Below are 141,077 nucleotides of genomic sequence, written 5' to 3'. Positions count from 1 at the left end.
TGTACTAAGCCTTGTGTTATGTTAGTCTACTAATTAGCCTTATGTTTACTAATCTTTAGGCCCAGTGCCTAAATTTGTTCTAATTTTGGTCCATTTCAAGGCCATTTTGGTCTTGAGACACCATTTATCTTCTAAACGACATCCTGTACCTTAATTTTGACATGCAACATCTGCAAAGGGGTACATCTGCTTTGTAATACTGATTCTTGGTTGTTTATAATAACAATTTTAATAACAGTTACAATTTAGTTAGCACGAACCAATTCCGTTTATTACAAATACAAATACCCCTTATGTCCCTTTTTATTGGTTTCCATGCTAACGGCCTTGCTTTCTTCCTTGCTATGGATAAACTTGTATTTTCTCAATTTCTCCTTTTGCTAACTCAATTCTTTGGCCTGCAGATCAGCTGCTAAGCCCATCCACATTCACCTCTTAGTCTTCAGAGGGAATCTTTGAGCACAGTGAGAATCTCCCGCTGTGCAGGAGGGTCCCTGTGTGCCAGCTGCAGCTGGGACCTCAGCCATCTCCTCTCTCAATAGGTGCCCCTCTGCAGCTTCACAAGAAAGGCCAAACACCTCCCTCAGGGACACCTGCACCACACATTTCACATCTCCATGCCCATGCCCACAGTCCCTGTCACAGCTGCATTACCAGCTTGCTGCTGTGCAGATGCTGCCACCACCCACAGCAAGGCCCTGTGTCCCTGAAGGGACCCGCCCTGCTCTGTGGCCTGGACTCAAGGTGGGTCCCTCCTGCCAGGGCAGGGCCCAGCACAGCTCTTCTGTTCAAATAAAGAGATGGAGCTCTCACCCCAGTGTCCAGCTGGTACCACCAGCAAAGCCCACACAGCACCAGCCCTGGCTGAGCTCCATGTCCAGGAGCAGGCAGGGCTGACCAGAGTGTGGGTGGCAGGAGCCAGGCAGGGGCTGCTGTGACCAGCAGTGGGGAACTGAGGGGCTGGGGGAGTCCGTGTTGAGCATCCCTGGGATGAGGGCACATTTCCTTCAGTGGCATCACCTGGGCCTGGACCTCCTCCAGTGCCATGCCCAGGAAAAGAGGAAACCATCAAGGGCATCTCCTGGGACACCGCCTGACCAGCAATGTCAGCAGACAAAACCAAGGTTTTGTTTAGCAATGACCCTTTGATGAAGTCAAAGATTTACAGTCAGGGCAGTCCTCGAGTACAGATGGGAGTACACTTGGGGCAGACACCTAAGGCCATGAAGTCATAGCAGCCTCTGGGGTGACAGCAGGCTGAGGTGACAGCAGGCTCTGAGGTCACAGAGGTCCCAGAGCCCCATGGTTGCACAGCACCACGAGGACCGAGCAGTCAGTCCTTGACCACGACTGTTGGGCAGCAGTGGTGCTGACATTGGGACAGCGGTGTCAGGACAGCGGTGGCAGCAAGAGCTGCAGGACTGGCAGAGGGCAAGGCACCATGGCCTTTGCTCTGCGCCTCCTCCTCCTGCTCCTCCTGGCAGTGGCCCTGCCTGACAGGGCTGCCCAGGCTGCTCCACAGCGAGCACAGGGAGCAGGTGAGCCCGCAGCCTGGCTTCCCTTTCCTGGGACAGCACTTCCTTCTCCCTGGGAAGAGTTGGGGATGGTTTTCCCCAGGGCTTTGGGGAGGGTTTCTTCTGTGGGAGGGAGAGAGTCTCGAGGAGCTCTGGGCTGGGGATGGGGAGAGACCAGAGCCAGCCCAGAGCTCCCCAGGTCTCTCTGCAGCTTTGGCCATGTCTACTGACATTTGGCTCCCACAGCCTTAACCAAACCCCTTGCAGTTCCCAGTTCCCTAAAACAGAAGGGGATCCCAGCTCACCCTGGTAATGGTCCTGATCTGTGCTCCCTTCTAGATTGGGATCGTAACTTGCATTATCTGGATGCCCTCTTGGATAACGGCTTGAAACGCTTGGAGAATGCTGAGGGCAAGTTCTCAATGTGCTTTTCCTGAGAGAATAATTGGTGTCAGTGTGGCAAGAGCTTCCTCGTGTACCATATCTCTTAACATAATCTCAGGCTTGATGGATTCTGGAAACCTTGCCCTGCTCCATTCTGGAGCCCTGAGTGATTGCACAGCATCGCTGTCAGTGGGAGGAAGGAGCATTTAGCTGTCAATCTTCTTCCACTGAGCAATGCCAGTGTCACCTTCCGTGTGCTCTGTGCAGCCATGGAGAAGAGCAGAGAGGGAAGGGCTGGGCCCAGGGCTGTGCCTTGGGGCTGTGCCTTGCATGGCTCCTTTACCAGCCCCAGGGAGCCTGAGCTGCTCCTGCTGCCACTGCCAAGCCCTGGCCCTGCCTGGGGCTCAGATCAGAGCTGATGGCAGTTCCAGGGTGTCCTTTCTCCCCTGACTGCCATTCAAGAAGCTTCTTCTATCCTGGTGTGGGGCAACTACAGGCATGTGGTCTCCCTGCATGTGCTCCTGAGTGGAAGGCAGAGATGAGGAAGTGCCTTGGAGGTCAGCAATCAGCCAGGTGCCCTCACTATCACTCCAGCCTGAAAGAGAATCTTGAGCACTGTCCAGGACCTGTTTTGTCCTGCCTTTCCTTGCAGCTGAACTTATTGATGAAGGTGATCCAGCTTCCCAACCCATGTCCAGGACTCTGCCCTTGAAAGATGGTGAGGGTAGGTCAAGGCCTTTCCCCCTGGGAGAGCTGCCAGCTCAGAACCTTAAAGCTTGTCCAGCTGGCAGCAATGAGAGAAGCTTCTGTGGCTGTTGAGTTACAGGTGTGTCTGCAGGGAGGACTCTCCCAGCTCCTGGGTTGGTTACTGTGATAAACGGGCCAGGAGACCAGCTCCTTTTAAAAAGGCCTTTATTAAGCAGCACAGCTCTGGGGTGGGGGCCCGAGGGGTCGCGCACACCGCCACTGCTCCCACTGGACACCGCAGAAGAGGAGGATCCGTGCAGCTCTGTCACTAGGGCAGAGCTGGGCCTTCCTTCCTCACGGGAGTCCCTGGGAAGAGTCCTTCTTTAGGGCTCATAGTCTAGGCTGTCATCCCAGTCGAGTCTCCTCGAGGTTATGTCGGCCTCTGGAAAGAAGTCAGGGGACTCCTCTGGGTCTTCCTTGTTCGATGGTGCTGTTTTTATTCCTTCCCTTTTGCGTGGCTCGTTGTTTTGGGGTTTTTTCCAGTCTGGGTGCATCCCATAAGTCTCTGGTCTCTCTCGTTTGCATAAAAGTCAGTATGTCATCTTCCTCCTCAGGACGGTACAGCAACTCGGGAAAGGGATACAGTGTTGCCATGTGGGAGTCTAGGAGCAGTGGGGGCAGTGCCTGGCTGAACACGAACAAGAAACACAGGGTACAGCAACTTGGGAGAGGGGGCAGGGCCTGGCTGAACAAGGAACAAGAAATATGGGGTACAGCAATTTGCGACAGGGGTACAAGGTAAGTAAGGAGTTTACAAACAGCAACTGTAACATATTATTCTTAACAATATCCTGGGACCGGGGTACAAGGTAAGTAGGGAGTTTACAAACAGCAACTGTAACATATTATTCTTAACAGTTACTGCATACAAGCCCAGCTCCCATCACAGGGGTGATTAGTGTGTTCCTGCTGACCCCACAGGCTGAGCATTGCTTTTCTGGGATTCATTCCTGGGAAATGGATCTACTTGCTGTCATGGTCCTCTGAGGAGGAGGAACAAAGCTACAGGAGTTATGAAACCCCATGAGCCATCCAAACCCATGAGGCAATGTTGTAGTGCATCTAAAAATCTTGGTACCTCCCAAGGGTAAAACTCACTTCTGGTTTGTGTAATGTTAGTTCCTACCTGAAAACCTTCTTTCCCTCCCCGCCCCTCCCATTGGCTGTGACCTCCCTGCATCCCCTAATCACCCCTGCCCCCTGGTATAAGAGATAAGACCCAGAGCATTTTGCTCTCTCTCTTGCCCCGGATGGACAACAGACAATAAACCCGGGATTATTCCAGCAAGTTTGAGCCTCCTGTGTCTAGATACTTTGAGTCCATGTTGTATCCACTCCAGGACCCCCTCCGCCACCTGTGCCCGCCCGACCGTAGGGGCTGAACAAGCCCACATTAAAGGCTTATCGGAGCCAGGGTGAGCCGTTCTTTGGAGACTTTGGATGCAGTTTAAAAAAAAAAATACAGCAAAAAAAGTTTCCGAAAAGGAGTCAAAAATCCTCCAGAACTGGGGGACCGATTCCAGGGCAACAAGTATCTTTCCACCGCCAGAAAACTACAGAAAAAGGTAAGATTGAACTCCAACACCGGGCCGGGAGGGCTGGAGAGTGAAACAGGCCCCGGGGGACTGTGTTCCGTGTAACTCCTTCCCAGCCACAGCAGCCCCAAGCGTGTGGGGTTCCCCCAGCCGTGGGCAGAGACGGGGTCGGGGGGGAGAGGGAATTCTCCCTGCTGCCTGTACAGTGTGAGTTTAATTGTAATCCTTTTGGTGCAACCTTGTTTTCTGCGGTAGGGAAAATAGACAGATTGTGTGCAGAGCTGCTGTGACCTCCAAAATGGGATCCCAGCTATGCACACAAGAAAGGAGTCATACACAAAAAATACAGAATTTTTTAAAAACCACAAATGTAAAAATTTCAAAACATAAGATAAAACGGTTTGTATCATATTTGACTCAGCAAAGTAAACAGATCAAATTGTTGAAATTAGATTCAATACCTGCCTGGGATGAAATTGGAAATTTATTAATCTTAAAAATAGAAGGAGGAGAAAAATCGGCCCTGAAATTCCTCCCGGTTTTTCTTTTAATTCGAAAAGAATTAGTTAACAGAGAAATAAAAACGGAAGACAAACAAGCACCACAGTATCCGCCTAACTTCCCTAACTTTTCCTCCAAAACCTCTGTTCTCGCAATAGAAAAGATACCCGAGACAAACAATACAAGTTCTGGTCCGGTGTGTCTCTCTCAGTCACCCAGTCCTGCCTCACAAGCCATCAAGGCTCCCTCCCTATACCCTGTCAGTGTTACAGAAAATGTATCTTGCTTTGCCCACATGGCTGAGAGCCAAAATGGCGCTGGCCACGTGTTACCCGGCCACATGGTGAATCCCCCTGTGTATCCCCTTTCTCCTACCCATGATCCCTCTCACCCACCGGTTCCTGCCCCTAACTCTTATCACAACCCCTTTGTTCCCCTTGACGTTCCACCCTGCTCCACCCCCCAGCCCTGCCTGGCCCCACCCTATGACCCTGACCCCGAGGCTGTAACCCTATCCCCTGTTCCTCCGGCCCCTGTCCCGTAGGGAGGAGGAGCGGGGAGGGAGAGAGTTACACCCCCTGCTCCTGCAGAGGGGCAGAGGGAGGGGTGTCCTGGCCCTGCCTCCCCCCCCCCGATGGGGGGCTGAGAGCCTCCCGGGCCCGGCATGGGGGGTTGCCGGCTCTCTCCTGGCTCCTGAAGGGGTGGGGCTGAGTCTCTCCACAGACCCGATGAGGGAATGAAACCCCCGGGATCCGGCATGGCGGGGGGTGGAACCCCGGGGCCTGGCGTGGGGGGATGCGGACCCCCTGAACCTGGCATGAGGGGGGGCCGCCCCCTGCTCGGCTCCTGCGGGGGAACAGGCACCCTGGAGCCCGGTGGGGGGGGGGGGGGGGGGGGGGAGCGGAACCCCGGAACTCGAGTGGGGGGTGAGGGGCGGAGCCCCCCCCAGTTCCCACGGTCTGGGGGGGGTCCGGGGGCGGAGATGAGGTGAGAATTGGGGCGGGGGCTGGAAATGGGGCGGGAGCTGGGGGCGGGGCCGAGTGGGGGTGAGGGGCGGAGCCCCGCCCAGTTCCCATGGTCCGGGGGGCGGGCCCGAGACCGAGCAGGGAGGTGAGATTGCCTCACCACATTCCAAAGGCGGGTGTGGTTGTGCTGCTGCAAATTGCCCTGATGGCCCCGGGGGACGCCCCAGGGGATGGAGGGGTGGAACCTCACAGCCTGCTCCCAGTGTGGAGCCACATGGTGCCCCTGGGGGATGGGGAAATACGAGCCTTCCCAATATCCGGGCAGGACAAGCCTCTCCCCCCTGCCGGTTCAATGCAACTCCCAGGAATGGAGAACAAAATGATTGTGACTCAGCCTTTTTCCCTACTGCTGCTCCGGTGACTTTTACTGGAACAAGACCACAGAATCGTACTTACAAACCATTTTCATACCAAGACAAAAAAGAAATTTGCAGAGTACAAAGAGAATTTGGCCATAATAGTGAAATATTTAAAAGCATTGTTAAAACAACATTAACCTCAAATGATTTAGTTCCTACAGATATTAAAGATCTTTTTAGGTGTTTGCTTACACCATCTGAATTTGAATTATGGGAAAACACATGGAAGCGATTTCTAAAAAACATACTGGTAGAATTATTAAAAACTAATCACCAATATGTAGATTTATTAAATAATCCTATTACTTTAGAGCATTTATGTGGTGAAGGAGTATGGGAAAAACCTGAGGACCAAACTAGGGCATTGCCAAAAGCTGTGGTAGATAAAATCACTACAGCTGCAGAAAAGGCTTTCACACAGCTACCTACAGCTGACACTAAGGGCAGTTATATTAATGTAAAACAAATGCCCTCAGAAGGATTCCTGCAATTCTTAGACCGATTAAGAGAACAAGTCTCCCGTCAGGTAGAAGACCCTGTGGTACAGACAGAGTTAGTCAAGGAACTTGCTCAGAGAAATGCTAATGAATCTTGCCGTAGAATTATTTTAGGTTTGCCTGTGGATCCCCCTCCGACCCTTGCACAGATGTCAGCAGCCTGTGCAAGGAAAGCAGAGATGTTTTCGCAGGAAAAGAGACCTCCCTGGACCACCCCAAGACCTGTTGCTGCAGTTTCATCTGAGACAAGGAATGAACAGATGACGTCTGACCAGCAACAGCAAATTTGTTTTTATTGCAGAAAACCGGGACACTTTGCTAAAAACTGTCCTTTAAAACAACAGAAACACACAGATACCAGCTTGCCAAAAAAAACTTACATCACAGCGCTTATCCACTCAGTGTGCAGACATAAATGAAGTGGAAACAAATCTCTGTCCTTTAATAAAAAGGGGGAAGGGGGGTGAAAAACTGCAAAAATATAATTGTGAAAAACGTCTGCCTAATAAGGTCTGGCAACCGCAAAAGCGATTCAGACTTGTAACTTCTAAAGCTTTTTGTTTCAGATCTGACCGCTGGACTGTCGTGGGAGTAGATTTGCAGGATAATTCACAAGACCTGGCTGGACTGGATAGTAGGCATTTTGTTATTGGAGACACAGCACACACACCAATAGAGATTGAGGTGGCTCCCATGACAATCACGGGAGACCTAACACACCTCACTCTCTTAGCTAGGTGCCCCCAACCACCTTTCTATATAGACAAAGGGCAGGTAATAGCCCAGGTAGTCCCTGTTCCAACAGAAGTCCCAGTAGATGACAAAGCACCGGGAGTTTACTGGGCAGAAGTAGTGGGTGAAAACAAGCCAATTATGGGATGCAATTTAACACATAAATCAGAACATCTCCATGTAGAAGGGTTAATTGACACTGGGGCAGATGTGACCATCATACCGGAGAAGGTGTGGCCCTCACATTGGGAACTACAACCAGTGGCAGGAAAAATACAGGGTGTTGGAGGGATGAAACTGGCAAAAATTGCTAGAGATATCATCCAGATCGAAGGTCCAGACGGTAGGATAGCTAGTGTCCGACCTTTTGTAATTGACTACAAGTGTCCCCTGTGGGGGAGAGATACCATGTCTCAGTGGGGAATAAAACTAACTATTCCTGAGATATGGATGCTAGTTTTGGAACAGGCTGCAGGGAGCTGCAGAAACTGCAGGCCCATGGCCTCTCAGTCCTGCCAGAGAAGCTAGCCTGAGAAATTCAAAGGAGGATTTCAAAACAATCCTCAGAGACAGAAAACAACTGCCAGGTGCTGTTTGTCTGTCCTCTTGTTTTCTCTTGCAGGAGAGGGTCAGGGGGGGTAGTGTGCCCCTGACCAATGATGGTAATGTAGCACTTTGTTAACCAATAAGAGTTTCCTTTCTGTACTTTCCACGTATCTGTCTATAAGACAAGGCTGAAGGAATAAACTAGGGAATTCTCGTGTTGAAACTCCCTTGAGAGTTTATGTCGTTCTTTGTAGCCGTTCCCAATCAGAACGACACTGAGACACCTCAGGATTTTTGATAGAGGCCACTGTAGAGCGTCCTGTCCAAAAATTATCTTGGCTAGATAATGATCCAGTTTGGGTGAACCAGTGGCCTCTCAGCAAACAAAAACTTGGGGCACTACAAAAATTAGTGGAAGAAGAATTGGCTAAGGGACACATAGTAGAAACAACCAGCCCTTGGAATTCCCCGGTGTTTGTAATAAAAAAGCCAGGGAAAGATAAATGGCGTCTCCTTCAAGATTTAAGAGAAATAAACAAAAAAATACAAGACATGGGATCTCTCCAACCAGGAATACCCTCCCCAACCATGCTACCACAAGATTGGTTACTAGCAGTACTGGATATTGAAGATTGCTTTTATCAAATTCCCCTGCATCCAGAGGATGCACCAAGGTTTGCCTTTTCCATTCCTACCATTAACAGGGAAGCCCCAATGAAATGGTACCACTGGACAGTATTACCTCAGGGGATGAAAGCCAGCCCCTTCATCTGCCAGGGGTATGTGAGGTCATTGCTGTCCTCAGTGCGTGCTGAAAAGAGAGAGGCTATCATTTTGCATTATATGGACGATATTTTAATATGCTGTCCCAATAACAACATACTGAAAGATACCCTTGACCTAGTGGTTGAAGTTTTAACCTCTGCTGGATTCCAGTTGCAGGAAGACAGAGTTCAAAGGATGCCACCTTGGAAATAGCTGGGCCTGGAAATTACAGCACGGACTGTTGTTCCACAAAAATTGGAAATTATTGGTAATCCTAAAACTCTAGCAGATCTTCATTCTCTATGTGGGTCACTAAACTGGGTCAGACCCTGGCTAGGTCTCACCAGTGAGGACCTGGGCCCCCTACTCAATTTATTGAAAGGGGAGAGAGAATTACTGTCTCCCAGGGAGCTAACTTCAGAAGCAAAAACAGTAATTGAAAAGGCACAAAGGGCCTTGACAGAAAGACAGGCACACCACTTCAAACCTGAGCTGCCTTTCAAATTTATTGTCCTGGGAAAATTGCCACACCTACATGGGTTAATATTCCAATGGGCTGAAGGGCAGAGAGACCCACTCTTAATAATAGAATGGGTTTTCCTCTCCCATCAAAGACTCAAAACTATCACCAAGCCACAAGAGCTGATGGCTCAGCTGATTCAAAAGGCCAGGGTAAGGCTGCGGGAACTGGCAGGTTGTGACTTTATGTGTATTCACCTCCCAGTCAGGCTCTCTGGAGAAGGGAAAAACTCCCCTGAGAGACTGACCAAAGAGATGTTTGAGCATCTGCTGCAGAGCAGTGCTAACCTCCAGTTAGCTCTGGACAGCTATAGTGGGCAAATATCTGTTCATGCACCATCACACAAATTGTCTCATGAGGAATTCCATCTCATTCCTCGTGAGAAAAGGAGCTGGAGGCCACTCAAAGCTCTCACAGTGTTCACTGATGCATCTGGGACATCCAACAAGTCGGTGATGACTTGGAGAAATCCACAGACTCAGCTTTGGGAAGCTGATGTTGAGTTTGTAGAGGGGTCACCCCAGATAGCTGAACTAGCTGCGGTCGTGAGAGCCTTTGAAAAATTTTCAGAACCAATTAATTTAGTTACTGACTCAGCCTACGTAGCAGGAGTGGTGTCCAGAGCGGAACAGGCAGTTCTCAAGGACATTGAGAATGAGCATCTGTTTAGATTGCTTTCAAAACTGATTTACTTGGTCTCGAATAGAGAACAACCTTTCTATGTGATGCATATAAGATCGCACACCCCATTGCCAGGTGAAATCGCTGAGGGGAACCAGAAGGCTGATTCCCTTGCTGCCCCAGCCGAAAAGGTATGTCTCCCTGATGTGTTTCAGCAGGCAAAAATAAGTCACCAGCAATATCATCAAAATGTGCCAGGACTGATTCGTCAGTTCCAGCTGACACGGAATCAGGCCAAAGCCATCGTGGCTACCTGTCCCAATTGTCAGCTCCAGGCAGTGCCATCATTAGGCATCGGGGTTAATCCCAGAGGCCTTAAGAGCTGTGAGGTGTGGCAAACAGATATCACTCACATCCCCAGTTTTGGTCACCTTAAGTATGTACACGTGAGTATTGATACATACTCAGGAGCGGTGTATGCCTCTGCTCATGCAGGAGAAAAGTCTGTGCATGCTAAACAACACTTAGTACAGGCCTTTTTTGTATTGGGAATCCCTAAAGAAATTAAAACAGATAATGGCCCAGCTTATAAATCCAAGGAGTTCCTGGAATTTGTCCAGCAGTGGGGAGTGGAACAAAAAACTGGCAACCCTCACTCCCCCACAGGTCAAGCTGTAATCGAGCGTACACACCAGACACTCAAACAAGTCCTAGCCAGGCAAGGTAGCGAAGCAGTGTGGATGTCTCCCCAACAGAAACTCTGTAAAGCTCTGTTTACTATTAATTTCCTAAACTGCTCATTTGAAAACATGAATTCTCCTGTAACTCGGCATTTTAACAGTGGTGATCAGTTTAAATTGTCACAGCATCCACCGGTGTTAATCAGGGACCCTGAAACTTGGCAAACCAAGGGTCCCTATGAACTTGTCACCTGGGGGCGAGGTTATGCATGTGTATCCACCCCTTCAGGCCCCTGATGGATCCCTCAGAAATGGGTAAAATCTTTTGTTCCAAAGAATCCAGCACCAGTAAGAAGAGAAGAGAAGCAAGTGGCTGTTGCTTCCAAGAGAAGACGCCGCTGAAGAGAGCAAGAAGAAACCTCTCTAGCCTCTGACCTGCATACTTTGGCTGTGAATATGTTAAAAAAAAAAAAAAAAAAAAAATCTGTTTCCTTTTTTTTGAAATAACCTACCTCGTACTCAAATCCATGTTTCTCACTTTTGTATAACAGAATAGGGTGAGGTATGGTAGTGCATCTAAAAATCTTGGTACCTCCCAAGGGTAAAACTCACTTCTGGTTTGTGTAATGTTAGTTCCTACCTGAAAACCTTCTTTCCCTCCCCGCCCCTCCCATTGGCTGTGACCTCCCTGTATCCCCTAATCACCCCTGCCCCCTGGTATAAGAGATAAGACCCAGAGCATTTTGCTCTCTCTCTTGCCCCGGATGGACGACAGACAATAAACCCGGGATTATTCCAGCAAGTTTGAGCCTCCTGTGTCTAGATACTTTGAGTCCATGTTGTATCCACTCCAGGACCCCCTCCGCCGCCTGTGCCCAGAGACGAGCAGGCTCTCACCACGGGGGTGGGGCAGAGGGGTCCCATCGGGGAGAAGGATAGCAACAGAGAGGCAAATGCTGAAGGAAATGTTGCAGGGAGCGCAACGTGGGTCCATGTCCCTCAGCCTTCTCCTGAGACTCAGCAGCTGGAGACTTTCTCTGCACATCTGAACATGCAATGCCCACCACAGCAGGAAGGGATCTATGTCAGCCTCACTGCCCTGCTGCTGCTTTCACACACTGCAAGGCTGTTTCCGAGCTTGGCCTGGCTGCAGCTTCTCCCCAGCCTCTGCAGGAAGGCATTTGGCATCATCAGGCAGGGAGCCCAAACTGCAGCACAGGCCATGCCCACCCTGAGATCTTCTGCACTTTCCCAGTCTCAGGGTGGACCAGAAATGGTGTTTGTTTGGAGAAAGGAGGGCCCTGGCCAATCCCTAAAGTTTATATGATTTCCTTTGATAAGCATTGCCTCCTGAAGATGCCACCTCCCCAGTGGGGAAAGGTTCCATCTGATTTAGGTGTACAATTAATTTTTTTTCAGAGAAGGACCAAAGAGCTGTGCTGAAGGCGGCGTTTCCCGGAGGAAGCAGTGGCCCATGGGCAGCCTCTGCTGCAGTAAGGGAGGCCATGCCAGGCACAGTCACAGGAGGTAATTGCTGTGCCTCTGGGCCTGAGCCCTGCTGAGGCTTGAGCTGCCATCTCTGCTGCTTGGCAGTGTGGATACAGCCCGGACAAGACCAGCACAGCCCAGAGGAATTATCCCCAGCAGGCTCAGGGCACTCGGCTATTGGGCAGTCCTGCTGGGGTCCCTCCATGGGAGACACGTCCCAAAACCTGGCAGCAGCTGCAAAGTAGTGCCCATGGTGGGGAAATAGGCAGTGGGGGAGGGAAAGGCTCCACTGTGACCTGAAAGAGTCTGGCTCTGTCTCTATGGGATGGGAGAGCTGTCCCAGCAGAACGTGGGCAGGAGGGAGGGAGGGCCTGAGGAACAGTTGTGGCACTGCCTGCTGTAGTTCTTCCCCATTGCTTTTACAATTCTTTCAGCTGTGGCAGAGAGATGGCCCCAGTGGGGCCTGGGCTGCTCCAGGAGCCTCTCCCAGGGATGCTGCATAGGGCCTGCAAAGAGGGTGGAGAGTGACCAGAGCCAGCCCAGAGCTCCCCAGGCCCCTCTGCATCTGTGGCTGTGTCCACTGACATCTGGCACCCACAGCCTTAGCGCGACTCCCTTGCATTGCCCATTCCCTAAGGTAGAAGGGGATCTCAGCACACCATGGAAACAGTTCTGATCTGTGCTCCCTTCTAGATTTGGAACACAACCTCAATTATTTGGAAGTGCTACTGAATGATACTTTGAATATCTTGGAGAATGCTGGAGGCAAGTTCTTCTATTCCCTTTACTGACAGAACAAGCAATGACAAGGTGGCAAGAGCTCACTCATGTGCCATAGCTCTTAACATAATCTCAGGCTTGATGGATTCTGGAAACCTTGCCCTGCTCCCTTCTAGGGCCCTGAGGGATCCCACAGGTCACTGCCAGTGGGAGGAAGGTGCATTTAGGTGTCAATCTCTTCCCATGTGCAATACTAGTGTCTTCTTCCGTGTGCTCTGTGCAGCCACAGAGAAGAGCAGAGAGGGAAGGGGCAGGGCCCAGGGCTGTGCCCCGGGGCTGTGCCTTGCATGGCTTTTTTGCTGGCCCCAGGGAGCCTGAGGATCTCCTACAGATCCATGGGAGCTCTTCTGCCCTGCCTTTGTTTGCAGCCAAGCCTCTTCGTGCAGGTGATGCAGCTTCTCAACCCACATCCAGGACTGAGGCTCTGGAAGATGGTGAGGGTAGGTCAAGGCCTTTCACCCTGGGAGAGCTGCCAGCTCAGAGCCCAAAGCTCAGCCAGGACAGCATCGCTGCAGGTGCCAGGACAGAACCGTGCACGTGTGTGCCCTCGTCCTGCATGATCCCCTCACCTCTCCCGTGGTTCAGTGCTGCCTGTGCAGATCAGCAGAGATGACAGAAGCTTCTGTGGCTGTTGAGTTACAGGTGTGTCTGCAGGCAGGACTTTCCCAGCTCCTTTGCTGGTTGCTGCAGGCAAGCTCAACTCCCATTGCAGGGATGAGTGGTGTGTCCCTGCTGACCCCACAGGCTGAGCACTGGTTTTCTGGGATCCATTCCTGGGAAATGGAATTATTTTGCTCTAAGGTCCTCCAAGAGAAAATACCAAAGCTACAGGAGTTAAGAAACCACATGAGCCATCCAAACCCATGAGGCAAATGCTGAAGAAAATTCTGCAGGAAGGACAAGGTGGGTCTGCATCCCTTAGCCTTCTCCTGAGACTCAGCAGCCGGGGGCTTTCTCTGCACATCTGGACATGCTATGCCCTGCACCATGGGAAGGGATCCATGGCAGCCTCACTGCCCTGCTGCTCCTTTCATGCTCTGCAGGGCTGTTTCCCAGCCTGGCCTGCTGCAGCTTCTCCTCAGCCTCTGAAGGAAGGCATTTGGCATCAGCTGTCAGGGAGCCCAAACTGCACCATGGGCCATGCCCACACTGAGGTCTTGTAGAATTCCCTGGTCTCTGGGTAGATCAGCAATGGCAGCTGTTTGGAGGAAGGAGGGCCCTGGCCAATCCCTAAAGTTTATACGATATTCTGGTCCTTAACCAAGTCTTTGATAAGCATTTCCTCCTGAAGATGCCACCTCGCCCAGTGGGGAATGGTTCCATCTGATCCAGCTGCCCCTTTCTGCAGAAGTGAACAGAGCGGCTGTGCTGAAGGCGGCGTTTCCCGGAGGAAGCAGTGGCTCATGGGCAGCCTCTGCTGCAGGAAGGGAGGCCATGCCAGGCACAGTCACAGGAGGTAATTGCTGTGCTTCTGGGCATGAGCCCTGCTGAGGCTTGAACTGCCATCTCTGCTGCTTGGCTGTGCCTGCCCTTCAGGGATGCTGCACAGAGCATGGAAAGGGTGTTGAGAGTGACCAGAGCCAGCCCAGAGCTCCCCAGGCCCCTCTACAGCTTTCTCCATGTCCATTGACATCTGGCTCCCATGGTCTTACCCAACCCCCTTGCAGTGCCCAGTTCCCTAAGGCAGAAGGTGATCCCAGCAGACCCTGAAAAAGGTTCTCATCTGTGCTCCCTTCCAGATGAGTTTCCTGGGATGGCTTCTCCATTAGATTGGCTGCATAAAGTTTTGAAGCCCTTGGAGCATCCTGCAGGTATGTTCTCAGTGTCCCATCAAGGAATAATCATTGACAACCTGGTAGGAACCAGGTGACAGAAGCTTCTGTGGCTGTTGAGTTACAGGTGTGTCTGCAGGGAGGACTTTCCCAGCTCCTTTGCTGGTTGCTGCAGGCAAGCTCAACTCCCATTGCAGGGGTGAGTGGTGTGTCCCTGCTGACCCCACAGGCTGAGCACTGGTTTTCTGGGATCCGTTCCTGGGAAATGGAACTATTTTTTGTTAAGGTCCTCCGAGAGAGAGGAACAGAGCCACAGGACAGAAAGAATCACTTGAGTCACACCATATCCTGAAAGAAATAGAGAAGGAACTGCTCAAAGGGCATGGTGGGTGCATTTCCCTCATCCTTTCCTGAGACTCAGCAGCCGGGGGCTTTCTCTGAACATGCCATGCTCTGCACCATGGGAAGGGATCCATGGCAGCCTCACTGCCCTGCTACTGCTTTCACGCCCTGCAGCGATGTTTCCCAGCCTGGTCTGGATGGAGTTGCTCCCCAGCCTCTGCAGGAAGGCATTTGGCCTCAGCAGGCAGGGAGCCCAAAGTGCACCATGGGCCATGCACACCTGGAGATCCTCTGCAGCTTCCTGGTCTCTGAGCAGATCAGGAGAGGTGGTGGTTTGGACAAGAGAGAGCCTGGGGCTTTTCCTGATCCTCTTCCATGTCTTTGACAAGCGCTGCGTCCTGAAGAGGCCACTTCCCTGCTATGTAATGGTTCCATCTGATCCAGCTGTGCCTCTTCCTTTCTCAAGGGATGGACAGAGTGGCTCTGTGGAAGGTGGCATTTCCTGAAGGAAGGGAGGCAACTGCAGGCATGGGCCCAGGCACAGGAGGTAATTGCTGTGCTGGGCTCAGCCCTCGGTGGGGCTGTGTGCCAGCATCTCTTCCTACAGGGCCTGTCCTTGCACGGCCTGGTAGCAGCCAAAGCTGGAGGCACCTCGGCTTCCAAGCCTCTGGAGCTCGTTTCCAGCCCCTGGGAAACGGGACTCATGCACCAACATCCATCCCACTGCAGCTGGTCCCAGAGCGGGCCCTAAGCATCCAGAGGCCCAAGACACAGGAGCAGCCCCAAGTGGGAGCCCTGCTGCGAGCCCAGGGCCACAGCCAGCCCTGGCTCCCAACTGGGCAGGGGCTGCACTGGCCCCTGACAGGGCCTGGCTCTGTCCCCTTGGGCTGGGGGAGCTGTCATGGAGAAGGGAGGGTCAGGGGTGGCAGTGGCTGCTCAGAGATGGGTTTGGCCCATGTCCCTGGAAGGAGCCACTGTCCAAGCAGCTGTGCTGTCCCCTGGGCTCTGCTCCCGGCCTTCTGGGCTTTGTTGGGTGTCACAGCCTGTGCCAAGGGCCAACAAGGTGCCTGCAGGCCCCAGCTCTGGGGGAAACAGAGAACATCCTGGACATAACCCACCATGCTGCCAGCTCAGCAGCGCAGCACAGCACGGGCTCTCACTGCCCATTGCTCCCGCAGATGCAGCCAGCACCACAACACGTGTTCCCAGTTCCCAGAAGGGCATCAGAAGAGGTTTCTGTCAAGGAACACACTGTTGGCTAGAATCAATGGCAGGCCTGCTTTGTTTGGTGCATTTACTGGTTTTATGTGGTGTTGGAATCTGGTATTGCTGGAAGACAAAACAGTGAGTGTTTTGTTCATCTTTCCCTCAAACAGCTTCTTTTGAAAGTCTATTGTAGAATAGAAACATTCCCAGTGAGTCTGCTGTGGACCTGTAGATAGTCAGTGGTTGTCCAAATAACTCTGCTGAGAGTTCTGCTGCTGCCCAGGCCTTTCATTGGCCTCTTAATTGCTGGGCCCTGTCCTGGGGAGCCCGCTGGGGCTGCAGCCAGTGCTGGCTCCCACGGAGGCTGCCTGGCCAAGAGCAGCCCCAGGAGCAGCGGGCAGAGGCAAAGCAAGGTGGGCAGGAGAAAGAGTGGGGACGAAATTGCCCTTGAAAGGCAGAGGCGTTCTGGGGCCCGCTCCTGGCCAGGGACCCTGCCCAGAGCCATCCCCTGCTTGCTGGGGCCTTGAGGGGCAGCTGTCCAGCTGGGCCAAGCTGTGCCAGCAGCTCCAGCCGTGCTGGGGAGCCTTGGCCACTCTGGGCCCTGCTGTGCAGGAGGGTCCCTGCGTGCCAGCGGCAGCTGGGGACCTCAGCCACCTCCTCTCTCCACAGGAGCACCTCTGCACCTTCAGGTGTCCGGCTAAACAGCTCAGTGTTGTGAAAAAGGAGGTTCACATATTTTTCTTATAGAATTTAAAGGTTTAATAAAAGGATAATTAGGAGATAAAAATAAAGTATATAGATACGGCCGGGTGTCTCTGCATTCAGCCAAGAGAGCACACCTTACTAGCAAAGGATTGTCCCTTAAAAACAGAATCTTACTACATATCCATAAATTCTCATGCATATTCATACATCCTTCTTAGGATCTTTGGTGTTCTTCTGTTAATTTTCTCTTGTCCCCTTCCCAATAGATCAATCTTATTTGTGCCATCAAGATTTACATTCCCTGATACCAGAAATGCAATCAACTCCTCCCCCAGAGTTCTGGTCACTGCTGTCTTCATCTGGATAAGATAGTTTATGAATGTAAGGGGTGTCTCCAGCTATCTTTTTCAGTCTTTGGGTTATACAAACCAAAGCAGTTTTTATTTTAATACTATGCCATAGCCTAACATATATGTATTATACTGCTATTTCTAAGTTTCATCAATAACAGAAATAAAGAAAACTATATTAATACAACAAAATTTTCCAGTCTTATGCACATAACATTCATTTTAATATTTGTGAAAAGCCAACAATATAATGTGTATCTATAACAAAACCTCCCTTTTATTCTTTGTAAATCATTTGCCTTGAGCAATAAACATTTTTTAGTTTGTCTGTTTGTTTATCTGCATGTTTTTGGATTACGCAGGTAATTAGCTGAATAAAACAGAGAATACAAAAAAATTAAACCAGCTATAACACACAAAAGGAAGAAGTTTAACTTTTTCCACTATTCTATTACAAATAGATTATCTTACTAACTGCTTTTTAGCATTGGGTTTCATTTTTGAACTGGTACATGTGCTATTTTTCTGATATCTTTGACTATATCTAGAACAGCATCTCCATTGTCATCTATTTTTAAACAACAATCTGATGTATTAAATTTTCTACAAACACTTCTTTCTTCAGCTAGCAAATAGTTTAAAGTTAACTTATTTTGATATATTGCAGCTCTGGTTTGACATTGCTGACTGGATATTAATTCTATTATTTGAACAATTTTATTTGTTATTACTTCTACAACTGCTTGGAGTCTTATGATGTGATTTAGCATATATATTGGGGTTCAATATTTTCAACTTCCATCTTGTGCCCAAGAAGCTGGCCCGTATGTTTCCAATATGTGCTCAGGGGCCATTCCTCATCTCCCCATTTTTGAGGTGCTCCAAACGATTACCTTTTATTTCTTTCTAGGTCGTCATAAACCAGCACTCCCAATTGATCTCCGTCTGATCCTGGCAAAAGGAAAAATCTTGGTTGAATCATTCTCAGACTACAACTCCCTTTCCATTGAGAAGGGAGCTTTGGGTATCCCCTTTTCCCACATATCCAAAATAAGCCATCTGGTGCTTTCTAATAGTCATTTTTCTGTTGATTTATATTTCCCCAAAATTCGGATATTTCTGGGATCCCAGAGTAAGGATTTTTCCCTGTACCATTGGGAGGATCTGGTTCTATTATCATATACACAGTTCTTTTCTTTTACTTTTCTTTGGGTCTAATACAGAGTTGGTTTCTCTGGAACTTACTATGTAGAAGTTCTATTACTAATTTTATACTTTTTACAGGGAGTATTTCTCACTTCATTAAGAAATTTTCTCTATTCAATTGCTGTTTGAGCCTTGCATACAGGTCCTGACATGAGGTTAAAACAGGTCTAGGTTGCTGTGTTGGCTTTATCTTTTTACTTACCACTTGCTCTCTTACCAAATCTTGGTTCTTTTCCCTGGCAGCAACTGTGAAGCAAATTAATTTTTCTCTTTTCAGGCAATTGTTTTTCAATCTGATACCCTTTGTTCTTAGATGGTCTGTGATCTAATATTTTTCTCTTTATGTATACAAATACCTAACTTGGATGGGTTATAGCAGTGATTATCGATACTGGTGTGAGTAATAAGAAAGGAAGCCCGGTGTCTTTCCATGTAAAGCTTTTGATAGCATTTGTAACGTGGCTTTGCTGGTGTCCCAAAAGGGAAAAGGATAAGTGACAGAAGAAGGAATAATAGGGGTCCAGTATGGCTTACACCCCCACCAATCCTGCCTATGAGGTTGCGGCTCACAGCAGGTGTTTTATATTCTTCTCGGTGGTGAGTTGTAGTGGTCAGTCTGGTCTTGCCCCCTATTTCCTTGTCACTTCCTCTTTTTTAATTTCTAAGCAAATCTCTTTTGACACCTTTTAACAGTAGTCTCCCACCATTCCTCAGGTATTTCTCACTCAACAGGCACTAGTAATTTCTTATCTGCAAAACAAAAGTTATTATTTAAGTTATTCTTAACAGATTTGGCACACACTTCCTGCAATGAGAGGCTTAACTTTGTGAACTACAATACTTATTTTTCCCCAATTAAAACACTTATATTGAATCCAGCTAGCACGTCTTGTATTGGGATGATTTATACAAGGTATTTGATGTGGCATGCATGGAAGTTGTGATTCTCCCCCCTCCTTTATACAAATCACAGGCAAAAGCAAAAATATATGAGGATCTCCCAACCCAAAAAGCCTCAATCCTCCTGTTTGGAGTGGGAGTATTCCTCTCCATGGTGGATATCGAAGGTGTCTCAGAATTTGTCCAGGCAATTGATACAGGCTTGCTCTTACTTCTCAGTTAGGCGTGATTCTTAGCTCATCTCTTGCATCATTTGGATTGTCTCAGTTCATTACCACCCTGTCTCTGCTCAAGAGTCCATTTGGTATCACTCGGTTTGGGTGTTACAGAACAGTCCTCAGGTCTTTTGATCTTATTGGTGTGAATCCAACTTCACTCTTTGGTCCAGATTGCAGCCTCGCTGCCTTAGTTATCAGTAGTACCTGAAAGGGATTTCTTAGCAACACAGGGGAAGTGAAAACATCACATCAAAATTTTCCATCAGTATTCTTTAAAACTTTTGGGTTAAACAAAATTTAACAGTAAACATAGGAGCCAATCTCTTTCTGTGAGTTTGAGTTAAACAAGAAAGGCTAGGTTAGTCTTGACTTATCTTAAGTCACATTTATTACTTTTTTACTCTCTGGTTAAAATTTACTTGTTTAGCTTCACAAACTTCTTCTAACAATACCTTAAAACAAAAACCTCTTTTTTCTAACAACAAGAGTAAAAGAAAGAAAGGAAGAAAGAAAAAGAAATCTTGCTTTAAGAAATGAAACACCTCGATGAGGTTTTCAGAACTTAGGGAGAAAGATTACTTTTGCTTTGGTCTTATCATCTACTGGTTTGTTCCTCAGTTTTTGTTTTGGTTTTTTCCCATTCACAGCAGTTCCTCAGGCTGTCTCTCGCTCCTCTCCCCCCCTGCTGCCGCAGCTCTGGGCCGAGCAGGCTCTGTTCAGCAGCTCGCTCTGCAGGGAGGGGCCCATAGGCCGCTACCTGCGTGCAGACCCTGGGGACAAAGCCCGTGCTCCATCTCTCCCTGCTGCGCCGTCCCTCCACACACAGGACTGGCATGTTCAAACACACTCAGCTCCCATCACAGCCGAGAGGCAGAGCCTGGAGTCCATAGTGTTCTGGTCTGGGGCTCCTCTGCTGGCAAACCTCACCCAGCGCCGCTGCTGGGCCGGCGAGCGCTGCCGGCAACTCTGTGCCCCTCGAGACCCTGGCACAGACACGGCGGGTCCCGCTCCAGCAGTGCCCCTCACGAACCACGCCCCGCACCCTTCACATCGGGTGGGAGAAGAACGGGAACCTCCGCTCCGGGCCCCGCTGTTCGCCACTCACATGGACCGGGACCGGGTCCTGCTACAGCCGCTTTACATAAAAGGGTTAAACAACTCATAAACCTAGCAACTCCTAACCCGGCGCTCCCAGATGCTCCCGACATCCCCCTCTCTGGCACAATTCTCACCTCTAATCACATTTGAAAGCTCTTTCCCCACAAGCCAATGCTCGCTCCCGGAGCCAACAAGACACTTTTCGCTCTCCTTCTAATTTCCACAGCTCTAATCAAAGGGATCGCAAACCTCTCTCTCTCTGCTACCCTCACCGCACCACTCTTTACACCACATCACTCCAGAATCTCCACTACACGAATTCTTCTGCCTCAGAATCAACTACAAATTCTAACACTGCCTTTTGGGGACCCTCCCCAAAGTCATCAAAGGCCCTAGACACAACTCACACTCAATGCAGGGCAGATGAGCCCTGCAGAGAGGCCGGAGAGACCAGTCAGCTAGCCAGCTACCTATACCAACTAAAACAAATCTGCAGCTACTATTTCTGCTCCTCTAAACAGATCCTCAGTTAAGTTCTTTCTTCACTTTTCCCCAGGATGCATTTTTTTGAAATCCTTTTAAGCTCTTTTCCAAACTTTACTGCTCTTCCTGAAATCTCAAATTTTAAACATAAACACAGCTTACTGCTGCAAACGCTTTACCACACAATCACACAGGGAATTGTGTTAGGACTTAATAAAACAAAATCTATAACTACAGGGTGCCCCCCCCTCCTCCTTAACTGCGGCTTATGCTACACACCAGCACCACTCTGCATTCTACTTGCACATCTGGCTCAGAAAGAGCTCCCTGATAGTCTCACGCCAGTCCTCAACCCCTCACCACAACACAAACAACCTAATACAGTCCACTTCCTTCCAAACAAACCAAAATCAACTTTTAAATTAACAACTACACATTTATTTACTCACGTTCACTCACATCTACTTTACTCACTCTCACTCATTTTTGCTCAAAGCTAAACAACAATAAAATACTTTTTATTTTCAAGTTATTAACATTTTCCCATGGGTATTATAAGTGTTATAAATAAAAATCACAATGTTCAAATTATATGTTCTTGTTCCAATCCCAGTTTAGGTCCCTGGATAAGGGGTTTGGTGTTGTAAGTCCCAAAAGGGTTCACTGTTAAGAAGTTCGTACTTGTTTTATCCTTGCATTTGTACCCCCACCCCCTATTCCCTTCCAACCCATCGGGTAATTTAGCTGCTGCTACCCGGGACGAACTTCCGCATTTCCCATAAAGACTTGCACATGGGTGCATATTAAAATCATATTACCACCTGGGAGCAAAGACAGCCCTGGACAGCGAGCCGCTCTCAGGGAACATCTGGAGGACCACACTGTGGAAGCAGCGGGGACCTGGGGAGACTGGGTGTGCCAATCTCAGTCCCACAAGCTGGTCGCCATGGCCTGGGCAGGACTTGAGAGAGAAGACACCCCTAGACCTTCAACCCTGAGACAGAGTCTCTGGACGATCCCGGCGAGGACAGAGACTCTAGTCCTGCCGACAGTGGATGAGGACAGGCCTGCATGGTCCTCATCCTCGACATTGACCACAGGGAGCAGCGGCGGCAGCATGCACCCCAAACCCCTCCACCTCTAGGCCTAATTCTCTCTAATAAAGGCTTGTTAAAGGGAGCAGAAGGTCTCCTGGCCCTTTAATTTATGTCTGGGATCTGCCATGCCCACGAGGACCAGGAGGGACTGGCCATCCACCCCGGACCCTTCGTGGGATCGCTGGAGACGCCCGGACCGTAGGACGGCCTTAGAGGGAGTCAATGCCAAGGAGCACCAGACTGGGTGAGAACCTCCGGTGGTGGGACTGGGAGGCGCATGAGTGAGTGTGTGAGATGGGGGCCAGCAGCCTGGACCGCTGAAGCGAGTGGGACCCCCCCAGTACTGCGGTTCCAGACTCCGGCAAGGGGGCCGGCCGGGAATGGGGGGAAGCGAATGAGGCCCAAATAGGATCCAGAGGAACGTGTGGAGTCGTCTCCCGGGGGGTTTTGAAGGGCAGCGCGTAAGCAACCCCCAATGACTAAAAGATCCTCTCAAAAGTGCCGGGACGGAGGGAGGGAGAATCTGGAACCCTAGAAACCGAATCCCGGGATAAGGCAACAGGGAGGAAATGAAGTCAGGGGCCTGTACAGGACAGAAAGGACTTCACAGTTTCCGCTTGGACCTGGCCTTTAGGTCAAGACCCAGGGTGTTGGAAGGGTATAGTGCTTAAGCCGTTGAGACCAAATCCTGGCATCTCGAGTAAAGAGGGATAAGGGTGTGGGGAAGAGATTAGCTTGTTGGGACCCCCACCAGACTCCATAAGGGGATAAGGGTAGAGGGAAGGGGCTAACAAAGGGAAGCCCCGCAAGTACCTTACCAAACTCCCCGCATTTTGTTAATTCAAGCAGGAAGGGTTTCCCCTTTCATTGGTTAGACGTGTCGCCTCTGACATTGGGTGGAGGTAGTTCAGTTATAAGAATTAAAAATAACTCTTGAGTTGGCATTTTCTCCTAAGTTTTCTGTGTTATTCAGAATATTAGTTAATGGAAAGATTTATGTTTCCTCTGGCGTTGGGCTGAGGCGATTAACTGACAGTAGTACTCAGATACCGGCAGAGAGGCCAATTGTGCTTGTGCTTTTTAGTGACTTAGGCAAAGACTTTAGGCACTTAGGGCAGAGAGGAGTGAGTTTCAGATTCCAATTTTGCTTTCTAGTATAAGACGACTTGTTTTTGGTTGTAAGCTCCAGTTTGAGAAGGGGTAGTAGTTGTGTTTTTTTGCAGTTGAGTTTGCAGAGATCGAAGTTGGGTGTTAGCCGTTGTTTTGCCCGTCAGTATTTTTCTGTTTGCGTAGGGGCACGTTAATATATTTTGTGCTAAAACCCACTGTTAGAGGAGTGGGACAGTGTGCGGGTAGACAGAACTCTCCAAAGAGGAGAAACGAAAAGGTAATTCCTCCCAATAGCCCCCTCAGAAAGATGTTAGATAAATGGGAAGACAATGAGGTCACCAAGGGGCTTGATAAAATCAAGATGATCTATTATTGCATGGAGGAATGGCCAAAATTGGAGCTAGAGTGGCTGTGGTTCAGCTCTCAAGATGCGTGGATGTGTACACAACTTAAACAACACCTAAGAAATCAGCCTGAACCTGATGAGGAACAATTAGTATATGCAGATTGCTGGGGGCGCGAGAGCATAGGGAACAAAACTATAAAGATCTGTAAATTTGAGAAAACAAAGGATGAGGGAGCTGATCAAAAGAAGGAACCACGGAGTGAGCGGTGGGACCCCCTTGACCACTTACCTCCCCCTTCCTACCCTGTACCTCCCCTAGAGCCTCTAGCCCCAGTGTCAAGAATAGAATCCCTTCCTCTGCAAGTTTCCATACCGTCCTCTCCCCGTCTTTCTCAATTTTCCACCCCCTTACTACTTCCACCCCTTCAACCCTCTATTCCTCTCTCTCCTCTGGCTTCCCAGATCCCAATCCCCCTATCACCTCCACAATCCCCCACATCCTTTCCATCTTCCCAGATCCCTATTCCCCTCCCACCACCACCCCCACAGAATCCTACCCTTCCATCATCTTCCATGGCCCAAGACCCTGCTCCCTCACTTTCTTCATCTTCCAAGACTCCTGTTTCTTCACCTCCTACTTCAGGACAAGCCCGAACTCCTTCACCAATTTCATCCCAACTCCCAACCTCTAACTCTATCTCTCACGCCATCCAGAGTCCCCCGAGCTCATTGGTCTCCACCCCGTTAGTCCAGAAATCACACAGGATGTCTCCCCAGACCCTGAATCCCTCAATCTTCTCCGAACACCTGCTTACTAACATTGTCACCCGCTTACTTCTCACAACCCAGCCAATAGTTACATCCCCCTCACCAGGGAGTGTCCCCAGACCCCCTTTACAATGGGAAGGGATAACCACCTCCGCTAACAGTAATGCCTGTACTAGTGGGTCGCAGATACTCCAAGGCTCAAGCCAGCTTCAAGATGAGACTCAGGATGAGGGCCCATATTGTAATACTAGGTCCAGGACCCTCCGTGCAGACCGGTTATTCCCCTTGCGAGAGGTACCAATGGGAGGAGTGTTTGGTGGGGTAGGTTACGTGAACGCCCCTCTAACCTCCTTGGAAGTGAGAGGATTTAAGAAAGAAATGGATAATTTAATTGAAGATCCAATTGGGGTGGCCCAACAGGTAAATCAATTCCTGGGACCCAATATTTATACTTGGGGAGAGCTGACCTCTATCTTGAAAATTTTATTTAGTCCAGAGGAAGTCAAGCTAATTAGAACTGCGGGCATGAAGATTTGGGACAGGGAAAATCAGGCAGGGCCCCCAGCTGATCAGAAGCTACTAATAGATGATCCGGGCTGGAACCCTAATCAGGCCCAGGACAGAAGGAGCATGGAGGAATATCAGACCCTGATGATCTGGGGGATCAAGGAATCAGTACCAAAAGGGAGTAATACTAAGATGGCCTTTGACTCTATGCAGGAAAAAGATGAGACCCCTGCTGCTTCATTGAACGGGTTAAAGAAAAGCTTCCAACAATATTCTAACATAGATCCAGAAAGCCAGAAAGGGTAGGTTTTGTTGAAAGTACAGTTTGTATCAAAGGCGTGGCCTGATATTAGAAGGAAATTGGAAAAAATTGAAGAATGGCAGAAAAAAGGGATTAATGACCTGTTAAAAGAGGCGTTACGGGTATACCTACGGAGAGAGGAGGAAAAGGCAAAGAATAAGGCTAAGATGATGATTGCTGTAGCACGGGAAGGATTAGGGACAAACGGAGGGGTGGTAGAAAGGAAAGAGAGCCCAAAACCCTCAGTAATAAGGCCACAGGAAAAACCCAATATACCGCTGTGGCGAACTAAACTAAGACCCTATGAGGATAGAAGGTGCTATTATTGCGGTGAGGTGGGACACCTCAGAAAGGATTGTGGGAAGGCCAGCTTCGATGATGCAATAGCCAGGGAACAGGAAGCCTTGTAAAGATTGCTGAAAGGCAAGGACTAGGGGTGTCAGGGGCTCTATACTCTGGGGGACCCAATGTATCACCTCACAGAGCCCCTGGTAAATTCTGAAGTGGGCCCCCCATACCAAGATTTTGAGTTCCTAGTTGATATTGGTGCCAACCAATCAAGTATTAATGAAATCCCATCTGGAGTGATAATAGGGTCAAAAACTTCTGAGGTTGTTGGAGCAGGAGGAACGCCCTTCACGGTCCATGTGCTTGAAGGAGTGGAGATCCGAGGAAATTCCCGGTGTTGTCAGGTGGACTTGGTTTACCTCCCAGACTTGGAGAGTAATTTACTAGGGAGGGATTTACAAATCCAACTGGGAGTTGGCATTATCCCAGAAAAAGGGAGAATGGTGGTAAAGATGCTCGGATTAACTGAGGTTGACCTAGGACAGATCAATGCAGAGGTATGGGCAGAAGAAGGGAAATGTGGATTCATTAACATGACCCCCATACAGGTGGAAATCCGGGAAGGACCTCCTATAAGGGTAAAACAGAATCCCCTATCATTAGAGAGTAGGAAAGGGTTAGTGCCTATTATCGAGTCCCTATTAAGGGCAGGCATCTTAGAAAATTGTATGTCCCCCCATAATACTCCAATACTCATGGTCAAGAAGGCTGAAAACAAGTATAGACTGGCGCAAGATCTGAGGGAAGTAAACAAAAGAAAAGTCACTCGACATCCGACTGTGCAAAACCCATACACACTCCTAAGTAAAATCCCAAAGAAACACGTATGGTTCACAACAATGGACTTAAAAGACGCGTTTTGGACTTGCCCCGGCAGAGGAGGGTCGTAACTCGTTTGCGTTCAAATGGGAACACCCAGAGGGGAACAGAATATTACAGTTAAGATGGACATGCCTGCCCCAGGGATTCTGTGAATCACCAAATCTCTTTGGACAATCCTTAGAAAAAATGCTGGAACCATTTACCCCCGAGGATGATGTGCAGATCTTGCAGTATGTGGATGATGTCTTAATATCTGGAGAGGAACAGGAGTCAGTTTGGGCATCCAGCATAAATCTACTAAATCACTTGGTGACAATTGGCTTAAAAGTTTCTAAAAATAAATTACAGTTTGTAGAACCCCACGTAACTTACCTTAGGCATATAATTGGAAACGGTTACAAAAAACTAAGTCCAGAAAGGATTTCTGGATTGTGTCCATCACAGCTCCAAAGACAAAGAGAGATATCAGGAAAATATTAGGATTATTTGGCTACCGTAAATTATGGCTAGAAAATTATACCCAGAGTGTTAAATTCCTGTACGAGAAGCTGGTATGTCCAGACCTGATAGAATAGACAAAAACGGACGAGATCCAGTTAGAAAATTTAAAGAAACAACTATCGTCAGCACCAGTCCTAGGATTGCCAGATTTAGATAAGGAGTTTCACCTGTTTGTAAACGCGGAGGAGGGGATTGCCTATGGAGTATTAACACAAAGATGGGCGGGCTCAAAGAAGCCCATAGCTTACCTCTCAAAACTTTTAGATCCTGTAGCTCGGGGATGGTCGACCTGTTCAGGTAATTGCTGCCACTGCCCTACTGGTTGAGGAAGCCCAAAAACTAACATTCCAAGGAAGAATCAAAGTATATACTCCGCATGATGTGAAAAGCATATTGAGCTAAGGGGCACACAGATGGCTTTCTGATTCCCGGATCCTAAAATATTAAACTGTATTGATGAATTTGGATAATCTTGAGTTAGCAACCACAAAATTGTTAAATCCAGCACAATTTTTGTCAGGGGAAATCCATGCCTGGCCTAGAGCACCATTGCCTGAATGCTACAAGTCTGCAAACCAAAGTCAGGGAAGACCTAAGAGAGGTTCCTTTGGGTTGTGGGGAAGCTCTTTTTACTGATGGGTCCTCGTGGGTAATAGACGGGAAATGAACATCTGGTTACGCAATTGCAGGAGTATCTGAAGGTGGAGACATAAGAGTTTTAGAAAAAGGAAAGTTACCAACAAAGTGGTCAGCCCAACTATGGGAAGTTTATGCATTAAAAAGAGGATTGGAGCTACTTGAAAAAAGGTGTGGGACAATCTATACCGATTCCAAGTATGCTTTTGGAATTGTCCACACCTTTGGCAAAATCTGGAAAGAAAGAGGATACTTGAATTTGAAGGGAAAAGATCTAGCCCATCAGGAATTTATAAAGTCCACCCTAGATGCCCTGATGGCCCCAAGGGAGGTTGCAGTTGTCCATATCAGGGGCCACCAAAAGGGGAATGCAATTGAGGTGGTTGGGAATCGGATTGCTGATTTGGCAGCAAAAGAGGCAGCACAAGGCCCCAGAGAACCCGCACAACTCCTAAAACCTACCAGCACTATAGATGGAAAAGAGAATACGCCAGTAAATACACCCATATTTAGTGAAAAGGAGTTAAAGCTTATAAAAATTAAAACTGAAACAAGGACCTCAAGGGGAGTGGGTACTCCAAGACAGGAGGAAATTCCTAAGCAAAGTGTTGGCCCACAGGGTATTGGATGAAATAGACAAATTGACACATTGGGGGACGCAAGGTCTATGTGACCATGTTATAAATGCAAAGGCAATTTCGGGTTATATAAAAGAGAAAATTTATTATCAAACAATAATAAATTCGAACAACGAAAAAAAAACCACAATAAAATAAGCAGCGCAGCGCTGGGTGGACAGGGTCTATACGCAAGGTATAGATGCTCCCAAATCCACGCCTGAGAGTCCCTTGGCCTGGGTTTTTATAGGAAGTTTGTGTCCCGAGGCCAAATTCCAAGCAGGCACCCTTTATTAAGAGGTTCTTGATTGTTCGAAGAATAGATTTCCTGGCAGTGGAGAATAGGGTCAATAGACGTTGGGCAGAGGCTCCTCATATGTAAAGAGGTCCAGGATGTCTTTTTGATATCATTTTGGTCCGGGCCATTAGGGTGGAGTGGTGGGACCCATCCTGGAGCCGATGGCAATCTCGGCTGTCTCCTCTTCCTTTGTCTAGTTTTTCCATTTCTCCAACACAGGTGGGCGGGGCGGAGATGCTCGGGCTCGGCGATATCTCATCCGGGCCCGTTCCTTTGTTTGTTCGATGGCCCGTGTCCTGTCTATTCTTTTGGGGCTGATGTGCCTGCTTGTGATTGTTATCTGGGTACTTGGCTGCAATCTGTTGCCTCTCGGAGGAGAATCACGACCAGATCCGGAGAAGGACTTATTCCCATTATATGTTATATTTTTATGACATCGCAATCACATATATATTTTAATTATACCTTTACGAATTTTTACTCATAGATTAATTTATTACAGTCCCCCGCCTAATAATTTATCACATTAAAAATTCGTATTTTATTAAACTGTTACTGTAGGAGGAATATTTTACATTTCTCCTAATCTATTTCGTTTTCTTCCCAATCTGTTAGCGAATCCCTATTATTTTCTTGAGACAACATATGTTCATTTTCAAACTTTTCCAAGGCCTTAAGTGCATTTTTATTTTCCCTCTCCTCTTCTAACTTCATTAGTTTAGAAAGAGGGGCTGTTTTCCCTTGTGCTTTTTCCGGGTCTATTGGGAGGGTGGCAATTTGCATTCCTTGTACTACAGAATGTATCAATCTGATCAGACAAGGAATTAAACAAGGTAGAAAAACGATTCCGGCAACCGAACACCCTATAAAGAACACTAGTTTCTTCCACCAAGCCCCCTGTCCAAATATTTGCTCCCACCAGGAGGCTTGTAAAATGGAATTCCATTTTTGGACCGGCACATGTGCCACCTTTTTTATTTCAGCCGCTAGTCCCTTTATAGTTTCTCTGTAGTCATCTATTTCCATGCAACACTCGGATTCATTGTATCTTCCACACACTCCTCCCTCCTCGGCTAGCAAATAGTCGAGAGCCAATCTATTTTGATATACAAAGGCTCTCATCTGCGAATGTTGTTTTGCTAGGAGTCCTAGGGCTTCTGAAGTGTGGTTTGAGACTACTTCTACTACAGCCTGCAACCTAATAAGCCGATTGAGGAGATAAATGGGGGTTCGGTAACCCCAACTGCCGTCATTTGCCCATGTGGCGGGCCCATAATATTGAATGATCCTCTCGGCAGGCCATTCCTCCTCTTTCCACTTATGATTGCCTCCTGCCATTGGTAGTTCTCGCTTTAATTCCCTCTTTTGTCGTGCTAACGTTTCAAAGAGGGGAGCACCTAAAGACTTACTTTCGTCTTTAGGTAACATGAAGAAAAAGGGCCGAATTATCCCAAGTGTGCAGGATCCTTTCCATTTCCTTGGTAATTCACTGTATGCCTTTTTCCCGCATATCCAGTAAATTCCGTCCGGTGCCTCCCAACCTTGGTTTGTTTTTGCCGGATCCTCCCAATATTCCCTCAGACCTTTAAATGCATGGAAGGGATTGGCCCCAGGATTTTTATTCCAACAGAGTCCAATTATGTCTACCCATTCGCAGTTATTCTCCCGAGAGTGGCTCCAATAACCCTCAGGTGGTTCTGGTTGCCAGACCTTTGTTTTGCTATCTGAATTTACCGTGAGAGTATTCACACACGGGGTGTACCCTACCAAATCGGTAAATTCTCTCCCTTCCCGACTAATGCAGAAAGTTCCAATTATTCTTTTATCAATTACCCATCCCTCGGGTCTCCGAGTAGTTCTGGATAATTTTAGTCCCGTCCATTTTAGCAATTGTTCTGGGGTTAATTCCTCTCCCTTCCATGGCCATCTTTCGGCCGATTTTAAACCACCACATATCCAACAGTTAGATAGACCTAATTCGGTGGCAATTTCTTGCATTAGATCTATAAATAGGTTCTGGTTGGGGCTGGGCAACCCCCAATTATCATATTGTTTTTCCAATTGTTCATACTGCTCACTGAGAGAGCTTAGCCTCTCTTGTCCTAATCTCTTTTTCTTATTTTCCATTTCTCGTCTTTTTAGCTCCAGTGTTAGCTGTTTTATTTTACTTTCAGGGTCTAACCCTTCCTCATCTTTAGAAAAACAGAATACCTGGTCGAACTGTAAACATACTCGATCATCATTGCTTTTTAACAAATCTAATATTATAGGTTCGTTATTAAAAGAAGTTTTCATTTCGTGTTTTAAATTTTTCCCTTCCCAATACATTTTTCCCCCACTAGTACATGGTTTTAAGTTTGCTTTATTGTAGCAAAGAGGGTTGACTTGAAAATAAGCTATAAAAGTTGATTGCCTCTTCCCCCCAATCCAGACAGTTTTGTTACACTGTCCGCAGACCGAAATTGGAGGGACTCCCCTTATCTCTCTTTTGTTTCGGAGGTGGGTCGTTTGAATCTTTTGTTCTCTTGAGGTCCGAAATTCCTTTTCCATAATACTTGCTCCTGGGTTGGAGCACCAAACCTTTCCCTTTAATTTACACAGATTCAATTGGGAATCATTCGACCAGCATACCTCTGAGTGCAGTTCCGGAGGACAGTCGATCAATCGCTCGGTTTCTGTGGCAGTCCGGCACTGCTCACACTTCCCCGGGGGACTCTCCCCCGGAGGCGCCTCGGGACTCGTTCCCTCGGCCAAGCACATGGCTAGGTTCAGGATCATCAGGATTCCCCACCATTGCATCCCTCTGCCATGCCCTTCGCCCGTATAGGAACATACGGCGGGGATAACCATCTTCTCGGCAGCAGGGACTGTCTTCAGGGGCCCTTGAAGTCCTGATGGCGTACCTTCTCTTAAAGGTAGCCCACCGAGATGCTTTGATCGGGTCAATCCTACACAGTACTTTTACTGTTCGGCGGCACTCGATCACCAGAGGTTCCGCTTTGCAGTCGAGTTTCCCTCTCAGCCCCTTTTGGAAAAATTGGAACCACTCAGGAGAGTCTAGTTCCAACAAGCCCGCCCGGGTAGCAAGTATCAGGAAACGATTGGTCTGATCTAATTCCTTTTCTAGGCACTGGTTACACAAACCCCTAGGTTGGTTCCCTCCTAAGCAATGAGCCACCCAAATTTGCTTACAATAAGCACACTCAAAGTGTACAAATGGAAAACAGTAACAATCGGAATTTATACAACTTATCTGTCCTTCGCTTGTCATTTGTGGTGACGCCGAAACTTGATTTTCAATTCTCCCGGAGGGGTAGTGACCTTCCACTCAGAAGAATTGTAATCCGTGACCTTTTTTGCCCGAGAAGAGTGTGTCCACCCCTTCTCGGCAGTTCGAATTGCGGTATCTGTAGTCAGAAGGACGAGAAATGGACCTTCCCAATGAGGACTGAGGGGGAGCTCCTTCCACACCTTGATCAGTACTTCATCTCCCGGTCGAATCTGATGGATTGGAAATCCCAATGTTGTGCTTTGGGGAATCAATCCTCTTCTTCTTAATTCCTGTAAGTTTTTATTGATAGAAATAAGATACGGTTGGATTCGCACATCCTCTACTTGAGGATGGGCTACCGGCATTCCATGCTTATATGGCATTCCATATAGCATTTCAAAGGGGGATAATCCTGTTCCAGAATGTGGCATGGTTCTGATATTCAACAGTGCCAGGGGAAGACATTTGATCCAGGACATCTTTGTTTCAATCATCAGTTTAGATAACTGTGATTTCAATGTCTGATTCATTCTTTCCACTTGCCCCGAACTCTGAGGATGCCAGGGGGTGTGATATTGCCATCTTATTCCTAATGCTTCTGATAATTGTTTAATGATTTTTGAAGTAAAATGCGTGCCTTGATCTGAATCAATATGGTCCACTATCCCATATCTGGGAATTATTTCTTCTAGTAAAATTTTTGACACCGTTTGGGCGGTAGCCTTTGCTCTGGGAAAAGCCTCTACCCAATGTGTTAACTTATCTACAATTACCAGCACATATTTATTCCTACCAATTTTTGGTAGTTCCGTGAAATCTACTTGGATTCTTTCAAACGGCCGGTATGAGAGCGGCCTGCTTCCCCAAGTTGATTGTTTAAAATTTGCCCGATTCACCTTCTGGCATATCACACACCCCTGTACCTCTTGCTTGGCAAGTTCAAAGATTCCTTTGCATCCGAAAAACTTTAAGAATTGTTCTGCCAATGCCCTGGTTCCCCAATGTGTTTGTTCGTGTAACCTTCTGAGTATTCCCTTAGCTATTCCCTTTGGGACTAACTCTCTCCCGTCCGGTAACCACCATTTACCTTTTTCGAGGTAGCCTCCTACCCTTTTGAATTCTTCCAGCTCCTTTTCCGAGGGGAGCATGGAAACCTCTGGTGATTCCTTTGGGACTATCTCAGGAATACTTACTGTTAACAAAGCCGCTCGTTTTGCTTCTTTGTCTGCCCAATTGTTCCCCCTTGTGTGGAATTGCCACCCAGTTTGGTGTCCTTTCACGTGAACAACCGATATCTCTTGTGGCTCTCTGACTGCTTCCAAAATTTGTCTGATTATTTCTCTGTGTATTAACCCCTTCCCTTTTGTGTTAATCAAACCCCTTTCTTCCCATATTTTTCCAAAAGTATGAATCACTCCAAATGCATACCTTGAATCCGTGTAAATGGTCCCCCTTTTTCCTTTTAAACCCTGAAGAGCTCTTAGGAGAGCATACAGCTCACAAGCCTGTGCAGACCAGCTTGCTTGCAGGGGGCCTGATTCTATAGTTTGCCCTGTCGTGCCGTTTATGATGGCATATCCTGATTTTCGCTTTCCTTCAACTACCCTTGAGGAGCCGTCAATGAACTATTTCTCCCCTCCTTCCAGTTCCTGATCCTGCAAGTCCAGTCTTACCTTGGTTTGCAGTTCTACTGTCTCAATACAATTATGAATTAGCTTTCCTGTTGGTTCCCCAAACAAAAACTGCGCGGGATTCTGTGCAGTAGTTGTTTTTAGTTCCAGACTCGGTGAACTGATTAACATTGCTTCATATTTCAGAAGCCTTGAATCGGTTAACCATTTCTCCGCTTTCTGTTGTAAGATATTTCTTACATCGTGTGGGGTGTAAACTACCAAGGGGGCTCCAAAAGTTATCTTTTTCGCTTCCCCAACCAACAGAGCTACTGCCACAATTGCTTGCAGGCAAGTAGGCCAGCCCCGACTAACTGGATGTAGGATTTTTGACAAAAATCCTATGGGCTTTTTCTTTTCTGCCCATTCCTGGGTCAAAACTCCTTGTGCTGTTTGTCCACTCAAGTCCACAAACAACTGGAACTCTTTATTAGTATCTGGCAAAGTTAATACTGGGGTAGTTATGAGAGCATTCTTTAATTCTTGAAATTTAACTTCATCCTGCATCGTCCATTTCAATCTATCAGTGTTTAACCTTTCATACAGAAATTTTACCTTTTCACTAAATCCTTCAATCCATTGTCTGCAATATCCCAGGAGCCCCAAAAATTGTCTTATCTGTCTTTTTGCTTTTGGGGCAGGGAGTGCAAGAATCCCTGCCACTCTTTCAGGGTCTAATTTCTTTTTCCCTTGAGATATCCAATGACCAAGGTATTTTACTTCGGGCTCTGTGAATTGCAATTTGGATTTAGATACTTTCAACCCCTTCTGTCCCAAGAAATTCAGTAAAGAAATCGTGCTTTTCTTCACCTTTTCTTCCGTCGTTCCGGCAATTAACAAGTCATCTACATATTGTAACAATTTTGTCCCCTCCTCTGGAATGAATTGGGTGAGTAGTTGTTCCAGAGCCTGTCCAAACAGATTTGGGGATTCTACAAACCCCTGCGGGAGGATTGTCCACCTCAGCTGTTGCTTTCGGTTTGTGTCCGGGTCCTCCCACTGAAAGGCGAAGAAATTTCTACTCCTTTCCTCCAGAGGACAGGTCCAGAAGGCGTCTTTTAAATCAATTACACTATACCATACATCCTCAGGTGAGAGTCTGTTTAGCAAAGTATAAGGATTCGCCACTACCGGGAATCTGGTTCGGGTCCTAGCATTTACTGCTCTAAGATCCTGGACCAATCGGAAGCTCCCATCCGCTTTCTTTACTGACAGGATGGGGGTGTTATGTTGGGACATACAGGGTTCGAGAGTACCTCCTCTGAGAAGGTCATCAATTACTACTTTCAGACCCCTTCTCCCTTCTATCGGGATTGGGTATTGTTTGACCCTTATCGGTTCTTCGGGATTCTCTATTTCAATTTTAATGGGGGTAATATTCAGCTTTTCCCACCTCCCCTTTAGAGTGCCACACTTTGGGGTTGATTTCCCTTTCATCTTTTGGGGTTAACTTGAATATCTTTATTACCAATTCGGAATTTCTTACAGCAATATTTATACCTAGTGCAATAAACATATCTCTCCCTAATAAATTATAATCAGCTTCTTCTACTAGTAGCAAGTTTCCCAAACATACCTTATTGTGTGATTCAATTTCTACATCTTTTATTACCGAGACTTTGAAGGGATCTCCCTTAGCACCAATTACGACAACTTTTTCTTTGCTTGCTACACATCCCTTTGGTAACTTTTGCAAGGTGCTTCTTTCAGCACCCGTATCAACCAGGAAGTTTATTTCCTGGTGGTGGGGACCCACTTTCAACTTTATCAAGGGCTCCTTTGCTGTTTCTGTCCCCATGTGAAAAAGCCCAAGACATCCCTAATCCTCTTGAAATACCTTTTCATCTTTTAATTTCTGCCTGCAGTCCCTCTGGATATGCCCTACCTTTTTGCAGTAGTAGCATTCCGGAAGATCCTTCCGGGGAGTGGGACCACCTTGATAAAACCTCTTTTGCCTTTTCGGTACAGTTTTAAACTTACCGCTTATCTGATCTTTCTTTTGTACTTCCTTTACTGCAGCCACCAATATTTTAGCCTGGTGTTTCTGCTTTTCATCCTCTCTCCTCATGTAAATCTTTTGAGCTTCTCTTAAAAGCTCTTGGAGACTTTTCTCCTGCCACCCATCTATCTTTTCCAATTTCCGCCCGATATCTTCCCATGACTTTGCCACAAATTGGGTTTTAAGCAGGACTTCCCCCACCGGAGAGCTAGGGTCAGTTCCAGAGTAGATCTGCAAACTTAACCGCAATCTCTCTAACCATTCGGTAGGTGTCTCCTCCTTTCCCTGGCATTCCCTAAATGCTTTACTAATATTCTGCCCGCGGGGGACTGCCTCTGTTATTCCTTGCACGATTAGATTTCTTAGATCAATCATGCTTCTCCTACCTTCCTCCGTCTGGGCATTCCAACTCGGGCTCATACTGGGCCACTTCTGGTCACCTGGTGTCCCCTGTGGGTTACGCCGTTCCCAGTCTCTGATACCTGCCTGTTTAATCATTTCTCTTTCTTCTTGACTAAACAGTGATCTCAGGATGGCCATGAGATCTTCGTATGTATATATGCTACTTCCCAAGAATTCATCCAACCTCTCAGCCACCCCAAACGGATCATCTAACAATCACCCCATTTCCTTTTTAAACGCCCGCACATCCCCTGAATTAAGGGGAACATTTACAAATCCAATAACTCCTGGGGCTGTTGGTACCTCTCTGAGAGGGAACATATGGTGTCCATTCCCAGTCTCTCCCCTCTCTTCACCTCCCGTTTTTACTTTTAACCTGGTGTACTAGTTTGAAATCAAACCAGTGAGAGATCGCAAGTCAGAATTATAATTTAATAGGAAAATGATAAAAAGAATAAATGCAATAATATCAAAAACACTGACAGAGTCAGAATACAGCCTGGAACCCTGTTAGGGTGATGGTAGTCATCCAGATGAGGTGGTCTTGTTGAAGCGTGATCTTCTGGAAGAAAGGGGGTCTGGTCTTCAGCTGAAAGTCCAGCAGTAGCTCCTGTCTTCTGGAAGTCCCGTAGGTAAGGGCTGCTGTGGTGTTCGAATTCTCAGCTTATATCCAGTATGGAATGCTTGGCTCCTCCCTCGGGGAGGAGCATCTCACAATGGGATGGTGAGTCATGAGATAAGGCTTTGATGAGCCATTAACAGAAAACAGTCCAGGAGGAAGTTATCTCTGAGTCATGCAGCAAGGCAGTGGTGGGCCCATTAACAGGGGACAATACAGGGGGAAGTTATCTATGAGTCATGGGGCAGGGCATTGATGGGCCCATTAACAGAAGGTAGCCCGGGGGGGGGGGGGGGAGGCAGGGAGCACTGCCTCACCTGGTTTCAACAGTACATGAGGATGGTGATAGAATATACTGCAACCCAGGACATAATCCACCCCTTATTCTATTACCATCTACATAATTCCAAATCAGTACCTTCCTTAAACTCCACACACACACACACACACATATATATATATATATACAATGGAACCTTACACACAGTTCTCACTTAAAATGAGGTCTCCTTGTGGCACACATCGGGTTTCCCCATCTTTCCGCATTACCCACCAAGTGCAACCAGGTCTTTGAGCGAAGACAATCTCACGGATAGGTTTGCTCTTGCCTGAGGTGGGATTAATCTAAACAGTCTTTTCTAACATACCTCTCATGTGTACCACAGGGACTTTATCTCCATCTACCGTGTGCAAGGGTTCAGACTGGGCAGGACCAGCTCGATTGATGGATCCTCTGGTGTTAACCATCTAGGTGGCCTTTGCTAAGTTCACTTCCCAATTTTTGAAGGTTCCTCCACCAAGTGCTTTTAGGGTAGTCTTGAGTAGTCCATTGCACCGTTCAACTTTCCCAGCAGCTGGTGCATGATAAGGGATATGATAGATCTATTCAATTCCATGTTCTCTGGCCCAAGTACTTACGAGGCTGTTCTTGAAATGCGTCCCGTTGTCTGACTCGATTCTCTCAGGGGTGTCATGTCTCCAAAGGACTTGCTTTTCCAGGCCCAAGATGGTGTTCCGGGCAGTAGCATGAGGCACAGGGTATGTCTCTAGCCATCCAGTGGTTGCTTCCACCATGGTCAACACGTAGCGCTTGCCTTGGCGGGTTTGGGGAAGGGTGATGTAGTCAATTTGCCAGGCTTCCCCATACCTGTACTTGGACCATCTTCCACCGTACCACAGAGGCTTCACTCGCTTGGCCTGTTTGATTGCAGCGCAGGTCTCGCAGTTGTGGATAACCTGTGAGATGCTGTCCATAGTAAGGTCCACCCCTCGCTCACGAGCCTATCGGTACGTTGCATCTCGTCCCTGATGACCAGAGGCATCATGGGCCTAACGAGCTAAAAATAATTCTCCCTTGTGCTGCCAGTCCAGATCTACCTGTGATATTTTCACCTTGGCAGCTCGATCCACCTGCTCATTGTTACGGTGCTCTTCATTAGCCCGACTTTTGGGTACATGAGCATCCACGTGTCGAACCTTCACGATCAGCTTCTCCACCCGAGCGGCGATGTCCTGCCAAATCTCAGCGGCCCAGATGGGTTTCCCTCTGCGCTGCCAGTTGGCTTTTCTCTAGCGATCCAGCCATCCCCACAGAGCATTAGCTACCATCCAGGAGTCAGTGTAGAGATAGAGCCTCGGCCACTTCTCTCTTTCAGCAATATCTAAAGCCAGCTGGACAGCTTTAAGTTCTGCGACCTGACTCGATCCACCCTCTCCCTCGGTAGCTTGTGCAACTCGTCGTGTGGGGCTCCATACAGCAGCTTTCTATTTCCGGTTAGTGCTTACAATTCGGCAGGAACCATCGGTGAAGAGGGCATATCGTTTTTCACTCTCCGGTAGCTCATTATATGGTGGGGCTTCTTCAGCACGTGTCACTTGCTCCTCTTCTTCAGAAGATAATCCAAAAGTCTCACCTTCAGGCCAGTTTGTTATAATTTCCAGAATCCCAGGGCGGTTCAGGTTTCCAATACGGGCACGCTGTGTAATGAGGGCAATCCATTTGCTCCAAGTAGCATCGGTGGCATGATGCGTGGAAGGAATCTTTCCCTTGAACATCCACCCCAGCACCGGCAGTCGGGGTGCCAGAAGCAGCTGCGCTTCAGTACTAATGACCTCTGAGGCAGCTTGGACTCCTTCATAGGCGGCCAAAATTTCCTTCTCTGTTGGGGTGTAGTTGGCTTCGGATCCTCTGTAGCTTCGGCTCCAGAATCTCAGTGGTCGACCCCGAGTCTCACCAGGCACCTTCTGCCAAAGGCTCCAGGACAGACCATTGTTCCCGGCTGCAGAGTAGAGCACGTTTTTCACTTCTGGCCCCGTTCTGACTGGACTAAGGGCTACCGCATGAGCGATTTCTTGCTTGATCTGGGCGAAAGCTTGTTGCTGTTCAGGGCCCCAATGGAAATTGTTCTTCTTGCGGGTAACCAGGTAGAGAGGGCTCACAATCTGGCTATATTCAGGAATGTGCATTCTCCAAAAGCCTATGGCACCTAGGAAAGCTTGTGTTTCCTTCTTGTTGGTCGGTGGAGACATCGCAGTGATCTTATTGATGACTTTAGTGGGAATCTGACGCCGTCCATCTTGCCACTTTACCCCCAGGAACTGGATCTCCCGGGCAGGTCCCTTGACTTTGCTCCTCTTGATGGCAAAACCAGCCTTCAGGAGAATCTGGATGATCTTCTGTCCCTTCTCAAATACTTCTGCTGCCGTGTTCCCCCACACAATGATGTCATCAATGTACTGCAGGTGTTCTGGAGCCTCACCCTTTTCTAGCACAGTCTGGATCAGTCCATGGCAGATAGTAGGACTGTGCTTCCACCCCTGGGGCAATCGGTTCCAGGTATACTGCACACCCCTCCAGGTGAAGGCAAACTGAGGCCTGCACTCTGCTGCCAGAGGAATGGAGAAAAACGCATTTGCAATATCAATGGTCGCGTACCACTTTGCTGCCTTGGATTCCAGCTCATACTGAAGCTCCAGCATGTCTGGTACGGCTGCACTCAGTGGTGGCGTGACTTCATTCAGTCCACGGTAATCCACCGTCAGTCTCCATTCTCCACTGGACTTACGCACTGGCCATATGGGGCTGTTAAAGGGTGAACGAGCCTTGCTGACCACCCCTTGGCTCTCTAGCTCACGAATCATCGTATGGATGGGGACCACAGAGTCTCTGTCGGTGCGGTATTGCCGACGGTGCACTGTTGCTCTGGCAATTGGTACCTGTTGTTCTTCAACTCTCAGTAGTCCCACAGCAGAAGGGTTGTCTGAGAGACCAGGCAAGGTACTCAGTTGTCTGATGCCTTCTGTCTCTAGAGCAGCTATCCCAAAAGCCCAGCGATAACCTTTTGGGTCTTTGAAGTACCCGTTCCTGAGGTAATCTATGCCGAGGATGCATGGGGCCTCTGGACCAGTCACGATGGGGTGTTTCTGCCACTCATTCCCAGTTAAACTCACTTCAGCTTCCAGTACCGTGAGCTCCTGGGATCCCCCTGTCACCCCAGAAATAGAAATGGGTTCCGCTCCCACATACCTTGATGGCATTAGAGTGCATTGAGCGCCGGTATCAACCAAAGCCGTATATCTTTGTGGGTCAGATGTGCCAGGCCATCGGATCCACACTGTCCAATAGATCCGGTTGTCCCTCTCCTCTACCTGGCTAGAGGCAGGGACCCTCTAATCCTGGTCATGGTGCACGTTGCTCTCCTCCGGTGAATATGCTCTTGATGTCCCTTCAAGAGGATCACTCATATCATCATTTCTATACCTTCTGATGTTCTGGCCACGAGAGACCGGAGCGGCGCTGGCTCTAGATGAGCTCCTTGTGGTAGTTGTCCCTCTTTTTAGTTCACGTACCCGGGCTGCTAAGGAGGAGGTGGGTTTTCCATCCCACTTCCTCATGTCTTCTCCATGCTCCTGGAGAAAAAACCAGAGGTTACCTCGTGGAGTGTATCCTTTCTCCCTGGCTGGGGAATGCCTACTCCTAATAGCAGAGACTCTTGTTGGTTCTGGGGAGACGTGGTAAATTTCTTCCTTAAGTTCCTTTTTTAGTTTCTGATGGCCCTCTTCAATCAAGCTCCGGACTTGCTCAGCCAGCCTTGTTTCCACAGATGAGACATGGGTGCGAAACGGGGCAGTGACAGTGTCCTCGTAGATTCTTAGTTTATTGGCCAGGACAGCCACCCTGTCCTCACCTTCCCTCCATTGCAGTGTTGCCAGGTAACGGGAGTACATCTCTGGTCCAAGCCGTGCAAATCTCAGCCACATCTGTGACGTGCACTGGACACCATCTGGGCTCTTAGGAAATCTCTCATCTTCTGCAAAAATGATCTCCAGCACAGCCAACTCCCTCAGGCATCGGATACCCTGTTCCATTGTGCTCCATTTTCCCTGGTGCACCTGGAGGTCTTCTTTGCAGAGGTATCTGTCCCTTACACTTGTCAGCAGTCGCCTCCAGAGGCTGAGAGTTTCTTGGGTTCTCCCAATCCCCTGGTCAATGACCACATCCCGGGACAGCGATCCCAGTTGCCTGGCCTCACTTCCATCCAGGATGGTGTCGTTTGCTGCAGCGTCCCAGATGCGGAGCAGCCAGGTTAGGATGGACTCGTTCGTCTGGCGGGTGAATTCCCTCCGCAGGTCACGCAGCTCACCTAGGGATAGAGAGCGAGTGATAATCTCTGGTTCTGTCTCCTCCGCTGCGTGTGAAGGTCCTGCCTCACCCTCATCAGTCACTATGCGGACTGATTTGCTTTTTGATTTCTTTTTCTGAATGGGGGCAACTTCTACCGGTTTAGGCTGCTCTGGTTCGGTGACTGTTTGTGTGGAGGTGCTCATGGCCCTTTTGGTTCCTTTCTCCTCTGTGGTAGTCTGCGTAGACATGGACGCTGTTGTTTTGCTCTTGGTTCCTTTCTCCTCTGTGGCAGTCTGAGTGGACACGGATGCTGTTGCTTTGCTCTTGGTTCTTTTCTCTTCCTCCTCAAGAAGACGCTGTACCACACCAAACAGTGCTTTGTTTCTAAGCATGGTGTACATGGTGCAGGCCATGCAGAGAAAACAAAACAGCAAGACTAGGCTGTCCTTGGCATCCAGAGAGAACTCAATATTTTTAAAAACTGCTGTGCCTGACTTGAAAGGCTGGAAGAAACCACTCTCCACTCTTCCCACCAAGGGCAGGGTGCGATTGTTGAGAAGGTCCCAGATGTAGCAGCCCAGACTAGGACAAGCAAACAAAATTGAGTATATATTCCGAATGGTATTCATTGCCTCACAGGTTATCATGCCATAAGCATAATAAACCAATAAAGCAATTCTCATACCATTCCCTGGTCTCAACAGGAGCAATACAACAGGCAAGTAGTTCCCCATGTGAGGGAAAATATAGAGAGCAAGATACAGTACCCATATAGACAAGCCAACCACCATGGTGGATAGGTTTCTGTTAATATGAAATTGCAATTCTGACTTTCTCTCAGGTTAATGCCCCACGTTGGGCGCCAAAATATGTACTAGTTTGAAATCAAACCAGTGAGAGATCACAAGTCAGAATTATAATTTAATAGGAAAATGATAAAAAGAATAAATGCAATAATATCAAAAACACTGACAGAGTCAGAATACAGCCTGGAACCCTGTTAGGGTGATGGTAGTCATCCAGATGAGGTGGTCTTGTTGAAGCGTGATCTTCTGGAAGAAAGGGGGTCTGGTCTTCAGCTGAAAGTCCAGCAGTAGCTCCTGTCTTCTGGAAGTCCCGTAGGTAAGGGCTGCTGTGGTGTTCGAATTCTCAGCTTATATCCAGTATGGAATGCTTGGCTCCTCCCTCGGGGAGGAGCATCTCACAATGGGATGGTGAGTCATGAGATAAGGCTTTGATGAGCCATTAACAGAAAACAGTCCAGGAGGAAGTTATCTCTGAGTCATGCAGCAAGGCAGTGGTGGGCCCATTAACAGGGGACAATACAGGGGGAAGTTATCTATGAGTCATGGGGCAGGGCATTGATGGGCCCATTAACAGAAGGTAGCCCGGGGGGGGGGGGGGGGGGAGGCAGGGAGCACTGCCTCACCTGGTTTCAACAGTACATGAGGATGGTGATAGAATATACTGCAACCCAGGACACCTGGTTCTACTCGCAGGAGGGGAACTGTGGTTCGTGTGGGCTCGGTCTCTTGTCTGCGGGTACTCCGCTGCTACGTGATTACCCGGAGGGACTCTCATTTAGAGATGAGTGCCCTGACTGGGACAGCCAGTCTGGTAACTGTGGGTAACGTGTCCTCCAACCTTGTGCCTGCAGTGACTCTGAGGAGATTGCAGCAGCTTGATTTTTCCCAGGCGGGGGCAAAGGGAGTGCTGCCAGTACCACTGCTGGTGCAGACTCCCTTGCTCGAGATGTGAGTACCTCAGCTGGTTGCTCTGCGGAGCCTTGCGGGTGCCGATGGCACCACTTGGTCCGCTGCAGGGGGCCCTGCCGGTCCGTGGTACAGAGGGGGCAAATGATCAAGGGGTTCCCAGTTTTCGGCCCTTGATCCCTGCTTTTGTTTAACCGGGAATAGCCCTACTCTGGCGGTTAACCAGAGCCTGGCATATTCCTTCTCCTCGGGATCCGAGGGAACTTTGCTCTCTATATGAGAGAGTAACTCATTACAAGTCCACCTCTCAAATGTGCCCAACACGGGCCAAATGAGGTGGTTTCTTAGTTCTTGTCCTCCCCAGATCTCAGAACAATACTTGATCATTTTTGCTTTTGATCTCTTTTTCCTTTCAGGGCAATTTTCCCAGTATTTTAACATCCACCCCAAGGGACTTTCTGGTGGGATGTCCAACGATCCCTTCACTTGTTCGGAGGGACCCTTTTCGCTCTCTTTCCTCTGTATTTTACTTTTCCTTTGTCCCATTATTAAAAAAATTTCCTTACCTTTCCTGCGTTGTGTTCCTTCTTTTCCTTTTGCCAGAAAAATCAAAGTTTCTTGCCAATACTCACCACTCAGTTAGCTGCACTGGGGACTCTTGTATTCCGCACTCGATTTTCCTGCTGGACCTCTACCTAGGCCCGTTGACTGAAAGGGTTTACTTATTCCCGAGCTCGACAGGACGTCCTCTTCCCCTTTCAGCCTCCTGTGATCAGTCCCCCAGGACCTCCTTCGTCCCAGGTTTTTACAATCGTGGAAAGAGAGACCTTTCTCACCCCGAATCGCTTCCTTCTCGGCCGGCCAATTCCCTCGCGGGAGGATGGAACCGCGACCTTGAAGTCCGCACTCGCTTCGTGATCAGATCACGTCTCACACAATCGCCCAATCACCAGCTCAACCTCACAATACTTACAGCTATTTTCTTGCGAGGGCGTCTTCGTGCACAGATGACTTTTTACGAGCTACCAAGCCGCGGCTTTCTCGAAGGCTCCGCGCCTTCCCGAGCTCTCTGGATCCTTTCTCCTTTTTTACTGTGGTTTTACCTTAGCCTAAATTTGGTTCGGATATAGGAATGTGCTGCGGAGGTTCTCGGCTCACCAGGCCGCTAAAATCAGCGGGGGTACCCGTCCTGGGTAGCGAGATTCTCCTGCAATTTCTCCTATCCGAGTCACGGCACCAATCTGTTATAAATGCAAAGGCAATTTCGGGTTATATAAAAGAGAAAATTTATTATCAAACAATAATAAATTCGAACAACGAAAAAAAAACCACAATAAAATAAGCAGCGCAGCGCTGGGTGGACAGGGTCTATACGCAAGGTATAGATGCTCCCAAATCCACGCCTGAGAGTCCCTTGGCCTGGGTTTTTATAGGAAGTTTGTGTCCCGAGGCCAAATTCCAAGCAGGCACCCTTTGTTAAGAGGTTCTTGATTGTTCGAAGAATAGATTTCCTGGCACTGGAGAATAGGGTCAATAGACGTTGGGTAGAGGCTCCTCATATGTAAAGAGGTCCAGGATGTCTTTTTGATATCATTTTGGTCCGGGCCATTAGGGTGGAGTAGTGGGACCCATCCTGGAGCCGATGGCTATCTCGGCTGTCTCCTCTTCCTTTGTCTAATTTTTCCATTTCTCCAACACAGGTGGGCAGGGCGGAGATGCTCGGGCTCGGCGATATCTCGTCCGGCCCGTTCCTTTGTTTGTTCGATGGCCCGTGTCCTGTCTATTCTTTCGGGGCTGATGTGCCTGCTTGTGATTGTTATCTGGGTACTTGGCTGCAATCTGTTGCCTCTCGGAGGAGAATCACGACCAGATCCGGAGAAGGACTTATTCCCATTATATGTTATATTTTTATGACATCGCAATCACATATATATTTTAATTATACCTTTACGAATTTTTACTCATAGATTAATTTATTACAACCACTTCTGGAGGGAGAACATCTGCATAGGGGTTTATGATATAGCAAAGGCCATGTTGGGGGTTAGGTGTCATTTTTTTGTTCTGGCTTGCCCGTGGAATTTTTACCCATTAGTTGCGGGGACAACCTAACTGTGGGTACTTAGTGGGTGCTCGACAAAGGACAAAGAGTGGCCGGGCCCAGCGGGGGGAAGGGGGCAGGAAAGGAGGACGAGGACAGTTTTTGGCTGGTTTTCTTCGGCTTCGGGGAAAGACATTCTTTTTTGTTTTGGGGCATGGAGTTTCTGCGGTGGAGAGAAGGGAATTTTGCCATCACCCAGACAGAGCTGCTGCTTCTTCTCATTCTTCCCTCTTCGTTGGTTGGCCTCACACCCCCTGTCCTGCCGGGACGTGTGGCAGTGCCAGCCACCGCCGTGGAGCTGCTGATCCATCTCATCCACCAGCCCAGGATCTCAGCTCATCCCTGCTGTTCCAGCTGAGTGTTCCTCAGAGCCCTGCAGGAGCACTGGCACTGATTGCCTGAGGGGTTTGTGAAACAAAGCCTCTCCTCCATCCCGTCTCAGCCGAAAAAGCTGTCATGGAGTCCCTGGTTCTGTTTGCTTGCTAATGCTATAGTTATTGTTGTTTGTTTGCCTGGTTATAAATACTAATAAAGAACTGTTATTCCTATCCCCAGATCTCTGCCTGAAAGCCCCTTGATTCCAAAATTATAATAATCTGGAAGGAGGGGAGCCTACATTCTTTCATCCCAAAAGAAGCTCCTGCTCTCCCTAGCAGACACCTGTCCTCTAGAAACAAGACAGATTTTGGTGCCCACCCATGGGCCACTGAGAGAAAAAGGGCATAAAAGGAATAACAGTTCTTAAATGACCTAACTTTTGTGTGCTGGATTTAGAAACCTTGTTAGGTAGAACCATGTTGTTTAGCTTACCCAGGTTCGTGGGGCATGTGGTCACAGCTGTATTTCTCCCATTTGCTGCACCTTACCTAAATATGGGTCCTATAACTAAGGCTACTGTGGCTATTATCCAGTTTGTTTTGTGGGTTGATAAGGTGAGGAATTCATGGATGTTTAACGTCCTCTGGACGGCGGGCTCATGGATTCAGAGCTGTCACACACTAACTGGATTGTAATAGATAAACTTATGAATAAAAATTCGTAAAAGTCTAAATATATTTGTAGCTACAATAATAATATAAAATAGGAAATACAGTGTGGCCAGAAAGTCTTTTCCCAGATCTAGTAGCGAATTCCCATTCAAGAGATAACAATACTAGCCAAAACCCCGATAAAGATCCTAGCCGGCGTCCATCAACCGAAAAGAATGAGCAGGACACGGGCCATCAAGCTAACAAAGGAACGAGCTCGGAGGAGATACCCATCTCCGGACCTGAACACCCCACCTGGCCGACCACTGTTGGGGAAGCAATCAAGTTGACAAAGGAACGAGCTCGGAGGAGACACCCCACCCGGCAGACCACTTTTGAGAAAGCAATCGGATTGGACAAAGGGAAAAGCCCAGCCGAGATATTCATCGGCTCCAACCCGGATCCCACCACTCCATCCTGATGGCCCGAACCAAAATTAAATCAAGAATCTCTTTACATATGAGGAGGCTCTGCCCGGACATCTATTAACTCTATTCTCCATGCCAGGAAATCCATTCACCCAACAATCAAGGACCTTTGGTGAATGGTGCCTGCTTGGAATTTAGCCTCAGGACACAAAATCCCTATAAAAACCCAGACCTGAAAACCCTCGATTGTGGATTTGGGTAAATCTGTACCTCTGGGTATAGACCCCTGTCCACCCAGCGCTGCGCTGATCTATTTTATTGTGGTTTTTTTCTTCCGTTTGTGATTGAAATTGTTTTATAATAAATCACTGTCTATATTAATCATATTTTGCCATTGCATTTATAACAGGATGGTTTTCAGATTACTTTAATAATGGTACCTACTGGGAGAAAAAGACAGCTGGGGAAACTTTCTCCCAACCTTTCAGCCAGTTCCTTGAGCCTACCCCACCAGTTTTCAAAGGGTTAAATCTTCTCTGAATGCTAATGACATCATACAGTGGCTGATGTTGCTGATAGGCCTGTTCTACTTAGCATTCAGAGACAAAGGGAAATTGACTGGGATAAGCATCCTGACACCTACCCCAAAGACTGGGTATGCTGCCACAGAACCTGACACAGTCCCAGAGACTAGTGATACTGCCCCAAAACCTGGCACAGCCCCAGAGACAGGGGGTGCTTCTCCAGAGCCTGGCACAGCCCCAGAGACAGGGGGTGCTGCTCCAGAGCCTGCCCCTGCCCCACAGCCCACCTCAGAAATGAACCACCCAGAGTGGGTGGGGGTTCTGGTGAAGGAGATGCATGAGATGGGCCAGATGCTAAAGGAGTGCATTCCTCAGCTGCTGGGAAACCATCCCCCTGCCTCAAAGAGGGAGAGTCTGATGGTGCTGCAGTGGAACCCACAGACGTTACAACCATCCAGGTTTCAGCTGAACCACAAGGGCAGTCACAGCCAGCAGCAGTTGCCCCTGTGGAAACAAGGAAGTCTAAGATGAAATCACAGCACCCTGTCGATAAAGATAAGAAAGGAGGGCCCTCACAACCCACAGGGGAGCCAGAAATTGAAATCATTACTGAGTCTCTGACATATGACAGTCTCCGTAAGTTACAAAAAGACATTGTGAGGCGGGGGCATGAGGCTTATACAGCCTGGTTACTTCGGGTCTGGGACCTTATGGGTACAGGCGTGCAGCTGGATGGTGGTGAGGCAAGGAATGTGGGACCCTTGACCCAGGACTCAGGTGTGAATCAAATATTCATCAGGGAGCCAGGGCCCCTTTCCCTCTGGGAACAGCTTTTGATGAGCGTAAGAGAGAGGTTTGTCCACAGAGTGAGAATGGAAGAGCACTATCATAGAAGGGGCTGGAAAACCATTGAGGAAGAGATCCAACAGCTGAGAGAAGTGGCAATATTAGAGGTCCTTTTTGGGAGGGGCGGACAACATGATAATGACCCCGACAAAGTCAGGTGCACTGGGCAGATGTTGTGGAGTCTGGCAAATCTAGGGCCACGTGAATACACCACCTTCATTGCAATGATTAATGCCGATAACAGCCGAGAGACGGTGGGTTTTGTCGCCACCAGGCTTAGAAATTATGACAGTATGGTCCATGGCCCGCAGCAGGCTCGGGTTTCTGCTGTGATTAAGGAACTCAAAGAGGAGATGAGGGAAATGAGGGAAGATGATTGAGATGAGGAAGAGCAGTTCCCATATGGCACCAGTGCGGGTCACAAGCCCAAAACTCCAAGCCCAGCGTCCCCCAGCTAGAGAGAGAGGGTACACCCCACAAGCTGAGCTGTGGTTCTTTTCTACGTAACCATGGGGAGGACATGGGAAAGTGGGATGGGAAACCCGCTTCTGCCCTGGCAGCACGAGTGCGTCAACTCAGGGAGGGAACCAGTAACCAGAAAGGTTCCACTAAAGTGAAGGTAGCCTCAACCTCCTGTGACCAAACTGCCAGATATTACAGAAAAGAGGATGATCCCCTTGAAGGAACCTCTAGCATGTATGCCCAGGGAGGAGAGGATGACCAGTGCTAGAGGGGCCCTGCCTCTAGCCAGGAAGAGGCACGGGAAAACCCGGTCTTTTGGACGGTGTGGATCCGATGGCCTGGCACATCAGAGCCACAAAAATACGAAGCTTTAGTTGATACTGGTGCACAGTGTACCCTAATGCCATCAGGACATGTGGGGGCAGAACCTGTTTCCATTGCTGGGGTAACAGGGGGATCGCAGCAGTTGACTCTGTTGGAAGCCAAGGTGAGCTTGACTGGGAAGGAGTGGCAGAAACATCCCATTGTGACTGGCCCAGAGGCCCCATGTATTCTGGGCATAGACTTCCTTTGGAATGGCTATTACAAAGACCCAAAGGGACTCAGGTGGGCTTTTGGAATAGCTGCTGTGGAGGCAGAGGGCATCAAGCAATTGAACACTTTGCCTGGACTGTCAGAGAACCCATCTGCAGTAGGACTCCTCAAGGTGGAAAAACAGCAAGTACCAATTGCCACCTTGACAGTGCACCGCCGGCAGTATAGGACAAATCGAGATGCTGTGATCCCCATCCACAAGATGATCCGAGAACTGGAGAGCCAAGGGGTGATCAGCAAAACCCACTCACCCTTCAACAGCCCCATCTGGCCTGTGCGCAAGTCTGACAAAGAATGGAGATTGACTGTGGACTATCGTGCATTGAATGAAGTGACTCCAACGCTGAGCACTGCCGTGCTGGATATGCTGGAGCTCCAGTACGAGCTGGAGTCCAAGGCAGCGAAGTGGTATGCCACTATTGACATTGCTAATGCATTTTTCTCCGTTCCCCTGGTAGCAGAATGCAGGCCTCAGTTTGCCTTCACGTGGAGGGGAGTGCGGTACACCTGGAACTGACTGCCCCAGGGGTGGAAGCACAGCCCCACCATCTGCCATGGACTGATCCAGGCTGCCCTGGAAATAGGTGAGGCTCCAGAACATCTGCAGTACATTGATGACATCATTGTGTGGGGGAACACAGCAGTGGAAGTATTTGACAAAGAAAAAAAAGATCATCCAGATTCTGCTAGAAGCCGGCTTTGCCATCAAGAAGAACAAAGTCAAAGGACCTGCTCGAGAGATCCAGTTCCTGGGAGTAAAGTGGCAAGATGGACGGCGTCAGATTCCCCCTGAGGTCATCAATAAGATCACTGCAATGTCTCCACCAGCCAGCAAGAAGGAAACGCAAGCTTTCCTAGGTGCCATAGGTTTTTGGAGGATGCACATTCCTGAGTACAGCCAGATCGTGAGCCCTCTCTCCCTGGCTACCCGGAAAAAGAATGATTTCCACTGGAGCCCTGAACAACAACAAGCCTTTACTCAGATCAAACAGGAGATTGCTCATGCAGTAGCTCTTGGCCCAGTCAGAACAGGACCAGATGTGAGGAATGTGCTCTACTCTGCAGCCGGGAACAATGGCTTGTCCTGGAGCCTTTGGCAGAAAGTGCCTGGGGAGACTCAAGGCCAACCACTGGGATTCTGGAGCCGAAGCTACAGAGGGTCCGAAGCCAACTACACTCCCACAGAGAAGGAAATCTTAGCTGCCTATAAAGGAGTTCAAGCCACCTCAGAAGTGATTGGCACAGAAGCACAACTCCTCCTGGCACCCCGACTGCCAGTGCTGGGGTGGATGTTCAAAGGAAAGGTTCCTGCTACCCACCACGCCACCGACACTACATGGAGCAAGTGGATCGCCCTCATCACGCAGCGCGCCCGTATTGGAAACCCAAATCGCCCTGGGATTTTGGAGATAATTACAAACTGGCCAGAAGGTGAAAACTTTGGTCTCACTGATGAAGAGGAGCAGAAACAAGTGACACGGGCTGAAGAAGCTCCACCGTACAACCAACTGCCAGCAGAAGAAACATGCTATGCTCTGTTCACTGATGATTCCTGTCGCATCGTAAGGATGAACCAGAAGTGGAAAGCAGCCGTATGGAGCCCCACACGACAGGTCGCAGAGGCCACTGAAGGAGAAGGTGGATCAAGTCGACTTGCGGAACTCAAAGCTGTTCAACTGGCCCTGGACATTGCTGAAAGAGAAGTGCCAAAGCTCTACCTCTACACAGATTCATGGATGGTAGCCAATGCTCTGTGGAGATGGCTGGAAAGGTGGAAAAGGGCCAATTGGCAGCGTAAGGGAAAACCAATCTGGGCTGCTGATGAGTGGAGAGACATTGCTACCAGGGTAGAGAAACTGTCTGTGAGGGTCCGTCATGTAGATGCCCATGTCCCCAAGAGTAGGGCTAATGAAGAGCACCGAAATAATGAGCAGGTGGATCAGGCTGCAAAGATAGAGGTGTCAAAGATAGACTTAGATTGGCAACACAAGAGAAAGTTGTTCCTAGCTCGATGGGCCCATGATGCCTCAGGTCATCAGGGGATAGATGCCACCTATAAGTGGGCACGAGACCGAGGGGTGGATCTACCCATGAACAGTATTTCTCAGGTCATCCATGACTGTGAGACATGTGCCACGATCGAGCAGGCCAAGCGGCTGAAGCCACTATGGTATGGTGGGCGTTGGTCCAAATATAGGTATGGGGAAGCCTGGCAGATTGACTACATCACACTGTCCCAAACCCGCCAAGGCAAGCGCTACGTGCTCACGATGGTAGAAGCCACCACCGGGTGGTTGGAAACTTACCCTGTGCCTCATGCTGCTGCCTGGAACACCATCCTGGGAACTGAAAAGCAGGTCCTTTGGAGGCATGGTACCCCTGAGAGGATTGAGTCAGACAATGGGACTCATTTCAAGAACAGCCTTATTAAACAGCTGGGCTAGGGAACATGGCATTGAGTGGGTGTACCATATCCCCTACCATGCACCAGCTGCTGGGAAAGTGGAGAGGACTGTTAAAAACCACCTTAAAGGCACTGGGTGGAGGATCTTTTAAAAACTGGGAGCAACATCTAGCAAAGGCCACCCGGTTAGTCAACACCAGAGGTTCCACCAACCGAGCAGGTCCTGCCCAGTCTGAGTCTTTGCATGTTGTAGACGGAGACAAAGTCCCAGTGGTCCATGTCAGAGGTCTGCTAGGGAAGACAGTTTGGGTCAATTCTACCTTGGGCACAGACAAAACCCATTCGTGGGGTTGTCTTTGCTCAAGGACCAGGTTGTACATGGTGGATAATGCAGAGAGATGGAACAACACCATGTGTACCTCAGGGAGACCTGATCATTGGATAAAAGGTTATTGCCATTGTCTGTACCTTAAACCACGCAGACATGAAATAGAAGGAAATGTGTAAGTTGAAGGTATGAGCAGGTGAAAGATGGTGCTTTGAGTGAGTAAAATGAGAGAGTGGGGAATCCTGCAGCTCTGCAGCATGGGGCCTGGATTCAGTAGTTTGGTGTGGGACATGACAGGGGCATGATGGATATATTGCTTGTATTTTTTGGGTGGAACGGAGGGGAAGTTTCTATGTATGTAAATGTGTGCAGAGTTAGAATGTTAGTTTTGGCAGTAAGGTGACGATATGGGGATAAGGAGTGGAATGTCCTAGGTTGATTATGATCTTAAATTGTATCCCCATTTGTCCACCTAGCCCAGAAATAGGTTTTGTATCCTTAAAACTTCATCTAAGAGTAAAAGTGAGTGGAGAAGAAGCACCGAGTCTGTTATCAGAGACTGTACTTGCTCCCCCCGCATCCCAGGATGGGGTTTTGACTACAGCTCAGACAGACAACAAGACACAGATCACCTTGGCTTTCCAACTAGCCAAAGCAGAGAGGTCTTCCTGGACTGTTTTCTTTCCCTTTTCCTTGAAACGGATCGAACCTGCTCTGAACTGGGGACTCAGGGGAGCACTGGGAGCTTGCACCCATGGACTACCGGGCAATGAAATGCTGGGCAGCAGCATTTTCCAGCGCCAGAGGGACTGATAACAGAGCGAACACCCACAGGAAAGAGACCCTCTGAAGTTTGTCATCGCTTCAGAGTGGCGAGAAGTTTTGTAATTTGATATTGTTCATTGTTGTGCTGGGTAGTGCTGTGCCTGTTAAATAAACAGGCTTTTTCCACTTCTCTCAGAGAAATCTCTTTCCGAACCGGTTGCGGGGTGGGAGAAAGGGGCCACATGGGTTTGCTTCCCAGGGCGGGGGCCCATTGGAGGTTTTCTCCCAAATTTGCCCTAAACCAGGACAAATACTTTTATTGGTACCCAGCACGTGGCATGAGAGAGTGGAAAACCAGGAGAATGCCACTAACCTGGTCACCAGTGACACAGAGTTGAAGCAGGTAGCATATGTTTTCAAGTGCACAAACGGTACACTCCAAATCAAAGGCAAGATCAACTCCATCACCCTCAATGACTGCAAGAAGCTGGCTTTGGTGTTTGATGATGTGGTGGGCATTGTAGAGATCATCAACAGGGATGTTAAAGTTCAGGTCATGGGTAAAGTGCCAACGATTTCCATCAACAAGACAGATGTGTGCCACGTTTACCTGAGCAAGAGCTCCCTCGACAGCAAGATCATCAGTGCCAAGTCCTTGGAAATGAACATCCTCATCCCCACCGAGGCGGGGGACTTTACTGAATTTCCTGTCCCAGAACAGTTCAAGACAGTGTGGAATGGTCAGAAGTTGGTTACCACTGTGACAGAAATTGCTGCCTACGCCGAAAAGCTCCAAGGCTCATACCCTCCCCTGGCCTTGCTGTGGGACAAATCTGCTTTCAGATGATTCTCTTAGATTTCTTGTACCTTTCTGCTCTCAAACTGCTTCTCTTCTACCCAAGAGACACAGCTGCCTGCCATCACTGAGATTCCCCTGCCTAGGGCTTGGGGTAGGTGGCGGGTCAGTGATTGTCCACCTCTCTCAGCAAGGAGGTGTATTTTTCACTCCCTTTGTCCCATCTAACCGCACCAATCGATCAGAGTCTCAGTGAACTTCACAGCCAGTCCTGGCAGTTGGCTTTCAGAGTGTTGTTTTTGTATTGCCTTTAAGCAAAACTTCATGTGAGAGGAATGTTGTCCCCTTTTGAACGAGTACCGGTGTCTGTCGGAGCCCACAGTACCCAGCTGCTGGGGCAGGTGTCTTGGGAAGGTCCTGGCAGCTGCTCGTTCCAGCTCTCTGGAGCAGTTGGTGGCATCACAGCACATGGGAACGGTTTTGTTGGACCAAAGTCTGAGGACCTGGGCCAATTCCACCCTGATTTCTCTTCCATCATTCCCAGTAGCTCAGTGCTCATTGTGCCATGACAGGAGGCTTTCATTCCCCAGTGCCACACACAGGAAGGCTGCAGCAGTGTCACCGTGGCCACCAAGCAGCCTGGCTGGTAGCTTGGAGCTGAGCACCTCTCATTCCATCGGCTCTCCGCCTCCACAAGGGAACCTTTTCCCCAGGGCTTCCTTCTTGGAGCAGCTGAACTCAAGTTCAGTCTTCCAGGATGGTTCTTCTGAACCTGTCCCCTTCCCCAGAGGAAGGGCCTCCTCCATTCCAGGGCAGCAGTGCAGAGTTGTAAATACCTGACTTGGATCAAGTGGGTTCATCACTCTCTTCCTCATCTGCAATCAGCCCCCACTGAATCCTCCCCTTTTTTTCCCTGTGTTGCTTGGCTCTTTATTTTGGTGGAAGCTCATAGTCTCTGTTCCAAGCACCTGGAGCAGAGTGATGGATCACACAGTACTGTACTGGCCCATAAAAGCATATCTTAAATGCATTTCTTCTGTAAAGTGTCAAAGATAGATTTGGATTGGGAACATAAGGGAGAGTTGTTCCTAGCCCAATGGGCTCATGATGCCTCAGGTCATCAGGGTAGAGATGCCACCTATAAGTGGGCACGAGACCGAGGGGTGGATCTACCCCTGAACAGCATTTCTCAGGTTATCTATGACTGTGAGACATGTTGCACCCATGGACTACCGGGAGCCCAGCCTGGGCAGCGGCATTTTCCAGCGCCAGAGGGACTGATAACAGAGCGAACACCCACAGGAAAGAGACCCTCTGAAGTTTGTCATACCTTCAGAGCGGCGAGAGGTTTTGTAATTTGATATCGTTCATTTGTTCATCCCATTTTTTGTTCATATTGTTCAACCCATTGTTGTGCTGGGTAGTGCTGTGCCTGTTAAATAAACAGGCTTTTTCCACTTCTCTCAGAGAAATCTCTTCCTGAACCGGTTGGGGGGTGGGAGAAAGGGGCCACGTGGGTTTGATTCCTGGGGGGGCCCCATTGGAGGTTTTCTCCCAAATTTGCCCTAAACCAGGACAAGTAGTTACCTGTGGCATCCAGGAAACCGCAAATGGAACAGGAAAATCCACAAGGCAATCTGGTGGTTCTGTAGGATACTGAGGGAGGGAAAGAAAATACACTTTGGGATATTATTTTTCTTAGCAATTGAAAGTCAGACATACTCAGCTTCCAAATTTGATAACAAAATACGAGCATTTAAAGGATTTTAAGAACTTGGCTGAGAGGAAACAGTTTGTAAAACATTTTCAGGAATACTAATGAATGTTAATTATCATTTAAAGAAGAAAGCTACATGCAAATGTTCTATATATAATGACTTAAACCTCCCGAGAGTGGCCTGGCTTGCTCAGTGAGGAGGTTTCTCCTCACTCCGGTTTTGAGGCAGCAGATGTTTGTGGGGTTCACTGATTTTCCTCAGGAATTCGAGTCTATAAAGCGAGAAAAGAAATCAGGGGTGGACTCTCTCCCTGGTTTACATTCCACATTTTATTTCTGTGAAGGGGAATCCAAAGGGCGAAAGACAAAAGATTTGGGGTTGGGGGGGTCTCTTTTAACAGGGATTCTCGGAGGGAGGGAACATCAGAGAGAGAACCAATTATTTTTCTCAGTAAGTACATCTTACAAACTTTCTACAAATCAAGGTTACCCACACCAAGGTAAGAAATAACAGACACCAACTTCTTCAAATGCCCACAAAGGTGTAGGATTATCTTCCACAGAGGAGGAGAGGGGGAGAGAGGAGGGGGGTGGCTTGTTTCCTGGCAACTCAGGGGGGAAAGAAATGGAAGGTAAGCACATCTTCTCAGCTTCCACAGCTCAGAGGCCTTGCCATAGCTCAGAGGTAAAACTTCCGTGTTGGACAGAAAGTTCTCTCTGTTACCACCCCTGCACTTCCCCAGGCTACCGAAACTTCAAGCAGCTGGAAATGCCAGCAGGGTCCTCTCTTTACTCTATCCGGCCTCTGGCAGTGGAGCTGAGGAGAAAAACTTCAGTAACCATGGTAACCTGACTTCAGGTAAACAACAGGAGAATGAGAAGTGGAGCGGGGAGGGGGGGGCAGGGGGGAATCACAACTAAAAGAGGGGAAAAGATATATTTTAAGCTATCAACTGCTAACAAAAACTAACTTAACAACATTCTAACAACTTTACCACAACAATATCAGTATTTAGTAAAGGCAGCAGACTCACAGTTTTCCATGTTCAGTGGTCACAAAGGCACATTAAAGAAACCTTAAGACAAAGCATGAAATTTTTTTACAAATTTCTCCTCAATTACCCATACTGGATAGCAAAGTTTAAAAATCAAACAGTCAATTAATCAGTAACTAATTTTTATTTAAGCTAAACTATTTGTTCTGATTGGCAATGTTTTGTTTTTTAAAACTGAAAGTAATCTAGAGTACTTAACTATTTAGAAAGAGACGAGTGAACATAGAACCAAAATTAAAACAAACCCTTGAGCCAAATTAAGAGAGAACAATGTGAAAAATTTTTAAAAGGCTGTATTTAAAAAAAAACCCAACAAAACCAGCCATAAAATGTTTGATAACACCTTAGCTTATTACAGTTACAATCAAATGTGTGTGTCAGAAATCATCCTATCATTCTTTAGGACAATTTAAACAATTATTGAATACAATATTTATATTGGTTTTCTGAGCATGCAGCTAACTTTATCTAGAGAAAGCATTTTCATACCCTTTGCCAGATCATTCAGATAATTACCAAAGTGTCTTAATTATTACACAACAGGCAAATCCTTGCAGTGGCCTATTTGAAGCCTTGGGGTCTGAAATGCTCCTACACTGATCTTAATCAAAGAAAGAGCATAACAAAAATAAACACACTTTTATTAAAGTATGTTATCGAAAGAAATGCCTTCCCAAAAAATACTTCAGCCAAGTCTTCTCAAATGTAGTGTCCGTGCGTACAAAGGCAAATCAAATCCCCACACCACCAAAACAATGTTTCACACACAAATTTTGTCTGGCAAGTTTAAATGCCAGACATGGTTTCAAAAGGACAGGTAATTGATCCTTCATCATTGAAAACACTTGAAAACAAAATGAAAAAAAAGAAGCAAAAAAAGAAAAAAGACAATTACTTATTAAAATAGACAAGTCTGATAATCTAATCTTTTTATTACATACATCTTTAGTTGTTAGATGGTGCTTTCTTCTGCTATGAAGAATATTCAGCTATTTTATTATGATCAAAAGAACCCCACAAGTTTGTACAAGGACAGAAAATGAGAACCTCCATTCTCTCAGGACAATGCTAAGTTAAGGCTGAACAGAACCAGCCAATGCACACGTGTCAGTATTTGACCGTGACAGCTGCTTGGGAAAAAAAAATATTGCACTGTGAGTTTTTCCTGCATTTTTATACTTTCAAACAGTAAAAATACCTTACTTCTGTTGTACTAAGAGCAAGAAAGCCTTAGGGCAACAGGCTGCACGTAATTTCTAGTGTCATATGAAGCGTTGTATTTATCCCTTATAAACAACACAACCTGGTTCCTCTCCTTGCACATTAAATAGACTATAATTGTACATCCTGATGGATTTCTTCCATCAGTGTATTTTATAATGGACTGACTAGCAAATTAATAATGCACTCATTACTCTCTGCATGTAGAACAGTTTTACTCTTTTTAAAAATCCACTTGAGCAACACTCATTTCCTAAAGGTATTTTTTCCCCTCCTTTTCCCCTTTCAAAGGGGAAGCTTGTTCATGTTATGCAAGACTGAAAAACGCCTGGTTTCTAGAAGAACAGGATGCCTGTGAAGGTGGGATTTAATCCTACAATACTGTGCCCCCTCCTCATGCTTTCAAGATTATAACTCAAGATGATGGGCCACAGATAGTCCCAAACAACAACACCCAGACACTTTTAGATCCCTTTTTCCCCCTGGACTGATTTTCTGAAGACAACAGTTATTGCCAAGCAATTGTCACCACACAGCCTGGATATTCACAGTCTCTGATGAGAGATTTATGCCTTGAAATGAGACAGTCTATGAAGAAACATTGCAACTTGAGTTCAGTGATAAGTACCAGGAAGAATTAAAATTGTTCTCTTTCTGCAAATGCCAGGGGCTTGATTTGCAAGTACTGTCAAAATGAGACATTTATTTAGACTAAAAAGAAATAATTTTTCTGTCTGACTTCAATTTTTCATAAATCTTTACATCTCTGACTTTAACAGCAAGACTTGTTAATAACCAACCAACGCACAGTCTCTGGATGGAGTGATAATGAAGGAAAGTCTCCCAGATGGCTTTGTCTGCAATCCAGTAAAATTAGTGCAATATCAAAGTTTTTTTCATATGATGCACTATTGCATCTTGCAGATAACCATAATCCAATATTAATTTTAAATATAGTTAGTCTGAAAACCCTCAAACAAGGAAAATATAACTGACCTATCACCTTGCAGAACAGACACACCAGCAAACAAACCAATCCTTTAAAATCCTAATGAATTAAGAAAAATGGATTTATTTCAAGGCAGCCTCATGGTATTTTGTCCCACATCAATTTACCTTTGCATTTAACTTGAGAGTGATCAGATGCTGTCAACCACAAGTCTTCAGCTTTTAACTTGACTGTGGTCAGCCCAGTGTCCACATAGGCCACTCTGGAATAGAGAAGAAAACTTTCAGAGCCCTGCAAGAAGCACAGATTGAAAGGTCTGCAATACTCTGATTAGTCTGTTACAAATATTAATCAGAGGGAATCCTATATGCCAAGCATTTCTGCTGCTGCAGATTTACTGCTGTTAATACACCAGCCTCGTGCCTAATGCAGTCATATATCTCTGGGTTATTTACAGCGTGTGTGTCGTTCTGATTGGGAACGGCGATAAAGAACGACACGGACACTCAAGGGAGTCACAACACGAGAATTCTCTCTAGTTTATTGCTCCAGGCTTGTCTTATAGACAGATATGTGGAAAGTACAGAAAAGAAACTCTTATTGGTTAGTAAAGTGCTACATCACTATCATTGGTCAGTGGGGTTCAACACCCCCCTGACTTTCTCCTGCAAGGAAAACAAGAGGACAGACAAACAGCACCTGGCAGTTGTTTTCTGTCTCTGAGGATTGTTTTGAAATCCTCCTTTGAATTTCCCAGGATAGCTTCTCTGGCAGGACTGAGAGGCCATGGGGCCTGCAGTTTCTGCAGCTCTCTGCAGCCTGCTCCAAAGCTAGCACCCATCGCGTGTGTCAGGGCTGATGCTGTGGTCAGTGAGCACCATGTTTCAGTTTTCCATCACCGGAACCTTTGACACACACAGCACGTTCCTGCCAGCCTCTACTTATGTACACATTAAACTTCCTCTCAAATCTTTGATCCATTTCTGCAGTTTCATACTCCATGAGACTTTTATGCTCTTGATTTGCTTTTCTCTTCAATGAAGTTCTTTTATTATCAATACTATTATTGTGGGAAATTCAGTGCATATTGGTTCATATTCTGAAATCAATTTTCTGCAGAAAAGAGTACCCAAGCAGGTACAAAATGAGTTATTTATGATGATTTGCCTTCATTTCATGTCAGTTTTACACTGTATTCATGCACCCCAACAAGCAGAAAGTATGTACTAAATGTGAATGAGTTTTAAAACTTCTCAATCTTTGCTTTAGATGTGACTGGTTTGTGCCTCCCACCACACTGAAGATGGATACAATTGTAAAATATATTGTTCTCTAAAGGTGGATTCTGCTTAGTAGCTTCAACAACTGCCAAAAAGGTTCAAACCTCTCCATGTATTTACCAGTAAACTGGGCGTGTGGATATTTTGGCATTTTTACTATCTCATTCCTGTGTAAAGATAAAAAGCAGTTCAAGATAATTGCACAACTTATCACCCAGACTGATGAAAAGATGTAACAGGTTCAGAGAGATCATCTGCTTGCAGGCCTAAGCAACATTTATTTTTTTAAACTGCTACATAGTAGAAAAAGGTACACGGTTCTCTCAAGTGAAACTGGCAATGGAGTTGTAGAGGTTTGTGGAAGTAGATGTACACTGAAGGGTTGCACATCCCTAGGAAGGAAGCGAAAAGAAGAAAATTATCTGCATAAATAGGCTCAATAGGAGGAAACTTAAAAATACAGATGGAAAAAGCAGTAGTGGTAGTAAGAAGGGAGAGAGAGATCATTTCACATTTAATGCTGATTAATGCAATATTAAAGAGACCTGCAGATTTCTGGGACTATTTCTCCACAACAGCTGAAAGAAAGACAAGTCTTGATAAAAGTGTCATTCAACTGGAACCAGGTGAACTTGATATACTTAGAAAGAATTAGAGGATTCTTTCTCTGACTGGGGGAGAAAAATCATTAATCCTGCTTCGTTCCAACTTTACCTCGAAAGTGTACCAGTTTTATAAAGATGAGAAACTACCTCTAAACCACCCTTCCATCTACTGCTTCCTGAACCAGCAGCTAAGGCCCAGCACAGATGCTGCAGTGAAAAATGCTGCAGTGTCCACACCAAAGCACAACTGGAGCCTGCAGCACTCTGCTCCAAAGATCCACAGCAAAGGAAAACAGGAAAATTCAAAGGATGCTGCTGAGGTGTCAGGGATTTTACCTGTTCTGACATTCATCTTGTTTGGACCACTTCAATCTTGATTTGTAAGAAAAGGCTGGATTCTTTTGGCTTAAAGTCACACTTTTTGTATAAACACATACGGAATTGTGTACATAAGGTGATATTTCACTTAAACAGACTTTGATACCTCTCTAGGCTCCATCACTTTATCATAGGGGAAAAAAAAAAAAATACAAAAAAAGGAATAAAAGGAATCAGCATAAAGATGGAAAGCCTCAGGTAAATCTCTGAAGTCCAGAATGACAGACGAATGACTGAGAGCATAGGACCAGGCAGGATTCCCTGGAAATGGAGAAGGCAAGAGAAGATATTTCATATGAAATTAATGGCAAAGTATCAAGCAAAAGAGCTTTGAGATTTGAGACAACATGGACTTAAGAGATATTGGCAACCTTTATGAATCTCCATGAGGGTGATAAGAGTCCTAAAGGTGTTTTATAGTTGATAATTTGCCTTCCCAGGCAAATTGTCACTGACTCAACCAGTTTCATTAAGGGGAAGTGTTAGAAGAGCCAATGACTTCCAATTTTTCAGGTGGGTTTGGGTGCAGTCAGCTTTCAGCATCACCCAAAACTTGCTAGGAATGAGTAAATCTGGGGTACAGAATAAGCAAGGGTTTTTCCTAAAAAAAAAAAACCTTCACTAAAGCTCAAGGTGTGAGCAGTGATTGCTCCTCACTACCAGCACCAAACACAGGCAGTTCTGCTGAAAGATCATTGCAGGATGTTCTGTAACTGCCAAGTAAATAAAGCATCACTTACAGCTCACAAGCAGTCTCAGTTAAGAGGATCTCTTAGAGAGTCACTTTAGTGTTAAAAGCACTCAGAAATCAAAGGTGTGACTTGCTAATGGACTTCACATTGCCTGTCCAGGTCATCCTGCTTCCAAGTTGGAGTAAAACCGATGTGATTTCCCCATGTGCAGAGTAGTCCTTTGATTAATCACTGACTTCTCCAACCTTCCTTCAAGATTTTGGTTTTTTTGGGTTTGAGTTTTTTTGTTTGTTTGTTTTTTGGTTGGTGTTTTTGTTTTTCATCCATTTTGGGAGAACAAACATAACTGAAAATTTATTTCCCGTGTGTTTAAGAAATTTTACCTGATATTCTCAGATTTGAGTCTGTGAAATTTAAATAGAATACGGCACAATTACATATTAACAATGGCAATCGCCGACACAATCTTCAGCTGATTTCACAAGGGTGTTTTACATCCTTAAATAAAAGTGGGCCCTCAAAACAAATTCCCACTTAATGTTAGTCACATCTTGTTTATCTATATAGAAATCAGATGGGAAAACTCAAAACTGCTCTTACACCTCAGGCTTCTTTATTTCATTTAACACAATATACACTTGGTAAAGTTTTGGGTAGAGTTTTTCATATTCTCCCCTCCACTCATGAATTTTTTTGGTGGATTTACCTTTCTGTGGAATAAATAATAAATTCCTCTAAGAAGATCCTTGTGTTCTTAAAAGCAGGTTCTTAAAAAGTTATTATTCTAATTCTAAAGAACATATGAAATGTTTTTATTCAAACATAAAGGTACATGGCGGTCAACCATAATCTGTAGCAACAGTCACAACTAGCTGTACAAAATAGGGAAAAAGAAAACTACTAATATTGACATTAAATATGTTTAATATACCAGTAGTTCATAGGTCAGAGAAGACGTGATTTCTTAGTAGAGTATTGCTGGGAAGGTAGAATTAGAAAGAAATTATAAATATGACTTTGTAGCCAGAAAGGCTAAGGAAGAAATACAAATGATAGCACGGTTTGAATAATTCAAAGAAACCGGGCTGGTATGCCAGAACACATTCTTTCCTGCAATAAAACCAAGCTGAGACCCCTCATCCCAGCCTTATAAGGAAAGGTCTGAAGGACCCTGAGATAACTAAAAATATGCAAAAATAGCGATTTCTATAGGTTGTACACAAATGTTACTATATTAGTATACTTAGAAAGATTGGTTAGAAAAGGAATAGAATATTCAAAGGTATAGGTTATATAAGTAGTGGTATAGAAGAGCTCGGCCTCTTGCTTGCTCTTTTTTTCCATCTCTCTTGCCCTCTCTTACCCTCTCTTGCTCTCTCTCTCTACCTCTCTACCCCACGCCCTGAAATAAACTTCTAACACTTAACTCGATTATAGAGGTCTCTGCCGTGTCTCTGACCGTCCCCAGAAAACGTCTCTTACAGATTGGCGAGCCAGCCAGGAGCAGATCGTTTTCTTCAGCTGTAAGAGACCCTCATGGACGGTAACTAACACTTATCTGTCGTGCCTGCTTTCCCAGTACCGTGAGCAAGGACCACGCTGCTTAGCAGCGAGTTGGGCCGAAGCTCTTTAAAGTTGCAAGGGGAGTTCCTGAGTCCAGAGATGCTGAGGATCGGTGTCTTTTGGAGCTCTGGGAGACTCAGCCCGGGAGTGGAGCACAGCGAGGTGCCTGGCACCGCTTGGTGCTGTGCTGGAAAGGGGTTCTGAGCTCGCTGCAGTGTTGCAAAGCAACAGCTAGAAGCGGAGCTTGGTGAAGGAACCCGAAAAGCAGCGTCTGGAGCCGCAGCAGGGGAGCCTGGCCAGCCCCCACGAGAAGCTGGGATTGGATACGCTGTTTTCTCCGGTACTGAGGTTAGTGCGCACAAGTTTTAATCATGGGACAATCTTACTCTATTCACGACAGAGACCTCTATAAGCGACTAAAACATTTATTACGCTCTGAGTCCAATAATTTACCGAAACAAGAGCTAAAAGATCTTTTAGAATGGACTCTACTTAACTTCCCCAACGCTGACCGTTCAGCTGTATTTACTAGAGATTTTTGGGACACGGTCAGTATTAAACTCTTTAATAATATCTCACACCGCGATATGACAGCCGCGCAGCTAGTACCAGCGTGTAGAGCTCTCGTAGAACTCTTTCATAATAAGCAACAACCATCAGTGGCTGTCGCGTCGGATCCGGTCCCTACTACGCGTTTGTCCCTGGCCACAGAGACCCGAAACGTGGCCAGGCCCATTCCGGCCCCCCGAAACTCAGTGACTCCAGCATCCGCAGTTTCGCGCGTCCCTTCCCCACCCCCCCCAGCCCCCGTGATTTCGCAATCTGTTCCGGTGACCCCATCCCCCTCGGCGGACCCTGCGGCCCCCGCCCTTGCTCCCCCTCCCCCTCCCGATACTGTTCCCGCCCCCAGTGTGGCAAGCGGCGAGCTCCCCGCTCCCTCAAGAAACCCCGTTTCCGCTGTCACAACCCCCGCGCTGCCCACCCCCGGCTCTGCCCTCGCGGTGCACCCCGCCCCTCCCGCTCCCGTCACCGGTGCGACCCCGCCCCTTGACTCCGCCCCTGCGCCTCCGCCCAGCGATGTCATCGTGGCTCCTCCCCCCGTCGGTGCTGTCGCCTCAACTCCACCACCCCTCCTCCCCACCGGAGAATCTCCCGCTCCTCCCCCGCTGCACCCTGCGGCCGTCATCGCGGCTACCGCTTATATTCTATCTGCGCTACAAAGCCACACTGCAGCCTCTTCCCTAACTCTTCCACTACCTCCTGTCACCGTGGAGTCAGCCCCGCCGTCAGCAGCGGGTCACACCTCGGCCCCTGAGCCGACACAGACCACTGCTGCCTCGAACATCTCGTTGTTTCATTTTTCTCCGCCTCCCGTTTTGCCGCGGCCCGCAGACGTTCCAGCCTCCGCTGCCCGGTCCACCCCGGCCCCCTCAGCTCCTTCTGCTGTTTCTCTCTGGCCACGCGGTCCCGAGCCGCAGCAGATCCCGGTTCTGTCTGCCACGAGGGCCGCCACCACCGACCCTGGACCGGAACTTACACAAACGCAGTGTCAACCACAGGTTTCCACACAGTCACAAAACACCGCGCTACTCCCACCAGCGTCTGGTCCTGTGTATTCCCCTGATCCTCTACCAGACCCGGCTGTAATATCACCAAGAACTGCCGCTTCGCTGTCAGATGCCCCCGCGCATTATAACCGCGAACAACCGAAACCTGCTTCCCTGCCCTCGCCCGTGCCGCAGCTCCCAGAGGCTTATCCGCAAGTGCAGCATCCCGTTCTGCCCCCTGACCGTCCCTTATTGCAGCTACTGTCAGCCGACACTACAACTACAAGGCCGCCGCTACACCTGGCTACACAAAAGGTACAAAAGGAAAGGGGAATTTCTAACACAGTATCTGCATTAATAAATACAGGAGAGACAGTGAACTATTCTATGCATGCAACCGCTAATCCCCTGACTTTACCACTTCAAAGTGAGATTGTAAAATCCGAAGCTCCACTACACATAAATTCCCAAGAATGTTATGATGATAGCCAACTTACAAACTGGCTGGAAGTCAAAAGACAAATTTGCAAAGAAGAAAACATAAACCCCCTAGCAATGCCGGTGTTATTTAGTCAGCAGGCGGGCGGTCCAAGAACATGGACAGCTATTCCACCCCAGGAGATAAAAGAACTGCGAAAAGTGATAAAGGACAGTGGCATTTGCTCTCCATATTTTAAACAATTGCTGAAAAGTACACTAGAAGAGCATACTCTCACACCCAATGACTGCAAAAACCTTGCTAGCATTACCCTTACAGATTCGCAATTTATGCTATGGGAATTGAAATGGAAGAGACTACTCAGAAATGTATTGGACAATTATAGACGTAGTAATGATCCAGATTTGCGTGCTCTCACCCTGTCAAAGCTCACAGGTGAACCTCCAGATGACCGAAATGAAAATCAGATAAACCTGCCTAGGGTAGCATTAGATGACATCAAAAAAATGGCACGGCGAGCCTTCTTGCAAATTCAGCCTGCTGGAACTTTTGAAAAAGCTTATAACCTTATTAGCCAAGAAGCCTCTGAGCCATTCACAACATTTGTGGATCGTGTAATTCAAGCTGCTGAACGCCAGTGTGGTGATGATATAGCCCGTCCAATTATGATACTGGACATTATCGAAAATAATGCTAATGCCGAATGTAAGAAGGTGATCAAAGCCCTGGGAAAAGAAAAGCCAACAGTGCCAGAAATGATAGACGCTTGTAACAAAATAGGAAGTCCACAACATGTAGCAGCAATTCAAGCAACTGAATTGGGGAGAACCTTAAGGGAGAAGCTGGAAAAAGCTCTTTTAGCACAAACATCACAAGCTGCAGTAATCGCGGCTCAAGCAGAGGCACGAGATCAAAAGCTCACTGAAACCCTACTGCACATCGAAGTCTGCTGAAACCTCCACACCAGCCAGTGACCCTGCAAAAAAGAGCCAAGAAGCAGACGCCCAAGCCTGATCTACGCAGAATCTTCAAGAAGAAAGTGATCTACCAGAAGCAGCTCAAGAAAAAAAAAAATGGAGTTCTGTCGTTTACCCAAGTGCATGTTGTTTTTATCTTTTTGTTTTAATCTGTATAGTGATAATTGTAGTTTTAATAGCTATACCTTGTATACTCCAATGCATGCAGAAACTAATGAGTAGAGCCATATCTAATATCTTAGTTATTCATAGACAAAACGGGGGAGATGTTGGGAAGGTAGAATTAGAAAGAAATTATAAATATGACTTTGTAGCCAGAAAGGCTAAGGAAGAAATACAAATGATAGCACGGTTTGAATAATTCAAAGAAACCGGGCTGGTATGCCAGAACACATTCTTTCCTGCAATAAAACCAAGCTGAGACCCCTCATCCCAGCCTTATAAGGAAAGGTCTGAAGGACCCTGAGATAACTAAAAATATGCAAAAATAGCGATTTCTATAGGTTGTACACAAATGTTACTATATTAGTATACTTAGAAAGATTGGTTAGAAAAGGAATAGAATATTCAAAGGTATAGGTTATATAAGTAGTGGTATAGAAGAGCTCGGCCTCTTGCTTGCTCTTTTTTTCCGTCTCTCTTGCCCTCTCTTACCCTCTCTTGCTCTCTCTCTCTACCTCTCTACCCCACGCCCTGAAATAAACTTCTAACACTTAACTCGATTATAGAGGTCTCTGCCGTGTCTCTGACCGTCCCCAGAAAGCGTCTCCTACAGAGTATCACCTTTCAGCTTAGTTATTTGAGACAGAAAATATCCCTTCAGTTGATACAGGTTTGCTGGGTGTTTTTAATTTAAATACAAAGCAAAATCAGTTTCTGAATAGAGTAAATGAACAGAACAAGCACATCTGATACGTTCAACTCACAAAAGAGGAATAGATTTCTAAAGATGATGTTTGTTAAGAACTAAAATAATCATACCTATTCCAGCCTAGTATTTCTAGATCTCTGACAAGACAGGAGTAGTATTCTGGAGGCCGTGAGATGTGCAGGTCTTGTGTGTTTTTTAAAGCAATTTCCTGTTTAAAAGAACATTAAAAACATCGTTAAGGGCAATTTCAATATTTTTGCATCTATTTAGTTATTTTTGCAATTAATTCAGAAATATTAAGCTTATGCAAAATTAACTGTACGCTGCATTTGTTTTGTTATAGCCTCCAGCTAAAGCAGATAAAGAAGCTGTTCAATAAATTACTTCAGATACTGGTAATGAAAACATCTTCAACTTAAAAAAAACCCCACAGACATTGACAACAGAGTCTTCAGGTGCAAATATCAAATGTGCCTCTTTTTCAGCTAATAAATTTGAAGTCAAGCATCTTGACTGAAAGAGCACTTCAAAATAAGGTTCTATTAAGCCCACAACTGTCTCCTTGGCTCTGCTGCCACAAAGGACAACACATCTATGATATTTCCCATATTTTATATATATATATATATAAACTTCATATAGCAATGAAAAACCAAAATCAGTTTCTCAGTTTCAACATCACAGGATCCCTTAGAGTAAGTTTTGGTACAGACACTCGTCAAGAATGTAGTGATGTCTCAAAAAGAAGTTTTTATTGAAAAGTTAACATTACTGCAAAAAATAAGGCCTAACCATGTGTTTCAGTTGTGTTGTGCTACTTGTTCTCTAAAAGTGCATTTCAGTTAAAATTATGCTTACAGAACACACACATTTATGACATTTAGAATAAAATTATTAATAATTTAAAATAAAATAAATTTAAATGAAAATATAATTTGTAAGACAAGTTTAACAATCATTTCTGCCCAGTTCTCCCACACCATCATCAGTGTTTTCATTCTCTGCAGTAACTGGGGATCGCTATTTTGCCATTTGGAATGGATTATACTTTCACTGCATTCTCATTTTCTGAGTGCTTGTGTAAGTAAGCAAATAGATTGGAATAACTATTGTAAAATATTCCAAAATAGACATTCTTATTCAGGCCCATTCCAAGCAAAGCAGAGCAGAGCAGCAGTGTAATGCCAGGAGGAACTGCTGCTGCAGTTTTGAATACTTCCTCTGTTTTATTCCTGAAATAAAGTAGGTTGGATGAAGTATTCATCAGCAAGAATGTTCATAGAATAATGTTTTACTATTAGATAAGAAGTCCCAGTTTCATGTTTATTAAAGGGTTTGCTACTCTTCAACCCCAGACCTGGAAATCTTCTAAAAGAAGAATAAACAGCAGCCTCTGAAATATTAGGGGGAAAAAAAAAAACCCTTCCTGCATGTATTTGTCAAACTGTTACACAGGTGAAAGCACCTTCAGCAATCCACTGACTGTATAACCCATTGTATAATTACAAGCCTGCTTTACCACCCAGCCAATAACAGGAATTCCAAGAAAATCACTGTAAAGACGATCTCTATACTGAGATCCCTCGCTGGGATTCTAAATTTTCTATAATACTCCAAATTCCAAAGAATACAGTCACTTAAATGGGAGGATATTCATACAACTGTTACGTGAACAGCATATATACAAAATCACTTTTTATTAAAAAAAAAAAAAAAAAAAGCTATAAATCTATGGAACAGTAACCTGTAAAAACTGCAAGTGAAACCCAAAGCTCTAAGAGCCTCCCATGGCCCACACCTATATTCTGCCACTCACCAAAACAGTTTTCAGTTCCACCATAAAGCTGACAAGATCTGGGCAGCTCTGCAGCCTCTGGAGGAGAGGATTAGTTAATTTTCTGCAAATTGTAACTTCTGGTGGTTCAGCCCAACTCTTTTTCTGGTATTGTTAAACTAAACATAAAAAACCCCAAGTGTACACCACATGTTTACATTTTTCAGTTACAGAAGAGAACTTCCAGGAAACTTTATGGAGAAGGAAACATCCCCTGGCATCACTCATTTATGTATTTATGAACCCACATCCATGAGATACAGTGTCTCAACCAACACCATGGCAAAGGCTCCTCCTTGGAATCAAAGCATTCTTTAGGACTTGAAGGCTGCTGTATCCTCACTCCAAAGCTTCCTTTGGGTACTCAGGTGTAATTTAGATCCCAAGAATGAACTGAGTCTATTAAAAATTAATGTGAATTATCCCCTGTGCATTGAATGAACAACTTGTAAAAAAGTAAATATGTTAAAAAAAGAAGACAAAATCTGTTTCTAATTGAGAGGGTAAAGAAAAATTCCAGTAAAAACGTCATCAGTCATTTATTAAAAATTGTTCTAGCCTGACGTCAAAAAAAATAAAAGATAAGAGTTGAATAAAGGTAAATATTCACTGAATTCCATCCATTTCTCATTATATTTACTTGCAAATCCTCATCCATTTAAAAAAAAAACATCTTGGCTCTACAATGAAAGGGAGGCTCTTTAGCCCTTTTAGAATATGTGTACAAGCATAAGCTTTTCAGAATCCTTATAAACAAAGACTTAAGACTGTTTAATAATCATATTTAAATAAGTGGTTTTAAACTTGCATACCTGCTTTAAAATGTGCCAACATCCATGCAGGATCTTCTTCAGACGCCAGCTACACTCTATCCTAGACAAACAAGAGTTTTGTAGAGATTTTAAATTCACAGTACATGATTTTTAGAAGACAGCAGAAAGCCTTCTACACACAACAGCTTTTCTTGGAAAAAAACCAAAGGAACGAAACAATACTTCAGAGCTGCTTTGAGTTTTGTGTTCAAAGTTACTTAAAAATTCCAAATGTCACTATGTCAAAGCCCATTAAAAATTAAGCATCGACCTGCAAAAGCCTGTTCTGTGCCAAAAACAACAACATAATTCTTGCAAGCAAGTGTGACTTCATAAAATCCACTAATATTCAAAAGTGATAACCTGAAAATGTCAAAGTTACCTTTGTAATGCAGTTTTAATCACCCAACCTAGAATGTAACAAAGCTGTGGAATACCACATCTGCTCCCAGTTTGGAGCTGGCTGGCCCAGGCAGAACCATGGAATACAAAGTTAAAGGCTCACCCACGTATGTGGAGTAGCCCTTTTCATCCCACTTGCCACTGACTGCTGGGATAAACAGAAATAAGAACAAAGCTTTTAAGGAAAAGTTGGGTCATACCAATTAATACACAGAAACAGCAAACAGAAAATGAAGTTTAAAAGCTCTGTTAGCCATCATTGCTTAAATTGCTCACCTAATTGCTTAAATTTACAACTTTGCACTGAATTTTCTGTTTCTGAAATGGTCACATCTAAATGATCTATAAATATAAATTATATAAAAATATAATTTTTTCCCAAGTACACTGCTTCATGTATGTAAATACAACCAATTAATTACAACTTTTCAAAGTTAATTAACAACAAAATCTTTTGATATAGGCGATGCTTATCGTCAGCATTTATTAACACTGATGCTGTGCAATTTTGTTGCAAGGTTAAGATGAAACCAGTGCGAATTAATTAATAACACTGATATTGGGAAAAAAAGAATAACTCATTTTCATATCCATTATTGCTTTTATCAAAATTAACTTTGTTACATCACACTTAGAAATTGCTATCATAAAAGTCTCTTACCTGGCATTTTTCAGTTGCAAATCCACCGGCAGCAGTAGCCTGATGTGGAAGTCTCCACCCTTGAAAAGAAGTATTTAGTTAACAGGAAGGTCAGAAAAGAAAAATATTAGACACTTGTGGGAACGACTCCCCATCAGATCAGCTACTAAGGAAAAAACTCTATCTTTTCTGTCTTTCAGGAATATTATTCAGAATCTCTTTCCTTAGGGATAAAAAGCAGCACAAGCGACAAGTACAAATAATGTTGATTTTAATTCTGAAGTTGAAATACTCTTGACCTTTACAATATTTAGTAAAAACTCTTCAGTACATCACATTTCATAATGCAAACATAACACTTTTCAGGAGAAAAATAAACATTATCCAAATCTGGACAAGACCGAAACACATAATTTAATCCAAGTCATGCTGCTGTACATGGAAGTTTAGCTTCAACTCGAGTGAAAGTCAAAACAGACGCTTATCTAAGAAGTAACTATACTAAAAAGAACCTTGGGCACTGATCCACAGCACATTTCATCAGTGTTTTACAAACTGAAAACAAAACCAGCCCCAGGTACATAAATTTAACTTTTTTTCTTGTTAGTGCAATCTATATGCAGCAGCTTCTAAATCCCCCCTACTTGTATTTGCAGTCCTTATTGAGGCCCTCCTCCTACTTTCTTACGGGTTGATCAAATTAAAACTGAAATAAAGAAAGTTGGTGAAGCCCTGAAGCATAGGGGACAGTTTTATCTTAAAACTTTTATTCCAGACCCTATCCCAGCTCAGCACATCTTGAAGCTGGGAGTACTGGGTCTCCAGCACAAGCAAGGCATGGACACGCTGGAGTTAATCCAGGGAGGAGCTCTGAAGGTGGCCAAGAGCTCAAAGCATCTCTCATGCCAGGAAAGCCTGAGGGAGCCTGGACTGTTTAGCTTGGAGAAAAGAGGGATTGGGGAAGGACTAAAAAACGTACAGCCAGACCTGAGCGACACAAACCGACAGGCTAAGGTGACAGAAATACAGGAAATGTCACCTGAATGGAATGAAAAATAACCCTAATTTATAGATAAGGGGCGGGATCAGAGACTGGAACAGGCCATCTAAGAGGTTGCACAATCTCAATGCTTGGAGATGTTCACAACCCGACTGAAAATGGCCTAAAGCAACCTGCTGAAGGCAGAGGACCTCCAGAGGTTCCTTTCAGTCGCAATGTCAGCTAAATTTTTGACAATGCTAGGGGGCACAGACCATGTCTTTTGCCATCTACTTAGAGGAGTAAAGCCCCGCGCTATTTCTAAATTAAAATACACCGTTCAGAGCTCTGTCTGTGTGATATTTTAAGGAGCCACAGCGGCAGAGTGTCAGTGATGGCAAAGCTGGGTTGGGAGCATCCCCGTCACTCTGCCTCAGGCGCTGTTCTGCCCCCCCGGCCCCGCGCTTTCCGCACCCCGAGGGACGATGCATCGCCTCAGCTGAAGTAAGTAAAGTAAATAAACCGCCTCACAAGTAAACAAAAAGAAAACGCCCGCCATCAGTCATTTATGTCAACTTTTACCACAGGCCATGAACGCGGGCACATCCAGCCTTGCCCCAAAAGCACTTTCGTCAGCACAACTAACCCAGCCCAGAAGGCAGCAGGAAGCCATTCCCTGGGCAAACCCGCGGGACGGCGGCGGGATCCCTCAGGGCAGGGAAACGGCATTCCCCGACTCACATTCCCCGTGGCTCAGCCAGGAACTGCGGCAGAGCGGGAAGCGCTTCCCCCTCCCCAGACCCGGCAGGGCGGGAAGCAACCCCCCCTCCGCCTCGGAGTAAAGTCCGCCGGCCAAGGGGCGTCCGGGCTGCGGTACCTGGGCAGTGACAAAGCCCTCGTAGGCGGCGCCGCGGCGGTCCTGCGGCAGCAGCGGGCAGCAGCGGGCAGTGCCGGGGCAGAGCCGGGGCAGGGCCCGCGCTCTCGCCACGTTCCCGCCCGGCGCCGCCGCCGCCGTTCGAAAGCGAGGCCCCGCCCCCGCCTGGGAGCGGCGCACGCGCCCGAGGGCAAGGGAAGGGCGGGCTCTTGAGAGGCGGCGCGCGACGCTGAGGCGGGCGCGCGTCTGAGGTGACGAGCGTTTCACTGAGGGGAGGAGCGCACCTGAGGAGGGGTACGCCTGAGAGGAGGGTTGTGTCGCTTAGAGGAGCATAGCTGAGGCGGGAGGAGTGTACCTGAGGGGTGAGGTGAGTGCCACTGAGGGCAGCGCACCCGAGGAAAAGAGCACTCCTGGGGGACCACACCTGAGGGGAGGGTTGTGTCGCTGAAGGGAGTACACCTGAGGAGGGGGGAAGCGCTCCTGAGGGGAGGAACGCCCTCGAGGGGTGAGGTGCATGCCACTGAGGGGAGCGCACCTATGGAGAGGCGAAGGCCTGAGGGGAGAAGCGCACTGCGCTGGGGGATGCGCACCCTCAGGAGAGGCGCGCGCGTCGCGAAGGTGGGAAACCCTGAGGGAGAGCCCCCGCGGCTTCCAGAGCTCCTGAGGGACAGCTTCCATAGAACCCCGAGGAGCGGCTTCCAGAATCCCGAGGAGCAGCCCTGTCTTCTGTCACAGTAAGGAGGGGCTCCCCTTACTTTGAGGAGCGTCTTTTCCAGAGCGCTGAAGGAGCACGGCTTCCCTAGAGCAGAGCCGGGGTTTCCTCGCTGTTTAGCACATCCTGAGGGGACTGGATTTAAGGTAAGCACTTAGCTGTTATGTACGGATAGCTATTAAGTAAGGCTTATAGTAGTCATCTGACTGTGTCATGGAGATTTTCGTGCCACCCAGGGCAAGGGGTTACTTGATTTATCCATTCTTTTCTAGGAGTCAGGGTTTCTTTTCTAGGAGTCAATGTTTCGTACCATAAGGGTTTCATACTTTGAGGGTTGTAATAGTTCCTCTGCCCGCTCACACAGGTGTTGGGATAAAAACCTTCCTTTCTTTTCTGGGTGGGTTGCTGCCCGGACCTGGTAGCCAAAATCTGTGGGAAAGCCTGAGGAGAGAAACTTAAAACTTCGGGGTTTTTTGTGTTTGTTTTGGAAGGTATTACAACTTTTCACATCACCAAGACTGAGCAACATGCAAAACTAAATTTCTGCCCAAATAGGCATGTTTAAGAAATAAAATACTGTTTTTTGCCCAATTAGATATATTTGAGCAAGAAAACACAGTTTTTTGAAGAGATAAGTGACTTACTGCAGTCACCTAAGAGGTGCGTGGCACAAGCAACTGTACCTGTGGGACAGGAGATGGGTTGAAAGAGAAATGAAGAAAACCATACAAATGTTCACACCTGCAGTTAAATCCTATTCCCTTAGCTTGGGAGGCCCATTCAGGGATTGCATAGAATTAGAAGAGTCAAAAGCAGTGAAACCCTTTGCAGCTTTATGTTGTTGTAGAGGCTATTGGAAATATAATATAGAATGCACAAGGAGGCAATAGAGAGGTGAAAGAGTCACAAGATTTGACATGTAACCTCATCATAGTAAGATTTTCAGGAATATGTGATACTAAATATATATTCTCACCACTGTTTACCTTTTTCATATACCTTGGAAGTATCGTGATTTCCACACATCCAGGAAACTATCAGTGTATATGAGAAAGAAAGATTCAGTTCTGTGCAAGAATGTTGCTTTACTCACCAGTTTATGCTCCAGAAAAGCTTGGACAATGCAAGATTGTTACCAATACAAGAAACATTTTCTAAATACATGCACGATCAAGTTCAGCCCTTTTGTAGTTTGCTCCCCTGAAGCTGTTCCTGTGCCTTTCACTACCCAGCATATCTCACCATGAGCAGTTCATCCAATGTTTCATAGCAATTTGTATCCCTTGTGTTATCTATTAATTTAATTTTGACCAAAACATTTCTCCTCTTGAGCTGTTTTTGCTCAGTATGCATTGCACTAGAAATTACCTTATTTAATTGTGAAGTAGCTCTGTACTTTACCAGGTCCACTGATTATTTCTTAATTGCATCAAGTGCAAAATTGGAGGCAGGGGTTTTCTTCTTCTTTTTTTGGCCATGATTATCTGAACCTCTGGCATTAAAAAAATGTCAAGTCCCTTTAGCCAAGTACATTTATAGATGCATCTAAATAAAAGTACAATAAGATCAGAAGCATTAAATATTTGTCCTGGGGTGACTTTATGATGCTGGTATCTCCAAATGGCCTGGTTTATGTTATATATTAAGTTCAGCACCTTTCAGGCTGGCTTTGAGAGCTAGGGAAGTTGAAACTGCTGGAGGCTGATGGGAGTTTTTTCTCCTGGCCAATAACTGGCCATTTCTGAGAATTGACAGTGGTTTTAACCATTGAAAAGTGAGATCAACCTGTGAACACCTACCTTAAGATGCAAACCCAGGAATTTCTGGCTCTCTTTGGTTTCTGGCTTCTGAAGAGGTGACAGGCTCCTGCTCAGCCTCCCCCTCCCGCCCCCATCAGGCAGAACAAGGCTGCAGAGGGGTTGGGGGAGAGAAAAGCAGGGCTGGCCGGCCTGACTCAGTTTCCAGTTTCTGCCGCTGAACTGAAACCTGACACCATGAACATCTGCAGCTTGAGCAAGACTTTAACTCTTTTACTACCCAGATGAGACTTGCAGATTAATCCTTTTTTTTCCAGAGAGAGGGGAAGAGAGGGAGTGACCAACATGTAAAAACTATCCAAAAACAACCAAAAACTATCAAAGACAGTGAAGAAAGGAATTAAATTTTAGAGGGGGAAGAGAAAATAAGGAGATGCTTTAATAAGCTGAAACATTTTTCTGTTAAAGCTATGGAGATGGACAGTAGTGTTTGAAAAAAAAAACCTCCTTTAATTCATGAGAGAGTATATTGGGAGGAATGGAGTGTTTCAAGTTCACTTCACCATTTGAGCAAATGGTGAAGTGGTTGTGATCCTGTGAGATGCTGAAACAGGGGGGAAGAAGTAATAGTTGAAGATTTGTGGCCTTTAAGTGGCAAAGAGAAAACTTCTGTTTCCAAAGAGGCTCACAAAAACAGATGAAGAGAACTTTTACCTTTGAATAACTCATCCTTGAAAATGTCCATGAAAATGACATCCCTAAACTCATTGACCCATAACACACCTCAGAGTGATGTGAAATGGGAGGAGAGAACTGATGGCAGAATTTCCGGGCAGCTGGCATCAGAAAAATAGAAAGCTATGAAGAAGATAGTTTTCTTGTGTAAAACTCCATAGATTAGCAGAAGAAGACTTCTGTTTCTCTACAAAGACTGATGAAAAGATTCTACCAGGAATTGGGACTGTTTTAACCACCATGGGGTTTTTTTCGTCTCTGTGTTGTCATGTGAACAAGAGAATGGTTGGGTAGTTGGGGGAAAAAATAGTTTCTGAAGGTTTTATTCTGGTTTCTTATTCTTACAGTTTTTGTTAATAAACTTTCTTTGTTTCTTTTAAGTTTTAAGCCTGTTTTGCTCTTGTTCTAATCCATATCTCACAGCAAGAAATAAGTAAGTTTTCTAGTGATTTTTTTTTAGTTACTGCTTTAAAACTACGACACTTATTTGGTGCATTGGCCGTGAAATGAAATTGGCAAATCTAAACTACTACAGCATGCCACGCTTTACGTTGGCAAAACCAATGAAGAGCATTGCAGAAGCCTCATACAAGTGAGCTGAACAGACACTGCAAAGTTAAAGCCTTAGCAGGCACAGGTTGCAGCAGGGGAGGTTTAAATTGGCTATTAAGAAGAATTTCTTCACAGCAGGAGCTGTCAAGCATTGGAACAGGCTGCTCGAAGAAGTGGTTGAATCACCAGCCCTGGAGGCATTCATAAGTCGTGAGGACGTGGCACTCAAAGACACAGTTGAGTGGTGGACTGGGCAGTGTTGGGTTAACAGTTGGATTTCATGACATTAGAAGCCTTTTCCAACCTGAATGAATCTACATGATCCACTCAAGAACTACTCAAAAAGAAGAACTACCACATTCTTGATGGTGATGAGACAAGAAAATATGAAAAAAACCAACATACCCTAGGGAAAAGAAAAAAGCTACGGAGTTCCAGCATGCTTCTACAGCATCGAGTGTTATTTTTTATAGCTAAATAATAATAATAACAAAACAGATGCAAGAGTGGTAACATAGGGGAAATACTTACGTAATATGAAAAGGTTGCTTGGTGAGATTAATGCCAAAAGGACACCACATAAATCATTGTCAAAGCAGCTTGGCCCTATGTTCCGAATAATTTTTAAAAAGCCATCTATTTTTAAAAAGGTTAAAGCAATTTTTATTCCTCTATAGCTTGCATGAAGATGATGTTTCTATATTTTATTTTTCCTCTACACAATTCATGTTCAACAGCAAGGAGAGACAGGGAATTCGTATCTGCTGCTAAGATAATTATCTAGTTCCATGAGGAAAGTCAGATTAATTGGGATTTTATGTAGTATTTCTACACTAGCAGTAAGAATCAGTCCTTTGTAGAAACAGGCATAAGAAATTTTATGGAGTATAAGAATACTTATAGAAACTTGACACATTCAACTGTACAAAAGGTACATGAGCACTAAATGAGGCAACTGTATCCATACAAAAACCAAAATTTACAAATGACTCATACTACTGAAATGTACAGGTGCTGTGGTACTTTCTCATTAAGACTTTATATTCCAATAAAGAAACAAAACCAAGAGCAGTAATTATTTTCTAGTGCCTACTGCCTAAATTTAAAAGCCATATTCCAGAACACAAATCAAAAATAACTACCTGACTTCCAATATCCCAGAGGAGACATGTTCAGCAAGGATTAAAAAATTCCCTCCATTTTCAAACTGTGAAGACACGGTACCTAGTAAAACATTGGCTGGTATTGATCTCTTAGATTACAACAAACAGCCCCAAAGTATTGTACAGAACCTAGATCCAAATTTGAGGTTGTTCTAAGCAGTGTAGCTTAACTGACACACAGACCAATAACAAAAACACGTTGCTAATGTTCCTAACATGCATTTTTTTTTTTTTTTTTTTTTATTACGTGGACTACTTTAATTTCAGAATATTACACTGGCCAGTGCATTAAGCAAAGGCTTTGTGATTTTGATTCTTTGACCAGTGTTCATTAGGGTTAATATAAAGTCCTTGGAAATGCCCCTTATTTGCTTTCATTTAATCAACTGATTACTGCATATGACAAGGAACCTACAGATGCTACAAAACACAAGATCAGTATAGAAACAAATAGGTACAGGGGAGTCAGAGAGCACTGCCCCTAAATAAGCACATTCTTTAAAGGAATGTGGCTCTCATACATGACTCATAGTTTTTCTACATTAGATTACTACATTGCTTTAGATAACAAATTTTTAAGGAGTTCACAAAAGGAAAAAACTTCTAAAGACAAGGAAGTGGGATGCAGTTTGTTACAGAAAACAAAGAGTCTGTAAAGATAACAAAAAAGAGGACAACGAAACTTGTCAAAAGATTTTTCTAGCTGTCAAATTAAAGCTCTGGAGTATAAGAGGAACAGAAAATTAGGTGCTTAAGTAATGTCATCATGATCATATCTGAAACAAAATAATCATAGTAGGGCCAGAAAATCTATGCACTATGTTAAGGACACCTGAGTTTTAAACTCATTCTGCAAAAATAGCCTAGAATTAGACAATTCAGTTTGTATTTGCAGTCCGTGTTTAGATGGTCTAACTCAAGTTTTGTTGTATATCCCAAGGATCAGTGTTTCAGTCAAATATTGTACAATTAAGGAGCAGCTTCCTTTACCTATCAGCTGCTAAAAGCCTTTAAGCAGCTGCAAAATTGTTTTTATCTTTGTATATTTGAATGTCTGACCTCTAAAGACAACTCTCAAATACTTCAATGCTTTCATTAGGAAATACCATCATAAACTATCCAAGACATGAATGCTGGGTTTTATTTATTTTTTTTTTAAACACAAAACTATACACAGAATAGATAAAAAGATACTATTTTCACGTAGCATCGATCTGCTTTCTTCAAACTGTTTTAGACCAAAGCTGCCCATACGCTGATTTCACTGTTACTTTCTTGAGGAAGAAAAGTCAAATAGAGTCTGTCCAACTGGCCTAACAAGAACAATACAGACATTTTAGACCATTTTGATGTATTTAACATGAACCAAATCTAACTGATTAGATAAACACCAAGAATTCATATGATGTCCTACTTAGAACTTTCTCTGGTACATGTATTCAAGAAGTTCAGTGAAGTTTCATCTGGGAGTATGAGGAGCTAAAGACAAAACTTGGTTTTCAAACTGCTATGTTGTGGAGGCCGAAGAAGCGGCCAACCCTGAGAGCCCGGCTCTCCCTTGGCAGGATTCTTCCTGGGCAAGGCACTTTGCTCTCAGAGAGAGAAAAGTGTCACTCCCAGGGGTCTTTGAGTTAGTTATGTTAAACTCTTGTACCCCATTGGTGTTCTCCCCTGCCACTCCACCCTGATACCTGTATCCCAGTTTCCCCCTCCCCTCTCTTTCCCTATAAATCCCCCAGTTTTTCCCCTGTTCGGGGAGCTGCTGTCACTGGCTCCCTTCACTGAGGGCCCTGCTATAATAAAGGCTGTTTCTCAGTGGAATGCCATACAGCTCTCTAGTCTCTCTCTCTGTGTCGCCTGCACGCTGCCGCTGAGCTGAGATCACTCACCGGGCAGAGGACGTGCCTGTGCCCCTGGGCAGTCCTTTTCAGGACGGCTTCTTCAGGGTAGTCATGGCACCCCTGCCATCGACACCACCACGGCACTGTTTCTTTTTCTAGACTATTTACAAGACTACTAGATAAGGAATAATCATCTTCTCCAAAGAGGTTTTGATTTTTTATTCATGTAAGAGGTGTATCTGTGCAGTTTCATAGGGAACTGAACAAGCAGGAGACAGACATTTTACATTTGGTCTTGCTAGAAAAGTGAAGCTTGGAGAAAGATGTGAACTGTCTGTCATGCACGTGCCCATCATGTATACATGTGCTATTGCAAGTACAAAGTCTGAGCAAAGCATTTCTTCAAAAAATGCAAATATTTTTATTTTATTATTTCTTTCATGTATTTGTGTCAACAAAAAAACGTTCATAACTACTTCCTTCCACTTCAAACCAGTTGCAGTGCTAAATACAGGTAGTATCCATCCTTTTAGAAGGCACCATACAAGAGCTTCAGAAATGTAACATTTTTATCTCCATCCTTCTAGTGATTAGAGACTTTCAGCCTTCTTTTTATAGCTGTCTAGGATGCTGGTCAAGTTTGACAATAGATCTTCAGACATGAATTCTTCATAGTCTCTGTCAATTTTCACATTCTGTTCATCAAGGTATTTCTAGAAAAGAGGTACAGAAAACTTTATTAGCTCTATCACGTATTATCATGTATTTATTAGCTCTATCAGTATTGTACTGATTCTGCTACAGCATTTTAAGCAGTCATTGCAGAGGTTAACTGATTTCAGTTGAACACTTTCCATGGACTCAGTGCAGCAGCTAAATAACTGATACTTCCTTAGGAAGAATAAGTTCTAATTTCCAAGTGTTTAACTGCAAATGTCTCTAGAGAGATTTAATTCTGGATATCAAATTTTAGCTTACCACTATAGATGCTATATGAGTAGCAACTGTTTCTATAAGGTGATTCAAGTTAGCACCAATTTTTCTCTTCTCTTCTGTTGTTGTTTGCAGAACAACTTGATATCTAAAAGGGAAAGATACTCAGAAGGTCGTGTTTTAAATTAAAGAATTCCTAACATTTAAAACAAACACTGCAAGTCTGATTTATCATCATATTTAGCCATACTTTTTTCTATTAGTATTAATTTGAACCAAGTTAGAATATATTAATACTCAATTTAAAAAAAAAAAAAAGCCTGTATTTTGTTAACTGATAAGAAACAATGTACCTTAAAGTCCGAATACTCTTTCCAGACTTTGAGGTATAAAATGTAAGTTTGGGAACTAGTTTCTTTGCTACAACCATATATATATATATATATATCCTTAAAAAACAAAATAAACAAGGCAAACACGGAAGTTATGAGTCTTACTGTCGTTGGAGATCATGCAATTCATTTGTGGCTTCACTGAGACCGTCATAGACACCACTCTCAAGTAACTGTTTATGCTTTTCTAATGATTCCCGTACATTTGCACATCTTTGCTCTTCCTCTTCTATCTCCTATAGTCATAAGAGGAGAAAAAAACTGCATTGCTCAGGAATAATTTTAATTTTTTTTTCTTTTTTTTATTACCTGATTACATTCTAATGCTTGAATTCAAATCTCACACAAGTAACTCGAATTTCAGAACTGAAAAAAAGAAAACCCAAGGATGTCCCTCCCAAACATAAAGTTTCAGCTATTTTCTGTATCATCCCCATCCCATAACAAGCCTGACCATCTCTTTATTCTTTTGACCATATTTAAAGGTCTGTGTTGCAGCTTGTTTCCCCTCACAGTTAAACTCCAAACGTGTTGCTTAGATAGTCTATATAGCTTAGAAATGGCACATCATGAGCAACTGTTTCTAGGTTAAAAAAATATAACCACATTTGAGTGTGCTTAGGGTTAGGTGGTTAGGTAACCACATTTGAGTGCGAAAACAGCTTTTCCTTTTTGTCTGAGAGTGCAATTCCAAGCAATCGTATCTTCAAGGAGAATGACACTGTTGATGCTACACACAAAATCAAACAAAATTCTGTCATCAACTCGACATGCAATTCTGGTAGATTACTGAAGCATCATCCTTAAAAAATAACTTTAATACTTAAGACTTACAAACAGCATTTTAAAAATTACAAGAGGAATTACATGATTGTCTTATAATAAACATCCAATGGCAACTGTATATTTTATGAGTTTAACTTTAGAGAAAAGTATATGCAAGAGCACAGAGCAAAAGCTAAATTTCATGTGGCTTTGAAAAATAGAAACTAAATTAATTGTCCTTAGCCAACTCAGCAGGTATTAGCAGTGAAACAACTCTGTTTCATGGCTATAGCAAAGGAGCTAGGATTTACAAGAGCATATCTGGTAAACACTGGCTTAGTTCAAAGAACATTTTTCTGCAGGGCACCTCAGCCCCAGCAAAACAGTGTTGTCAGAGAAGTTGGGAGGTACCAAAATAGCCACTCTGTTGTTAACAGAGGGCTGTGTTTTGTTGCTGAACTGCGAGTGGGGAAAAGGATAGGGACTGCTCCTGTGCTGGGAAAGGAACCTAAAGCAACCAACAGTTTGAGATCATTAAAACAATTTAACATACTTTTGGCCAGCCAATGATTTCCTTATTTTCTACAGAGGCTGATTAAACGTGTTTACTAAAAAGTGTAAATGTATTTATTATATACAAATTAATTAGACATGGCAGATTCTGGTCAGATGGTTGCTGCTGCTTTTATTAATGGATGCAGTAATTTAAGATTTGCAGGATCTGCTACAGTATCATGCCAGATTCTCTTACAAGTGAGTGAAAACTGATTCAGTTAAGGTAGCAGTCAAATAACTTTTCTGAAAAGAATGAAAAAATCCTGTAAGAGGAAGGGAAGAAGGCAAAGGCAGAAGCCCAAACAAAAATGCAACCCTAAAACTTATCTATAAACACAAAGGTTAAGGATAAGGGTATGATTAAGGATGACTTGTCATCAAGCTGTAAGAAGTTCTACCTTAAGCTTCTGCTGGTAAAGATCATCTAGCTTTTCAGCTTCTTCTGCCAGCACTTTCACACTGCGTTTCTTGTCCGCTAGCTCTATATTCACCTAGGATGAAAATGTAACCGAGGAAATATGGTTCAGAAAGAATTCCAACGTACAAATAGATGCCATCACAAACTACACCTGCTAGCTCCCAAAAAACAAAATAGGCTAGGCTGGGATACCAGCAAACCAAGTATTGCTAAAAATCTTCCTGATGATAATTTGTCAGTGATGGTAAGCCACACAATTGACTGGAATGGGCAACTTATTAAAAACAAATATTTCCAATATTTATGGTCAAAGATATGTAACCTTGATAAACTTTAATTCAGGGAATAGACAATATTGCAACCAATGAAGTCCCCAGTTCCTAGAAAAACTTTTAGGTTCCATCACAATTAAATTTTCTCACAGCTTCTCCCCCTCTACTTGTCCTCAGAAAAACCCCAACCAATTCAAAAATCCAACCCACCACACCACACTTCACCCATGCAAAAGGTTGAATGAAAGCAGCAGATAAGGTTTTAGGGCTGGTATTTTAGTCCTAATCTTCATTAGCCAACACACCTGTTCCAAAGTTTCTTCCAAAGTCATTTTCCGTTGAGTAGCTTTAATGATTTCTTCCTCAGTCTCGTTGATGATCTCCATGAGGGGAACCTGTAATACGCATACAAGAAGATCTGACAAATGCAGTTTGCTTATTTGAACCAAGATGCACCCCAGTACAACTTTTCTTTCTATTTTTTTAGGCTACTGCATTCTCCCAACCCAAACATCTTTCATATACAACATCATTATTGTGACTCATCACACAAACTTCTCAACGACATTTCATTGTGAGACAGAGACCTTTCCAGCATTTTCAAAGAAACACATCTTTTTTGTGAGTGGTAACTAAAGCCTTCAGTGTTGACTCTGCTTACCTTGATCTGAGTTCCGTATTTGAGTAGACAATTAGGTCCTTCATCAGGATTAAACTGAATCTCGAAGTCGTTGCCTTTGGAATTCTTAGCACTTACTGGAATTAATTTCAACTTTCGAGCCAGTTTATGATACTCTGCCAGTTGCTTATCAATCTGCTCAGAGGAGAAAAGGGCAGAAATCATAGAAGAGATACAAGTGAAAAGGTTTGCAAGAAGCATTCATACAGTACTTTAAGAAGCACACATATAATACAGCCAGGTTTCTCAGGGTATGTGGCTGACACTGAACAGCTTCACCTGTGGTTTTCCAGATTCATCTGCCATAATTTTTCCTGCCTCAAGTTTTTGAGAATTAGCTGACAGGGAACTAAAAACTTGCTGGAAAATAACACTAAACCAATGATCAGTCATCAGGTCAGTATGCCTTTTCTCTCATTCATCTTGACAGGAAATGCCACACAGCCACACATCCTTATAACTAACTTGAGCATGCCTCTAAAAAAAGCTTATTAAATGCTCTAACTTCTAATTAATGAGTGCCATTTATATGCAAACAAAGTACCCAGGTTTTTTTTTTTTCCAGTTTTATGTACTTCATACTTGCACAGGAGGATTTAAGCTAATACAAGTGCTTGATAAAGGGTAACCCTACCAAATATATTTGAAACTTTTTTTCTTTAGTTCTCCAACTGGCAAAGCAGAAGCTTTTAAATCCCATCACCTACAGGACTACATATTTTCATTCTGTTTGAAGGGATTGAACTTTGCCCTTGAAAGAAGTTACAACTTCTACACAAAGAACTAATCAAGCCCTAAATGCATGCAAAGCTATTGATTCAAATAATAGTTTTGCCTTGCTTTCTTGCTATGAAATATTAACATTAGTCTGAAATTTCTTGTGTTATCAAAGCAATGGCATGCTAATGTTATCAAAGCTCTTATCACTGCTATAGCAGTGAGAGCTGACAGTGATTCATATTCTAGCTACATCTCTTCTGGAGAGAAAAAAAAGAATACAATTCCATTAAGTGCAAAACAGAAAAAAGGGGGGGAAAAAAGAGAAACATCCCGCAGTGATATTGTAAACAGAGGCCATTCTTGTCAGTTTTGTCTGGTTAGATACACATATGGTGGTGTTAGATTATATAGGAAATAAACTATCAAGACTCCAATTTGAAGCTTATATGATGACAATTGAGAGCCACCTCTGAGTGTAGTGTGGTTTTCACATACCGCCTCTTTATTCCTAGCGTATTTTAGCTCTTCATTCCACAGCAGATGTTCTTCTGCTTCCAGTTCCTTGGTCAGCTTGTTAATGGTTTGCTGCAGCTCATTTCTCTCGTGATTTACTCTCTCAATGTCCACAGCTGAGTACTTTTGGTTATCTAAGACATGCCGGAGCCGGGCATTCTCCTGCTTCATTGCTTCTACTTCCATTTCTAAGCTCACAAAACATTTGTGAAATGGACATGAAAGAACTATTAGACAAAAAGTATCTTTATTAGCAATCCATTCTGGAAAGCTTATTTGTAGCATCATCCTACTTGAAGGATCAACCTCTGTCCTCAAGCTAACAGCTCCAACTTGAAGACTATTTCTAGCTACACTGTCCTGACTGTGATCAAGGCCTCCTTACCTGCTGTCTCAACTTCACTGTTAACACTTTCCAGCTTTTGATCAAGGACGGCTACATGAGATTCCAGACTAGCCAAATAAGCTTGGTATTTCTGGACATCTCCTTCAAGAGATGATTTCACTTTTTGTAGCGTTACTCTACGATCCTAGGAAATGGATGAGAAGAACAACCACTCTTAGATGAATATAAAATAATGACTTCATGTTCCAGACAAGACAGTAGAATAATTGGTCAATATCAATAGCACGAGTATAAAACTAAAGAACTTTAACAATTTTTTAGCCCTGTGAGAGCTGAGTCAAGTCAAGCACCTTTAAAATAACAGCTAAGAAGCCTGAAAAGATTCTTGCATTGCAGCATTAGGTCTCTCATTTGCATCAGACACTGCACTTAGAAAATTCTTACTACAGTAGTTCACAACTAAACTCTAATAATACATGGAAGGCAGATAAAACTAGGGCATGGAAAGCCAGGAATAAACCCAGCACATTTTGCACAGCAACAGTTTTAATTTGCCACCTGCACAGGCACTAACCCATTTTTAAGCTCGTGATGCATTAAAAGCAGAATCCAGTTTTTCAAGCAAAATATTTTCCATAAAATATATTGTTACCACTGAATCCCACGCCTCATACCAACACATTTGGAAAAAATAATCTTGAAATTTATATTTAAAAAAAGAGGTTCAAGTACTTTATTAATATTTCAGTCAATACAAGACCTTATTATCTGGAAACATCTGCACATTATCAAACAAATAGTCACTGAACACTCCACAGAAAAAGCCTTGTTCTACAATGGTATAAAGTCTGTAAAAACCTGGGCTAATTAAAAACTTAAAGCACTGAAAATAGTTTTCCATTTGTTATGTATTGTAAGTATCTTCATTCAGAAATGGTCAATAATATAAAGTTCAACTCCACCATAAAAACAGAGACACAATTTACTAACTGGTTCGCTTTCCTTCTCTTTTTCTAGTCTTGCAATCTCTTCTTGAAGTCTTTTGTTCTCAGCTTCTAAACTTTCCATCCGGGCTTCATCTATATTAAATAAATCCTCTGTAAGAGAGAAGAGAAAGTGGGGTTACAAATTAATCTCACTAATATCACCACCTATTTTGAGTATCTGAACTTAAGCTTCAGCACACTAAGCACCCATTATCTGCACAATTATTTTACACTAAAGAAGTAACTACAAAAACCCAAGAACTTATCAGAAAAACCCTTCCTTCAAATGCAACTAGGCAAAAACCCCAAAACAAACAAGAAGAGAAATGAGTTTCTCGGTCTTCATGACAAAAACATTTCAAAGTCACTCCCAAGGGGTAAGAGTTTCCAAACTCTCATACAGCCCAAACCACAAGAGAGTATACAAGTCAGACTACCTTGTGAAGTTAGAACAGATCAAACTTATTTAACAACCTCTTTCTTATCCATACACTTCCTTGCTTCTTGAGACATCTTTTCCCTTACTTCACTTGGCTTTGCCAAAGAATGGGATGATTACTTTTTCCTAATATCCAGTAACAGCGTGGTAGCTTGTTTCCTCTCCAACTGATGGCTCCAGTTTGCAAACAAAGGGACCTTAGTCTGGCTTTTCATAGGAAATCAAAGAAAGTAAGAAACACTTTTCTTCTTTGTTCTCACATTCTGTTTGTATTTTTGTAGGTGGAGAGTGAGTAAAAAAAACCTAATAATTTTCCACCACCTGAAGACAAACACAGGTACATGCTGAATCATATACAAGAACCCTCACAACAGAGTTTGAAATTTGCAGACTGTTTTCAGAGCTTTCAAAAGATGAACTTTCTTACTGATCTGGTGTGCATCCTCTGATAATCCTGCTTTTTCTTGATTTTTAATTGTTAGCTTTGCCATAAGCAAGACATAAATGTGACATGAACAAGAGTCATCTGCATAGATGGGAGCTTGCATCTGAAGAATTGTACACTGGTTTTCTGTGACAAACCATTAAAAAAACAGGTGACACAGCTACAGCCGATAGCAGATCATGACCTATCCATCTGTACTGGTAAAAAATATATAAAAAAGAGAGCATTAAAAGTTGAAGTAACCAAAACGTACTTAGGAATTCGAGATTCCCTTAGATCACTTCCACTTGTAAACCAAACAAACTGATGTTAGGAGAAAAACCAGTAACACAATTGAATACTTAATTAAAACTCAAAAACTTACTTAATTTTGACTGCACTTCAGCATCCAACTCTTCAAAGGTATCTCTCCCTTGCATGAAAAGATCATAGCACTTCACACAGTAGTCCATGAAAAGCTGAAAACAATTTAAAAATCTTTCATTTCAACAATTCCAAGGCCTGTAAAATATCTGGGTAGTCTAAAGCTACTCAGTCACTGGAATTAAGCAGACACCGAAATATCTTTCAATGCTTTGATTTTACTTTTGTAAAATTAAACATTTTTCTTTCCTTTGAGCAAAGAAAGTCAACAGATTATATTCAGACAGAAGGAGGCACCTATAATCCACCATATGAAAGGTCTAGAAATTCTGTATATTTCCATAATATTTAACAAGGATTGAAGGTACCATATTTAAGACCTTTTCATCTTGACAGATATGATTCTCTCAGGCTAGTTTATGGAAGCTGGAAGTCTGTTTAACAGATCTCTTCAGTAAGTATGACCATTAAAATTCAGATCTGCAGATGTCAAAGAACTAGTCTAGAATTAACAAAAGCTTACCCAACAAGAATCTGCTAGACACTGTTACAGATGTTTCAGAAGCAATTACACCAATATTGTGAATTCTGTATCAACATATATGCATAAGTGTCAGTGTTGAAGAACATTTTGAATTTAAAAACATTTTTACTTGCCAACCATCAGGTTGTAACCTTAGTCCAAAATTATGATTTAACTTGATTTTTGCAATTTTCTAATTATATGTTTTAGCTTATAATGTGACCCCTTCCAAACACCTGTTGTGTGTTAACACTGAGTTAAATCTGAGTAGTACTAAAAATCAATGATATATTAAAAAGAAACCAAGCTGCTGGATTTTTAAGACCCTGAATTACATTGCCACCCTCTTCTGTGGCTCAGAAATAAAACTTTATAATCAATTTTTACATAGTAAACTGACTAGATACTGGCAGGAGCCACTATATTTAGAATTAAGTCACTGTCTTTACACTGCACTGCTGTGAACTTCAGAAGTCTCGAGTGCTACAGCAAAATATACCAGAAACTCCATTAAAACAATAAGCAGCATGATTCCCTTCCTCCACAAAGGAGAACTGAAACAGTAGGTGCTTGGAGAATAAGGCATATCTGTTTAATACCCAGTCTTCACCAACAGACTGGCCACGATGCCTGCTCAGGAAATAGATGATGAGGCTTTTTATATAATGCTACTCTACTTCCTAGAAAGTGTTGTGAATAAAAAAGGGAATAGAATCTCTAAGTACATGACACAGCAACCTAAACTGTATTTAAATTGTGTTGCTACAGCACATGACAAAATTCAGTTGAGCAATTCTGATTCTAATTCCCTTTTTATGGTACCTTATGATGTACAATTCCATCATCTGTCTCTCCTCCCCAGGCCTGTCCATCATCATACGATGGTGGGTTTTCCCTGAATGCATGGTACAGCTGAAAAGCAGAGGTGCACACACAAAGAGCAAACGTGGAGACATCCATTCGTTTTCATATTGGTTTCATAAGAAGCAAAGTAACACTGGATTAGGATTTCAGCAAGCAGGTTGGAATGAGCCTGTGTTGAATTGACTAAACACGCAGGTAAAGAGGCATGAACTGGACAGTCAACACTGCCAAATTGTCTTGTGTCTTCTCAGCAAAAAAGGATAGGATTTTCATGGGTGCTTAGGTCAGCAATGGTGAACTTCTGTCACAGATTCCAAATTTTGCTCAGACCTGAGCTGGCAGCAACAACAATTAACACAACGAAAAAACTCAAATAAAACCAAAATTAAATCAAAACACCCCACCCAAACACAAAACTTGCCACTCTGTATAAGAATTACAGGACATTTGAATAATTTCAGTTGAAAATTAGACTTCAAATTTAGGAGGGAATGGTAGCTGTCACAACATTTGCACTGAAGATAGATGTTCTATTCAATGATTGTACCCATTAACTTCTCATGTTTAATGTATGCATAAGTCAGTTTTTCCCCACCTTTTTTTTATACTTTAGTTTATCCAGTGCATACATTTAAAGAAAAAAGATATCACAATATAACATGAAAAGCTCACTTTAAAAGTTACTAAAACGTAAGGCTGAGGGTCAGCTCCCAGATTACAGCTAAGAACACCCAACTTTTTCTTTACCTATATGTTAAAGAGATTTGTTTAATGTTACCTTGACACAATCAATTAACCAAACTAAAGCTGCCACAATCTGAGGCCAGGTGTGTGGTGCACCCACGGTACGCATGGAGCTTTTTGACAGTGCAAAGGGGTACCTATAAGGCCAAAGAAGATACATTTTTAATAGCTGTGACCAAAACAAACCAGCATATTTGGGAAATAAAGCAGCACATTTTTATATGTGGATGAAAGCACAGAAGGAAGAAACTCAATTGCACTTGATACTGTACTTCAAAGGAAATTAAGTTCTTACAGCACTATTTTATTCAATTATTGTGGGTTTCTCATTTTGTGATTCGTAGAATATCTTGATTTGAAAAAGATCGCTAAGGATCAACAAACTCAACTCCCTGCTCCTCATCGGACTGCCTACAACTAAGCCGTATGATCAAGAGTGTCATCCAGATGCTCCCAAAAGACAACCTCAAGTGAGTTGTCAGAATTAGTAATTTTATCCAAAATTACACTCTTGGTGCAGCAGAGTGTAATCCTTTTCAACGCTAGGTCAGCAGTTTCAAGTGTTACAGATTAAAACAAAATTTTATTAAAATGCTGAGAAGTGAAAAAAACAGATTTACACCTACATTTAAGGAGCCCTGGCACTTTCACACCATCATGGGTTCAAATCTACAGGAGTAAAATAGACTTTTTTTTTTTTAATGAGATTGAAAATTCACAATTAACAATAGGCAGAGGGTTTTCTTTCTGGGAAAGTGTTGGGGCATTAATAATTTCAAACACTGAACAAATTCAGCAATAAACCACTCAGCTACTTAGCGTTTTATCACCTCAACAGTAATTTTCGTTATTTCCACATTCTGCTTTCAAAGCAGAATAAGTGTAATTGCAGGAAAATATGTTTTAAACTAAATTGACTTGATCCAAAAATTCTGGAAATTTTAGTTGTTAGACTCTAACAGAATGAACAGAAAGGTTTGTCAAGAAGAATTCTGTCCTATCTTTCAAATTTTTATACAAATAATCAATTAAATTTAATGTTACAAAGCAAGATTCCAAGAGCTTATAGCTCTGCAGGTTTAAATATAAAATGTGTAGTAGACTCTGAAAATCAGCAAGTAAATCTAGAGCTAAACAAAAGTGAAACAAAACTATCACAACATTGTACTTTTAGAGTCTCATCTGAATTAAAAAGCCTATCCATTCTCCCCAACTATCAATGTGGAATTCTTAGCTTTTAAATTTCTAGCCATATCATATCTATTCAGCCCAGGAGAATAACAATAATCATCTTACCCAAGGTCTTTAAAAACTTTGGGAATTTCCTCCTCAAATTTTGAGTCAGGCAGTTCATAAGAAGGGCAGAGGAATCTATAGATAAAGGTGAAGATCTTTAAAAAGTCCTTAACTGATGGAGATTGTAGAGATTTCATGGAAACATTGTGCCCATAAGCATTCTCAAGGAGGAACTGTGCAAAAGAAACACAGAATACCAGTCACTAAATAAAGCTTAAGAGTTGAAACCAAGAGAAAGGACCCTTCTGATTAATATATTTTACACCTCATAACATAAGTGCAGAAGGAGTTAATATGTTACCTCATAAAGCTTCTTGATACATTGTTGGATGAATGTTTTGTCATGAAGGGGTCTGGGATCCTTTATCTTTTCTGTCCCAAACACACCATGCTGGCTGCTGCGGGACCCTCCAGCCCCACTCGCTCTAAGGACAGACAGTAAACACAGGTCTTGTGACAATACATAGAAAGGAGAACACTCTTCATGTTTAAGTAACAGCACAAATGCTATGTTGATATTTTCTTTGCATTTGTTATACAAAGTGATACTTGAAGTTTTCTCTTCATTTAAGGTGATTGGATAAACATCATCGACGTGGAAGCCACAATGCCACGTGTGCAACAAAGGGATTACTGCATCCTAGATGAATAATGTCATCATTTTATTGAAAGAAATAAACTCTTAGAGAGCAGAAAACAAACCCAAAGATGAAGAAATCATGTTGGTGACTGTGAATAAAGACCAAAATATTTAAGGACTATTTAAAAGGAATAGACCCCTGCAGCACTGGGGGTCCTATGAAAGAAGATACCCACAACACAGAAAGTCATGAGCTAAGCAGAAAGATTTTAGATTTTTGGAAGGTTAGTACCTCAGAGAGAAGAAATTAATGCAGAGTATACTTTAGATGTCATTCTTCCTTAAACAAAAAAAATGTAATGAGATACTCTTAAGGTCTGCAGTGCACGTCATTCCCAAAAGAAAAAAAAAAGCTCCCAAAGCAATTCCTGCTCCACAGCATTATTGTTTATTGATCAAGGACTGGAGGAAGGCAGGAGGACCTGCAGGTCTGCTTGCCTCGGATCCATTATTCCCTATAACGAAAACCGGTCAAGAAAGAAAAATTCCAAAATTATATAGGACCATTTTTGTTTTAATATATAGTGCAGAGAACAAAACCTATACATACCTGTTCCCAGAACAGCTGGCTTTTCCTTCTGAAGCTCCAGATGTAGGTTTGCTCATGCTCAGCTTCCCAAGGGTGCTTCTGTCCTTCCTTAGGAATAGAGAGAAGGATTCAAGTGACTGTTTCTACCAATTCATCTCTTGCTTTTACAAGAACTATACATGCACTCATATATTCCTAAACACCTTCATCACAGCAACATCTTAGAAAGGTCAGCTCATGCACCCAGCCATCTCCTAAGCAACACGTAACAAAGGGTTACCATTTGAAAGGTGACACAGGTATACAAAAAGGTTAAAGCAAGTATTGTTGCAAAACTGGAGCACTTGTGCAAACACCCTTGGCTGTAAGGAGACTTCTCACTGTTTCAGTTTATTTTCTCAGTTGCTACTCACACACACTATGATAAATCTCTTCAGAATTAGTTTTATATAATTATTTTTAGCAATCTGACAGGCAAAACTTACATCTGAGGTGTTTGAAGACCCATCTTGTTGCTGTCCTCCACTCTCAGTGCCATCATAGATTGTCGGCTGCTGCTTCCAGCAATACTTGAGCTTCGCCTCATTGTGACTGCTGTAAATCCCTCAGTGTTCCAGCAGTGTCAGAAAATACAGGGTCTAAGGGTATTTTGTGTTCTAAATGCCACAATGATTTCCCAAAAGCTCAGAATAAAGAAGTAGACCTGTACATTGGATCAAAAAAAAGATTGATTACGTTAGACTCCAGAAATATGTAAGAGCAGCCACAGTCTTTTAAATCAACTGTTTTATTGATGAAAGAGTCAGTGGTTACTCCAAACCTACTGTTTTGCCTTTCTATTTGGTCACTTCAAAGCCCCAGGTTCCAAAAGCAAAAGAGCTTGAGAAATTTTTCAGTTCAGTCCACTGGGAAAAAGGCCACACTACCACGAGTACACAAGTACTGCTTGCAGCACTTCAGCAATACATCAGCTCCTGAGCTGCTCAGTCTGAGCCTACCAATTAATTTGCAACTGATCCCCCAGCATCATAGCATAATAACTGGAAAACCTGTTCTGAGGTAATATTATGGCTGTCTTCAGACTATGCATGCAGATATAAATCAAACTAGAATATTAATACCATTGTCCCCACAGTGGCATTAAGGTGGAATTTGAAGTAAACAGAATTAATTCAGGAAAAAAATGCCAGCTTTCTGTTGGAGTCTGGGATACAAAGTGTGTACCCTTGTTTCTGATACTTAGTTCTAAGATCCAGAAAAACACTGAATTTCATATAACATGAAATTCATGAGCATGTTTTCATAGTGATACATGAAAACAGCTGTTAAAATTAGATAGAAAAAGCGAAAAGTGTAAGTGTGTAGATTAGAAAGTTTTCTTAAATCACTGGGTGAAAAAGTTAGTTTAGAGAGCAGAAGGCAAGATGAAGGATTTAGGGTGTTGTCTCTTGTCCCTTCTTTCTTCTTCATGTTCTTCTCCTGGAGGTTTTTGGGTAATAGTAAGTGATTGGACAGAAAATGCCGCAGTGTAGCACAAAGGTGAAGGGTCATTGGATCATTAAGAAAAATAATATACGTGTCTATTGTTAATTGGGTAAAAATAGGTCTAAAGATAAAAGAACTGTGTAGTTCAGGGCCATTTTGTGCTGTCGGGCACGGGATGAGCCACAAGGCCTTGTTGTACCACCAGAAGAAAGAAATGTACCAGATTGCAAAGATATAACCTTGTGCAGTCAGTCTGGAGAGACCTGCCAAGCTTTGTGTTGACCTGTTAATAAACACGAGAAACAAGATTCTAACGAGCTGGGGAGTTCTCATCAAATCACAAGAACTGAGATAAGCAGAGCTTCCCATGAGGGAGGATCCCAAAAGAATTCAGTCCAAAGGAGGCTGAGAAATCCAGGAAGAGAGAGGAAAATACAGAAGAAATGCAGTAGAATCAGAGAAACAGAAAAAGGATTTTTTAGAGAAAAGTTAGAACCTCTGTAGAGGGCAGAAAGTGTATCTCATTTGTGGGATAGGCTTAAATGACTGAATTATAATTAATAAAAGCCCCCTCCACTACATTACCAAAACACATTATTAGTATAAACTGTTGCTTCATTTTACTTCCAGTTACACTGCTCACAAACCACAACAGAAGTCTAGCTCTCAAGCTCAATTCATAGGGCAGCATATTCATGAGTTCACTCTGTCTGGGGAAGAAGCTGCATTATTCCATTATTTTAACTGGGACCGACCACAAAGAGATTGAATTTTCACAAACATAGCAAGTGATTCGCTTCTAGTATAACAGAATCAATTAGGCTGGAAAAGACCTGTGAGATCCTCTAGTCCAACTTATGAGCAATCACCAATTGTAAGCTAGACCATAGCTCTAAGTGCTACATCCAGCCTTTCCTTAAACACCTCCAGGGACACTGACTCCACCATCATGCTGGGCAGGTGTGGTGATTGCTTAAGCAAGCTCACCCTCATTCACGACAGCAGGCCATTCCAGTGTACAATCGCCTTTTCTGTGGAGCAATTCCTCCAGCTGTCCCACCAAAGCCTGGCACAGTTTGAGCCCGTGTCCTGTCGCTCGTTGCCTGGGAGAAGAGGCCGACCCCCATCTGGCTACAGCCTCCTCTCATGTGTTTCCAGAATTATAAGCCTTTTCATGAGGCTCAACAACCCCAGCTCCCTCAGCCACTTCGCATGGGACTTGTGCTCCAGAGCCTTCCCCAGCTCCGCTGCCCTTCTCTGGACACGCTCCAGCCCCTCAGTGTCCTTGAACTGAGGGGCCCAGAACTGGACACAGCACTGAGGCGCGGCCTCACCAGCGCCGCGTACCAGGATTGTCACTACCCTGCTCCTGCTGGCCACGCTGCTGCTGCCATTAGCCAGCCCGCTGTAAGAGCAGAGCTGCAGCAGAGATGGAAGAGCAGTTTGCCAGAGCCAGCACGCCAGCAGGATAAAAAAGAGCGCAGGAGCGCGGCAGAGCCGGGCGCAGCTCCGCCCTCTCGCCCTGAGAGCGCGTCTAAGCCGTACCGAGGGCGACCGGGGCACTCAGCAAAGAGGCCAGCCCGGGACTCACCACCACTACCACCGCCGCCGCACGGACATTTGTCCCGGTGCTTGAGGGTGTTGGTGTTGCTGCCGCTCCACTCCCGCTCCTCGCCCTGCCCTTACCGCCAGCGCCGCCGCCCGCTCGCAATTTCAAATCCGCCCGCCCGGACGTGCCTCAGAGCGTCCCACGGAACTGCGTCATGGAGGGGCCGCGGGCGGAGCAGCGCCCAGAGGAGGGGAGGAGCGAACGGAGGAGAGGAGGAGGGAACGGGGGAGAGGAGGAGGGGACGGAGGGGAGGAGGAGGGGACGGAGGGGACGGAGGGATGGAGGGGAGGAGGAGCGGAGGAGCGGAGGAGCGGAGGAGCTGAAGCCCCGGAAGTGCTCAGGGCCGGGCCATGGCCGCACAGCGACATGGCGGCGCCCGCGGTGAGTGTTTGTCAGGCGCTGCCGGGCCACGGCGGGCCCCGGGCTTTTCTCCAGCCGCCGAGAGTTTTCCTGGGGAAAATCCCAAGTTCTCGGTCCCTGTGTGCCCTCGGGGATGGGAGTCGGTGCCTGGCCTCAGCCGCGCTGGGGCTGCGGCTGCCCCTGCCCTTGTGCCTATATTGCTGCTCCCGGGTGCCGTCATAGTGATCCATGTCTCTAGGTATATGTGTGTGTGTGTGTAGATACAGTGTGTGCATGTGTACATGGTGAGTATGTATGCACACGTGTGTGTTTATATGTGAATATATATAGCGTATGTGTATATATAGTGTGTGCATATATGTAGTTTATAGTCGATAGTGTGCAGATATATGTAGTCTATGTAGCATGTGTGTAACATATGTAGTAAAGATATGTAGTGTAAATGCATATATATGTGGTGTATATACAGTGTATAGATATACACAGGTATCATATAGTCTAAGACATAATTGGAGTGTCATAGGGCTGTTTTCTGACTCGTTAAAAAGAGACAGAGTAAGCACATACCATATAAAAGTATGGAAAGTCATATAAAATTTGGTTACTACAAAAAATGTAGTGGTATGGGGATCAGCATAATGGGGAAACCAGCTGAAGTCAGCAGCGTGGCCTGTGTGAGCATGGAAATGTCTGTCAGATGGGATGTGCTAGTTTATTAAATAGTGATAATTCTGTAAAGTGAATTCTTATAAAAATTCCCACAGGAGGAGGAGGTTGCTCCAGGAAGTGCAGATGGTTGGTGAAGGCTGTGGTTTCAGGGAGCTCATCTTTCGTCCTGAAAAGGGGACTTAGGATGTCGGTGGTACATGGTCTGACAGTGGGATGGCTTGTGGATCATCTCTCTTTCATCAACCAGTGTGGCTATGAGATCTGTGACTCCTTTGCACACCCTGGTGGTGTCATTCACAGTACTTCTGTCACATCTACTGAAGACTGTTACAGATTTTCTACTTTTGCTGCCATGCCCTCATCAAGCGATGGTCCTCCTTTTGATCCCAGAGATGCTGTAGAAGCAGAAAGTAAAAGAGCAAAAATGAGATATGTGTTTTGGGAGGAGTTCTTGGATATTCCTAAGCCCTATATAGCTGCAGCTTGTGAGGAGCAGCTGTGTCCTGCCCTCAGGTGAGTCAGGCAGAAGTAAAGGCCAACAACAACGGAGAGGAATACCAAGAAGGAGCAAAGAGTGACACTGGAGATTCTCTTGGCACTGCTAGGAAGGTATGTTCTCTGTAACATAGTAAATTGCAGTAATCCCTTGATAAATAATATTCTGCGAATATTGTTTTGCATACCTGAGTCTTTTGAGGTAGTATAGAAGAGTGGGCACTTTTGAGGATATTCTTGTGCCCCTCATGTGAGTAATGTGCATTCTGTCTCATAAGCAGTGGATTGCTCCTGAGATCTCCTGGCACTGGTTGTGGTCAGGTACACAGCCTGAAACTGTGGTAGCTGTTGAGATTGTGCAGATTAGTGAGTTGGGAAGGACAGTATGAATTTACTTTAAGTGTTGTTCAGTACTGTTCCATATGGACATGAGAAAATAAGAGTCACTTGTCTAAAGCAATAAATGTAATCATAGAGAAATAGTTAATATTTTTCTTTTATTGGTAAGCTGCACTTGGCAGCTGAAACTTTTAGTATGGGCCCAAAGGAGGCATGAGCACAAACTGTGCACTAGGTACCTTCAGATCCTAGTACCATGAATAATTTAGAGCAGCTTTAAGCCCATGTACTTTGTGAATGCCTGCAGCAGTTTAGGTATTTTCAGATCTTTTTGCTTATTTGACTTGTACTTGTGATAGTAAAAAGAGATGGAAAATTTTGTCTGCTTTTAAAGAGGTAAATTGTAATTCAGGTATCTTTGATTTTTTTTTTCCCCTTTTATTTCATTGTGGAATTATATGGGGTTTTTTTGTTGTTTTTTGCTAATTCTGCAGAAAGGTGAAAGGAAATGTGTATTCAACCAAGGTGAACTGGATGCTTTGGAATACCATTCAAATGTAAGTTGGAAAAAATGTATATTTTGCAAGTAAAAGCTACTTGACTTTGGGCATGTGCAGAGTGGAGGGCATGGTTGCAAACAAATTCTGTTTTTGTAGCTTGTTCCACTGGTGCAAAGAAGGAAAGGGAAAGGAAGGTCAATCTCTCCAATCCTTACTTGAATTCATGCTTACAGAGTAGATCTTTTATGTAGATAGATGTGAAATTGCATCTGAGACATTACAGAGAGCTGGAAGCTGCATCCACAAAGTAACTTGTACTGCTATAGATAACTGAACATTATGATGTGATGAGTTGAATATTAGGAAGTGATCGATTTGGTATTGGCAGCATAATCCATTCTGAAGATCAGCTCCTCAGCATCAGGACACTGTGCTGAGTTACTCAAAGCTTTTGGGACCTTTGAAGAAAATGTGCTTCAAAGTATCTTATTCTGCAATTGAAAAAAAAAAAAACCCAACTTTTCTCTAACATTTTATATTGTCCTACTAAAGGATCATGCATTAATTTGAATTCAAATCTATGTGCTTATGTCCGTGATGTGCTGGTGAAGATACAGCTGATTAACACTGAAGCATAATAGTGAATCGTAGAAATACAATCTGTAGGTAATGTTTGATGTATTTTACTGCTTTCCAAAACAGTGATGTGAGCCTGAACTGGGAGCAACACTTGCTTTCTTTCCTTTGGCAAAGATGTTAGTCATATTGGGCTTTATTCTTAAATCTGTTCTGCTTGAACTACATTTAGATGATTATGCTTTTTTCCTTTTACACGGCAGCAATCTTGTAGTAAACATTTGCAGCTTGCTGATACAGTGTAGAGGTCCTGTGATTATTTTTGTGAGTAAGCTGTGCATGTGCAAAACCACCATAAAGGAAAAAACTCTGAAGTTCAGCATGAAGTTCAACATGAGTATGAAAACTTCAGGGCAAAAATAAAATCAATCAACAGTAGAAATAAGGAAAGAAATGAAGTCTTGATGGCTTGTTTAACTTCAAATGATATTTGGTAAATATGTGGAAAAGACAGTGTTTGGAAAAATCTGTGACCCCAGTTAGCCTCTTCTATCATTCACAGATTAGGAAGTAGTATTGGGTTTTTACTATGTTTGTGTTGTTGAAGGTTATAGCTCTGCAAGTCAACCCAGATTATTTTGGCATGTATTTGTTTCTATAGAGTCATTGTCAAAAAACCCAAAGAAGCCAAATTTTGTTTCTGCAAGTGAATCTATGAATTTTAGCTATTGAATCCGTTTATGAATTTCAGTCAGTGGCAACAGTACAAAATATGCTAAATTCCTTCAGTAGCCATTTGTTAAAATTCCTGCTTCAATAGCTTGATAGACAGGAGACTTTGTCCACTTTGTCCACCTGTGAGTTCACGCATGCATGTAAGAGGGTGTCGTTTCTAAAGATATATTCATTAATTCTGTTGAAACAGTATGAACTCCTCTTATCACAAACCCAGGTACTAAAAATTTATGACTGTACTCTCTGATATCTAGATGTGGCACTATTATTAAAAAAAAAATTCTTCCCCTGTCACTAATCTGGGAATTGTAATAAAGCATATTTTGTAAAACTCTCTTGTAGTCTTGAAGATTCTGTAATCAGAAGCATTTGAAACCTTTAATAAAGCCACTGTAACTGACAATGGACAAATGGATAAACACACCTCACTGACAATCAAAAGACATAAAGGCTCCATGATTTGGATAAAAAATGGTTTGGGAGGCAAGGATTTGTTTTTGGATAAGCAGTGTTAAAGTGTGAGGTGTGTCTTTAAAGCCCAGGAAAAGTCAATTCCACCCTCTGCTTCAGGAGATGTGCCCTGAGAGCCCGGGACGAGTTACCCCACCTGCAGACCCCTGGTGGGGTGGCAGCCCAGGGTGTTGTGATGTGTTTTGTGCCCCTGGGTTTCTCCCTTGCTCTGTCCCTATTAGACCCTGACCTTAAACTCCAGCCTGGCTCTGTTCCATAAAACCCCCACCCTGCCTCTGCTCTGTATTCTCTGTTTCTGGATTTAAGATGAATTTGTTCTGTCGGAGAAGGGAGTCGCAGACACCAGGTGGTCGTCAAGCAAATCTCGTTTATTGATCATTACACTCGTGTTTAAATACATGATTTAATTAGCTCATACATATTGCGAAAGTATAGCTCATCATTGGTTATTCTGCTATCTATGTCACTGCGGTACATAGCTATGTGCCTCTGCATTCTTGCGGTTACCAGACCGTCCCTGGTTCTTCTTTCTCGTTCTATTTACCACATTCTTGTTCTCCTCCCCATATCTCAAGGGCAATCCGTCCTTGAGACTGCCTCTGCACTAGTGGTGTTTTATCTCTAGCAAGTTTGTACAGTCATGGCCTTTCTCGCCTAACCATTCTGCCACAAAAGTCTCCACACTTCCCCCGCTTTTTTCTGCAATTGTGTAAGAGCGCCGAGAAGATGTTTTGAGGTATTCCATATAGTAAGGTCAATGGGCAAGTCAATATCGCGACGGGAAACAAAACTTACTTCTATACACTGGAGAATATCTTTGATTGTTTTGTTCTGTTGAGGGGAAATCGTGACAGGCGAACTGGGATCTGTTCCCTTCAACAGTGGGCGAAGGCAGTTTAGTAAGGTGTTTGGGATGCCAACTATGGGTTTCAACCATTGAAGATCACCAAGTAGGCGTTGCGCGTCATTTAAAGTGACAATTTTTGTTGAGAGCTGCAGTTTTTGTGGACGCACAATTTGATTGGTAATAGTCCATCCCAGGTACTTCCAAGGTGCGGTCTGTTGTATTTTTTCTTGAGCAACCACAAGAGATGCTTTTGCCAATGTAGTTTGGATCTCTCTCAATTGATCAGAAGTGAATTGGGGCTTTTGAGCAAAAAGAATATCATCCATGTAATGATAAATTATGGTCTCAGGCCACTTTTGCCTCAAAGGCTGTAGGGCTGCATCGACATATAGTTGACACAAGGTAGGGGAGTTACGCATGCCCTGAGGCAATACTGTCCATTCAAATCGCTTATCAGGTTCCCCTTTGTTAATTGCAGGCAAGGTAAAGGCAAATCGCTTTGTATCTTGTGGGTGGAGGGCGATAGTGAAAAAACAGTCCTTTAAATCGATGATCAGAAGGGCCCAATGTTGTGGGAGCATAGCTGGATTCGGAAGACCTGGTTGCAATGCTCCCATAGCTTCCATTTGATCATTTACTGCTCTCAAGTCATGCAAAAGACGATACTTTCCAGATTTCTTCTTAATCACAAATATAGGAGTATTCCATGGGCTAGTAGACAATTTTAGATGACCTTGTTGAAATTGTTCTCTGACTAGTTGATGTGCTTGCAACAAACTTTCCCTTTTTAGAGGCCATTGCTTAACCACCACTGGTTTGTCGGTTGTCCAGGTAAGTGGAATAGGGAAAGTCCAAGCAATGGCAATTACTCCAAAGGGTGCTCATTAGATAGAACAACTCCAAGCTGGACTAAAATGTCCCTTCCTATTAAACACTGTACTGTTGGAGGTAAAGGGACAACCGACAACACAGCCACTAATGTTTGCCCATCTATGATCACTTGTATAGGGGGTGTTCTTTTAGCTAGCGTGTATCCCCCGACTCCGGTCACTGTATCCATGGTTTGTCTGGATGGCCAACTGCTAGGCCAATACTCCGGAGATACTATGCTGGTGTCTGCTCCCGTGTCTAACAAGCCCCAAAGTTCTACTGATTGTTCAGCATATTTCAATGTTATTTTCTTTTTTGGTCTGCTGTTTAAGTCCATTGTGAGCATGGCTATCCCTGATGATCCAAATCCTTGATTATTCCGAGGGCCTTGCATCAATGTTTGAATGCCTTTGGTTGTTTGTGGCAGTGGTATAAATTGGGCAATGCGTTGACCGGCTTCAACAGTAATTGGAGGGTAGAGCGTATATGCCATAATTTGTATCTCTCCGGTATAGTCCGCATCTATGACTCCAGGTAAAACAAATAGGCCCATCACAGAAATCGAGGAGCGCCCCAATAAAAGTCCTCCATATACTTGTCCCCTAATCTTTATTGGGCCGTAAACTCCCGTAGGAATTCGAACAGGGTGTGTTGTCATCAGCGTTGTTTTTATTGCTGCTGCCAAGTCAAGTCCCAAGCTCCCGGCAGTGGCTGGTTGTAGACACGAGGTGGCGCTGACGTCGCGGCAGCAACTTGTGTCTGGGCGCGGCCGCCATTCGCGCTCCGCCGTGAGTTTCCCGAACGTCGGCGGCAGGCAGAAGAGTTGTGCGTATTGCTTTGACAATTTTGGCACCAGACCCCAGTCGCGCGGCATTGTCGTCTCATGTGCCCTCCTCCTCCACAGCGAGGAGTCCACAAAAGTCTCCACATTGTTCCTGTGTTGAATAAATGGTTTCCTGACATTAACCAAACAGAGACCCGTCTCGTTGAGTCCCATGTTGGTCACCAGAATCCATAACCTCCCTGGACTTGATCCTGCAGCTGTGGAACGCAACAAAACAGGTCTCTAAATTTTGTGAAGCTGCTGAAGTGAATAACAGTGCATAGAGGTCCAGGAATTGTGTCATCCTGGACTGACTAACAGGCTATTTGAGAGGTTTGCCACTTAGAAAAGTTACAAAAATCAAATTCTGATACTTTGATTTACTGATTGTACTTCTGTATTACTGTAAAATGCATAAACTGTTTTTTTATGAAGTGAATTGAAATGTGGAAAATGACTTATTTTTAGATCCCAGTATACATTTCAATTAAAAGTATGTTCATGGGCACAGTAACTTGAAATTAAATTAGAATTTTAAATTAAACTTCAGATAGTTGCTTTGAAATTTGAAATTCAAATGTTTGGTTGAAACAATGATATTCCATGTCTGTTGTCTGAAATGTTTTACTCAGTAGTTTCACATTCTTTCTTTCTCCAGCCTTCTAATTATTGTAACTTTACCAAAAAATGAAAACCAACAACAGAAGTTTGCGTGGTGTCCTGGTATTAGATTTGATCTATGGCTGGCTGCTACTTCCATCTGTCAATTATGTCACCCTCAAAAATATTAAAATGCAGAGTGCTTCAGAGATTGTGTAAACCAGTGTTAAGATAACACATTTCCTATTAGTCATCTATCATCAAAATATAAAAATGAATATCAACTATCCACATTTTTAAGAAGAGAAATCAGCATTCTCCTTAATGAAAAGCAAAATTTCTTGCTCTTGTCTGTGTTTTCAGAATAGTCCAAAGTTGTTTTTACCCACATCAAAACCAGTCTTTTAGAGAGAGTTGTAGACTTCCTTGCTTATTTTATGAAGTGGTTCCTCAATAATCTACTAGCAGTAATTAACTGTCAGTAAGGTCATCAAATCAAGTTCTCTTTCACAAGACTTGGAAAAAAAATTGTAGGCATCACAATGTATCAATGCGGCCTCATCCAAATTTGTTTCTAAATTAAAAGAAAATTGCAGATTTAAAAGACAATATGTAAAATTTCCCAAGCTCCCATGAAAATTGACCTTAATTTCATCCTTTTTCTGGCATCTTCAAATATCTAGATTAAAATCTACCTGAAGAGAGTTTCATTAAGAAGCTAATACTGATAACAAATTAAGAGTGCCTCACAACCAGCAATAATGCTAAGGAAAGCAGCAAAATATTGAGAAATCACTAGAGAGTAATGAACTTCAGAAATAACAGTAACTATTTGGTGATATAAACTTGAAAATTTAGAACATGCACCACAAACCTGACAGTGTATTAAATTAATGAGAAAATATATCTATAAAGTAATGTATTGCCATTTATTCTTAATAGAAGAGGTTAATATTTTACAGGAAAAGATTAGCAGACTTGACCAGAATTTTTGTTGCTAATCACACGAGGTTTAGACCATCTGTAGTATAATCACAGAGCAAGCAAAACTTCTTTTTTGCCTAAAAAAAAAACTTTTTAAGGGCCCTTGCGTGCTATTACAAAGCACAGCTTCCCACAGCCAAAACCTTCACTTCAAATTGTTATTTCGGTGGGTGGTCCATAAGCCCACTAAGCATTACACTGTAGAATAAAAATCACCAAAGCGATTTCAGTCATATAAAAATGAGCTTATGTATCAGAAAAACCCAAACCCTAACTGCATTTTTGCTCAGTATCTTCTCAGATATTTGATCAATTAAATCTTTGAGACAGGATAGGTTTGCTTTTTTGTATAAAAAAAGTACTGTGTATGGCACCAGGCAAGAACTGCATCCAGATTTATGAAGGAAATTTCCAGCTGTAAAGCCAGTTCTGTTTACCATTTTTTCACTCCATTACTAACAATTTCAATAACCTTAAAGCCTTTTTAGGCACAACAAAATTAACCTTTTGATTTTAGAGACTTAAAGGACATTTCTTTGAATAACATTTCTTAAAAAAGAAATGGTTTTGCTCAAGCAAAGCACAATTAATGTCAGCTAATTTTTAGTATTTTTTACAAAACTGACATGCTGCTAAATAACAAGTTGGAAGAAGTAAACCATTTAAAAGGCAAATCTGATTTACATGTAGGAAACTGTTTCTTGTTCACTCATCATCAGAATTACTTAAACTGCAAGTCTCTGTTTCTGTGTGAAATGCTACTGAGGAACAAATAACAAAATGAAGGTTGATTCAAAACTATCCCCATTTGTTTTGTTTGCTTTTTACAGATGAAAAGGATGTCAAGCACCCCCAGAATATTGTTAATGAAAACAGACTCCCACTTTCTGTGTATGAATTTCTAGAGAGGATGTAATTTTCCAAAAACTACTCTTTCCACTACTCTTTTCTGCAGGAGACTTTTGGACAATCATTTTTTATAGTATGAGGTAAGAACAGTACAGTAACCTCACTTGAGTGTCACAGGTAATAGTTCAAATTTGAAGAACATTTTATCTGTTCATTTCTGCTTTTGACAGTTGTCTGTTCAACAAACTCAATCAGCTGAGGACAATATGAGCTTGTTTGTACACAGATCTAGCAAGACAAGATAAAAGAAGAATATCTTCTGCAAGTTATATTCATTTCTAAAATGAAAGGGGAGAACACCCAGCTGTAATCTTAATCCTTGAGAGAGGTGAGTGAGATAATAGCTGAGTTTTGCAAGACACAAAAAATAGAAGTAAACTTTACGATTTCTAACGGTTCCACAGCAGGCAGTGAACTCAACACAAAGGAGGGTGTGATTGAAACTACCTAATCACCTTGATTTGTTCATCAGCATTTTTTATCATTAGAAGCACCTTTGACTTTTATTGCTTTTGTTTCTCCAAGAAACAGTTTTGCCAGCTGAGTTGAAGCAGGGGCTGTGGCTGTGGAGCTGAGGTCCTCTCACGAAGCACCGATGAAAGCGTTGCTGGTCAGCATCACTGCAGGATGCTGGGCTGCTTCCCTGCGCTGACAGGACACTGCTGGCTCCAGATGTGAGCTGGGTCTTGTTGTAGATACATATTATATGGTTGGCTTTTTGCAAATATTAAAAAGAATGCTATGTGTATAAGATTGGAAAATTTTGTTGTATTAATATAGTTTTCTTTATTTCTGTTATTGATGAAACTTAGAAATTGTGGTATAATACATGTATGTTGGGCTATGGCATAGTATTAAAACAAAAACTGCTTTTGTTTGTATAACCCAAAGACTGAGAAAAAATAGCTAGAGAAGCCCTGCATTCGTAAACTATCTTATCCAGATGAAGACAGCAGTGACCAGAACTCTGGGGGAGGAGTTGATTGCATTTCTGGTATCAGGGAATGTAAATCTCGATGGCGCCAATAAGATTGATCTATTGGGAAGGGGGCAAGAGAAAACTAAACAGAAGAACACCAAAGATCCTAAGAAGAATGTCTGAATATGCATGAGAATTTATGGATACGAAGTAGGGTTCTGTTTTTAAGGGACAATCCTTTGTTAGTAAGGGGTGCTCTCTTGGCTGAATGCAGAGACACCCGGCCGTATCTGTGTACTTTATTTTTATCTCCCAATTGTCTTTTTATTAAACTTCTAAATTCTATAAGAAAAATATGTGAACCTCGTTTTTCACAGTGGTCAGCTACTGTTAGTGATGTTACAGTGTTACTTCTCTGTCAAGGAGCATTTCTGTGTATACTGTACAGAGGTGTAAGAGATAGGGGAAGACAATCAAGATACTTTAAATTTTATGTTGTTACAGTTTTTCAAACCCTTAAATGGTTCCTACAGCCATGTTTTACTTCTCTGTAAGCTGCTTGGAACGTGCTGGAAGTGGCAGGCTCCAAGCAGGGCCACCAGGTTAGAGGCTTGTTCACAGCTCATTCAGCAGTTACTGGGTTGGTTCTTCCCTTTATAAAGGTGCCAGATTCGGGGGCCCAAATTAGGGTATTTAACTACAGGGTGTGAGTATGAAACCTTTTTCTGGCATGCCAGATTTCATGGTATTGGCTGTGTGATGGAATACAGTCAACCCATGGTGCTTGGAAAGCTTTGTCTCATGGTTGATAGTGACTCTAAGAATGAGAATATGCATTAATGAGACTTGTTAGTCTTTCTAAAACTGTAACTTTAACGAATGCTGGATATTGTATTTACCCATTTATGTCTCACTGTAAATCAATTTGGAATTATTCAGATACATTAAAGCAAACCCAGACCTCTCTAGTTTGTCTGCGACAGAAATGGAGACTGGTGAGTCAGTAAGGGAAATCAGCTCATTTTCTTCATGTAACGTGTTTTACAGAACCACATTGCATCATCCTGATTTGTGATGAGTGATTTCTAAGTCTGAAGTAGACAATGAGGAGTATAAAATCCTTCATGGTTACAATTTTGTTCTGCACTTGTATTCAGTAAAGCTTAATATTCATTACAGTTCCTCCCTGAAAAGGATGCAAATTGTGTTGCTGGTTTAGCACCATTTTTCAGCTGAAGTTTTAGGCAGAAGGGTGATAATGTCTGTGCATGCAATGAAATTGATGCTGTGTTGCAGAACTTGTTCTGGCAGCATCAAATAAGGGTGAATTTCTATCTGCTTTAATTCTCCTAAGTTTATGAAGAGAAGACAGAAAGAGTTAAACATTAAGGTAGTGTTTATTTCATACTTATAAACCAGTAGAAAAGCTTTTTCAGGTTGATACTTGAAAAAGAAATTGCTTTAGTGGAAAAGTTCTACATTGAGTAAATACCAAAAAAAATAATCTCTTTGCTGAGAAAATAAATTATACGACAGAAATGAAATCAGTTCCTAGTATTTCTCTTCTGTCTGAGGGATGTCTGACAGGACCTATATTCTTTCTTGCCCATGACTAAAGCACAAAATGAAATATTTTCTTGTCTTTCATGGCAAATATGTAGTCTTGGATTCTTGTTATTTTATTCCCTTATCTGAGCTGTGCTGGCTTTGCTACCTTTTCCCTGCAGCCCCCATCTTTGCACAGCTCAGCTGAGCTGTTTTGGCTGAGCCAGGAAGGAAAAGGAAGCAGAGACTCTTAACCCTTTTCTCATACAACTACGACGGGGAGTGTCCTTGCTATCGCACTTAGGTCGCTGTCTTGGATGGAAAGGATGGGTACAGATCCTAAAACAGCATTGCCACACTTCAATCAAATTCAAAGTGAGTTCTCCTCAGAGATGGCAAGTATCTGAGGTCTAAATTCATATAAACGTGGGAGTCTCATTTATGTCTTATATTTACCTAGGAGCATGGAAGAGTTGCGTAACATAAAAACATTAAAAAAAAAAAAAATTGGTTCATCTATTCTTGTCTACATTGTGGGGCTAGCTGGTAACACTGTAATTATCTCATGCATAAAAAGCCTGCTTTCAGATCATTACACTTTTTCAGCCCTGGTATAATGCATAAGACCTATCATGATTAAATTATGGGACTAGATTAAACGTGAAATGCAAACTTGTAAAGGAATTGGCTAGCTCTATACAGGGGCATTATTTTATTAATCTGAAAGCACAATAAACCTTTAACTTCTACAGTACAAGTGCATCTGCATAATTGCTTACTGCTGTTGGGTATTCTTCAACAAAGCCAATAATTCTAGAATGCCTAAATAATGGAGCTTTTACATGGTTAAAAGGAAGGTTACAGTAAGGTTTGTCATGGTCTTAGTCCTATTTTGAACTCAGGGTCTAAAAGGTACTGTTTTTTGTAGGAATAATGGGAAAATTTTTAATATACTTCAAGGACTGTATTATTTATATATTCTTTGTTTGATTCTTTCCCTTATTTTCTCATTAAAACAAAGGCCAGAATTTTTTTCAGTTCTGTACTGTTTTTTCTCTTAGAACTTCCACTTTTTATTAAATCTAGGTATCCTTTCCATTAGGCTCACAGACATGATAAGGTTTAACAACACAAATATGTATGATTTCTCTTTAAGTTGGTTGCTATTAGTCATGTGAGTATTTAGCAACTAATTATCAGTGTAATAGGTAGCAGGTTTTTTTCTCATGGAGTTTCCAACTAGGAACGAATAATGCAGGGAATAATGGGGGTAAAACCAATAGCTTTATCTTGGACTCCATAATTTTTTTGCTTCACTTAGGTTTGCCTGTTGTACTTTCCAGTTATTTAATAGAGATAATTATTGTAGTGCTCTTGAATGACGAGAGCCATAATATATAATTTAGTACTTAACTTCAAAGAGGCTTTTGTGTTGCCAAAGTGCCGTAAGGGAAAGCAAATCCACTGTAGGAATAAGGAACACGGAGGCTGACGTTACAAGAGATTACATGGCTGTTCCCATTCTCAGCAAACAAAGAAAATCCTGTTCAAATGACTGAGTTTTCAAATTAAGGAGAACTGAGTCTTCTGTTTTATAACTAAATACACCACAGTGTTATGACTGGAACACTGGAAAGAGAAGAGCAACTGGCAGTAGACAAAGGTGTGTGTCATGAATCCACTGGGTTAAGAATAGCCTGAGTGAATTTATTCTTTTTCTTGGAACAATGTGAAATGAACAGGGGGCTGCTTAATAAAAACCCATCATAGCACACTGCATTAAAGAGCCATTATTAATCTGCATAATGAAACAAGTCAGGTTCTGTTGAACAAGTTTGTATTCCTGCTGAAACTGAACATTCATCTACAACTGTTTCTAGTTATTCCTCACATCAGAGAATGGTAAAACGCCAGTAAAAATTGAGTGATCTGCAATGAAAAAGACTCATTACAATATGGTACCTTCTTCATTTCCCTGGTTTTGCAGGGCTGTTTGTGCCATGATTTCCCTGGATTGATTTATTTCCTCCTTGCTCTTCTTGCCAGTCAGATATCTGAAGCTGTTGTTTGTTGATGAGTCAAACAACCTTACTGTGCCAAGGCTGTAGTAAGGAGACACAGTTACAGAGGTGTCTCTTACTTGGTTGAAGTGCCTCAGAAGATTTATTTTTTTATCAAATAGAAGAATGTATTTTTTGCTCCAGGAGATGTGTCCTCCTTTAAAAGAAGGGATATAGTCATTTAGAATCAGGACCCGGGGGCTCCAGGCAGGGGATGAAGGCTGGATGTTTTGAAGCTCTCATGAAAAATTTGTATCTGAGAGTAAAATTCTTCTGATTTGAAATCTGTCTTAATTGCAGCTCAGTGATCCCATTTGTGAGTAATACAGTAATTTCCTGAAATAAATATGATATTGCTCTTCAGGTGCTCTCTTTGTTGCTGTGCCACTGAAAGAAGCTGACAGTCCCTACATGCCACAGATATGAGGTAAAGGAACTCCTGCGTGATCTTCCAGTCCCTTTTGATCTTGTAGGAAGAATGTGGCATGTTTAAACTGTACTGCTGCTCTGGTGGCCCTTGGCTTTCAGGGTCTGCTTCAGCAGCTTGGAGTGGTTCAGTGCTGCCCACCTCAGCCTAAACCAAAGATGTGTGCCTACGTATGGGCAATACTAACTTTAAGAAATTTCTTGCTGTGGTAAAATACTGAGACTGAGTATAGCACTCTTTGAATGCAGTCTGTGCAAGAACAATTTAAAATAAATTTAAATTTAATTAAAATAAATTTAAATTTAATTTTAAAACAATTTAAAATAAATTGTTCTTTCTATCGTCAAAGAAAATTGTACGAAAATTGTCACATTTCACAATATTTTCATAAGTTACCGGCTCCTGTGAAAACTTTTGAATCAGTGCTAACAACTGACTTTTAGAAGACACAATGAAATCCTACTAGGATCCTGGGGGGGGGGGTCTTACAAGAAAGCATTTCATAGTTAAAAATATAAAGTGTGTAGTAAAATTAGCTTGTCCTAAAGCAGTTTTTAACAGTGTTTTTTCCATATGAGTAGAGAAGTATTAATCACTTTCTCAGGAAAACCCCCAGGGGAACTAGCACATGGGTAAGGCTTACATTCAGGCTTGTTTCTCATTCAGGTTTGTTCTGATTAGCCTTATATGGGCCTTTTCCTTGAAATTCAGCATGTGAAATCTTGTCCTGCCAAAGCCCGAGGCACAAATTCCTCGGTTGTATTTGGAATGAAATTCTGACCCTATTAATAATCAAAGGTTTGTCAAATGCCAACGTGCTGACTGAGCTCTGAACACAAAAGCTCATTCCTTATAACCAATTTCTAACAGCTAATCACTGGAGTCCTTTGCAGTAGCTGGAGGCCACCCAGCCCCAGAAAATGTTCACCTGCGTAACTTTATCAAAAGTAGTCACGTGGACTTTGGTGATGACTCACAGTGGCTGCTAGAGTTTAATACAGAAGAGGAATCTGTCAAATAAAAATCAGAGCAGAAGGTAATATCTTTGTGTTTGAGTAGAGCTAAGGCAGGAAGATTTGTGTGCTCTGCTGTTGGATGTACATAAGCTGGAGCCTGTCTATGAAAAGCACCAACAGAAACCAGAATCTTTGTGAAACCGTAGAAACTGAGTAATAGGTGTGATCCCCACAAAACCTTGACTTAAAAAAATGACACAAGACTTATTTGAGGTCAGTAGGTCTGAGCTGGTGGCAGAAGTAGTTTGATAGTATTGTTGTTTTATGATTAGCTTATTCTTCATGGATACTTCAAGTGTTTCTTTTTGCTGTGAATCTTGCATTAAGATGACTTTGAAATAATCTATCTCTGTAATTACCTCTTCTGATCACCAATGAAGGCATTAGTCTTATGTCCTATAGTAATTTCAATGAAGTTAGGATTCCATAGCTATTTAACTGGAAAAGGAGTTAGTAAGGCATTGTTTATGGAATTCTACTGCACCCATAAAAAAGGCTATTTCTTTGAAAGATAAAAATTCTATTGCTTTGAGTTGCCATTGAAACGAGAATCTCTTTTCACTGCAGTGGTAACTACAATTTATAGTCATTAAGTCTCAAAAGAATCTTTTATTACCTCCTCTCTTTATTTTTCTAAGCTGACATTCTGTAGAAATCAGTAACATTCTGAGGTTTTGTGGCAGTGTAAAGCTATTCTAGCAAGTATTTGATTAGGGTAACGTAGTAATAATTTGTCAATTTTTTGCCTTAACGGTATTATCGGGTCAATATATTTATTGTCTAAATAGAACAAGAAGCACATACTTGGGGAAAAGTGTTTGTGACTAGACTTTAGGTTTAGATTGTTAGACCTCCAACTGCCCTCCTTATAATTGTTTCAGATATCACAGCAAATAGAATCAAATGCATGTTAAGCTCACTAGTAGTAGCTAAGCAAGGTGTTCCTTCCATATTTACCAAAAAGATTCTGAAAGCTATAAAGCAGTGGGGAAAGAGCAGGTTTTTTAACTCCTTATTTTTAAACTGCCCCCAAAAGAATTCTACAAGCAGGACACATGTTGTCCGTGACTATCAGTGGAAATGGGAACACCAAAACAAAACTCAAACCCTTTGTAATAGGTTCTGATCCAGATCTAACAGAACAGATGTAAAATATAACTGCGGATAGAAAGCTCATGTGAGAGCTTAGAAATGCAAATACTATCAGCAGAAGAAGAGAGAGTATGTGGCAAATTAAATGATATATAAAAGGTGGTGAAACAAATTACAAAAGCAATAAGTAAGTTAACTCATGTACCAGTCCAAACATGGAAAGAAAGAGAATAAGACGTGTTTTCATGGTTACCTAGTAAACTATGGATTTAACAAATGTTTTTCTTGTGCTGTAGCAACTCTAATCTTTTTAGCATTAATGATCCCTTGCTCAGTGCAACTTATTCAACATGTGATGAAAAGGATGCTGGTAGAAGCCCTCCCTACTAATCCAGGAATAGCTACAAAAGGACAGAAATTGATGTCACTGGAAATAACTGCAAAACCAAAAAAAACCCCAGAAACAGTAAATTAAGTCAATGAGTCAATAATAACTAAAGTTTATAAAGACAATTATTAAAAAAATAAAAAAAGATTGAGAGGAATGACGGATTTGTCTTCACAAACAAGCTGTGGGTCTGCTGGTTGATAAAACTAGCACTGAGAGATAAAAGAAACAATGGGAAAGATTCCAGTGATTGATGAATGGAAAAAAGATATTTGCCTTTACAAACAAACTGTAGGTTTGCTGATAAATGAAATTGGATATTGAAAGATGAAAGAAACAATGGGGAAATATCATCAATTTCTAAGAATTGGAAATTAAGAGGGAAGGTTATACATTAGAGGGGAATTTCGGTATCAGGCACTCTGGAAAGTTTGTGCCTGTCAAGTACCTCAGCCAGTGGGGAAAGAGAGAGGGAGATGTGGCTGGGAAATTAGGATAAACAGGAGCCTGCGCCCTCCAAAAATTTGAGAGACCCCAGGGGAATGGCCCATGGCCTCTCCCTTTATTGGAATAAAGTAAAATGACTCCTCTGTCTCCTTTTTGGACATAAACCTCTGGTGTTTGTGTATTAATTTTCCTGGCACCATCTGTCGTGAGGTGACTTTACCTTTAAGGTGGTTGTGAGAGCTAAGAAGTTGAAGTTGCTGGGGACTGAAAGGAGTCCCTTCTCCTGACCAATTATTGGTCATTACTGGGGATTGACAGCAATTTTAACCATTAAAAAGGGAGATCAACTTGTGAACCCTACCTTAAGATGTAAAGTCAGGGCACTTTGGGTCTCTTTGTTTCCTGGCTGTGAAAGGTAACGGGGCTGGGGCTGGGCTGGGCCTGCCGCAGCTCCCGGCCGGGAGATGGGGCCGGCGGGGCTTGCCCCGGGCTCTGCCGAGCCAAGCAGATCTCTGGCTCGGCTGCAATGACGGAGTTCACCAGGGACTGCCGAGTAAAGAAGGAGAAAAAGCTCTGGACCTGCGGTGAGCTGAGACAGCAACTACACTCTCCAGAGCAGCCATGGGGAATTTTCTATCGCAGACAGCTCCAGCTCCTGCACCGGCAGAGGTCACAGAGCCATCTACAAAGCCTGGGCAAGATTTTAAACTTTTCATTTCTCAGATGAGACTTGCAGATTAATCTTTTTATCCAGAGAGAGAAAAAGAGAGTGATCAACATGTAAAGAGACTTTATAAACTACCAGTGACAGGAAAGAAAAGAAGCTTCAGAAAAGGTAGAGAATTAAGAAGATGCTTTAATTAAGATGAAATATTTTTCTGTTAAAGCTATGGAGATGGACAATAAAGTCCTGAAAGAACTCCTTTAATTCATAACAGTATATAGGGAGGAATAGAGTGTTCAAAGTGAAAATTTTGAGTAAAAAGTAGAGTGATTGTGATACAGTGAAGTGCTGGAAACAGTGAAGCAAAAATTTGAAGCCTTGGGGGACAATGAAAAAAAACTGTTTTCTGGTGAAGCTCACAGAAACAGATGAAGAAGACTTTTGCTTTTGAATAACTCATCCTTAAAATGCCATCCCTAGACTCATGGCCCATACACACCTGTGAAATGGGAGGAGTGAGCTCTGATAACAGCAGCTCTGGGCAGCTGACATCAGGGTAATGGAAAACTATAACAAAAAATAGTTTTCTTGTGAGAAACTCCAGAAATTAACAGAAAGAAACTTCTGTTTCTCTACAAAGACTGGTGAAAAGACTGTAGCAGGAATTGAGACTGTTTAAACCACCAAAGTTCCAAAGTTTTTGTCTCTGTTGTCATGTGAACAAGAGAATAGTGGGTAGATAGGAGATAAAAAAGGTTTTTTCTGGAAGTTTATTCTGGTGTTATTATTGTAGTTTGTCAATAAACTTTCTTTATTCCTTTTAAGTTTTATGCCTGTTTTGCTCTTGTTCTAATCCATATCTCATGACACCATCAAGTCCCGGCAAGCAGGGGATGGCTCTGGGCAGGGTCCCTGGCCAGGAGCGGGCCCCAGAGCGCCTCTGCCTTTCAAGGGCAATCTCGTCCCCACTCTTTCTCCTGCCCACCTTGCTTTGCCTCTGCCCGCTGCTCCTGGGGCTGCTCTTGGACAAACAGCCTCAGTGGGAGCCAGCACTGGCTGCAGCCCCAGCGGGCTCCCCAGGACAAGGCCCAGCAATTAAGAGGCCAATGAAAGGCCTGGGCAGCAGCAGAACTCTCAGCAGAGTTATTTGGGCAACCAAGGACTAGCCAGAAGTGCACAGCAGCCTCACTGGGAATGTCTCCTGACTATGACCAACCTTTCAAAAAGCTGTTTGAGGCAAAACACTCGCCGTTTTCTTTTCCAGCAATACCAAATTCCAGCATAGCACTCTTCTCATGCTTTCCCAGATATTGTGAGCATGTGTTGTGGTGCCGGCTGCATCTATGGGAGCAATGGGCAGTGAGAGCCCGTGCTGTGCTGCACTGCTGAGCTGGCAGCACGCTGGATATGGCCACGGCGTTCTCTGTTTCCCCCAGAGCTGGGGCCTGCAGGCACCTTGTTGGCCCTTGGCACAGGCTGTGCCACCCAACAAAGCCCAGAAGGCCAGGAGCAGAGCCTGGGGGACAGCACAGCTGCTTGGGCAGTGGCTCCTTCCAGGGACACGGGCCAAACCCATCCCTGAGCAGCCACTGCCACCCCTGACCCTCCCTTCTCCATGACAGCTCCCCAAGCCCAAGGAGAAAAAAAAACTGTCAAAAAGTCTACAGCCAGGGAACAGATTGTCCTAGTAATTGTGTGCTGCTGATTTTTTCTGCTATTAGTCCCAGAAATATCTGTCAGCCTGCTCTAAATGTCCAAACATGGTCTGACAAGCCTATTTGCTTTTCAGTTAGAAATTTTCAGAAATTTTGCAATCAATCCAGCAATAAGTTCCAGGTTACCTCTGTGAATTACACACTACAGTTTCCTTTGTTTATTCCCACTACCTGGAGGGTCCTGTATATGATCTTGAGGATCTGATTCTTTTCAATGATTTTTTTTTTTATTGCGATAGATGAAAGAGCTTTTTTTTTTTCTTTTTTTTTTGGTAGGTCTGTTTTTTCTCTTAGTATGTTTGTTTTCTTATAAATCCACATGTAAACTTATGTTTATTTAGGTTTTTTCATTCTGCAAGCAATTATTTTGACAGTCACTTGTTCACTTCTTAGTTAATTTTCCATATATAAAAAAAAAAATGACTGTTTTCATAGGAATAAAAAGATCTCAGAAAGCTGTATTTTTAATTTTGCTGACATGCTCTCTCCCCGCTTGCAGCTTTTACTATGATACTTTTGGAAACATCCCTGAGGATAAGCAGAGTTATTTGGGAAATGCTTGGCTTAACCTGGGAAATGGATTATTATTTTTGGTGCTCTAAACCTACATTGTTCCAAGCTTCACAGCCGCTGTCCTGATGGATGCCTGTGTGAATTAAAACAATGTTTGTGAGGCAGCTGAAGAGCTCAGACTTCAGGGATTAAAATTCCTGGGAGGAAGAGGATGAAGAAAGGAGAAAATCCTGTTTCAAAGGTTGTTTTTTCATTTCTAGTATGCCAGAAGTATGGTAGGCTACACCTGTTGTCAAATGTCATTGAATTAGAGAAAAACTCTCTCCAGGGCAAATTATGCAACACTTTGCCTCACAATCCATCAGCCTTAATTAAAGTGAGAAGTAAGTCTTAATTACAATCCCATTGGAGCAAATCAACATTGTGTGAATAACATGAGGAATTTGCTTGTCAACAGATGAATATGTCCTACTGAAGAATGAACAAAATCTGCCTTTACTTGGAAGAAAGGAGACATGGGGCAATGCAGTATTTGGATTTTATCCAGTGATAAATGGGGCAAGAAGCTGTAACAACTCACCTGTTCTACAGAACACAAGCACTGATACAGCCAATAGTGCACCCACACTGAAGGGATCTTCAGAACATTGCTTTATTTCTTAACAAGAAATGGGCAGCAAAATGCTGGCATTTATCTGAGCTGGGAGCCATGTTCCTCTCCTGTTTCTCCTTGAGCACACTGTTCCTTGCAGACTTCAATGTGCAGCCCATCAATCCTCTCTTGGCCAACAGCTAAATGGCACAACTACCAAAACACAGGTGCCAGCATCATCACCCCAGCATTATTCCAGCACTGCTCTGCTGGTGCACAGCAGCACAGAATGGCCTGGCTTGGGAGGGACATTTAAAGGCCATCTAGTCCAGTGCCCTGCAGAGAGCAGGGACACCTTTGGATCAGGTTGCTCAGAGCATAAGCTTGAATGTCAGCAGGGATGGATGCCCACCCCTCTGGGCAACCTGTGCCAGGGTTTGAAAACACACAGTGTAAAAAACATCTTCATTATGTCTAGTCTGAATCTACCGTCTTTTAGATTGAAAAAATTCCCCTCAGTCTTGTCACAACAGGCCCTACTAAAAATTCTGTCCTGTCTTTTTTTTACAAGTCCCCTTAAAGTACTGAAAGGTAGCAATCAGGTCTGCGTGGAGCCTTCCCTCTTCCAGGCTGAACACCTCCAGTTATCCCAGCCTGTCTCCAAAGCAGAGGGGCTCCAGCCCTCAGAGCATTTTGTCCCTCCTCTGGACTAGCTCCAACAGGACCATGTCCTTTCTGTGCTGGGCACCCAGAGGTGGATGCAGTACTCCAGGTGGGCTCACACCAGAGCAGAGGGGTGGTGGAATCACCTCCTTCAAGCTGCTGGGCAGCCTCCATTGGAGGTACATGGCTGGCTCATGTCCAGCCTCTCACCTTGCAGCAGCCACAAGTCCTTCTCAGCAGGGCTGCTCTCCATCCCTTCATCCCCCAGCCTGTGAGATCAGCTGGGCTGGGACCCTGTCATAGCCCTTGGACAGAGCTGCTGGGCAGGATGAGCTCCCTAGTGAAGAAAGCAGATCCCACTCCCCACACAATTCCACCCTGGCCAAGAGGTCACAGCAGCCTGTGGGGTGACAGCAGGCTGAGGTGACAGCAGGCTCTGAGGTCCCAGAGGTCCCAGAGCCCCGTGGTTGCACAGCACCACGAGGACCGAGCAGTCAGTCCTTGACCACGACTGTTGTGGCAGCAGTGGTGCTGACATTGGGACAGCGGTGGCAGCAAGAGCTGCAGGACTGGCAGAGGGCAAGGCACCATGGCTTTTGCTCTGTGCCTCCTCCTCCTGCTCCTCCTGGGAGTGGCCCTGCCTGACAGGGCTGCCCTGGCTGCTCCACAGCGAGCACAGGGAGCAGGTGAGCCCGCAGCCTGGCTTCCCTTTCCTGGGACAGCACTTCCTTCTCCCTGGGAAGTGTTGGGGATGGTTTTCCCCAGGGCTTTAGGGAGAGTTTCTTCTGTGGGAGGGAGAGAGTCCCCAGGGGCCCTGGGCTGGTCCTGCTGCCTCTCCAGGGATGTTGCACAGGGCCTGCAAAGACGGTGGAGAGTGACCAGAGCCAGCCCAGAGCTCCCCAGGCCCCTCTGCAGCTTTGGCCATGTCCATTGACATCTGGCTCCCACAGCCTTACCCAAACCCCTTGCAGTGCCCAGTTCCCTAAAGCAGAAGGGGATCCCAGCGCACCATGGCCATGGTTCTGATCTGTGCTTCTTTCTAGATTGGGATCATGACTTGCATTATTTGGGATCGCTGGTGAATGAGACTGAAAATCTCGGAGAATGCTGGAGGTAAGTTCTGAATTGCCACTTGTACTGACAGAATAATCTGTCAAGGTGGGAAGTGCTCACTTATGTGCTGTTTGCGTTAAGGTCGCGTGAGGGTTGAAGGATCCAGGAAATTTTTCCCTGATCCCTTCTGGAGCCCTGAGTGATCCCACAGCACCGCTGAGGAAGGAGCATTTAGCTGTCAATCTTCTTCCCATGTGCAATGCCAGTGTCTCCTTCCATGTGCTCTGTGCAGCCACGGAGAGGAGCAGAGAGGGAAGGGGCTGGACCCAGGCCTTGCAGGGCTCCTTTGCTAGCCCCAGGGAGCCTGAGGATCTCCTACAGATCCACGGGAGCTCTTCTGTCCTGCCTTTCCTTGCAGCCAAGCCTCTTGCTGAAGGTGATCTGGCTTCCCAACCCACATCCAGGACTGAGGCTCTGGGAGATGGCGAGGGTAGGTGAAGGCCTTTCCCCCTGGGAGAGCTGCCAGCTCAGAGCCCAAAGCTCAGCCAGGGCAGCATCGCTGCAGGTGTCAGGATAGAGCCGTGCACGTGTGTGCCCCCATCCTGTGCGATCCCCTCACCACTCCCGCGGCTCAGTGCTGCCTGTGCAGATGAGCAGAGATGACAGAAGCTTCTGTGGCTGTTGAGTTACAGGTGTGTCTGCAGGCAGGACTTTCCCAGCTCCTGGGTTGGTAACTGTACGCAAGCCCGGCTCCCATGGCAGGGGTGAGTGGTGTGTCCCTCCTGACCCCACAGACTGAGCACTGATTTTCTGGGATCCATTTCTGGGAAGTGGAAGTATTTTCTTCTAAGGTCCTCCAAGAAGAAAGAACAAAGCTACAGGACATCAGAAACTCCATGAGCCATCCAAAATCACTCCACAAATGCTGAAGAAAATGCTGCAGGGAGGACAAGGTGGGTCCATGTCCCTCAGCCTTCTCCTGAGACTCAGCAGCCAGGGGCTTTCTTTGCACAGCAGGAAGCAGATCCATGGCAGCCTCGCTGCCCCACTGTTGCTTTCATGCCCTGCAAGGCTGTTTCCCCGCCTGTTCTGGCTGCTGCTTCTCCCCAGCCTCTGCAGGAAGGCATTTGGCATCAACAGGCAGGGAGCCAAAAGTGCAGCAAGGGTCATGCTCACACTGAGATCCCCTGCAATTTCTCGGTCCCCAGGTAGATCAGAAAGGGCAGCTCTTTGGAAAAGAGAGGCCCCTGGCCATTGCCAAAAATTTATATGATTTCCTGATCCTTAACCATGCCTTTGACAAGCATTGCCTCCTGAAGTTTCCCCAGTGGGGAATGGTTCCATCTGATCCAGCTGCCCCTTTCTGCAGAAGTGGACAGACCGGCTGTGCTGAAGGCGGCGTTTCCCGGAGGAAGCAGTGGCCCATGGGCAGCCTCTGCTGCAGGAAGGGAGGCCATGCCAGGCACAGTCACAGGAGGTAATTGCTGTGCCTCTGGGCCTGAGCCCTGCTGAGGCTTGAGCTGCCATCTCTGCTGCTTGGTTGTGCCTGCCCTTCAGGGATGTTGCACAGGGCCTGCAAAGAGGGTGGAGAGTGACCAGAGCCAGCCCAGAACTCCCCAGGCCTCTCTGCAGCTTTGGCCATGTCCATCGACATCTGGTACTCACGATCTAACCCAAACCCCTTGCAGTGCCCAGTTCCCTAAAGCAGAAGTGGATCCCAGCTCGCCATGGACGTGGTTCTGATCTGTACTGGCTTCTAGACTGGGATCAGGACATGGATTATCTGGAGGCCCTGCTAGATGACAGCTGGCAAGACTTGGAGAATGCTGGAGGCAAGTTCTCAATGTGCTTTTCCTGATGGAATAATGTCAAGGTGGCAAGAGCTCACTCATGTGCCATATCCCTTAACATAATCTCAGAGCTGAAGGATTCTGGAAGCCTTGCCCTGCTCCCTTCTGCAGCCCTGAGTGATCCCACAGCATCGCTGTCAGTGGGAGGAAGGAGCATTTAGCTGTCAATCTTCTTCCCATGTGCAATGCCAGTGTCTCCTTCCATGTGCTCTGTGCAGCCACGGAGAGGAGCAGAGAGGGAAGAGGCTGTGCCCCGGGGATGTGCCTTGCACAGCTCCTTTGCCAGCCCCAGGGAGCCTGAGGATCTCCTACAGAGCCTCAGGAGCTCTTCTGTCCTGCCTTTCCTTGCAGCCAAGCCTCTTGCTGAAGGTGATCTGGCTTCCCAACCCACGTCCAGGACTGAGGCTCTGGGAGATGGCGAGGGTAGGTGAAGGCCTTTCCCCCTGGGAGAGCTGCCAGCTCAGAGCCCAAAGCTCGGCCAGGGCAGCATCGCTGCAGGTGTCAGGACAGAGCCATGCTCGTGTGTGCCCTAACCCTGCACGATCCCCTCACTACTGCTCAGAATTGGCAGCTTTTTGGAGGAGGGAGGGCCCTGGCCCTGGCCCAAAAGCCAAGGCATTTTTTGAACCTTATCCCCATATTTGACAAGCATGAGGTGCTGAAAATGCCAGCACCCAAATCAAGAACTTTTACATTTGATTCAGCTGTGCCTCTTCCTTTCTCAAGGGATGGACCAAAAGACCATGCAGGTGGAGACGTTTCCCAGAGGAAGCAGTGGCTCATTGGCAGGAAAGAAGGCGATGCCAGGCACAGGCCCAGACACAGGAGGTAATTGCTGTGCTGGGCTCAGCCCTTGGCGGGGCTGTGTGCCAGCAGCTCTTCCCCTAGGGCTGGCCCTTGCATGACCCAGCAGCAGCCAAAGCTGGAGGCACCTCGGCTTCCAGGCCTCTGGAGCTCGTTTCCAGCTCCTGGGAAACGGGACTCGTGCACCAACATCTATCCCACTGCAGCTGCTCCCAGAGGTAGCCGTGAGCGCCCAGAGGCCAAAGACACAGGAGCAGCCCTGAGCGGGAGCCCTGCCACGAGCCCAGGGCCACAGCCAGCCCTGGCTCCCAACTGGGCAGGGGCTGCACTGGCCCCTGACAGGGCCTGGCTCTGTCCCCTTGGGCTGGGGGAGCTGTCATGGAGAAGGGAGGGTCAGGGGTGGCAGTGGCTGCTCAGGGATGGGCTTGGCCCGTGTCCCTGGAAGGAGCCACTGTCCAAGCAGCTGTGCTGTCCCCCGGGCTCTGCTCCTGGCCTTCTGGGCTTTGTTGGGTGGCACAGCCTGTGCCAAGGGCCAACAAGGTGCCTGCAGGCCCCAGCTCTGGGGGAAACAGAGAACATCCTGGACATACCCACCATGCTGCCAGCTCAGCAGCGCAGCACAGCACGGGCTCTCACTGCCCATTGCTCCCGCAGATGCAGCCAGCACCACAACACGTGTTCCCAATTCCCAGAAGGACATCGGAAGAAGTTTCTGTCAGGGAACACGCTGTTGGCCAGAATTAATGGCAGGCCTACTTTGTTTGGTGCATTTACTGGTTTTATGTGGTGTTGGAATCTGGTATTGCTGGAAGACAAAACGGTGAGTGTTTTGTTCATCTTTCCCTCAAACAGCTTCTTTTGAAAGTCTATTGTAGAATAGAAACATTCCCAGTGAGTCTGCTGCGGACCTGTAGATAGTCAGTGGTTGTCCAAATAACTGTGCTGAGAGTTCTGCTGCTGCCCAGGCCTTTCATTGGCCTCTTAATTGCTGGGCCTTGTCCTGGAGAGCCCGCTGGGGCTGCAGCCAGTGCTGGCTCCCACGGAGGCTGCCTGGCCAAGAGCAGCCCCAGGAGCAGCGGGCAGAGGCAAAGCAAGGTGGGCAGGAGAAAGAGTGGGGACGAGATTGCCTTTGAAAGGCAGAGGCGCTCTGGGGCCCGCTCCTGGCCAGGGACCCTGCCCAGAGCCATCCCCTGCTCGCCGGGGCCTTGAGGGGCAGCTGTCCAGCTGGGCCAAGCTGTGCCAGCAGCTCCAGGCATGCTGGGGAGCCTTGGCCACTCTGGGCCCTGCTGTGCAGGAGGGTCCCTGCGTGCCAGCGGCAGCTGGGGGCCTCAGCCACCTCCTCTCTCCACAGGAGCACCTCTGCACCTCCAGATGTCCTGCCAAACACGTTAGTCTGGGAGACCTGCACCTGTCATCCTCCATCTCCAAGCCAGTGTCCATTGTCCCTGCCACAGCTCCATTTTCAGCTTATTGCTGTGCCGCCACCACCCAGAACAGGACCCTCTGTCCCTGCAGGTGCTGGCCCTGGTGCCTGGCCAGGCCTGAATGTGGGCCCCTCCTGCCAGGGAAGGGTTTGAGCAACACCTTTGGGCTTCTGCTCTGGGCTCTGGCTGGTACCACCAGCACTGGCACAGCTGCTTGGCTGGCCACAGCCTTGGCTGGGCAGGCAGCAGCCAGGCATGGGGCACCATGTTGACTTTCTTTTACATTTTTAGAAATTAGAAATTTTTAGAACTCTTTAGAATTATTATTGGTAGAAAGTAAACCCCAAATATTTCTTCCCAATTTCCATAGTTGTTAAGGATTTTTCAAATTAGTTTTAGAATTCTGAAAAAGTGACCCTGTTTTGTCTTTGCTTTTCATTTTTAGAAATTTGAAATTTTTAGAAATATTTTTTGTAGAAAGAAATCTACAAACATTTCTTCCTTATTTCCATAGTAGTTCAGGATTTTTCAAGGTAGTTTTAGAATTCAGAAAAACTTGGAGCATTTTTACACATCTAGAATAAAAACTGAAATTGCATTCAATTGGTAATCTTTACTCTAAGAAGAACTAAGATACCCCAAAACACCCAGCCTACTGGAGAGGCTCTTTTCCCACTGGAGATTTGTACCTAGTCTCAACAACTAACCTAAGACCTTTTCCCAGGTATTTTTTGGGACTTCTGACAAGCTCCCCTCTTAGTGTTCAGAGGGAATCTTTGAGCACAGTGAGAATCTCCCGCTGTGCAGGAGGGTCCCTGTGTGCCAGCTGCAGCTGGGACCTCAGCCATCTCCTCTCTCAATAGGTGCCCCTCTGCAGCTTCACAAGAAAGGCCAAACACCTCCCTCAGGGACACCTGCACCACACATTTCACATCTCCATGCCCATGCCCACTGTCCCTGTCACAGCTGCATTACCAGCTTGCTGCTGTGCAGATGCTGCCACCACCCACAGCAAGGCCCTGTGTCCCTGAAGGGACCCACCCTGCTCTGTGGCCTGGACTCAAGGTGGGTCCCTCCTGCCAGGGCAGGGCCCAGCACAGCTCTTCTGTTCAAATAAAGAGATGGAGCTCTCACCCCAGTGTCCAGCTGGCACAACCAGCAAAGCCCACACAGCACCAGCCCTGGCTGAGCCCCATGTCCAGGAGCAGGCAGGGCTGACCAGAGTGTGGGTGGCAGGAGCCAGGCAGGGGCTGCTGTGACCAGCAGCGGGGAACTGAGGGGCTGGGGGAGTCCGTGTTGAGCGTCCCTGGGATGAGGGCACATTTCCTTCAGTGGCATCCCCTGGGTCTGGACCTCCTCCAGTGCCATGACCAGGAAAAGAGGAAACCATCAAGAGCATCTCCTGGGACACTGCCGGACCAGCAATGTCAGCAGGCAAAACCAAGGTTTTGTTTAGCAATAACCCTCTGAAGAAGTCAAAGATTGACAGTCAGGGCAGTCCAGTAGTAGAGATGGGAGTACTTCCCTCTGGGAAGGGGCTCCTGTCACTTCACAGTCTCCATCCCCCGCCGGGAACCGCAGAACTCTGGCCAGCCCTGCTCCCCCCATGCCCTTGTCAGACCTGGGGAGGAGGAGGCTGAACCGGAGCCCTGTGACCTCTTCAGAAGCCAGAAACCAAAGAGAAAGAGAAATTCCCAGGATTAAGTTTTAAAGGGTGGTGTTCACAGGTTGATGTCACTTTTCAATGGGCAAAACTACTGTCAGAATTTTGAAGTCTTAAAAAGCAGATGAACTGAAGAACCTGCCCTAGCCCTTCCAAACAGGGAAAAAGAATTTGAATTTTATGTGGGTGTTGAACAGAAGCAGGCCAAAGGAGTTCTAGTGTAAGAACACCACAGGGCACTTCTTGAAGACCAATGGCCCCTTTTTCTAAAATGCTAGACCACTTGGCGAGAGGTGGCCCCATTGTTTGTAAACTTGTGCAGCCACGGCTTTAGTGGTAAGTGAGGAGAGTAGGAGGCTCTCTAATCCTTAAAGCCTCACAGCAAGTTAAGGCTGTGGCAACCAAGAAAGTCCCTCACAGAACAGGATGATCCAGATTTAACAAGTGGGAAAGAGTTTAACCCCACTATCTTTTAACTGGTCCTGAGGGTGGAGACCTGAAGGAAACTCATGACTGGATTCAGGTAATAGATCTCCAGATGCCAAGGAGATATTAAATTATCCTCCCTGGAATTAAAGTTGGGAATTTTTTCTTTCTCTAGAGCAGTAAATTAGGATGTTGGTGGAGGTTTCTGGTTCTGTTCCCAACAGGGCAGCCATTTGGCACAGCCCATGAACACGGCATTGCAGTCCATGTGGCTGTAGGACAGATCCTTGTGTTCCGCTTCTTTCCTCTCCCACTCCCCACTGCCACCAGCTCCCCCCGGGCAATGAGGGGGTTCCCGGCTGAGCGAGGGCAGCGCAAACGTGCAGCAGCTCAAGGATCCGCTCCCTGCCCACTTGCCAGGACAGGGCTGCCCTGGGCCTTGCCATGGACAGAGGCTCCCCCTTCTCTGCTCGCTCTCACCCTCCTGCCCCAGCCTCGCTCACTTCCATTCACGTTCCTCCCGTCAGGGACACTCTCCACACGGATCATGGCCCTGATGCCTTGGAACCTCAGCACTGTTTATCCTGGATTTTAGCCGGGACTTCCTCTGGGTTTGGGGCTGGGCTATGCAGGCTGCAGTGTGTGGAGCTTTCCCCAGCCACCGTTCGGGGTGTGTGTGTCTCCCTTTTCCCCAGCAATTTCCTTCTGTCTTCTCCTTCCCGACGTTTCCCCTCAGCAGGGCTGAGCCTTTTGCCGCCCTTTTTCCCCTCAGCGCTGGCCCCGCCCCCCCGCTCAGGCCTCGCCCCCTCGGCTCGGAGCGGCTCCCCGCCATCCCCTCCGTAATGAACGCCGTTCCTTCCTCCCTCATTAAAACCTCGCTAATTAATGCCCTGGCGGGCAGGAGCAGGGCTTTGCAGGAGCTCTGTGGGACAGCCTGGCTGCGTGGGGCAGGGCAGAGATGCCCGCTCTAGGCCCTCCCCTTTCAGGGCAGGGATCCAGGGCACCGTGAGCTCCCCCAGAAAAATGCTCCGTCCCGGCCCACAGCTACACGAAAGGGAGAGGAGGAAAGCAGGGTGCCAGAGACACAGCAGCCCTCAAGAGTTCCCCAGCTGTGTGTTCTGCCCCCGCCCCACCTCTTCCAGCTCCATGCCGTGTTGACAGGAGCTTGGAAAGAGCAGGAAAACAGAAACCAGGTCCACAGTGAATTCCTCGAAGAAAAATCCATGGATGGCCAGGAGGCTGCTGTGGCTCCTTCCTGAAAATCGGGGCTGTTGGGAACATGGCACAGGGTGTCCCAGGACTTAGAGCTGGACCCTGAACCCTCCTGGATCTCCTTGGCACCCGTCCCAGGCAAGGACTGTCCTGGATATCCTCCTGGATCTGCCCCAGGAAGGTCCCCGCTCCCTGGTGCGGGATGCGACGGGTAGAGGACAAAGAATGAAAGTCAAGAGAAGAATACAGAGATGCTTCTTGTCACTGTAGCAAGAAATTTGGTTCAGTGAAAGCTCAGCTGGAGATGAAGGTGGCCAAAAATGTGAGGCAGAATAAAAATTGACTTGTTAAATACATTAATAAAAAACAATTATAGAAATTACATTATCCCCTTCCAGGATGCGGATGGTCACCTGACAAACACGGACACAGACACAGTACAGGTTTTCTAATGCATTCTTTGCATCTCTCTTTGCATCTCATCCATCCTTTCCCAGTGGAAACCATGCATTATACCAAGGGACACTGCAAAGTCCTTGAAAGGGGCAAACCCTGCTCAGCAGAAACCAAACCACCCATGACTGAACCACAGCATCCCCATCTTGAATCCAAACGCAGCATGTGCCAGCTATTGGGAAGAGAGGAACCCTATGGCAGTCAAAACCAGAGCAGTGGGACAAGAATGAGCACTCTTTGGAATATCCTGATTGATTTAGAACAGAGGTTCTGCAGAAGTCGGTGAGCTGCTAAGAAAAAGTCTTGCAGTCCTCGCCAGCCATTTCAGGAGAGCTCCCCAGAGACAGAAGAACTTCACCTCCCTTTGTCTCTGGGGGATCTTCTCCGGTACAGAGTAGTGGTTGTTTGAAGTTGGTGCCACTGCAGTGTCCTGGGAGCTGGGGCTTGACACAGGTGGCAGCAGCACTCTTCCTGATGTGCTGCCACTTGCTCCAGGGAAGGATTCATTGCAAGGGGCTGAGCTCTGGTTCTTATTTCCAGGCTTTTTGCAGCCATGTTCATCTTCAGGGATGAGCCGGTTGTGTGATCCCTGTATTGGGTGGGGCCGTGATGTCACAAAGGAGCTGAGCGCTGGGGTGATGCAGGGCCGTGATGTCACACAGCTGTGCTGGCCACAGCACTGTGACATCACCGCGTCAGCCCTATATAAACCGGGCCAGCCCCTGCAGCTGCCAGTGCAGTCACCATGGGACGTGCCGTAGCCATGTGTGACGGTGGCGTCCTGATGCCTGCACTTGTCCTGCTGCTGGCCACTGTGGCTGTCTGGTGGGCCGTTGGCTACTGGCAACCATGGAGGCGGCAGATGAGGAAGCGCCCCAGGGTTAGGCCCAGAGGCCCATGGAGGAACCGAGCAGCCCCTGCAGCTCCCAGGTTCTCCAGGCCTCGGGTGACCCCTCGCAGGGGGCCAGGTGCTCCCGCAAGCCCTCTGGAGAGCTCCTGCAGCTGCGGTCCCTGCATGGCAGTGGCCCAAGAGCTGCAGGAAGTGATGATCTGGCACTGGGCACACAATGAGACATCTGTGCCGCTCTACTTTGGGATGTGGCAGGTGTTGTGGAAAGAACTGGAGAAGCTGATGAAGTGAGGCCACCTGCCCTGCTGTGGCTTGCCCAGCTTCTCCAGAAGCCACCATCCCTTCAGGAGGCTGCTCCCAGCAAGATTCACCATCCCTGGGAGAGCCTCAACCCTTGCAAGGATGGCACAGCAGAGAAGACCCACCACCCATACAAGAAGCTCAGGCTGTCAGAGAATGTCCATGGTGCCAGGCGCCTCCACTATCTCTGACAGCCTCCATCTCTCGGAGAGGCTCAGCCAGACCTGTCAGCCTGCAGAAGGTGCAGAGCCCAGGGACAGATTTCCCAGCTCCCTTGGACCCTTGGACCTCAACAGCACGGGCGCTACCCTGACCACTGACATGGCCAAGGAAAACCCACAGGTCCAAGTGAGAGCCCAGCCTGATCCAGGGGAGTCATCTCAGGAGCAGGTGGAGGAGCAGCAAGTGTCCTGGAGCTAGCAGCTGCCGGACCATAGCTCCCAGGACACGGTACTGGACGTCACAGCTGGTAACAGCCTGTGCCTGGTGGAGGAGACAATTCCTGAGGGACCAGAGAGTTTCCTCCATCACCAGGAAGCTGCTCCCATATAGCCACTGTTATAAATGCAACGGCAAAATATGATTAATATAGACAGCAATTTATTATAAAACAATTTCAATCACAAACGGGAGAAAAAAACCATAATAAAATAGATCAGCGCAGCGCTGGGTGGACAGGGGTCTATACCCAGAGGTACAGATTTACCCAAATCCACACGGAGGGTAGAATGTCCAGGGTTTTTATAAGGATTTTGTGTCCTGGGGCTAAACTCCGAGCAGTCACTGTTCCACAAAGAGCCTAGATGGCTTGGTTGAATGGATTTCCTGGAACCGTGGAACTGAATCAATAGACGACTGGGCAGAGTCCTTTCGTATGTGAAAAGTTCTGATTGCTCTTGATGGTATCTTTGGTTGAGTTCTCAGGGAGAAGTGTCCAGGTCCGGGGTGGAGTTGATGGGCATCTTGGCTGAGCTCCTCTCATTGTTCAGTTTGATTGCTCTTTCGGTGGTAGCTGATAGGGTGTGGTATCCTGATTCGGTGTGGAGCCGTTAGGCATCTTGACCAGGCTCCTCTCATTGTCTAGCCTGATGGCCCTTGTTCTGCACTTCCTCTCAGGCTGATAAGCGTCGCCTAGGATCGTTATCACCTGACTAAGTAGTTACTGCTGGGTTTGGGGAGGAATCTTTAGTGCACGCTATATTTTTATGTGTTTTATACGGTTATAAATACAGTTATATACTATATTCCCTCTTTCACGAATTTTTTCCAAAGTTACATTTACCACACCACCGTCTACCAACAGGGCTTCCGTACCAGCAGGTGAGACCTGCGGAGCTGTCTGAGGCTCCCATGGGGCTCTTGAGGGGCATTCCCAGGCCAGGCCAGGGCTTCTGAGAGCAGCCGAGTCACTGGCTGTTTGCAGAAGCCCCTGATGCCACGGCCTCAAACAACCCCTCTCTGTTTTGCAGCTGCTCCTGGGACCCCCCTGTGCGAAGCCTCGGGCTGTAGCCCCAGCTGTCCACAAGAGCAGAGTCCAGCCCAGGACGCTGGGGACAGCGACGGTGCCGCCCTGCCCTGCTCCACTCGGGCTCCTGCAGCCGCCTCTGCACCTGCCCTGCCCCAACTCTGCCGCTCGCCAGCCCGACGGCTGCAAGGCGGTGGCCACTGCCTGGCACATAGCAGGGAGCAGGTGAGAGCAAGGGGTCCGGCGCTGGCTGGGGCCGCTGCACTGTCGGGCACTCAGGGGGTTCCTGGGCACAAGGCTGATGGCTTGGTCTTGGCCACAGGGCTCAAGAAGGAGCTGTGGGAGCTGTACCAGCTGGACCTGCAGCTGGGGAGCAGTGGCTTCGGCACCGTTTTCTTGGGGACCCGCCTCTCGGACGGGAGCCCGGTAAGTGGCCAGGATGGCCGGGCATGGCAGGAGGGCTGGGGGTGGCACGGGGCAAGGCTTGAGCTCAGCCCCCCTCTCTCCACAGCTTGCAGGTGGCCATCAAGTGCGTGGCCCGGGACATGGTCCTGCAGTGGGATGAGCTGGTGAGTGAGTGGGGACAGCGGGACAGAGCGGGCTGTGGTAAGCAGGGATAAGGCCAGGGCCAAGGGCGGTACATGGCCGCAGGCAGCGGGTGTGGGCTCAGCGTGCGAGGCCCAGCACGGCGGGCCCGGGGATGCCAAACAGCGGTGGTGGGTCCAGGCAGGGGCCACCTCCCAATCAGCCCCCGGGTGGGAGGAATGCCAAGCAGCAGGGAGGCTGCCCAAAGCAGAACTGGGGCATCCCAGGCAGGGGCATTGCAGCCACAGGGCAGCATCAGGCCCTGTGATGGAGGCATAGTCTCGTTCTCACAGCCCGACGGCACCTGTGTTCTGCTGGAGATCGTGCTGATGGAGAAGGCGGGCTCTGGCTGCCACAGAATCATCCAGCTCCTTGACTGGTTCGAGCTGCCTGACAGCTTCGTGCTGGTGATGGAGCATCCGGAGCAATCTCGGGATCTCTTGCACGTCCTGGTGGAGCAAGAGTCCTGAGCGAGGAGGCGGCGCGCTGGCTTTTCTGGCAGGTGCTGGAGGACGTATGGCACTGCACCGCCTGCGGCGTCCTGCACCGGGACATCAAGCCAGAGAACCTCCTTGTGAACCCGGAGACTGGCGACCTGAAGCTCATCAACTTGTGGCACCTTCCTCCAGGAGTGGGCCTACACAGAGTTTGCCAGTGAGTCCAGAGCACGGGCCCTGCTCCCAGTGCCAGGCACTGCACGGCCCCATTCCCTCCTGGGCCGCAGGGTGCGGCGTTCAGCCGGCTGACAGCTGCTCTGTGGCACGGGGCAGGTGCTGTGCCCCAGGAGCCGGCTGCCAGCCCTGCTGACAGCAAGGGGTTGCAAAAGCCGGGCCCCGGCTCCTCAGCTTGGCAGGCCCGCAAGGCCTTGGGCTGCTCCGCTGGCCTTGTCAGCCTTGCAGAATGGTTTCTTGGCTTTGGCCCATTGTCAGGGGGAGGCAGGCAGGCCTTGAGGGGAAGTTGTGGCCACGGCTGCAGCCCCTGCCTCTGGCAGGAGACTGGTGCCAGGCTCTGGAAGCCAGCAGCCTGCTCCTGAGCAATGCCGCCCGTCTCCCCTAGGAACACGCACGTACTGCCCGCCCGAGTGGATTGGCCTTCACTGCTACCACGGCGATGGGGCGACCACCTGATCCCTGGGCGTGCTGCTGTTTGAGATGGTGTGCGGGTACTTGCCCTTCGAGAATGAGCGTGACATCGTGTTGGGGCAGCTCTTCTTCCCGCAGGAGGTCTCTCCAGGTTGGTATGCGGCCTGAAGAAGACAGGCTTTGGCAGGTGGCACCACGCAGCCCAGCCCAGCCCTCCCGCAGCTGCGCGAGACGTCCATGTGCCCTCAAGGGCCGGCTGCAGCAGGTGGCCTGTGGCAGGCTGGGTGTGGCACGCTTGGCTGAAGGAGGGGACACTTGTCCTGCCGTGCCGCTCTCCCGCCAAGGGCAGCTCCGAGCACATGCAGCGTGGCCCGGCTTCTGCAGGTGTCGGGAGCAGCTGGGCAGGAGCCTTCTGCAAGTGAGCGCCGCTTTCTGCCTTCTCTCCCCAGAGTGCCAACATCTGATCTGCTGCTGTTTGTCCAAGCACCCCATGGATCGGCCAGTGCTGGAGCAGATCTTCTACCACCCTTGGGTGTTGGGCAGCCATTTCTGATGCCTTGCCGCAGCCTCTGCAGGACCCAGTTCCCATGTCCCACGCAGGACTGAGGGCCCAGGAAATAAAACAACCCGAAACCCAGTGCAGGCTGGCAAGTCTGGTTCTTGTTAGCAACTTCAGCTAAGGGAACCTCTTGGCAAAAGGGGCAATCACAGCGTTCCCTTCAGCTTTGTCAAGCTTTTGATGCCTTTCCTCCGGGTTGTCCCTCAAAATCAGAGGGGGGTAGAGCCTGCACCAGTCCCCCCAAATCGGTGGGAGGCAGAGACTACTCCCAGGCCCCTCAAAACTCGAGGAGCATGGAGAGGATCCTTGGGCCCACAACGCTAAAAGGAGATAAATACCCGGCCCCTCCAAAATAAGAGATGGATGGAGCCCACAGCGGCCCCCAAGTGCGCGTGGGAAGGGGAGACTGCCAGCCCCCCTAAAGAGGAGGGGAATTTTGCCTGTGCAAGTCCCGCAAATTGCAAGGAGACAGAGAACAGCCCTGGCCTGGCAAAGGGCAAAGAGTGGCCGGGGGCTGCCAGGATGATGACAACACTGGCACCCCCCAAATCAGAGGGGGACAAAGAGCCCGCACAGGCTTCCCAGGAGGAGAAAGGGGGCAGCAAATATCCCCTGTCCCCCTAAGTTGGAGGGGCACAGACACAACGCCCGCTCCCCCCATAGCGGAGGGGGACAGACACAAAAGGCCCCACAAAAAGAGCGTGGGCAACCAAGAGCACTGCTGGCCCCACGAAGGTAAGGAGGATGGAGAAACTCCCCATCTGTCTTTGTTTTGGAAGACAGGTGTCTGCTAGGGAGGGCAGGGGCCTCCCCTGGAATGAAAATGTAGACCCCCTCCCTCTGAATCATTATAACTTTGAACTCAAGGGGCTCTCAGACAGAGATCTGGGGATAGGAATAACAGTTCTTTACTAATATTTATAACGAGGCAAACAAACAACAATAACTTCAGCATTAACAACAAAACAGAACCAGGGACCCCAGGACAGCCTTCTCGGCCAGGACGGCAAAGGATGGAGGAGAGGCTTTGCTTCACAAACCCCCTTGGGTTGGCAGTCAGTGCCGGTGCTCCTGCAGGGCTCTGAGGAACACTCAGCTGGAACAGCAGGGATGAGCTGAGATCCTGGGCCAGTGGCTGAGGTGGATCAGCAGCTCCACGGTGGTGGCTGGCACTGCCACACGTCCCGGCAGGACAGGGGGTGTGAGGCCACCAACAAAGAGGGGAGAAGGAGAAGAAGAAGCAGCAGCTCTGTCTGGGTGTTAGCAAATTCCATCCTCTCCGCAGCAACATCTCCCAGCAAAGTGTCCTTCTCTGAAGCTAAAGAAGCTGCCAAACTGTGCCCACCTTCCCCTTTTCCTGCCCCCTTCCCTCCTGGGCCCAGCCGAACTCTTTGTGTTTCTCAAGTACCACCCGCAGTCAGGTTTTCCCCACAACTAATGGGTAAAAATTCCAGAGTTGAGCCAGAACTAAAAGAAGGACACCTAGCCCCCAACAGCTTCTCATCTCCATCTCTTTGCACTCCACTAGCCAGGAGGGATTGATCTGTCACCTCAAAACAACTCAATCCCACTGAAAACAGCTCCATTTTACCCCAAAAGGGCTCAATCCCAACTGAAAAGGGCTTGTTCCTCCTCAGAAAATCTCCATCCCACACCAAAATTACTCAGTTCCACCGCCGCCAGGTGAGATGGAGTTGGAAGGTGTTCTGGTTTAGGGCAAATTTGGAAGAAAACCACTGAATAGGGTCCCTCTAAAAAGCAAATTAAAGTTGCCCCTTCCCCAAATGTTTCAGGAAAAATATTTTCTTGGAGAAAAATGGAAAAATGCCGTTTATTTAATAATCAAAGTATCTACAAGCATGAGCAAGATGAATAATATTAAAGAATAAATCCTCTGGCTGCTTGAAGAGATGGCAAAGCCAGAAAAGTCCTTTCCATGGGGTGTAGCTCAGCTCGCTCAGTCTCTTATCAGTTCCTCCGGCGCTGGAAAGGGCCCAGGCCCAGGCCCCCGTGGGCCACAGCCGTGAGCTCCCGGGGTTTGTCTGGGTTCTCAGTCCAGAGCAGCTTTGAACAGATCCAAGGAAAAAGGCAAAAAACACTCCGGTGAACTCCTGTGCCTCAGCTAGCTAAAAACTAACTAAACTAAACTAAAAACTAATGAAAAAGGAAACTGAACTGAAGTGTCTAGAAGCAAAGGAGAGCTCTGTCCCACTGTCTGTCCCTGCTGCAGACAACACAGGCCGGGGAAGCGTGCGTGGCAGTGAGTGCCATTTCTGCAAACAAACTGCAGCTTCTTATTCCCCCTCTTCACTCTCAGAGCCAGTCTTGAAGGTGCAGAACTTAATGGCCAGCAGAAACAGAACAGACACCTGGGGATCCAAGGATCATAAAGTCACCCCAGGGCAGAAGGAGGTTGGGAGAAGTGGGATCCACATTTGGAGCGGTGGGATGGTGTAGAAGCAGGGCCTGGCGGCTCGTAAGATATCGGGATGTAACAGAAAGATAGTAACCCCCCCTCCTCTTTAGTATGGTAAGGACCCCTGCAATTAGCCAATAGCACCTAGCTGTGATGAAAGCAGATGGGAGTAACACAGTGGACCTAGGTTATAAAAGGTCAAATTCTCCAGCAATAAATGCCATTTTGCCATCCATCACATTGATGCCTTGTGTGCGGAATGGACCGAGTGGCCTGGGCACGGCCACCGTGCTGCTCTTGAACCAGGGTGTCTGCCTTGCTTAAAAGGCAACAGGATGAGGATTGTGTGGGGCTGGCTGGGTGGGCTGTATTTGATAGGAAATCAAACTTTCAGAGTTCCTGATTTGTGTCCCATTCATTTTCAGTCAGGTGCAGCTCTGTTTGCAGAGTGTCGCTGTGGCGCTCGAGACGAACACACGATGCAGCGAGGCTCGCACGGCAAGAGCAATCTTTATTGTTCAGAAGCTGCTTTTCAATGGTTGACTGTGGAGGCTGGGGACCCCGCTGATTCAGAGATCCTGGCCCTCCCTTGGAGGCAAGATACATTTCTCTAAGAGAGAGTAAAGTATCACTGCAAGCAATCTTTCAGTTAGTTATGTTAAACTGTTATACTCCATTGGTGTTCTCCCCTGCCATCCCACCCCGATACCTGTATCCCAGTTTTCTCCCAGTCCCTCTCCTCCCCTATAAATACCCCAGTTTTTCCCCTGTTCCAGAGAGCTGCTGTCACTGGCTCCCTTTGCCGAGGGCCCGGCTGTAATAAAGGCCAGTTCTCTGCGGAACGCCACACAGCGCTCTGCTCTCTCCCTCCGTGTCGCCTGCACGCTGCCGCTGAGCTGAGCTGAGCTGAAATCACTTGCCGGGCAGAGGACGTGTCTGTGCCCCAGGCAGTCCAACCGCGGAGCTCTTTTCCGGGAGTTGCGGCACCCCTGCCACCTCCACCGCCGCGACAACCTGTGAGAAAGCACAGTTGGGTTCTGCTCAGGCCATTTCAAACTACCTGGGGTGTTTGGGACTTGTCCTTGCAAAGGCAGCATCTCAGGAAAAGTCCAAGTTTCTCTTCATGGACTCCCAGGATGTGTTGGCTTGGAAGGGACCTTAAAGCTCCTCTTGTTCCAACTCTCAGCACACTCAGGACACCTTCCCCTAGACCAGCTTGCTCCAAGCCCCATCCAACCTGGCCTTGAACCCTTCCAAGGGTCAGACAATCACAGCTTCTCTGCAACCTGGTCTATTCCTCCCACATCTAAAATCATACCAAACTTAGCAGCCTCAGAGATCGATTTCTATCAAACAGCTACATTTTTCTAGGAAAGAAATATGGCAAAACTTGTTTGCATCTGACTTTGCAAAATCAACACGAGCTCTTCAGAAAGGGCTGCTGCCCAACCACTTTTCTTATTTTTGCCCATTTGGTGGAACATTTGCATTCTGTTGTTGGTTGGAGCAGTATTTTAATGTATCTGGCTGAGGCTGCTTCAAATAGTCCAGCGAGATACCAGGGTGTGAGGGGTGGAAACCTGAGCTCTTACACATCCAGTACTTCTATTGTTGGAAGTCTTCAATCCCACCTCTCTGCTGGGATGAAATAGGTGCTACTCATCCAATTTCTAAAGTATCGTGCATCAAGCTGACACTATTTGAAGACTTCAAAATAAAAAAGCCAATTGAAACAAACCTCTGCTCCTTTCCATTTTCTCTGTTCCACAGTTTAGGACAGAAGACAGGAGAGAAAGATTGTTTTGGGAACAATGTTTTCAGGACTCTACAAAGAATATCAAAACCGCTCTGCCACACTCTCAGCTCTTGCAGTGCCAAAAAGCACTGGCTCTCTTTGCTCACAGAATCACAATTGTGGTGGGATTTCTACCACACCACATGACAGTGATTTCTTTGTTTTTCTCCCGGAAATACCTACAGCACTTCTGGGTAGCAAAGCAAACATTCTAAACGCTCTTTTAGTGGCCCTTGAAATTGGACATGTGAAATGAGGTACACAAAGCCAAAGGCCAGCTGAACCTGGCATCTCTGAATGGGTCTTCACATTCTTCCCAGGAAGATGAATGGCAATCACTATTTTGGCAGGGAAACTGCATCAGCTGGCAATTTGCTGTAGAAAATGTGCTTTCTACTCCTCTCAGAGCCAAAACTCCTCCCCATTTCTTGGAAGTCCTTCTTAGATAAGGACCATGTTCAACTGAGTGGCAGTGAAGCCAAATGGCAATCCAGCAATCAATTGTCCTGTACACAATCTCCTCCATCCACATGGAAGGTTACTCACGGGCACACAGGAGGAAGGAAGAAACCCAAATGCATCATTGGACATAAAGTCAGACGTGTTGAGGGATGAAGAAATCTTGCAGAGATATGGAAAGCTGCCCTGAAAACCCAGTTCAGGAAGAGCCTGAGCTGTTTTGTGCTTCTAGGCCTGAAGATGCTCAGGATCTTTCCCAGATGCTCAGCAGGCAGTAGGATTGTGCCTGAATCTGGCTCTGGAAATGCCAGTGCCTCAGCTGAGAGCTGTGGCAATGATTTCCATTGCATGGAGAGGGGCCACAGTCCTGCAAGAGTCTTTCAGCAGAGCAAACAGCAGCCTGGAGGGTGGGCCATGCTGCATCTGTACCACTGCATGCTCATCCTTCACCACAATGCAGAGCTGCCCCCAAAGCTGCCATGGATCACTTTTTCTATTTCTCCTGTTGCATATATTTTGGAGAAGTTGTTCTAGGTGGCTTTGGATGGTGATCCTGTAGGAAGCAGCCATTCGCCTACTGTGATATCCTTACAACTAATCCTAACTTCTCATTGACTTGGGTTTTATTTGGGGTTTTTCATCTGTTTGTTTAATTGGTTTCTTTGGGTTTGTTTGTTTGTGTTTTTGTCTCTTTTGGTTTGAGTTTTTTTCCTTTCTTATAATTGACTGGTGAAGTTGGCACAGCCAAACTCCAGAAGTTGTAAACCAGGCTCGACTTTCCAGAAATTGCTTTTGGCTGGCTTTAGCTGCATTCCCAGGATCAGGATCAGCAGTAGATATTTGCAGGTTTTGCTCTGCATCATCAGCTTGCCCAGACTTGGCTCAGTGTTTCACCAGTGGAGAAGACAATGGATATTTTGCCAATCCTCCTTTGCAACAACAAAACTTGGGGCAGCATGACGGAAAAGAAGAAAAGAAAATATTCCCCAGTTAGAACAGAGCCAGAGTCCCACCATTTTCACTCCATTTTCTACATTTAGAGGCAAAGCTTCCATCTCCAAAAGCTTCCATCTCTCACTTCCTGATGCCATTTGCTACCCTTTCGTCTTGACCCCCACTCATCGGACTGCTGTCCATGTGGGGCTGGGGATGCTCAGCCTGGAAAGAGAAGGGGCTGGGGAAGCCTCCCTGCAGCTCTAGGAAAGATGGGCACAGAGAGGAGAAGGCTTTCAACTGCAGGAGTGAGACTGAAGTTGGATCTAATGAAGCTGCTCTTTTCCACTCAGGCTGCTGGGGCACTGGCCCAGGCTGTGCACAGAGGCTGGGGATGCTCCATCCTTGGCAACATCCAAGGCCAGCTGGGAGCGGGGCTCTGAGCAACAGATTCTGGGGGAAGATTGCTCCGCTTGGAACAAGATGGTCTTTAGGGTCCCTTCCAAGCCCAGTCACCCAGGGATTCCATCATTCTATGGTCTCCCTTGTCCACTTCAGCCTGGGCCTGGACTCCTGGCACTGATGTCACAGTGCACGCTCCAGCTAGAACTTCCAGCATCCAGCAACGGCCACAACACAACCCTTGGCTCCTTGTGTCAGCACGCTCTTCACCCTGCTCCAAGCCTACCCCTGTCACCTTGTTGCCACCTGCTCCCTGATTTCCCCAGCAGTCCCCAAAGCTCCCCATTGCCTGGATTTTACTATCCATCCCTGCAGGATGTCTGCATTTGCTCCAAAGAAGGTATGGTACTATTCCATGGATTAGGACACCCCACAACTGCCTGGGTGGGCTGGAGCTGTGTGGGATAGTGTGGGAAAGGGACCCCACTTGGAGATTTTGCTACCTCTGCAGGCTGTCACAGACAGAGAGGAGGAGATGGAGGTTGATATACAGATAGATACAGAAGAAGACATGGAAGTGGATGGAGAGGAGACCCGAGAGGAAGAGATGGAGGTGGAAACGGAAGAGCACACTGAGGACATGGATATCGATGTAAAAGACGAGGAGGAGGACATGGTCTTGGGATGAAGACCGATGCCAGCAGCAGAACAGGCAGGTGTTCCCCACAGGCAGAGTGGGCCCCCTGCTGCCAGGCTGGGGCTGGGCTGGGCACTCCCTGCTCAGGGACACGCTAGCCCATGCACTGGATTCTGGTGGCCATCCCTGGCCTGGGCTTGCTTTGGGCCACACAAGCCCTGTTCCAGTGCCTGGGCCACAGCCCCCAGCCCCAGCCAGGCTCACTTCTGGCAGCAGAGTCCCACTGTGCCAGTGTCCCAGCCTGGCATCACATGGAACACCCCTCCATGCCTGACTGCACTGACCGTGCTACTTGTTTTTCTTCCAGGACTGAGGCACATCCCAGACACAGATGCAACCTTCTGTATATAGGTTTTAGAGAGGTTATGTTCGCAATAGAAGTTTTAGAGTTTGCTTAAATCTACTGTAAATACGTTTCATATAGTTTGGTTAGATATGTTCTTAGGTAAATAGGTTCTATAGTTTCTTGTTGTTGTTACCAATATTCTTACAATGTAAATATGTTGCGTAGTTCATTCGTGTTCCTTTTCTTCTACAAATAAACATTCTTTGTTTTTCACACCCCAGTTCTCTTTGCATTTGCTTCGGGCACATTTGCAAAGTTGTGCTTTCCACTCGCTCCAGGTTCCCAGGGCTGGATGTCCCGGAGGGAGCTGGCACAGCCAGCCCAGGAGTGGGCTCCCTGTGCACAGGGGGTCCCACTGACAGAGCTCACCCTCTCCTTGCAGTTTCTCTGGACACACTTGGGAGCTGGAGGGGCAAATCCCAGTGGGCCCTGTCCCATGGCATCCCACATGGGAGCAGGGCTCAGCCTCATCCATGGCTCTTCGCTGGCTAGCCCCAGGGCTAAGGAGGCTGCACTGGGCTGCGGGCAGCCTGCTTCCTGGGCACCCTTAGGGGCTGGAGCCAGCCTGGAGGGAGCCTCAGCACAGGGGCCTCTGGCCTACATGCACCAAGATTTCCTTTGGAAAGCCCCTCTGTCACCACACTCTGCTACAAGCACAACATCAATTCCTCCTAGTTCAAGGGGAGACCTTAATTGGCACAAATTTGTCCCTTGGACTTTCTAGCACAGCAAATGTCAGCGCTTGTAATCCCTGTTCTGCACTCCCTGCTCGCGCACCAAAACATTGGAACCTGCTAGAACATCTTGAATTAGCATCAACCTGCAGAGAGCTACAGGGGGAGAACCTACCCCCAACCACACAGGGACATTGATGGGCTGGGGCAGAGCTGAAACTAAAGTATTTTAATGCCAAGAGACAGGATTTTTTATTGCTGAATTCATTCTCCCAGGACAAGAATGAAAGCTTTCAGTCTCCTCACCTGCCACACATGTCTGTTGCCATGGTTTGCTTCTGGGTTATGACTGATTTTTATTGATCTCTTCACAACTCTGATGCTCTTCCTGCCTAAGGTGCAGAGATGATATTTCAGACATTTCAGAGCCAGATGAGCTCAGCACAGCTTGGGCAACACGCAGGATTTCCAGACCCAGAGATCCAGGCCATGCAAACTGATACTTTTTTGTCTCTGTGCAAAGATCACTGTAAGGATGTCAGTGATGTACCACACACTTGTCAGAGCTGTCCCTTCTATCCAGCTCTCCCCAGTCACTTCACACACTTCACTCCAAGCACTTTCTGATAGAGTTCAGTAGCACATCGGATTTCATCCAGCTTTTTCTTCATTTTCTCCTGAGCTGTCTCCAGACACAGTGTGTGGGCACTGCAGCAGCATTAACGTGGCACCTCCCTGACACTGAGATTCGTGTCATAACTTTTCATCAAAAGCAGCAAAGAAATGATTCCCACTGGCTCCCACACGGCTCCCTGGCAACTTTGTGCTGCTGCAGCTCCAGCACCAGGCCTGGCGCACAGCAATTTCAGGAGGAGATACACAGAAGGAATCAGCCATTCCCAGAGAAGAAACATCTGTTTGCATGGCCCAAATCCCCACAACACTGCAGACTGTGCTGACCCTGCAGACTCTGCATTTGCACTTCAGCCTCTGTGCCTCACTTTTCTTCTCACTAAAGTCCCCCCAGTTTCCCTCATGCTCAGATTTATCCCAAGAGAATTCAAAGCAGCATTAGGAGCAGGGATAGATGATTTGGTCCCAAGGCTCGACCAAATTTCTCAGGCCTGACAATTCTAGCCAAGGACAGAGGGAAAACCTGCATGAAAGAGGTGTGAAATCAATGCAGGAATCAAATTTAGGTAGAATGAGAGAAGCTGAAGAGCTTTTCAATGTTTACAACAAGATTAGCATCTCCAGGCACAGGAGGGATGTGACATTTCCCCCACTGTAAGAACTCTGTGATGCAAATTGCAGCTCAAATCCTTCTCCCCAGCTCTGGGACTTGTTCAGCCCACAACATGGTGCTGAATTTTTCAAGCAAAGTGGAAGCTGGTCAGAGAGGTGGCTTGCAAATCCAAATCACAGAGGACAGCTTGGAAGCAGCAGCCAGAGCAAAGAGAGGCAGAGCCTGGCCCTGGGGTGCAGCACAGCCACACAACACATGCCTGAAACTCTGAGAAATGAAAGAATTTGCCACAGGAGATACAGAAGGTACTTGATGCAATCCCTGCCTCCTTCATGACGCATCAGCATGCAGAAGAACACAAGGATGAAGATGACAGCACCTTCTGCTGCTGCTTCCATCTCCTGAGTCAAATCTCACCAGTCTCTCACTCTTGGGCATTCCCAAAGCCTCAGATTCTCTCAGTCCTTACAGAATTTCAGTGCTGAGCAGCATGAAGGGAGAAAAAGGCACTTGCAGAGACCAGAGATGCATTTTCTGCCTGAGGTGCATTTCACTGCCCAGCTTAGTTCCTCTAAAACCATTCAAATCAGCCCCTTGGACAGCACCAAGCCAGCAGCAGAACATCAGCGCCTGAAAATGCTTGGAAATGCCATTCTTTGAGATTTCTCTGCAGCTCTCCCATTTCATGGTGCCATTGCAGGGCTTTATCCCATCACTCAGCACTTGCAGCAAGTCTTGGCAACCAGCTTCAAATGGATTTGTAGTGCTGAGCAAATAAGAGGCAATTTGACTTTCTCTCCAGTGAATGAAATTTCACCTCAATCAGACGAACTCTATCTTCTGTCATTGGCCAGGCACTAACTACTGCCAGCTACCCCCAAGCCTGGATGTCAAACTGCCTTCATATTGGAAAGTTAAATTGATTTGGTTTGATGTACAAGATTATTCTGTTTCCCAATCATTTGGATCCATAGAATTGCATTTTGAAGGACTAAACTCAGAGCAGCCACAAAGAGCACAAGAGGCAGGAAAAGAAAGAAAAATTGAGATTTCTAAGGAGATGGAAATTGAATGCTGAGTTTTTCCCACTACAGGAAGTTTCATCAATTATCACCTGCCAGCTCCTTGCCTTCACTCGTGTGGCCACCACTGAATACACTCCCAGACAAGAAAATGTTGGTCCTACTGAAAACTGGGGCTAGAAGTAGAAAAAGGCTCAGCTATCTGACTTCAAAGACAACATCATGAAAAGAGCTGCCTTCTAATAGCAAGATACAATGGGCAGCAGGAATGGCTGAAGCCAGCAGAGAGAAGTCTATGAACTATTGGTGCTACAAAGATTTCTGACAAAACCCCCAAGAAGCCAAAAAGAACGATTTGTCTGGCACAGCTGATAGGAGCCCTGTGCATTTAATTCAGTCATTGGCAGCACATGGAGATTGGCTTTAAGCTCCTTTGGTCCACTACTATGTTATGTTATGTTATGTTATGTTATGTTATGTTATGTTATTCTTTCCACCCAGAAAATGTAATTGCTTCTACTCTTTGGGAAGAAATTACTGCTTTGAATGGTTCAAGGCAAAGAGTTTCTTCTCATACCCACTTGTAATCAGTCACCAAGAGAAATATTTTCTCAAAAGATCTCTTAAAAATTTTGGAGCGATTTTCAACATAAATAACTTGGTGATTTTGCTCCAAATGAGAAGGGAATTGAATTTGGCTCCCTCAGCTTAAAAAGAAGTCTTTCTTCCCAGTTCTTCACCAAGAGGAACAAAACACTTGGTTGCAGCAAACTGAAGGGAGGAAGAAGTTTCTTTCCCCCTGAGCTGCACAACAGCGGACAATTTTGTTGCCAAGAGGTGACAAAACCCAGCCAATTTCCAGTTCTTTTAGTTTCAGGGAAAAGCTCCAAGGATCATAGCTGTGGCAGACACAGAGTGGGAGGAGCAGGGGATCTGCTGGGGGGTTTTTGGGCAGGGGCAAAGATTAAAGAAATGTTCAAGTGAAACCCGTCAGAGCTGAAGACTTCATCCCGCAGAGGAGAAATTGGATTTGACCCAAATGCCATTCAAATCTAAAAAACATTGAGGCATTTCCCCAAGCTCTGCTGAGCCATCAGGTACAACCCAAAGCACCCTGTGGGACCAGAGCAGCAGCTCCCTGGCCTGGGGACAGGGATGCTCCCTTGGCAAGCCGCCTGCATCACCCATGGGATTCGCAAGATCTGTTTCTAAAGACCCCACCATCCAAAAAACTCCACATTCAAAGCCTTTCATTTGGGGTTTCACTTCTCCATCTGTCTCTTGTCACTAGACAGCTGCTTCACTTCAACACCCTTCTGGATGGCTCCAAATTTTCTCTGAATTTCCAGCCTAAACAGGAAGTTACTTCCGTTCATTCTTCTGCAAGTACTGGCAGCTTGTACCTGCTCTGCTCTTCCTCTCCTGCTGTGCATTTGTGCACATCAAGTGCCAAGAGCATTTCCTTGTTTCAATGATGTCATTTTTCCTTATTATTTCCTTATTATTTCCTTCCCATAGAGTTGCACAGATTTGGTGCTGGCTCAACACTCAGAACATTGACAGCGCAAAGTCGAGTTTTCGCACCAACTTCTCCAACCTTGGCATCTGTTGCAGTCCACAACCTCAGGATCTCGGCCAGGGAAGCCGCAGGGTTCTGGGGACCAGCATGGAACACCAGCGAGACGGGCCTTTGTTCAGGAAACCATTTATTCAGCACGGGAACAAACTCAGATCCAGAACAAAGAGCCCTGAATACAGGCAGGGCAGGGGTTTTTGAGGGACAGAAGTCTTGAGGGTCTCCACCCTTGAGGGTGGAGTTCAGGGTCAGGAACCACTAGAAACACAACAAGGGAGAAACCCCCCAGGGACTCAAACCCAATCAGAACCCCTGGGCCGTCCTTCACAAGGGGTTTGGGGTGGGACACTGGAACTCGTTGCCTCCCCCGAGGCAAGTCACAACATCTGCTCCTTTTTATTTTTTATTTTTTTTCCCTTCAAATTTTAATTAGGAGCTTAAAAATGTTTCCAAAACTTACACCATAAAATCTCACCTCCTCCACACAGCACCCGCTTTGCTTTGTGGGACACTAAAAACTCAATAACAAAACACATTAAGCAAACAAACAAACAAAAAAAACCAGAATTAAAAACAATCACTTCAATTAAACAGTGATGGTACTTAATAAAAAT

General features: G+C 45.7%; 4 protein-coding genes and 6 long non-coding RNA genes across 13 annotated transcripts; 7 read left to right on the top strand and 3 right to left on the bottom strand.

Annotated features, from left to right (window-relative positions):
- The first annotated feature begins 1,329 nt into the window (after nucleotides 1-1,329).
- LOC147645203 (uncharacterized) lies at nucleotides 1,330-3,933 on the top strand. The gene is made up of 2 exons (XR_015282437.1): nucleotides 1,330-1,538; nucleotides 1,854-3,933. It is a non-coding gene; the product is annotated as an uncharacterized LOC147645203 (long non-coding RNA).
- Nucleotides 3,934-35,215: 31,282 nt separating this feature from the next.
- On the bottom strand, nucleotides 35,216-45,862 carry LOC147645202 (uncharacterized). The gene is made up of 2 exons (XR_015282446.1): nucleotides 42,394-45,862; nucleotides 35,216-36,043 (listed from the first exon to the last, which is right to left on the bottom strand). It is a non-coding gene; the product is annotated as an uncharacterized LOC147645202 (long non-coding RNA).
- Nucleotides 45,863-54,641: 8,779 nt separating this feature from the next.
- On the bottom strand, nucleotides 54,642-72,600 carry LOC111924461 (E3 ubiquitin-protein ligase FANCL-like). Its single transcript, XM_023920621.2, has 8 exons — nucleotides 72,555-72,600; nucleotides 71,677-71,939; nucleotides 69,842-69,900; nucleotides 68,779-68,839; nucleotides 67,949-68,005; nucleotides 66,243-66,340; nucleotides 57,948-58,042; nucleotides 54,642-54,827 (listed from the first exon to the last, which is right to left on the bottom strand). The coding sequence occupies exons 1-8, from the start codon at nucleotides 72,598-72,600 to the stop codon at nucleotides 54,814-54,816; spliced, it is 693 nt and encodes a 230-aa protein (XP_023776389.2). The 3' UTR covers nucleotides 54,642-54,813.
- Nucleotides 71,850-78,418, top strand: LOC147645201 (uncharacterized). Its single transcript, XR_015282445.1, has 3 exons — nucleotides 71,850-72,040; nucleotides 72,450-72,531; nucleotides 75,565-78,418. It is a non-coding gene; the product is annotated as an uncharacterized LOC147645201 (long non-coding RNA).
- Nucleotides 78,419-78,830: 412 nt separating this feature from the next.
- On the bottom strand, nucleotides 78,831-94,312 carry LOC111924458 (kinetochore protein NDC80 homolog). Its single transcript, XM_023920617.2, has 17 exons — nucleotides 93,932-94,312; nucleotides 91,341-91,558; nucleotides 90,877-90,963; nucleotides 89,988-90,111; nucleotides 89,687-89,859; nucleotides 88,425-88,527; nucleotides 87,605-87,694; nucleotides 86,261-86,354; nucleotides 85,017-85,123; nucleotides 84,066-84,210; nucleotides 83,663-83,868; nucleotides 82,430-82,582; nucleotides 82,074-82,163; nucleotides 81,477-81,569; nucleotides 79,864-79,994; nucleotides 79,412-79,514; nucleotides 78,831-79,146 (listed from the first exon to the last, which is right to left on the bottom strand). The coding sequence occupies exons 2-17, from the start codon at nucleotides 91,439-91,441 to the stop codon at nucleotides 79,024-79,026; spliced, it is 1,923 nt and encodes a 640-aa protein (XP_023776385.2). The 5' UTR covers nucleotides 91,442-91,558; nucleotides 93,932-94,312; the 3' UTR covers nucleotides 78,831-79,023.
- Nucleotides 87,694-92,930, top strand: LOC111924459 (uncharacterized). Its single transcript, XR_002861654.2, has 3 exons — nucleotides 87,694-87,841; nucleotides 88,735-88,860; nucleotides 90,259-92,930. It is a non-coding gene; the product is annotated as an uncharacterized LOC111924459 (long non-coding RNA).
- LOC111942409 (uncharacterized) lies at nucleotides 94,213-104,400 on the top strand. Of its 2 annotated transcripts, none has more exons than XR_015282443.1 (6): nucleotides 94,213-94,330; nucleotides 95,074-95,587; nucleotides 96,307-96,369; nucleotides 103,049-103,207; nucleotides 103,298-103,455; nucleotides 103,653-104,400. It is a non-coding gene; the product is annotated as an uncharacterized LOC111942409 (long non-coding RNA). The 2 variants fall into 2 exon arrangements; XR_015282444.1 differs by having other exon boundaries at nucleotides 94,274-94,547.
- Nucleotides 104,401-115,623: 11,223 nt separating this feature from the next.
- LOC147645200 (uncharacterized) lies at nucleotides 115,624-120,897 on the top strand. 3 transcript variants are annotated; one of them, XM_086874970.1, is made up of 11 exons: nucleotides 115,624-115,854; nucleotides 116,212-116,281; nucleotides 116,640-116,711; nucleotides 116,914-116,985; nucleotides 117,073-117,174; nucleotides 117,591-117,698; nucleotides 117,910-118,053; nucleotides 118,423-118,494; nucleotides 118,798-118,899; nucleotides 119,530-119,695; nucleotides 120,227-120,897. In XM_086874970.1, exons 2-11 carry the CDS (start codon nucleotides 116,251-116,253, stop codon nucleotides 120,450-120,452), a joined length of 1,095 nt encoding a protein of 364 aa, XP_086731096.1. In that variant the 5' UTR covers nucleotides 115,624-115,854; nucleotides 116,212-116,250; the 3' UTR covers nucleotides 120,453-120,897. The 3 variants fall into 3 exon arrangements, 2 of the variants coding, with proteins under 2 accessions (XP_086731096.1, XP_086731097.1); XR_015282442.1 differs by lacking the exon at nucleotides 119,530-119,695 and adding an exon at nucleotides 119,728-119,970 and having other exon boundaries at nucleotides 115,625-115,854; XM_086874971.1 differs by lacking the exon at nucleotides 119,530-119,695 and having other exon boundaries at nucleotides 115,625-115,854.
- A 2,281-nt stretch (nucleotides 120,898-123,178) lies between these two features.
- Nucleotides 123,179-128,975, top strand: LOC111942262 (uncharacterized). The gene is made up of 6 exons (XM_086874969.1): nucleotides 123,179-126,896; nucleotides 126,994-127,097; nucleotides 127,183-127,240; nucleotides 127,550-127,910; nucleotides 128,313-128,489; nucleotides 128,788-128,975. The coding sequence occupies exons 1-4, from the start codon at nucleotides 126,639-126,641 to the stop codon at nucleotides 127,724-127,726; spliced, it is 597 nt and encodes a 198-aa protein (XP_086731095.1). The 5' UTR covers nucleotides 123,179-126,638; the 3' UTR covers nucleotides 127,727-127,910; nucleotides 128,313-128,489; nucleotides 128,788-128,975.
- A 1,363-nt stretch (nucleotides 128,976-130,338) lies between these two features.
- Nucleotides 130,339-136,167, top strand: LOC147645199 (uncharacterized). Its single transcript, XR_015282441.1, has 3 exons — nucleotides 130,339-135,302; nucleotides 135,414-135,614; nucleotides 135,907-136,167. It is a non-coding gene; the product is annotated as an uncharacterized LOC147645199 (long non-coding RNA).
- The last annotated feature ends 4,910 nt before the right edge of the window (nucleotides 136,168-141,077 follow it).

Source organism: Cyanistes caeruleus, unplaced genomic scaffold (assembly GCF_971803275.1).
Source record: "Cyanistes caeruleus unplaced genomic scaffold, bCyaCae1.hap1.1 HAP1_SUPER_29, whole genome shotgun sequence".
In the NCBI taxonomy this organism is placed as follows: domain Eukaryota; kingdom Metazoa; phylum Chordata; class Aves; order Passeriformes; family Paridae; genus Cyanistes; species Cyanistes caeruleus.
This window is presented reverse-complemented; position numbering and strand designations above follow the sequence as displayed.

Coding starts and splice junctions, on each gene's coding strand:
- LOC111924461 (XM_023920621.2), bottom strand. CDS start 72,600: ATGACACAGTCAGATGACTACTATAAGCCTTACTTAATAGCTATCC. Junction 66,341..67,948: donor TGGAACTGAAAACTGTTTTG/GTGAGTGGCAGA, acceptor TCTTTTAAACAG/GAAATTGCTTTAAAAAACAC. Junction 58,043..66,242: donor GAAATACTAGGCTGGAATAG/GTATGATTATTT, acceptor TCTCTATTCCAG/AGTGGCCTATGTGGACACTG.
- LOC111924458 (XM_023920617.2), bottom strand. CDS start 91,441: ATGAGGCGAAGCTCAAGTATTGCTGGAAGCAGCAGCCGACAATCTATG. Junction 81,570..82,073: donor TGGAAGAAACTTTGGAACAG/GTGTGTTGGCTA, acceptor TTTTCATCCTAG/GTGAATATAGAGCTAGCGGA. Junction 79,515..79,863: donor TTGCATGATCTCCAACGACA/GTAAGACTCATA, acceptor TTTCCCTTTTAG/ATATCAAGTTGTTCTGCAAA.
- LOC147645200 (XM_086874970.1), top strand. CDS start 116,251: ATGAGACTGAAAATCTCGGAGAATGCTGGAG. Junction 118,054..118,422: donor AGACTTGGAGAATGCTGGAG/GCAAGTTCTCAA, acceptor CTTTCCTTGCAG/CCAAGCCTCTTGCTGAAGGT. Junction 118,495..118,797: donor GGCTCTGGGAGATGGCGAGG/GTAGGTGAAGGC, acceptor TCCTTTCTCAAG/GGATGGACCAAAAGACCATG.
- LOC111942262 (XM_086874969.1), top strand. CDS start 126,639: ATGCCACGGCCTCAAACAACCCCTCTCTGTTTTGCAGCTGCTCCTGGG. Junction 126,897..126,993: donor TGGCACATAGCAGGGAGCAG/GTGAGAGCAAGG, acceptor TCTTGGCCACAG/GGCTCAAGAAGGAGCTGTGG. Junction 127,241..127,549: donor TCCTGCAGTGGGATGAGCTG/GTGAGTGAGTGG, acceptor TCGTTCTCACAG/CCCGACGGCACCTGTGTTCT.